Source organism: Zosterops lateralis (assembly GCF_965231275.1).
Source record: "Zosterops lateralis genome assembly, chromosome: 3".
In the NCBI taxonomy this organism is placed as follows: Eukaryota; Metazoa; Chordata; class Aves; order Passeriformes; family Zosteropidae; genus Zosterops; species Zosterops lateralis.
In genome coordinates this window covers 67,018,950-67,140,845 of record NC_139764.1, presented here as the reverse complement: position 1 = coordinate 67,140,845, position 121,896 = coordinate 67,018,950, and the positions used below count along the sequence as shown (strand labels likewise).

Genomic DNA, 121,896 nt, shown 5'->3' with positions numbered 1-121,896 from the left:
TGGAGAGTCTGTGATGGGGTCCCAGCTGCTAGAGAGTTCTTGTGCCTGTCTATCCAGAGGTTGGGGTTCTTTATCCAGAGTAAGCCAAGTCTACTGCAGGATGTGAAAACCCTTTTTTCACCCTACTGATAGTAGTAGGGAAGTGGCTGATTGGTGCTTACATATATATCTTACTCTGGTGGTTCTTCCATCTGTCCATGCTTTCAAGATCTTTGGATTCCAGGTTTCATTTGTGTGTTTTTCAGATGAATTCTTATTAATTTTTAGTCTTTAGGGTGTTGCCTTTTATTTTCACATTTCATAGTTTCCTGTTTTGCAGCTGGTCATGTTTTGAGTTGGTTCCAACAATAATTTGCTCAGCAACCATAAAACTTTCTATTTTACATTACTTTATTCTTTAAAGAAAAGAAAGCTAAATGGCTTTGATTCCTTGTGGGTGATGACTGAAGGGACTAAGTTTTCCAAGTGACTTGTGTCTGTTTAGTGTGCAAGCCTACTGTGAGTTGAATCCTACCATTAACTTCCATCTACCTTCTATGGTTATAACATAGCTCAGATTTGCAGCCCTTTGCCTTCTGTTTACATCTTCCCGTTTCACTCTTGGTTCCTCTGCAGCAGCATATCTTCCAAAGGAACATGTTCCTTGTTGGAGGATTACTGCTGTAAACTGAAGTCCTGCAGGAGTCTCACTGGGAAGTGATGTTTTTGTATGATAAAGGAGTCACCTGAAACTGTGACTGTGATTCTGCTTTCTATGCTTAATGTTTACTTGTGTAACATTAGTGCAAATGACATCACAATGAGATTGTGAATTTAGTGCTGTGTTTGTATGTAAGTGCATTCAGAGAAAAAAATCTTGAAATTTGGAATTATCTCTAAGGCAAGCATTACTCTAAAATTACCTAGTTTAGGTAAATGAACATATATAAAAAACATCTGTCTTAAAAGATATACATTCTCTCTTCATATTATGCTAGAAGTGGAATAAAATTCTTAATTTTTCATTGTTCGCAAGCTTACATAATTAGTATACTCTCTTCTTCCCATTTTATTTGAGGAATATATAAATGAGTTGAATGGAAAATTAAAAATATGTAGTAAGATCTTTGAACAGTATTTGCAATGTAAATCTATTATCTAGCTTTATTCTTTAATGTGCATTAGCAGATCTTTTTCTGTGGGACAAAGGGTGACTTAAGATATAGAATGAAATTATGTAGAGGATCTATTTTGAAAGTAACATATTTAATATAATTTTAATTTCTTTCATAATCTCATATTTTCATGTAACAGACTGGCCACATACACTATAAGAAATGGTAAAGCTCACTCTTGTGGTATATTAAGAGAAGTGCAGAAGCAACAGCTTTTATTCTTCAGTGATTTTTGTTTGCATGTAAATATTAGAAGTGACCCCCTCTTCCTGCTTTCTGTAGATGTAGCTGTGATACTTTCATTCTTCTTGTCTTGCTGTTTCTTTTGTTTCATTTTTCTTTCTGTGGTCTAACTTTTCAGAATCGATGCAGTGCACTCTCAGGCTGCTGGACAGGTATTGATGCTTACGGCGCCACTAACCAAAGCTGCTTTACTAAAACTTACTGGTTTTTCATCAATCATGAAGTTACGAATGCAACCAATGAAGGAATTGCGTGTGGTCAGGCTTGATGTGAGCAGAGACTCTGGAAGAAGGAGATTAAAAAAATAAAATAAATAAAAACTTTAGAGCTCACAATGGGCAAAACAATCAGTTTGGTAGGAGAATCTTTAAACTTTGCTACCAAGTGGAGCTCTTCTGAATGTTCTTTTAAAACATTGGGCCTACTGCCAGTGTCTAGAGGCCATTAAAGTAGGGTTAGTTATCTACAGTTACGTAAAACTCTTGATGCTATATTATCAATAGAGACACAATTTTGCATTTTTTGACAACTACATTTTCTTTTAAGTAACAGAGTAGATGGGTCCCAGTTTCTGCTTTTGTAATTTAACATCACGTGTATTGTCATCCATGTCTGATTTGTTAGTTTGCATTCAGTGCAATTCAATGCATGGCATTATTTAGTATTGTATCTCATTTGTTGTTGTGAAGTTCTGTGTAAGAGTTTCCTGTGCCAGGCTGATAATAGCATTATAGAGCCAATGTATGGCATTGTTTTAGTATTCTATAATTAATGTAGAAATAGAAGGCTCTATTATGAAGCAGAACAGCATTTGCAATTACCCCTTTATATTACCTCTCTGGGAAGAGTTCTGTCCTAATAAAACTCCAGTTTGGATTTAAAGAGTGAGCAGGCATCTGTGCATAGATTTCATTATTCCCTTTTGGCTCATTTTACCTCCTGGTAGCGTGGGATGGATGTGAACACCGCACACTCGAGCCACTAATCCAAGATAAGCATTGTAATGAATTTTGTAGTTAGAGCTGTTAATGATTGACATGCAAGGCTCAGAGAAATAATGCTACATGTTTTCAATGAGAAATATACTGGAGTTGACTTAAAAATTGAATCACGTAGTGTTGATTACAGTTTGTATGTGAACCCCAACAGAGTAGCTCTGTCTGTTGAATAAGGGAAGGAAATGTGGTTATCTTGGACCGTGCTACACAGATAGTCTGTGAGTCACAAATACACAGGAGCAGAATTCTGTCTAACAGAAACCCCCAGTAAGAAAAAGAATCTCTGTGTTTTGTCTTGTGTTCAAAGATGGCATTGCTTGAGAAAGAGGAAAGAAGCCTACCAGCAACTAAACCTTGGGACTCCAGTTACAGTGACAGCGAGTTTCCAATCCCATAAATAAATAAATAAATCACTTCTTAAAAAAACAGTAAGCCCACATAGTAAAGAAAAACATGAGGAAAAAAAGGAAATTTTGTTTGTAGTTTGCTGACTTCTCTACTGAATCCATACCTTACCCTCCAGCAGCTGTGAATATTTTAATTTCAATGAAGCAGCACATCTTTTTCTTTGAGAACTTGAGGCAGAACATTTATGATCAGCTCTTGAGCCTTTGAATTTTACCAGGTTGTTCACATATTTTGTGCTTTTTTTAAGATGAAAACTTAGTCTTTATGCTTTCTCTGGAAACAGGGCTTAAATCTGAGAACCATGTACCACAAAGATAACATAAACATACCTGGTACACCTCCGATAAACACTGGCTCCCTGTGGTCAATTGCCTTTGGATTTAGTGGCCCTACCACATGGTTGACTTCAGAGTCTACATCCAGCTGCACCACGTTTGCATCTCTAATGACTGAAAGGAGAAGGAACAGGGATCAGCAGGAAGTAGCACATGAGTTTTTTATGACAGACAGGAATTATCTGTTTGGTGTGAGTAGTTGATTTCATATTTGCCAGAGAGCCATCAGTGACAGTTTGTGACTGGATTCTGGCATAGAGCAGGGCCAATGGAAGATACAGGTGGGAGCAAGGGTGCTTTTGAGTGGAACTCTTAATCACTAGTGGTGCTGTTCAGGCTCCAGGTTATGAGCATACAATATCTTGTGGCTTAGAAAAAACGCCCAATCACTCCCAATCAGGGAGTGAGGCTTCTCCCTTTCCTGTTCCTGGATTTCCCTCAGATGGAAACCAGAATGCTTGTGGAAAGGGTGCGGACTCAGATCACTTCTGCAGTGATAGTGGAAGACTTCCCCAACAACATCCTAAATCAGCATCTAGACAGGAAGAGGAGGGGGCTCAAAATACGCAGGGTTTAGAAGTACTTTTTGACTTTCAAAACCAGGAAAGAAGGATGACTGACTGGTGCAGAGGGAAAATCCTGCCTATAGAGACCTCTTTATTGTGAGCAAAAGGTTCTCCACATCTGTCTTGTTATTTGACTTTTAAGGGCAGCATATACTTGTGCCTACTACATTCTAGTTAACCTCAACTTAGTTAACATCTATTTAGGAAAGGAAGAATATAATCTGGTATATGAATTAGAAAAAGTAGCCAGCATTCCAGCTAGTCTGCTTTCTGTTCTTTGAACAAGGAGTTTCCATCTTTGTTCTTCCTGTCTTTGTAGGAACTGTGCTTGCCCTCCCAGGAAGCTTTACAGTTCTGTGTCTGAGGCATAAATAAGACTCTGTCTTTTGCACAAACTTGGGTCTTGGCAGGTGAAAAAGAAGAACTGAAAATACTTCTGCACTGCCAGTGCTCTAGCCCATGGAGATGGAAATCTGGGGAGCAAGAGATGGACTCTTACCTTAATTAGGGGATGATCCCCTTTTACTGACCTGCAATTCGATGCCACCTGCCATCGCAGAGACTCTGTTTCAGTGTCACTGAAGTTGAAAAATCCTTGATTCCATTATTCAGTTTCACAGTAACCTGAAGGAAAAATAATGTAATTATCACTGTAAACCCCTCCTTTCCTCTTTTTACCTTCTGCTGTAATAATGTTGTATTTTCCACTCAAAACATGTCCCAGCATCCAAGAGAAAGGAAAACACTATTCATTAAATTCTTCAAAATAAAACACCTTTTAAATCCAAATTTAGTGGTGGTTTTTTTATTTTTTTTTTAATTTTTTTTTTTTTTAAATTTTTCAGATTTAATAGTTCTGAGACATTCCTAATTATCTCAAGGAAGGGTTCAAAAAAAGATTTAAAAATAAGAGTAATTTCACTAATTTACTTGTACCTCTACTCTATAATTTCCTGTGTGATAAATTAGTGTTAAGAGGCATCAGATGATATTTTTGGCATCTTGATAGCCATTTAATAAGGAAAACAGTCATGAAAAACCCAAGTATAAACAAGGAGAAAAGATATGAGAAAGGAATACATGGCAAATTCAAAAATGACTTTTTAAGTTACTTGTTCAAGCTCACCAGTAAGTCTCTGGCAGAGCTAGAAAGTGAACCTAATTCTGAATTTTGCACCTCTGCTTTAGTTAATGGATTAATATATTTTTGCATGGAAATGTTCAAGCAGCAGCAAAACAGTGTTGTGCCTCTGTTGTGGGACATAAGATTCCTGGTAGGAGTTGCCAGAGAACTCCACACTCTGAGTCCAACTACTTAGGCTTTTTAAGTGTTGAAATAGTCCCTGATTATGCTGACATTATGTTGACTGAAAATCGCAGAAACATAGAATGGTTTGGATTGGAAGGGACCTTAAAAATCATCTTGTTCCAACCCCCCTGCTGTGGACAGGAACACCTTTCATGAGACAGGTTGCGCAGAGTCACATCCGACGTGCCCCTCAACATTTAATGAGATGGGGGATCCATATATTTTCTGGGCAACCTGTTCCAGTGCCTCACCATCCTCACAGTAAAGAATTTCCTCCTAATATCTAATCTAAGTTTACTCTCAGTTTGAAGACAATCCTCCTTGTCTTGTAAAGACATTAAATGTAAATCCTTACATGCCCTTGTAAATAGTCTCTTGTAGGGAAACAACTTATATTTAATTCTAGAGGGTCTTTGTTTTGATACAGTTGTAACAAAGAGATATTTATTTATTTTTTTCCCCAGAAGGGCACCAACCAGCACAATTAAAATGATCCCCATGTTCTCTTTTATTCACCTTTGAACAAAATGTATAGATTAAAGCAACTAAAGGATCATGGGAGAAAGTGACTCCTTAATAAATCATCCAGATGAGCCGTACTGATAGGGATGCATACATTTAAAAAATGAATTAAAGTTGCTGATCTTATTTGTCCAGCAAAATGGTTTTCACAAAACAGGTCCTCAGTAATGCATTCAAAGAGAGCAGATAGTTAATGCTAAAGAAGCACAGGTAGAAGAAGGTACTGAACTGCTTCAGTGACAAACAGGGAAGTGCTGCTTTTCCAGGGTGAATTTTGCTTATGAATTGTATATGCATTATACAGGAAGTGAGGTGTGAAGCAGTAAGTGAAGTACCACCTTTTGTTAGACCAGTTGGTACACTTGGGAAAACCAGAAAAATTATTGGACATGCAGACCTTTGGTTAGAACTGTACATAAGAAGTGCTATACTGGTATGACACACATCATACTGGTATGATACACATCAGCACAATGTACTTAAGAACTTATCTGTTAGGTCACCAAGGACTAGATACAGGGGTAAGAATGGGCTTCATCTTACCTAATAAGCTGTCAAAAGTTAGGTGCCTAACTGAAGCACCTGTTCTCTCTATAGCCAATATAGAAAAAGTAAATTCTCTGAATAACAGCTCATTTAGTCATCTAATTAGACATCTGCTTTAGGATAGGATGAATCATGATAAACTGTTTACTCAGTCACTCTGCTGTAGGTGCCTGCTCTTGCAGAAGAGGTGAGAGTGTTTCCTCAGGTGTTGCATTTCTAACTGAGGTACAGCCAGCCTCACTTAAATACCTTTCCACTTTGATTGACAGGAGTATCACAGTGATTGAAGAATATCCACACTGCTTAATCTCTTGACTGTGCCCTGAGTTTCTCCTCTGCATGAAAGACCAAAAAACTGCCAAGATTTCCTATACTCTAAATCTTTCCTTGTGTTGTTCACTTAAGACTGAAATTTATTACTGTATCTGTGCAGTGCATAGCATGAAGAGATCCAGATTTTTTCAATGAACACAGTAAAAAGTATAGCAATAGCAACAACTATATGGTGAGTTAATTTCAAACCTCTCTCCTTCATTTGAAATCCAGAGCCTGTAGAAACCAGGCCAACAGACAATCAGAACTTTTCCTTTCCCTCTCCCTCACTCTTTCCATCACACATATATCTGATAAAGAAAGAAGAGACTGAGTGTAACTCGGACTTCTATTTAAGAAATAAGAAATAAAAATTTATTGATAGTTACCTTACTTGTAGCTGTGATACATTTTTAATGTGTGCGTGAAAGACCAGTGCCAAAGAGTCAGTGCTTTTGCTTCTATTCAGCTGAAAATATTTATGGCTTGTATTAGTAAAGTGATCTGCTCTTGTGTCAGGTGTTATTTTTAGTATTTTAAAATTTTAAATTTTTAGTATTTTAAAATAAATATTTTGTTTGGCTAATCTAAGCTAAGTTATTATATTAGGGGAGGAGTAAGCATCAGTTTTTGGCAAATTTGTAAGACAAAATCTACATGTAGCAAAGCTCAAGTAGGTGGAAGAGAAACCAGTCAAGGCAGTGGAGATGTGACCTTCTTTATACCTGTCCATTTCTCATGTGCATATTCAGGTACTCTCCATTCACGCTGTGACCATGCAGTAGGATTCCTGAGCTGCTTCGGGGACGTATTTCAAAAACAACTTCAAATTTCAGGCCTAAACTGAAGGATTCATCTGTGAAGTAAAAATAATAACATTCTTTTTGTACTGATTCAGTGATGAAATTGGACATTTATTCAAAGTCAAAGTAGAACATCAAACTCAGGGTGGATTTTATTTGTCCTTAAAATTATTGAAATGTGAGATAGCATGGTTGCTGTCAGTGACCCGTTTCAACTTCTCTTTTGATTGTGTTTGCTTGGAGTACTAATAAAGATTTATTTACTTTTCTCATTATTTTAAATATGTATTTTGTTTAAAAATATCTCTTAGCAATGAAATGGACAGCAGAAAGTAAATTATCTGTATTTTTTTGAAGTTTCTTGTTGTGCAATTTGCTAGACACTCAGCAGTCATTATTGAGTGAGTGGGAGTTCTGTTGGGCTTTGATGATTCAGTAAGAGAAACTCCCTTTTTCAAACCGGTGACAGGCCAGGGAGCAAATTAGAAACACTTGTCTGGTTCTTCTTGGTGCTGCCACTGGGTAGGGTTGTGCAGTTTCCTTTCTTGTTCAGATCAGAGCCTATGTGACCAAAACACCCTCATAAAACTCTTCCTGGAACACAGCAGGCCTAAATGACAGAAAGGATGTGTCCTGTCATGCTGTTCTGAATCAAGACATGCTGAAAGCCTTTCTGCAGGATTTTTTAATTGCATGTTGTTTTATTAATTAAAAAAAAAAAAAAAAAATCAGGGATGACCATTTGATGTTATACTTGGTCTTGGCCACGTTGACTTCTGTGATATTTTTAGCATATTATGGACTGTTGCCTCATTAAAATTATTCCCTTATTAAAGTTATTCTTATTATTTGAAATACATACATACAGATGTGTTTATGTAACAACTTGTAAGTTTCACAGTGACATTGTGACCTGTCAATATCATCTGTTTACCACAATGATCTGTTTCTGATAATCCTTACAGCTCACAGCCTCAGAAATTACCACACCCTCTAGTGAAAAATGTCATTCTGAAACACAGTGAATACTACAGTCCTATTTTGGGATACATTTGTTTAGGAGTATATTACCAAGGACGACATATCCTCCTTCTGATGAAAAGTATGTTCCTGTTTCTGATGGGCCTTCAAAGCAAGGTGTTACACTAAATGTCTGTGAAGCTGAAGTAAGTGGTCTTCCATTGAGCTGTAGATTGCTGAGACAACCACTAAAGCTGTAGACAGAATTAATCTGAGGGGTAAAAAAAATCTTGATTAGTAAATAAACTGTTTGTGGAAGGAATTAGATTCTTCTGTCCTTATTTTTACTTGTTTATAAGCTGTAAGGCTGTAATTGTCTGATGCATCAATTTTGAACTAAAAAACAATTTCCAGAGAAGGGAAGCAGGAAAAATGATTCTCATAGCCTCTCATGTATTTTTGATGACTTCAGGGTAATTCCAGCTTATGTTTTTTCTCATACAGTCCTTACCAAGCTGTGAGAAACAAAGCACAACTAGGGCAAGGCAGTGCTATACATGTAGCTCATAGCCTTAAGGCAAGACAGAGGTCTACTTTCTACTTTTTCAGAGTAGTTTATCAATCTTATTAGGCACATAACACTAAAGCTTACCTTGAAAGAGACTGTTATGTTCATTTTCGGTTTAACACTCCTTTCCATATACTTCTCTACCAAGCTGTAGAACAGAATCCTGACCTCTAGGTATTGTCCTTAAAACAGAGGTACTAGGAGAACATCAAAATGTCTCCAAAACTCATTCTGTATCTCAGACCTCAGAGTGAAATCGATCTTGCCTAATGTTACTTGTCTCATTTAATTTTGCATATCACTAGGATTTTTCTGTTCCCCGTGGACCATTCTTTTCCTAGCTGCTGCTGCAAGGCTGTGGAAGCCTAACACAGCTACCACCAGCCCAGCCCTGCGGAAGCTTTACTCTATACATGAACTGAGCTGTCTGCTCCTCAGCAGGATGAGGGTCAAGATCTTAATAAGTGTTGTCTGATCTTATCCCCACAATGAGCTTTTGTATTAACTTTACATAGTTAAATACATAGAGGTCTGCTTTACCTGGATGTTTTTTACAGCTTTTCCGGGAGCCACACCTCCAATATAGAGTGGTTCAGTAACTTGCCAAGTATTTGCGTTCCCATCAAAAGATTCTTCTAGTACTCGGAGACCATCAATTATCAAGCGACCAATATTTCTGCCTCTAATGAATATCACCTAGGAAGGGAAGAAAAAAATGTGGAAGATTACTTTAATCTCCTGAGGGATCACTGCTGTGCAGTGGAAGAAGTTGAGATATTTGAGAAAAAAAGTCTGTGAGCATTACTTTACAAGTCTGTTTTCCTAACTGCCAGTATTCTTTGCGGGATAACCCTCTTTTTTCATATTCATATGAAGGCTAGATAGTAAAACTGCTGCCTTTCTTACATTTTGTACAAGACAGAGGTAATTAAGGTGTCATAAGGTCTACTGAGATCCACCTATTACTGTTAGCATTTTCACAGTCTTCATTAGTTTTATGGTACAGATTCATCCAACCTGCTTTAAACACAGAAATGCCAAAATCAGCAGTTTAGTAACTGCAGACTTCCTCTGTAGTTAATGAGGAAAGAGAGATGCCTACAGAGGGAAATTCACCTTGACTCCCCAAATTGTCTTTTGATATTCATAGACTACTGAGGTAGCCTAAGACAGCTGTACTCCTTTCTTAGGCACTTCAAAGACATTTGCTGAACAAAATTATTCTAGTCCTTCCTTTCAAAGCTCATTTAACTCTTAATTGCCTTACTGTTCTGCTTGTTTTCTTCATTTCTGTTCAGCTGTTAGTGTTGGGAATTGCTGAATTTTTATAACTGACTCACTTTCCTGTCCCTAGTTAATGACTTTAAAAAAAGCTGCATGGAAGAGCTAAAAATATTGATGGAAGTTTCTTAACATATAGGTGTGTTTATGAATACATGAATGAAAACTTCCTGAGCTGTCACATGAGCAGTGTCTTTAGTGCAGCCTTGGCAGCATGTACCACCATAATGATTGTTTTATTTTACTTACATTGTGCCACAGACCATCATTGTATTTCTCTTGGCTCTTAATCCTTATCTTCTGGTGACCGGCATTAAACATAAAAATGAGTCGGCCATGAGCAACGAAAAGGGCCATGAAGTTTGTCTCTTTTTGATCCGACACGTAGAAAATCATTCCATGAGATGAGTGAGTTTTCAGACTGATAGAGAACTGAGCTCTGGCACATAAAAACACAATATTAACATTAAAGCAGATATGTTTGATTTAAATCAAACAGCAGGCAGAGGAAGACTGAGATTTTCCTTTCATCCAAAGAAATATTAATCTTCTTTATGGAAGTGGTGTTTCTGAGAAACATTCTGTGATGTTTCAGGTTTTTTGAGCAGAAGTCAAAGTTGGAAAAGAAGCTGCCTGGTGAGGAACTTGTACTCAAAAATTAAAATCTCTGGAGTGAATAAGTTCAATGCAGACCCCCAAAATCTGACACTATATTTCCTTTCATGTTAAACAGCAGTGTTGGGGGAATTTTTAAGTCTGCTAGCACAAAGGCCTGATGTTTAATGTTATTCCAGACTTGATCAAAGCTTCCCCTTTCTTGTAGTTCCTTGTGAAGTCCAAGACAACATGGGAAGTTATACCATTGTTAGTTTGACATTGTCCCAGTGAAAATTTCTTGAGTGATTGCTATTATTACTTACAGTCTAAAACATGGCAAATCTGTATTGGTGTAGGACAGTGCCAGAACTGATTCCTTCTTCTGATGTCAGGTTTAATCTAGTTTCCATTCTTCATATTGTCTCAAGGATCTATACATTCCCAATGGCAGGTGTGTGTACATTCCACAGACACCCAGTCCCTTGCTAACATCAGTTGTTTTAAAATGACACAACTCACTGGTTTTAAAAAATGACCATTACAATAATGAAGCTTTAATAACATTTGGCAAATAAATATATGTTGCAGAAATTAAGGTGGGATGAAGATATTAGAGTTTGGGTTTTCCTTCATATGGGTACCATCAGAACTCCACTAAGTAAAATGCTGTTGAATTAATATGAACATAATTTTTTTAAAATTTTAACCAGGAAAGAACACTCTTTTTTTCTGGGTTAGTGGTCTGGTATGCTTCCAGGAAGTGCTGTGATGTTGAATTACAGTTTTTAATGGAAAGTGTTAAACAAAAATCCTTGTTGGATTTTGGATATTGATAACATATTCTGTGGGAGCATGAATATTAAATGTCAACAGTGTCTGGACTCATTATTACTTAGACTTCCATTATTGCTTGAATTGGACAAGGTTTTATAGCTTTATGTCCTACTGCACTGTGAAGATTCCTAACCATTAAACTACTGACAAGGTCCACTTGTCATGTTACTTCTTCCATTCCGCTTTAATGCCTTTACTTCTTGTGTTAAGAGACTGATTATTGTGCATTGCTTGTATAGAACTAACATCCTCAAAAGCTTCACACAAATAGGCAAGGAGGCACATTTTGTTAATATGCAATGTAGATGAAGATTCCACAAGAGGGATGTAACTGGAGACACGTTCTATGTTTTGGTCTTACTCAACTGAAGCACCTTTTAATATAACCTAGGAACATGCTCTACACAAAATTTAGCCTGAGATATAAAGGAAAAAAGCCAGAGTAACAGCAGAAATGTGTCCCTTTTAAAAAAAAATTGAAATAAATCTTTCTCCTCCCTAGCATATTTCATTTTTATTTCTAAAGTCACTTTACCTTTGACTGAAATCCTTTGGTATGTGATCAAATTCTTGCCGGCTGTTTGCTGTTCCTCCAAATTGATAGGCATGTTCAGTTGCCTTGGGATTCATGGGCAAATGGCACTGAGGCTCTCTTTGCAAATTCACTTGATACAGTTTTTTGAGGCCAGATGAAGGCTGTGAAATCTTGTCTTTATCTCTTCCCACCTTCATAGAAAAAGAACTATTAACTTTTTTAGAAGTTTTAGCTAAGATTGGGCATAATAAAATAATAGTATCATTTATATATGCACTAGTAATGTATTGTTTCCCTACATAAATACCAGGGTTGTTTCCAAGTCAAATTTTCCTTGAACAGGTCTACTATAAATTCTGATTTAGGAAGAAAAAGCGACAAACAAAATACTTGTATAGCTAAAATAATTACAATTAATTTTTTTTCAGTTTTCCTAATTAAATCTTTTTCTCTCAGCTTTATTATAGGCATAAGAGACTGTGCTTGGACTGAAAATTCTGGAGGAAGGTTTTTTCCTCATTTTTATTAATGTGTGCTCATTGTACCTCATAGAGAGCCATACAGAAGTAGATGAGAACAGAAGCAAGCTTTTTGCCTTTAGAATACAGAAGAAATCAAAAAGGCTTGTTTCTGAAGTACTGTTGTGAAGAAGTCAGGTATTTCATTTTAGAGTTCTAGCAAAAGAGAATGATGCAAGTGTAGGCCAGATAGATAGTGTCAGGGCGATCATTTCCAGTGATGGGATATATAAAGAAACAAGATCCTGTTCATATATGTGACATTGTCTTTATGCATTTTAGATTCATAATTTGGAGAGTTTTAGAAAACTCTAGAGTGGTACTGGAGCAATTTGTAGCAGACCTTTTTATTACGGTTTCCTTTGGCTTTGGATGAGTTTTTTCCTTTCTTATGGAGAAGAGCAACTGGAGGAGATTCAACAGGGCACCCATACAAAGATGCCTGAACTTTCTCAGAATACTTCTGGAAATCTTCTACTTCAACCTCTTGATCCAACCTGTGTTTCAAAGAGGAGATGACAAGAATAGCGCTTTTTTCCCAAGTGTTAAAGTTGTTTGCATAATAATCTGAAAATTGTACATTTATAGTTTAAATTATATTTGAACGGGCTGTTTTTCATTCTTGGATCATGGATAAAAGTACAGATTGATCAGTCAATGTATGGGTAACGAGGACAGCCTATACTACATCTGCCTGTTGTATAAATGCTGGCATAAACAGAGGATGTCAATCTGCAGCATCAAATTCAACTTTAAAATCTATATAAGAACATTTCATAAAGCAATTAAGATCAACACATTCTGACCATTTTTGCATGACCAAAGTCCTAACTTCCCCAGCTTCTGTGATTCCCTAGCCTTAATATAATTTTGTTTCAAAGCCAGACCTGAAAGCAACATAATATAAATGTAAATTGCAGCTATGCAAATTATCCATTGCACCAGCAGCACTAGCAGGTGCAGTACTGAAAGCTTATTTCATCAAGCTATTCCCACCTTAACAATATCTTAACCTAGCAGTTCTGTGCCAACAGGTTCCATGGTAAATAAGGTAAGAATCTTATTCACACATGCTGTCTAGCCTCACAAAATGAGACAGGAATTTTTATTGTGACAATAAATCACTTCTCATGAGCTACCATTCAAGCTGTCAGGCAGGGCAGTGACTGCCTGTTAATGTGTTTGGGAGGATGTTACTCACCTAGTGAAGTAGGCATTGCTTATGCAGCCAGTGAAGTTGGCTTGCTGTGTTCTGAGGGGAGAGCCACCAAAATAAAACTTTTTGATGCTGTCTGGGCTTTTCTCTGCTCTGTCCTTTCCTGGGTTCTTCTTGCTCTGTTTCTTGTCATCAACAGTCAGCTCATACCTGCAAAGGCAGAGCATCCATTCTTCAGGCTGGCTTTGGAAACGTCAGTGCCAGCGGTCAGACAGCACATTACATGCACCCAAAATGCTCCATTCAGGGCATACATCACTCAATGGTAGTGCTCAAAGGCATGAGAGGGCCTTTTTGCTTTCAGCTGTGCAACAAGTAGCAGTGCATTGGCAAAGTTGTGTACTGAGGCCCATGGATTTAATATTACCCTGCAGGTAATTGTGAAGTCCAACATTATACAGTGAAGAAAGATAAACTAAGGGATTGCTGATAGAGGGATGGAGCCATCATTTGGGTAAAATAAGATCCAAGCACATGCTAATTGTTTATGCCCCTATCCCTTTTTTCCTTCTCTTTCATCAGAGTGCATTGGTGTTTGAGCTTATACAACGCTTTTTACCTAATCTGATTTTGCAACCCACTAATTGTTGCAGAAGTCAGGAATGATTCTCTGGCTTTAATAAGAAACTGAGTATACTAAAGCATCAGACATCAATTTTGTTTTGCAAACTCAGGGAAACATGACAATCCCCAAGGTTATTCCAAGGCACCTTCACCTTCACACGTTCAGCTTTTCAATTTGTGATTCTTGGATGTCAGAAGTCATAGGTACAAACCTTAGTTTCTGTTAGGAAAGTAAGAATGCTTGTATCTTGTAGACAAGATTCTTAAAGAGAGCTGCTTTGATTATGTGACCTTCTAAAAAAATTTAAACATATAAACAATAGTAAAACATACCAATAAATCAAAGCTTTCAAGTCTTTCGAGGAGCACAAGAGAGACTTATTCCCTACTGCTGTATTTAGTCACATTTGTGTCTGCCAATACTAAAATTATTTTTAACATGTTTTATTGTGTATATCCCTGATGGATGCTTTACGTGAAGATGCCTCAATTACTTTAGGATAAACTGGGAATTGTTTTAACAAATTAAAAGAATCAATCCTGTTAAAAAAATTATTCTCCTGCTAGCCTTAAATGTTATTAAACTGTTTTCTTACCTGAGAACAAAAAATGATAAGCTTTCAGAAAAACTATTAGTTTCATTTTAATAAAAATTGCCATCATCTTGAACTCAGGCCCAAGCTGGCCAGTTTTCAATCACATTTAAAAATCATTTGCTTAAAAAAAAAACCAAAACAAAACCACTCAAGTGTCACTTTCAAAGTGAGTGTTAAATAATAATGTACTGTACAAGAAATATTTATGTTCTAAAGGTAGGGGCTAATAGGTGCTGGACAGCTTTACCTTTCTGGGGTCACAGAAGTAATGATGAAATGGGTTTTTCCATCGTTGTAGTTTCTGTCTGGTGACTGAATTTTGGTTCCACTTGCATTTAAAACCACAGCACCTCTCTCCATAGAGATGGATAATACATCTGACTGAAATACAGACAAAAGCATTTTCATAAGCAAGTATTACACAGAAAAATTAACAGCTCTGTGATTTTTCCTGTTGTATTTATTTTTCTTCTGGCTGTTTTCTACATTTGTGCTTAATCTGCAAAAAAATATACTCTAAGAAGCAAAATGAGAGATGATATCATTAGAATTTATATTCTTGCAATTTTTAATGCCTGAATCCTGGGAATTCTGCTGCTGATTATATCTCATGTACCTGCCACATGAGTTCCTTCCATGTATCACAAATGCATGTTTACATTCCATCTGTGTTTCTGGTACCCTGGTAGTGTAATGAGCAGCTGTTACTGCGAGATTCCTGCTGCTGTCATAAGACCAAGACTTTTTTTTCTTTTTCTATTTCCCTCTGATCAATCAGTTCAATCGCTCAAAATTATCTCAGAGATAAGATGTGCTATGTAGGTCAGGCGTACGGGATCACTGTGCCACTAGCAGGAATACTCTCAGTTCCATTAGAACTGGTGCACTGGTAGGCATCATTCTGTCTCCTGCCAAGTGCTAAATTGCTGAACTTCTCTCTGTTAAGTAGGGCACTTGGCACCTCATAGGATTAGAGCAATTGAGTTAAAAACCTGAAGTGGTGTGTGCGAGGCCTCATTTATGCAAACGATGTGGGGAACTGACACAGTTACTGATTTCAATTTTAGGTACTACTCCAGGCTGCAACACGGGGAAGTTTAGGAGTGGTTATCGGTGTCACGCAGCCTTCTCTGCTGCACCGCTGATGGTGTTCTGCAAGCATAGCAGAACAGACATTTGGGGGTGGTTGCAAATGTTCTGTCATCTGAGCTCATGCTCGCTGCAGATGTCAGTCTGAGCCTGCAGGATCTTGGGATCGCTTTGTCTCACACAACATTCTGTGAGTGCAAGTCCATATTTCTGCCCGTGTCAGACTTCTGAGGGAGTATTTGGAGCAATAATTGCGAGAAGCCATTCTCAAGTGCAGCTTTTCCCAGTCACACATGGAGGTCCGTGTGCCATCTGGGAATATAGGCAGCTTTTCTGACTGATTTCTGTCAGCTCAGCAATGCTCAAAATGCCGTGCCACTAATTCAAACAAACTTCGCTTCTAACTGATTGTCTGGGTGGCAAATGTCAGGTCCTTGATATTATTTGTACTTTGGTAGCACCTGCAGGTCCAAATAGGGATTGCAGTGCTGCTGAGCACAGCAAGATGCTCTGTGTATTTCTGCCCTAAGGACTTCAGCGAGCACAAATGGATGCATGTTAATTCTAGGCATATGATCCAGTTCTCTTCTTAGCATCAAAACAACGTTGAAGCATTACTGGTTTTCATCTGTAGATCAAATGCAAACTGTAAAAATGAGGTCACCAGTGAATGCTTCTATATTTCAGACTGCTTTCTCTATCATGAAACCACAAAGTGAGAAGTTGTGTTATTCCCCTAGTATTCTCTTGGGAAAAAAATGAAAAGGTAAAATAAAACAAACAGTAAAAAAAAATTAGATACTTACTCCTTCAGAATAGTAAAACAACAGCCCACTGGGCTGCAATGTCCGGAAATTGAAGCCTCCTTCAAACTCAGTAAGGAGGGACACTTTTTGGCTTGATGCAATGAAGCTCTCACCATTGAAATATGCTTTGCGGGACATCTGTATATTAAATGAAATGAAGTTAAAAGTATAGCTCAGAAAACATTCCAATAATACAAAGAATGAGGCTATTTTTTTTTAGCAGTTGCAGCCTGCTCAGTTCTAAAAACCAATTTTTCCTGCATATCTTAGCCTAATTTATATAGGCTTTCCCTCACATCATGGGAAAATCTTGAGAAAGTGTAGCAATTTTAGACTAAGTCAAGTTATTCCAGCTTCCTGGGATCTTGGCCCCTTGCTAAGTCTGCTGATGTTAAAGAGCATGAGAAGTAGAAGCAGAGGGGCTCATGCCCCTGTCTGAGCTGCATGGCACTGAGTCACAGTTCCAACATGTGATATGTTACACTTTGTGTGCTGTGCTGGGTACTGGGGTAGGGTGAAGGGTGTCGGGGTCATGGTGGTCTATAACTCTCTGAGTCTCATGAGCAAAACTAGTCCCTGGCAGGACAAATTGCAGATCACTTCCCTGTTGACAGAGGATGAGGTTGTGTGATGAGTTCTACAAGCAATCCTTCCTCTTCACAGGTTTGCAGCGTGGCTTTTGATAGACATGGCCACAGGATGAAGACCTCAAACACTGTGTGAATTTTCCAGCCTTGAGTTGGAATGGACAAATGAGGAATGATAGAAGGGACCAGAAGCTAAATGGCAATTTTCTCAGAGCAAATGCTGGTGCAGTTGGGGTGTGTGTCATAGAGGAAGAGCTGATCTGGCTTAAAGGGAGAACTCATTTGAAGGGTGAATATTTTGCTGTCTTTTCCATTTCACACATCTGTATTAGGATGGGTGTAAGGATGATTCTCCTCGTATCTTTAAGAAAAAATGAATTACATTTGGATATTTCAATTCAGAATACGGTACATAATTTATTTCAGACTGGGCTTTCACACTACAATTTCACATATGAGAAGAATTTTTAGTGAAATGCCTTGTGCTATAGTTCAGGTTGAAAATTGGGTGTTACATCAGCAGACTTAACAGACACACACAACCCCCCACCTCTGCCAGTCAGTGAGTGCAAGGCGATTTCCTTGGTGAAAGATCCACCATCCTTGGTGGATTTCCTTCCTGTCTTTCCATTGTTTGGAGTAAAACTCAAGCTCCCAGCTATATCCATTGTCAAAATTTGCTGTTATGCCACAAATGGTGTTATGCTTACCAGTGAATCCTCTGGGCATCCATAGCTGATTCCCAGGGTTCCTGGTTCTTCCAACAAGTTGAAATCCTTCTTTTGGAACTGGAAACCCTTCATGCAGCCTTTAAAGCCGATACTTCCTGCCAGATGTGAACTAATGCTGCTGGACAACAATGCCAAACAAGCTGCAGTTAGATAGCCCTTGCCTTTCTGAGCAGGTTTTTGTTGCCAAGATGTTTTAAAAGGCCTGGAAGAACTTCAGTAGTTTTGCCTCAGTAGAGCCCAATTATTGCATCTTTATGTAAAACAACTAATGTTGTTTTTGTTGTAAAACAACAGCCACATTCTATGTTTTGACCAGTCGAGATGCACCAGCTGTAGCAAGTATTATGTATTTATAACTACTTTCAGTAAAAATAAATGGATTTTTATCTCAATTTTTTTAGCTTTGAAGAGAAATTCTGATTTAGGTTTCCTGTCTTGCTTTTGCTAGTAAGCTCCATTATTGCCTTTGCAAGCAAATAGGTCTCTATTTCTTAAGAAAAATACTAAGAGGTCAGGGAAGTAAGAGTAAATTCTACTTGCTGATGTGCGGGTTTACATAGTTTTAAATGAGAGTAGTGTGTGTGCTTCCAGGATCCTTTTTATGTCAGATTTGAGGTAGATAGCACAGTAGTGTATCCCAACTACTCCTACTCGTTACTCTCAGTTTTTCAACTCCACATCTTACCAAGATACCACAACATTACAGCACAGGGTGAATATAATTGAATTTATCCTCAGAATTCTCAAAGTGCATGAAGAAATAATTTGCGTAAAATCACAGTGAGTCTGTGACAGGGGCAAGGAAATTACATGAGAGCTACTGTGTACAGTCCAGGAGATAACTAGGGAACAAATACACTGAAGGAATGGATGAGAAATCCAGAGTTTTGACCCAGTGCCTAGAAAATCTTTGTCGTTTAAGCAAGATGTACCTTAGCAGTGGGACTCTCATCACCTCACGTGACATGATACTGTTGACATCTGCTACCTGCACTTGTCTATGAGTTATCTCATTGTAAAGCAGATACTGGGAACACAGCAGAAGAATCAAGATCTTGAAATGCCTATGTTTTTGCATTGGCAAAAACAGACCATCAGGTGAAGTAATGCAAATATACATGTGCATGTCTGAAATATGGTGAGAGAAGGAGTGCTGTAGGGGCTTAATTTGCTCCTCAGTGAAATCAGCAGGAAGGCAAAATCAACAGGGAGGCTCCTGTCATCCTTACTGGGATTTGGACCAAAGTGGGGTATCAGCTGACCACTATAATCTTTACTCTGATTGACCATGAGGGTGGCTGGATGCGACAAATATGCCTTTCTGTTAAATGTCACAACATTTTCTAGAAACAGGCTATAGAAGAAAGGCTTTCACTTAAAGAAAGGCTTCTGAGTTAATTTCTTAACTCAGTTAAGAATTAAGCTCCCAGTGGTCCTACCTACCCTTAGCTTTCTGCTTTATGCAGTTACTGAGGTGGGAGCAAAATAGCATATAGTGGTACTTAGAGATTAATTTATTTGGAGAAAAAAGGCAATTGAGAGAGAAAAGTGCATTTGAAGTGAGTGAAAATTACGTTGCTTCAGAAGAATATTGGATTACTCTAGGACTAGGGCTACTGTCCCCATGCTGCTGCTGCACTGCAAAGTCAGTTAAATGTATGTCTGCAAAAGGAAGCATAAATAGTTCTAGATAGTAGTAGCAGTAGAGAGAGTAGTACACCATCAGTAGGATACTAACTTGTGCTCATGATGAAAATAGAATGGATACCACCACATTTGGCCCATACTTTTTGCTGTCTACTCTTGTCAAAAGAATGAAAGCTGAGTACAATATCAGAGACAAAGTTGCAGCTCTGCTTAAATAATATCTGTATATATTTTTTAACATTATAATTGATAATATTTTTACAATGCCTATGGTCTTTTTTTTTTTTTTTTCTGATACAGCTTGTTAATTTAGATGTTATTTTTCCTGCTTTGACAGTACCTTCCAGGTGTTTTTCAGAATAACCACAATCTGCTCGGAAAACTGCAGGCATAATTCATGTGATTCATCTTTTATAATATATTTTTTAACAAGTCTCATCTGCCATTGAGCTGCTCAATTGCCTAGATTTCTAGGTCCTTCTGGGCTTTTTCAGTGTTCTTTAGGCTTGATTAACGAAAGTAATTTTCACCATCTCTCTGTACTTTCTTTCTAGATCATTAATGTATTTAATACCAGCCCTGAGAGAGATCCTTTGAGCACGTGCTGTAGACTTTTTATACTGTGAAAATTGAAAAGTTACTACTATGTCCTATTTTCTCTTCCCAGCTGCTTTCTAATCCACTGCAGCCTTTTCTCTCTCCACACCACTAGCCCTCTTAATAGCTCCTTATGAAAGACATTTGTAAAGAACTATTTTAAATGACAGATAAGTTACACTCTGTTTCTCCCTTGCCCACCACTTTGCTTGCATGTTCAAATAATTACATGGGATTGAAAAACATCATTTTTCTTTACATAAAGTTTGTCACTATCTTAAAAACTTAAAGATCAAGTATTTTGTATCTCAGATGTTATTTTTAAGTCAACAGTTTCTTCTGACAATAAAATAAAGAATAAAGTTTCACAAGATTTATCACTAAGTCCTATAAATGGTCACACAACATTTGCTATTTTTTTTTTTAACATGGAGGGTATTCTGTTATCAGTTTTTACACTTGAAACAGCAGCTGGAGCCCTTCTGAAAATTCTGGCCTTGCTGTCTGACCCTGGGAATGAATACTGCCTATCAGAAGAGCATACTCTTCTTCTAGTAGCCAGTCTGCTCTCAGAGCAGGACCCTGTGGTCCGGCAGATTCCTATGGCAGGAAATAAGAGTTACACAGTCTACTGTGATTAAACTGCATTTCTGTCGAATGGTACAATGGGAAAATGACCTTTTCTTTTCTTCCCACGCCTACACAGAGCCAGCTGACTTAGGTCCAGAGAGAACCTGAGACAAATCAGAACTGAAATACTTAGTGGGAAAAAGGTCATCTTTAGATTTGAAAAGGCAACTGGTAGAGAGAAGGTCTTGGTAATTTTTCACAGGGCAAGGAGCAATAGCAATTTTATATGTTAACATTTTCTTTGAAAAGGCCTTTTTGTTTTAAGAACACAGTTTCAATAGAATTTAACTGTGCTGGATCATGCCAAGTCTTCAGTACTTCAGAGCTTAGAAGAGTGTCTGAAGGGTTGTTTTATATAAAATTGATAACAAAGAAATGGTTTTATTTTAACACCTTAAGAACAGGCCATACATCTTAACGTACACAGGATGATTAATTGAAAATACTGATTGAATCCCATTTGTAAACCAACCTGGAGTGTAAGATCTCAGCAGGTGCTCCTCCAATGTAAATATCTGTGAATGGCATTGCTGTTCTTTCATTGTCCACACTTTTTATATGTCTTCTGTCTACTACCAAGATCATCTTCTTGGAATTGTGATATATGATAGAAATCTGAAAAGAAAAGCATATGCTTAAAAATGTCATATTTTGTAAGCTGTTATAGCGATCTTGTAAAATCGATTTCATCTTTATACATTTTGTTTAAAAAGTTCCTCCCATTTAACAGAGAATTTGTTTGTAAATTGGGAGAGGCTGACTATGATTACTGGTAGGATGTTTGTTTTGATGTCACTATTTTTCTGATGACTGAATTCCTTCAATTAAGAATAAAGAAAATGAAAGTACTCATATTAAATTCTCCACAAATTCTGGCAAACAGATAAGCTCTGTAAACTTCAGAACGCTTTCTTGATTTATCCAAAAGTTAGGGCATAAGTCAAAACTTAAAAAGCTTAATTGTTCTCTGCTTAAACATGAAAAGATCTATAGATTTAGTTTTGGCCCTGAATCAGATTTTGAATTGACATCAAATAAAAGGCAGAAGAAGCAACTCACTACAGGGGGTTTTATTACTATCACAGTTACATTGGATTACAGCAAATTCCCTGAAACTAAATACAAATAGATATTTTACATCTGCCAAAGTCCCTAAAATACTGTGCATATAAAAATGGTTGGTACCAAATCAACTGTCTTTTCAAATGAATTGGGAAATGCCCTAATTCTTGTAAAGCAATGCATAACAACTAAGGTGGTCAAGTTAACATAATGATATGGTTTTACTTGAGAAAAGTATTATATTTGATATAGAGAATTGCCCTTGATATAATTTCATATGGAATTAATAAAACTTCCTTCTGTGTGAATGGTCCTGTCTTTGGCTAGTAATACACACAATCTGTCTGCAAGCACTGATTTATGAGGAGGCAGGGACAACCTCCCCTTTCCTCTGCTCAGTACTCGTGGGACTTGCATGCACTTTACTCCTCTGCCTGTTCTGCCCTATCACCACCCACACCCTCATCCTTTTGTGCCTTTTATGGGAGTCAGAGCAATTATTTCTGCTTGGAGCTTCTGGGATAGTTGGTCAAATGGCTGTGATAGTTACCACATCCGTACCTCATGAAATTTAGCATCGTTAATCCTGGCCTTCTTCATGGAGTCCTCGAGGAGCACAGGGCCATTGCTGAAACCAAAGTCATAGCGGAGGTACAAGAAGCCATTGTGCATCTCTAGGCTGAAGAACATGCTCTGTGTAAAACAAAATTGCAGTCAGAGAAGGACTATGTGGTAGCAATTTCAAAAAATTCATAAACAGTCTTATGAGTCTGACATTGGGAAAAGCATGCTGGGAAAAATAATTATTTGCAAAATTATGACACAGTTTCTATATTTTTATATTTATAATATATGCATATATATGCACATGCACACAATTGTTTTCAAGTGGCACTTTTTGGAGGCATTGGTGAACTGTTTCCTTATAGAAATAGTATTTGGTAGCACCATGATGTCACTATTCTTTACCATCAAGGTATTCCTGATGCAAACACAGATGTGTTTTCATGGTTAAAATAATACCACATGTCCTGAATGAAAGATATTATACTGGTGAAAGCAATGCTTTGCTAAAATGTCTGTATCTGCATTAGCAGCTTCTATTGCAATGTCTTTAATCACTCAGGATTTTGTCTTTTCACAGCCCTGATCCACACTGATGTATTTACTGAAAGATGAGCAATAGCTAGAGTATATTTATTATGTATTTGGTTTCTAGAATTCCTCACTGTTCCTACTTTACAATTTGGTTTCTCTTCTGTGGCTGAGTGACCTAAACTTCATAAACAGGAGTTGTACTTTAGAAAATCTTTAAAGAGTGCTTGAAATGAAGATCTGCACCCTAGAATTAGCCTTCTTCTAAAACTGAACATAAAGAAACAGAAAGAACAGTTTACAGCAAATGTGCATCTGGGTTAACGCTTTCAATGCTAATGTTTTTTTTTTTCTCTCCTAGTGTTCATGCCTGATGGAAACATGGGAACAATTATTCTTAAAACACTACTGCAGGCCAAGAACTGCAGTCTTTGACATAAATGAGCCCACCTTCTCAGAAATCACTACTTAAAGAAGTTACTTCTTTAGGTTTTAATCTAGCACTTCTAAATTAAACTGCAGCTTGGGTTTGTTCTGAACAACTTAAACTTGAAAATGAAACAAGGATTACATTCAGAATATTTATGAGCTGTCTTTGCAGAATTGAATAATGGACCAGCTTACACAGACTTTCTAAAAGTGCTTGTAAGCAGGCATGGTCTCCCACAGCTGATATCCAACTTGACTGCAGTTTCCACTGACAAACACAAAGTGCATATGTCTCCAAGAAACCTCTAGGTGCTTTTTCTTGGAAGAAAAATAAGTGCTCTGCAGTAAAGGCTCTTAAACTTTTAACAGCAGCTGCTTAATCAAAACCTCTTAAGACAGAAATTTAGTGGTAGCGTGCTATGCTGCAGAGCACATTGCGTGCCATGACCCTCCTCTGGAAGTTACTCTACAGGCAAACACTAGAGTGTCGCTCTTCTAATAAGAGTGGATTCTTTTTTCTTCTAAATACTTAAAGCAGTGTTACATGTAGGTGTCTACACAAGTGTCTGTCTGTGGACTGCATCTGCATGGATAAATGTTTTCTGTGGCTTTTCTAGGTTGTAATCCACACAGAACTCGTGAGCTTGATGTGGAAATACCCAAAGCCAAAAAAAAAAAAAAAAAAAAAAAAAAAAATCCGCGTTTGTCTTCAGAGGATATTTTCATGTCTTGAAACTCTTATAGAGACTGCATCACTTTCACACTTCAGAAAAGCTCCTGACATTTGGATCAGGCCTTTTTATTTAGATTGCTTTCTATTTTCAGTAACTTAAATATTTAACTCTAGTACACCCTGAGGCACAGCTATAAAGTGGCAGCTACCACAAAGTGGCTGCTTTTTGGGATTTACTTCACAAAAATTTCCTATAGTTTTGATTGAGCATTCACATTTAAGTAAAGGTACAACAACTGGGTTTAACTGGAGTCCCTCTTGAAGTATCATCACAAGGATATGACCAGTTTGAAGTCCTGACTGTCTCTGGATAAATGCAGAGTCCAACTCAGGACCTCAGCTTCCTGAGGCCTTTGCAGAGTAAGCTCCAGTTCCCTCCTAATGTATACATGCACCAGAAAAATACAAAGTATTTCCTCTTCCCAGAAGTTAAATGTGAGGACATAAATATTTTGGATTTTCCAAGATATTCTAGGTACTGGGGAACTTGTGGTGCTAATAGATAAAGGGTACTAGCAGGACTTGGTACTCACCCCATTAATCATCAGCAGGATCAATCCATTGTCTGTAGGCGTTCGAACTTCGATGTCAAATCGAGTCACCTGGCTGAATTTTCCCCTTCTCTCAATGTTTCTGGCCAAGGCATAGCCAGAGCCATCAAAGAAATAGCTCACAGCCCGGCTCTGAGTGAAAGCCAACTTATCTCTATGGAAAAGCAAGCAGGGAAGGATTAGTTGGCATGTACCCATTTTAATTTAGGGGAACTTAAATGCCTTTATGTACTTTATTGAAATAATTGTTCTGAACTTCTGCTTTTGCCTGGCAATGGTGAGACTGATGACTTCCTTTCAAATTTTTTTTCTGGTAATTTTTTTTTTCCTGAGAAATAATGTGTAGCTTTGAAGGTGGATCTAACTTCTTCATCATTATATTGTCCTTTTATCCTGTGCTATATGTAGAAGACAGGAAAATTATTTGCTCATCCTTGTAAAGTGATAGGCCCACAGCACTCACTTCCTCACTATAGGGGTAAACAGATATTTCTATTAAGAGCTTTCCCAGTTTGTGCAGAAATCCATTTGAGTTCTCCAAGAACTTTAGCTGAGCATGGACTCTGGTATGCTCTGTTCTGGAGAGCAGCAGCTTGACTTGTCTGTGGGAATGGTGAAGGAAGCTCATTTTCTCTATCCCAGCAGTTCCTGCATTTCTTCCCAGTGCATGCTGCAAATTACTCTCCTTTTCTTTTCAGAGAGAGGTTCCACTGTTGTTGCCTGTTGTGTGAGGAAAATGCCTGCTGTGTCTGTGCTAAACAAATGCTGCAGTTGATGTTCACTTCTGCTTTAGGAGCATGTTTCCCAGTGTGTAAATGGCTTATCTAAGAAATAGCTGTTGTGGCTTTAAGTGTATGGCGGGAAGAAAGTTCTGTATAAGCTTTTCTGTCTGGGAGTGGGACTACACTCAAGGTCATCAGGTCCACTAGACCTGGCTGGCTGTGGCTGTATCACTTGGAGCAAGGTGAGTCAGAAGCAGTTCTGCCCTAGGCAGGGGGTGGGGTAAGGAGGGAGCATGAACAAGGTTGTGAGACAGCTACTGGAGACAGTAGAAAAAGAATAGAATATCTCACGCTAAAAGAGTCTCGTAAGGAGTCTAACTTCCATACATATATATATATATATAAATATTTACATATTCATATATATGTTTGTGTATATATATATAAAACTTGTCGATGCAATTAGGAGCTAAGAGAGACCAAATTCCTTCTGGGACAACACCACCTTCACTTTTTAAATTTAAAGGCAGGGGCCGGCGCTTATAACAAAGGGGAGCAGCAGGGTGAGGATGGGACTGTCCCCTACCTGGCACAAGGTGGCGATGTGGTGGTGTCGATGTTATAGACGTGCTTGAAATTGTACAGGCTGATCACATCGTCGTTCAGGGTAGCCAGTTCCAGGCAGCCGATGAAGCCAGGTAGGTTTAGGCTAGGAGGGAGCTGTGCAGAGGACAAGGAAGAGTTAAAAGGGGAAAATGACACTCTGGTTGGGTGTCGTGAGAGCATTTGTGCCTGGGATCAGTTTTGTCCCTGTGCAATTTGTATTTTCAAAAGAAAGGTCGATGCTGCTGTGAATAGTCTTCACAGTCCTTACCATGAAACGGCCTTTGGGCTCTAAGTAAAAAGGGAGCACATAAATGGTCTCACAGTGAGAGAATTAGGCCAGGTAAAGCAACTGCAAACAAAAACTTCTTTTGTAGTTTTGATGAGAACATGCTTGGAAACAGAGAAAAAGGCTAAGATTTTACTAATAACAAAGCTTACTCAATGTATTTGAAAAACTCAGTAGCTATTTCATATCTAATACATAGATATCCTACACAGCCAGAAAAATAACTCCATACCATAAATAAAGAGAGAGAAATGAGAGGGCTCTTTAAACCCAGGAGACTGGGATTCAAAAACTGCCGGTGGGTAATCCTCAGTTAGGTATTATTTTGAACAGCTAGCAGAACGCAGAAACTTCTTATTTTAACAAAAGTCACTGCAAATGGAATTTAAACAGCCACACTGGTAAGGAGAAAAATACAAAAGAATAAAACTAACAGGCCTAAGTCATTTTTTTATATTAAACTATTTTGCCTTGTGGAACAGGTATGATGATAACAATGCCTCTTGTACTTCAGAGTTTGATCACTGTGAGCAGCTTTTCTTCATCTTCTCATTATTTCCATTTTCTTATGATAAAATAGTAAAGGTAATACAGCAATACAGAATATACATAGCTGTAAGAGAAAATTAGGTTCTTATCTGTAGCACAGATACATTTGGTAAATGATCATGTTTTCTTTTTTCCTTTGTTTCTTCTATTCTTTGAAATTATGTTAAGCATGCGAGTTCTAGTGGTTAATTGATGCATTTCATATTTGCAAAGTATGTAACAGGGAAGCAAAAAGCTTTTAACAAATCAGACTCTATGTTAATAAATAAAAATATGAGGTGTATTTTCTAAGAGGGAAGGGACCCACATGCCTATCAAATAATACCATTAATCACCTTCTGCCTATTTTCCTTTCCATTTTCCTTCACTATGCTTTCTTTTTCCTCTGCTCTGCACTGGAACAGACCTGGAGGGTTCGTTTGCTGGATGACTTTTTGTCATCCATACTTTTGACATGTGTGTATGAAACGGTTATTCAGTCTTTAGTCCTATTTCCAGGCAGTTTCCACCCAGGGCTCAGTAATCCAAAATTCCTGCCATGGCATATATGTAGTAGTCATAACAATGCCAAGCTCAGGAATGCATAAGTGTATTGAGTTACTCTTTCTTTGGTTTTATGTTTTTAGAAGAGCTGCTTGTGCATCAGCATTTGGATCTTTTTAGCACCTGCTACAGTTAGCTTAAAGAATTTAAGATTCTCTAAAGTCTTTCTAGGTGTGTTTTTATTCAGCCATGCAATTTTCATAGCCAAGATCATTGATAGCAATTTTTAAATCCCCAAATAGTAACTGGTATGTTCACAGAAGCGGGTAAGTTGGGTGCTAATTCATGATGACTACTAGGAACTGGACTGAAGCTACTGTCTCACACAGATCTTCAGACATATTTTGCACAGGCAACTTTTCATGCTGTTATAAGTCTGGATTTAAACCAGTGATAATTTAAATTCAAACCAATAACTATATTGTTAGTTTCCCACAAGATCCTAATATTAACAACACATTACTTTTAATTTTTGTGACAATTGTAAAAGAGAAATTCTAAGTACAAAGAACTCATTAGCATTGAAAAATACTGGTTGCTTGCAAGTTAAGTTGGACTAATAGGCCTTTGTTTATGCATACTATTTAACAGCTAGCAAGCCTTCTCTTTAGTACTTTTCAGGAAACCTGAACAGCAGCTCACAGAAACTAGATTATCTTACTTGTATGACAAAATATGCTAGGGAAAACTTCTTCACCACGGCTAAAAGATGGAGTCCTAAGATGATAAATGACTAAATAAGGACTTTATCTACCATTTCTGTGTTTTAATGGAATTCCATCAAGTTTAGTTTGCACTGTTTAATTCTGAATAGAGAATATTTATCTCACCAACCTCAAAGCCTGGAGGCACTCCACCAACATAGAAAACAGCATTTTCAGGTTCCAAATTAAGAAGGGATCCAGGACCAAGAACCTCTCCCTTTTTGATGAATTTTTCTTCAGCTGTGCTACTAAGACTGGGCACAGTTAAAAACATTTTGCCATGTCTTCCAATCCTGCAGAAAAGAAATGTAAGAGAAGAGAATTTCATGTTGGCCAGATTTACAAAAGAACACACAAGCCTCCAACTCCAGGAAGGGTTTTATTTCCTTAGAGAAGACGAGTAATTTGGAGGTGAAAAAATGGAGGGACCACAGACACTATCTCTTCCTCCCTGTGGCCCCTTGGGTCTTGGCTCTTCAAGAGCTGGAAGAATTTCCATTTATTTCAGCAGGAGTAGAACCAGGCACTGAAAATTCCTGATGGGCAGTTCTGACACAGCCTTTTCTGCTTGATTTTCCCTATTAACTGTTTGATTTTGGGGAAATACATGTTATCACTTTACCTCTCAATTTTGATGATACTGAAGTAAGAAGGCCAGGTGCTGACTGGCTTGGCATCCAGAGGTATCTCCACGTCTTGGCCCCCCAGATTATAAATGTACACAAGGTTGTCATTTTTAATTGCAAGACCAATGTAATGTTTTGCCTAAAACACCAATGGAGAGGGATGTTAGAAATAGAACATTGAAAGAGATTTAATGCAGGACATAAAAAGGAGTAAACTTTGATAAACTGAATGACACCTTTAAATATTACTGAAAATTATTTAAATAGGAAAAAACCCCTTTATTCTCTAATTGGTTGCTTTCACCACATAAAACTGTACAGAAAAAAAGTCTCTGATATTTTACTTTATATCCATTTTGACTGAGGTAAATTCAAGGTCATGAAATAGATCTCTGCTGACCATGAATTAGTCATGTTCAATGGGAAGCTGTTCATCATTATTTAGTGTGCAGTGCCATGTGCAGGATATAGTCTAAAGCGTAAGTATTATGCTGCAATTAAATATTCTGCCAAGAGGCATTTCACTTGATTTATATTCTGCAGACGTTCTTTTTAGGAAAGCTTAAAAATGAAAGCCTGCCTCTTTGCCTTCTCAAGCAATAGATTGCCAGAATGATACCTGGCTTGTAAGTTGTGCTTTTTTTTCTTTTCAGAACCACAGTTTAAAGAACAGTTATTTCAAAGTAGTATACACGGAGTGTACAACAGCAGCATAAGCCACAGATAAAGAAACCTGCTTATCTTGTGGGCCTGTGACCTCAGAGATTTGGAACTGACACTGTCAGCAGCACAAACTGATTAAGGCATATCTCACAGATGCCAGGCAGGTGACATTAACTGCTTCAGAGCACCTTGGTATTGGCAGAGGAGATAGCAAGTGTGGCTCGCAGCAGTGACAATCAAAGCAGTACACTGCCAGGCAGGCGAATTTTCTTATTAGAGAGAATCCTCCATTGTTTGGGGTGACAAGTCTCGAGGACAGGGGTCTCAGGAACCTTTGCTCTTTGCTTGTCACAAAATCAATGATGGTCATACAGTAGACACCTCTAATTTTGAAACATGAAGAAACAGTGAGAGGGAAAACTGAGGGCAAAAAAATTTCAAACTGATTTAATTTTTTTAATATATGCATAAAATTTAACTAGGTTATTCTCTTACATTTTTGTTTCCGAGGTACAAAATGAATCTGTCTGGGGAGGCTGCCAGCTGTGGGTTGTCTTTGTGAAGCTTTATGTACAAGCTCATGGAAGTGAAAGATTTCAGTTCTTCCACATTGATCTTTGGATTGACTTCAACAGCTGATTGGCCTTCAAACATCATGGAAACTTGGACCTGCAGTTGCAAATATGCAAAGTGAGACACATGTTGTTCCCTGGGGTCATTACTTAAGGTAGGTGTGTAACAATACTGAGCCAGCAACCTTGCTTACTGCAAGAGTGGAGTTGGCACCTATGTATGGGCATGCAAAACCGTATGTTTGTAACAATCTTTTCTGGAAGACACTGTAAAGAATATGAAGCAAGTTATTTTAAAATTAATTAAAGGTCCTAATGAACTCTACTTAAGCATATTCATAAAGTAAATTACATTTCAGTGGGAGATAGATGTGTGCTTAGTTGAATCAGGGCTGCATTACCATGTATGGCACATAATGAAATTCTTACACAGCTATAAAACTTCTGCCCATAATTTATTTCTTTGCTTTGGGAGTAGTATGACCATTTTTTGTTCATTAGTAATACTGTTACGTCATTGAATCTACAGTGATACTTATGAGATGCTAATAAAATTGTAAAACTGTTCGTTTTAGCTCAAAATGCTTTCAACATCACTGAAGTAATGTTTTCAAATTATACACAGTATACCTGCATCACAAAATACATTTTAAAGAACAGTTAAGCACTACACACAAACTGAATTTTCCAAGTTATATTCTAGCACTGTGAATGTATAATAATGCACTGAATTTTTTATTTCTCTGAATGAATTTAAATATACTTGACCTTGGTTTTCTTGTTAGAGAAAAAACCCTCATTATTTATGTATGGTAATGAAAGTGTTTTTTCGCTATTAAATATGTGTGAGCCAAGTATTTTCTTACCCTGCAGAAAATTAATTCAAAAGAAAGAAAAAAAAAAAAAAGAAAAAAAAGAAGTGCTGTCATCTCAGAAAAGCTTACATTAAATAGCCATAATTATTACTCATAGTAATTAGCTTCATAGGTAATTTGCCTACAAATTGTAGGTAATTAGGTTTTGTTGTTCTGGCTGTCTTGTACATTGTACCCAAATCTTTATTGTCAAGTTGCTACTGCAGTAACAATAGTCTACTGTGAATACTATGATAATGTCAAATGCTTGCAAATAGTAACTAAAGATTTTAATGAACTCCAATGTGCTTTGTTCATCCAGTTTTGGGGAGGTGACAATGTGCAGGTTTGGGCTTCTAGCATAGCTTGACAAAATGGAGCTTATAGTAAGGGTTGATTATTAGCACTAGTAACCAAAAGTCCCAAAAGTCCAAAAGTTTTACCTTGCTTGCTACACTCCTGGTTTGAGCAATTAACTCTCTGATCCGCTGGATGCTGGAAGAAATATTGTTTGCTGGTGCCTTCTGTTCTACTCTGCGCAATTTGTCCAGGAGTTGAGGGAAAACTTCTGTAAGTTTCTTCACTGCAGTTAGAAGAGAAGAGACAGGGTTTCTTTTCTTTCCTCTTTGAAAGACACTGGTTTTGCATCAGGAATATTCCACCCTGTCCTCTTAGGTTAACTCACCCGTCTTCTGCTTTCTGACCAAGTTCGTAATGATGATGTGTGAGATGCAGTGATTTCAGACAGGGTTATGATTTCTAAGAATTTAGTATTGCTAAAAGTTTTGGAAATAAGTTTGCACAAAGGACACTGTTTTTTTAGGACTCATAGGTAATACTGTGGTGTGTTGCCTCTGTTATACTTTCCTGAAGGAACTCTGCAAACATTAATAGTTTTAACCTTTTAATCTTCCTTCAAGACGAATGTTAAGCCTAATTTTACAACTACAGCAAGTGGAGCAGAAGGATTATTTGTTCAACATCTCACTGGATACCTGTGGCTGGCCTGAGAACTGCATCTGAGAGTTCCTGAACCCCTCAAATTCACTGTAGGGGAGATGTATAGGTTGTTTTCCTCAGCTTTCATTTATGCATGTCTCCCAGAGGTCATCATCCAGATAGCAGCAGTGGCTGCACAGGAGATTTATTTGCTTGTGGCTCACAGTCCACTCTCATGACAGAAACACTGCCAATTTCATGCTGTGGTAACAGGCCTGTGGTGTACAACAATAGAAGGCCTTAGATGATGATGTCTATGCACCTAAACTGTGCTTGGTACCTGCCCCAGACCTTGTGATTGGTAACATTGTTAGCTTTCCTGCCTGCATCTGCCAGGGGTCATGAATTAGAGTCCTGGACCTTTGGTCTTTTGCTGCTGTGTCTTCTGGTAGGACATGTGCAGGTGTCACTGGAGAGATGCAGGGGCTCTGTTGTGTTCAAAGTGAGAGAAGTCCTTTCCCAAGAAGATAAGGATAAAAATTATCAAGAAGGAAAAATAACTACCCTTAATTATAATCCAATTTCATCACATCAGATTCCAGTGACATGCTGCCCTTTGAAGGATATTTACACATCACATCATTTTTCATCTTTAATTAAATGTAGGTACAAGTAGCTGAGTATAATGAAATGCAATTTTAGCTGCAAGCTACATGCGTATAAGAAATATCCAATGTTCAGAGTTAATTTTAATGACATGGATTCACTGTAAAGGTTAAGACCAGATTTGTAGGGTTTAAAGTTATATTTTAGAGGTTGTCAGTGTACATCCACCTTCTCTTGTATGCTTCCTGTCATATTTTTGCCTTTGTCTGAGACTCATAGAAGGGCTTGGATTGGAAGGGACCTTAAAGATCAACTAGTTCCAACTCTCCTGCTGTGGGCAGGGGACACTTTGCACTGGAACACATTGCTGAGAGCCCCACCCAACCTGGCCTTGAACATTTCTGGATGAAGTCTGCAGAGAGGCAGGTAAAGAGGCTAATCATCAGATATAGGAGACTGTATGAAAAATGGGAGAGGAGGAGCAGACTCCAATCACTTTTCTGCATTGAATAAGCCTCAGACTCATTCATATCAACCCCAGAGTATGAGAAGACTCCATGGAGTCCTACAAGTCTGCTTGTTCTTGGATAGAGTGAAAAAAATCTATATTTGCCCGTCCTGTCCTGTCTCTGCTTGGCTGTTTTCATTTGTGTTTTACTTTCCAAGTTCAGTCTAGGAGTGGGCCATATAGAACTTTAGACCCTCCAGTTTTTCCCATTTAGTCCTGGAAGGCCTTATGTAGTGGGAGTTAGTGATCAGCAGATCTATATAAAGCTTATTGTACGTTAAAATATTGTGATTTTAATGAATCCTCAAAGAATTACAGTAAATTTTGGGTAAAATGGTGATGCCAGAATGTGTTAAATTTTCTACTTAAAAAACCCCAACAAAACCCAAATCAACTTATACAAAGTTTTCTTTAGTTTTCTTTTTTTTTCCAGTTTTAAGGCAAAAATATTGCAATCTCAGAAAATGATTTAGCAAATTGCAGCCACTTTTTAAAAATAATCTGCAACTGAATTGTAATTGTGTTTGATTCAATATCTTAAAACCTGGCTTTTCTGTTTGAAATTTGATGTATTAAACTTGAAATGCTATGATAACATGAAAACACAAAACTAACATCTGTAACTACTAGAACTATTGTGAAATCTCAATATAAATCTCTTCCTCTTGGCCTTTATAATGGCATTCTTCAACACAGAAGAACATTGATTTTGATTTTTGTGTTTGTGATGAAGGTGAGAGTGGAAAAGAAAACTAGTCCTGCCCAGTGATAAAATATAAAAAAAGAATAGAAGGGAAATTGTCAAGGAGGAAATACCCTGACTATAACATTGCAGACACTTTTCCCTTTCACGTTTTTCTTCCCAAACTGTCTGCCACCCTCTCTGCTGAAGCCCACCAGTTCCCTGCCCAATGGCAACAGGGACTAACTATTCTCAGACAAAGTGCATAGCCAAGACATGCTCTCACCCTTCCAAACACCAAGTGCAAACTTTATTCAAGGGCAGTGCAGACATGCCAGCTTAGAGGCTTCAGCTGCTCTGGAAGTGTTATTGGCATGAAGATTAGGTGTTTTGGTGTTCCAGGCATCTGTCTGAACATTTGTTGTGACTTTCCTTTGGATTTTGATGGACATTCCTCTTGTCAGATCAACCTTTCCTGGCAGAATACACAGCTGATTGGAGAATGCTCCATCATGCCTAGCATGTCTACATCTGTCTTCCTGGGGTGTGAATCACAATCACATCTGTCTGGAGCTCTACCTGTGCCAGCCTCCTGTGCAGCACTGATCTCTCGTCTCAGCTATTTCCACCTGATCTCTCTGGCAAAAACACCTCACCATACCTTTAAACAAACAAATCAAATGCCTTCAGAACAAAAATGCCATGGAAAAGCTTCCTCCACAAATGTACTAGGGCACACTTGGCCGTAGGTTGCATATTACCATCTCTCCAACTGTTAATTTGTGGTCAGCAGGCCCTCCAGGAGCTTGGATATAAACAAGTATTTTCAAGGTGACTCCCTACCTGCAAACCCACCATCACAGAGAAGACATTTTTTCCAGGCACATCACATAGGACCTGTTCTTATTCCTTTTTGGGAACATAACCAAGGGAGAGCTAGGCCATTTTAACTCTATTCACTCTTACAGAGCGCCTCAAATGCTGCTGGAAATATTTCCTTCAGTACAAGAGCTAGTATGAGTGGATTTTTTTGAATCCTGAATGTCTGCTGGCATTTTGAGCATGAAGAGCCAAATGCAGTCTGTGTTGCTGCTCTACCTACTAAGCTGGCATGGGAAAATGTTAAATGTAAATCAAGTGTAAAGGTGAATAAAACCAGAAACCTTCATGTGGAAGCTACAGCACACTGTTTCTCTTGGATGTTTTTCATCATACCATTTCCTTCTGGGAGTCCAATCATATACACATTTGCATTATTTTGCATATTAATCAGAGCCAATAGCCTAAGCTGTGCTCTGTGGTGAACAAAAGCATTTTACAGCAATGCAATCCAATCCAAGTGCTGTTATATTAACTACAGTCTTACGGAGCTCTGTGCAGTGACTAGCAGTGAGCCGTTCCCAGAGGGAGAGGTTCACTGTTCTCTTTTGATGAAAAGCTCAGAGAAATCTGATTGTCCTCCAGTTCTGGAGCCAGAAATTGGGATATTGAATAGCAATGAATTTCTTCTAGTGAAGGGAGCCACTTCTATACCAGTTCTTGGGAGCACTTAACCAAAAATACTAGGGGTAAGGGTCTTATTGATCATGGAATTCTGAAAATAACATGACTCTTGGGATTCCCCAACTGAGAGGAAAGACTGTGACTTTGAAATACTAGAAACAATGTTGGGTTTGGTGCCCATACCACCATTTGCAGTTAAATAACACTTGAGTTGCAAACTTCCTGACAGAAGGAGAAGGGATTTAGGGCAGTAGATCTGAGATTCAAGCTTTCTGGGGACAGAGTCAATGAAATGATGGACTTTCTCTGGGGCACTTTTAGGAGGCAAGACATCTCTGAACAGATCTGCAGGTGAGGGTATCATCAAACATGTGAAGGAAATGACTTGTTCTGGATTTCCAACCGCCCTAGCCATAAATATCTTAGGATTAGTGAGCCTCCTGAGCAGACTCATACAGAAGAATACATAAAGCAATAAATAGTGGTGCTGTAATCAATTTTTTATTCAAAATATTTTCATTTCTAGACTGATTATTTTCTTCCCCAATTGTTCTTTTCCTTCTTTCTACAGCCACTTCATTTCAGCTTCATCTTCATATCTCTTTTTCTACTCTTGCCTATCATCTTCATTTCAATTTTGTAGTCTGCCTTAGCTTTTGTTTTGTCTTTTTATTTGCCTTAAATTTTTCATTAAAAGTTTTCCAATGTTTCCAGTGTTTCCAATAACAAAAGTGGAATTAATGTGATGTTTACAAACTTTTCCTGAAATCACCCTGTTTAAATATTTAATTTCCTCCTTTATCCTCTTTCACCCCTTTGTTTAGACTACAAGCTCATCAAGTGAGGCACCATTTCTTCTCCATGTTTGCACTCCTGAGGACAAAAGGGCTCTGTTTTCAAATGCCTCTCAATGTTAAAAACCAACCAAACAAAAAAACCCTAAATCACCAACCATAATAGCAAGAAGTGTTGAAACACGATGTTTACCATTCAGTGTGATCTTGGTAGCCTGATAAAAATGAATTAGAAGTCAGTAAGTCTTCAGCCCTTAAGTGTTTAATAGTTTTTGGAAGTCCCTGAGTATTCAGTGTTTTTAAAATATAGTCAAGACCTAGACAACTGGTAATTTTTGAAAATTTTCATGGAGGTAAAAGGTTAGATTATATGTGATGAATATGCAACCTAAACAATTTGTACAACATGTTATTGTGATGATTCCCTAATTCCCTGAGGAATGGAAAACTTCAGGTTACCATACCTGCATCTCCAGCTGAATGCACAGCACTGTCATATGCCTCCGAATTGTGCTGGAAGTCTTGCAGGTTTTGGGACCACAACCTCACGTTCTCATCCATGGGGGTGGTAGCCTGTGTTACTGTCGTGGTGGCACTCACAGCCTCTGCAGTCTTCAGCTGAGCTTGCTCCAAACGCTCTCTGGCCTCTGCTACAGAACAAATAGGGAATGATAGGAAATTAGCTCTGTCAAATATTCCAGTGTGTTGTGCGTCCCATCCCTCCCCACTCTCTGTCTTCCCCCTCCCTTTTCTCTTCTTCCCTCCAGTTTATATACACTGAGCATGATGTCATATGGGAGGGAATATTCTTTTGGTCACTTGGGGTCAGCTGTCCTGACTGTGCTCCTTCTTAGCTTCCCATGCATCCTCAGTCTCCTCACCAGTGTGGCAGTAAGAAAAGCAGGAAAAGCCTTGGCTCTGTGTAAGTCCTGCTCAGCAATAACAGAAACATCTCTGTATTATCAGCTCCATGTTCAACACATATCCAAAACACAGCCCCATGCTAGCCACTGTGAAGAAAACTGACTCCACCACAGCCAAGACCAGCCCAAGGTTCAAGAAGAATGCTAATAATTTCAGTGACAAAACGTTTAATTTCATTATGACAGCGTTAAAGCTGGATATCTGATATCTAGGTCCAGTAGTTTCAGACAAACTCTTTTAAGTGTCCACAGTGTTGAACTCTTAGTAGCAACTTTATATCCATATTCAAAGATAAAAATGTGCTCTTGAATGAATGAAGATAAAGATGAGGTTCCTCTTCCAACCTGTCTCTGCTGACTGCATTTTTGCAATGGCTCTCATCAGCTGGCTCCGCAGGGCGCTCATTCTGGCAAAAGTGCCGTTGACTTGCCAGCTGGTGTCTGCTATGGTATAACCGCTGCCTGTGGGGACAAAAGGGGATGCACAGCTGAGGGATGTCAAAGTGGTGCCCAAAAAAGTAAATTCAATCCTGGGGAGGTGTGTCATTAGACATTAATGTAGACATAGACAGTATACCGTGGCCTCTTTTAATTTAAGATGTATTTGCACTCTTGACTTTACATGATCTAATGGGAAAAACACCCCTGCAGCACCCCTGCTTGCCACAGGGTGTCTTCCAGAAATCTGGACAGCTGTGTTTCAGTCAGTACTCCTTCTCCTTGCTTAACCAGAAGTGCTGAGAGTAGCTGCAACTGGTACACGGGATTAGTTTTAATGGACTCAAAAGGTCCTGAAAATTTTAAAAGGTAATTCTGTAATTCTAGATCTTTCTTTAATTTAAAATGAAAAAAGGCCAAACTGCTTTAACATTTATTATTACTCTCCACTAGTGAAATCCAGCTTGCTGAACATTTAAACTGGTGTGATTTGATTTTATTTCACTGCTTAATTGAGTATATTTACCAGTGAACAATGATTTGCAGGGTCACGTATTAAAATGGTAGTTGTATCTGAAATGGACTTTTCATGAATGAAATAAACTATCAGAATATAATAGGATGACAAAACATGAACTACTCAAACTGTTCCCATGGCAATTTCAAGTATTTTGTGTGGTAAATTAAATCAATAACATATTCGTTTACAGCAGTAGTTCTGCTTAGTGATGTGCTTCTGAATTTTTTTTTTAATGTTCATGGCTATAAGCTGGTTGGGAAAGTAGAAAGGATGTATATTTACTGTCATGTGCTGTCCGCTGTAGCTGCATGGCTCGGATGAGAAGTTCTTCACTTTTACCTTTATGGTAAATGACCTGAGTATCAATTCCAACTGCAGCCTACAAGCATGTTCCAAAAAAAAAAAGTCAGAATAATCCTTATCAAATATTCCACTTTATTGTGTTTAATTGTGGACAATATTTTACCTGCATGTAAATGCAACTGCAAAGTCACTGCAGTTTCATTTGCTTTGTTAACATTTAAGACTGGCAGTTGGATTGGAAAAATGTCTGAAAAGCAAAATTTTCTGTTTTAAGAAAGTTTAGAGAAATGAATGGTTTTCCAAACAACACTACCAAGTAACAAAGATGGAGAAAATATTTTTAATTAATCAGCTCTGGTTTAGTCAACATGACTAAATACTGCATGCTATTTAGGCATTGAGACTGTTCATTTCTACTGTCATGTCAGATAGGTGATGAATGCTTTCATAATGGGCAATGGGGAGCTGCCTTGCAGTCTCCAGCAGTATGCTGGAAACAGAGGGTTGGTCTTGAAATCCCTCAGCCCTCTGGGGTTCAGACTCCTTTAATATACCCAAATCCTCTTGCTATCTCACTAATAAATTGCTGGTAAAATAGCATGTATACAGACTGGTAACCATAGACATACAAAAAATACCTGCAAAGTATTTTTGAATAGTAAGGCCAGAGACAAAATTAGCATTCTACTCCTTACACTGAGTGTATGAGTGGGCTTTGTCCCATTTCAGCCTGATTTTCTATGAGGCTCAGAGATGTCTTGACCACATTTCCTGCTACATGGCACTGAGTGAAGTAGGAGGACTCAAGCAGTAAATGCCAGCTCAGGTTCCTACAGGAGTAGGGAGTTGTCTGTAATTTCACAGAAATGTCTCAGTGTGAGTGGCAACACAGAACAGCATCACCCTATGGGACAGGGACAGAAGAACCTCTTGTGTCTTTTCAAATATCAAGAGATTTCAGACTGGACTTGGGTCCAGTCCAGAATAGTTAACTACATGAGATTTAATTCAGGAAATAATGAAGGAAAAAAAAATGTGCAGTGAGAAGTTCAATGCCTCCAGTTAAGCTAAAATTGTTTATTCTTTACACTTAGATGCCTGACGCCCCTGAAGCATTGTAAAGTAAAAGCTGGTATTATGAAAATTACTTACATCCTTGACCCGGTTTGTTGTGTTCAGTGCCAACAATGCAACTTTATTGGCTTCTTCGATATAACCAGCAATGTTTTCATACACGTTTGAAGCATTGATTGCCCTTTGTACCAAACCATTTGAATCAACACCATACAAATTCCTGTTAAAAGAGAGTAAAAGGTCAACGAAACCAAACTGGATCAATGTAGTTTCTGACTACAAAATCACACACATAAATGCACTTGGCTTGACTATTATTCTCTTCATTGTGTTTGACCAATCTGAAGCTGGTGAAAACTGTGTGGATAGAAGACTCTTCCCTGCCATTCACCTCTAAGAATTTTGCCCTTAACATTCATGCGAGGAGCAACAAATGACAACTCAGCTTTTACCTTTTTTTAAAATCTAGATTAGATATTCCATAAATTAATAGAATAACACGTCTATCAGTAATCCTTCTTTAGGAATCATTCTTATCCAAGAATGGAAAGATCTCTGTGTTCCAATGACCAGGATAGCTGTGTCACTGTCCTGTGACATATATTTTCCAAAGGTAAGTCGGAAAAGGGGGAGAATCAGATGAACTACTCCTAGTCATGAAAATTTGCAGGAAGTTAGATTTAAAAACTGAAAGAAACCTTTGATGGCATGGTTTTGATCTGTGTATTAGGTGATAACTGGTCTTCAGGGGAGATTTCAAACAGAAGATAGTTCAGGCCTCAACATTCCTTTGTTAACAATTTTGAATAAATAGTATTTTTTAATGTTCTGGTGAAAAGCAGGTTTCAAAATGTATTTAGAAACATATTCTAAATATAGATGTATTTGCACATATGTGCATTCACTTCAAAGTGTTTGCACGCTGAGGGATTGTTAAATTTCCAGATTCAGCATTACTGCAAGAATCTTCTGCTAAATTCCCTTAAGGCAAAACAATAAACTCTATCAAATAAAAGCCTAACAGGCTAATAAAGCTAACCTATAAAACCAAGATGTTTTGAAGACAGGCTAAATGTTTTAAAGGATTAAAATTTCACTGCAGGACAATCTTCTCAACATATAATAGAGTCAGGATTGTTCCATCTGGGTATTTTGTAATTACTTTTGTTTGCTCTTTGTGAAATTCCTAATGTGTTGGACTTGTAATAATTTTTAAATTATTTTGGTAAGGGAGGAAGGCTAGCCATATGGGGTATTTTCTTTCAAGTTAGGCTGTCCCCAGTTAGTTGATCTCAGACTGAATGTATTGTTTGGTTTTTATGTTTCTGTCATTTGTGTGTCATTATAGAACAGTTTCAGATGTCAGCTTTATACAATTGCATAAAAGAAATCCATCTGTTATTTTTTTTCCTCTATTTTAATCTCCTATCTAGGGCATGTGGATATTAAGAAACAACTGGTATTTAGATAATATACTTGAAGAGTATTGTAAGCTTATCTTCTAAAAGCATATGCCCATGATATTGCTTAAGGTGGAATTTGGTGACATATTTTATTAAGAGTTAATTTACAGCCATGTTTTTTCCATGGGTAGTCCCAATTGCAAATAAAATAATTAAATTTATCTAGAAGTGATTTTTTTAGTAAATTGGTGCAATGTTGATGCATTTAGTATCTTCCAGCGAACGAGAAAGACTTACAATAAGTTTTTAATGTTATTGTGAGCCAGTTTCATTGGGACACAACCTACTGAGCATCAGGACTACTTCATCTGTAAAACTGTTCTTGGAATAAAATTATCTCAAAACTCATTTTGTGCCCTGTTTTTTTAGTGTACATGAACTTGCTGACATGAGAAGTTTCTGCAGACTCCATTTAATCTTGCCTGTATTATTTTACTTTTCACTAATCCACCTTTCCTATTCTTTTGCTACAGGAAGAAGAGAACATACCCAATTAAGTTAGAGAGAATGTCATGCAAGACATATATTTATTTTCTAAAAAGTTTCATAGGTTTTGCCTAGCTCGACTTCAGCTGTTCTGTGGACCATGACAAGTCCTTCTACACATGACTTAACAGCGATTTGTTTAGTGCCTATTTATTGTCACTGTGTTTCTGCTTGTCTTTTCAGCTGTTCAGTAAGTGGCACTTGTATGAACAGAGTCTGCTGAAGTTAAATTTTACCCGTCCAGCTCATCAGCAAGTCTTCTTAGGTTGTGTGCATGATGCATGGCCTTTTCTACCAAATCATCATCAAACAGAGACAGGTTAGCTGTTTTTTCTTGCAGTTCCTTTTTTGCTCCATCTATTTCTGCGTAGAACCCTGATGCATTCTGAACAAAACAGAGAAGGAAGGAAAGAAGATGAAAATTTCAAAAATCAAGTCTGTATTTTGGTTATTATGTTTCATTTTACCCTTTATGTTATTCTAATGTTCCTTTATTCCTGTCTTTGTTGTTTTATTTTGCATTTTTAAGAGAAAAAGATGAAAGATCTAATGGTGAATGCCAGTATGAAGACAAATACAGGAAGATAAAAACATCAAATATTTCAGAAACCACTTAAGAAGGCATTGGAGAGAGATGCATAAAATAAAAAAGAAAGATGGTAAAAGTCTTACTATATGTCTTATATGTTTGCTCCAGAATTGTGCCAAAATTATATCTTTTAGAGTGAAGTCCCCTTTCTGCCTCCTTGTACAGAGAGATTCCTCATGCTAAGACATCTTGGATCAGTCTAATTTGTAAATCAGCCCACCTAAATGGGTAATACTAGCTATGTATGTAGAGGCAAGGAAACCTTAGCCAGGTTTCTTCCCTATATGAAATACTTGTGGAAAGACCAAATGGCCTGCATTTCTCTTCTCTCAGTACACAAGTTTGCTGATGTGTTTGAAGATTATAAATGTGTTTCAAAATACAAGAAAAGGATGAAGCTGGGAGAGGGAAAAAGGATGAATGAGTGAAATGTAAAAATATTTATTGCTGATGAGGATGGACAGTGTATGATGGTTGCATAGTACTTCTTTCCCTGCAGTGTGAACATCCTCTGTGGGGAACTCAAAATGATAAACGGCAACATTTTTCTTTGCACAAAACACCATAGAAAAACCCCAACATACTGCTTGATCAGAGGGATGGTTACAAAGTAAGCTGTCTTTCTGTTTTCTCAAATTACTTTCTCAAAGAAAAATTAAGGACCTTGATATTTGATTTTGTATCAAATATCACAGGCAAGTGTGACCAAAATGAATTCTTGTGGAAAATTTTATTATTTCTTCAATTATTTCAAAACTTTAAAATAAATCACGAAGAAAGAAAGTATCTTTGCTAAATATTTTAGTTAGCAAATTCCCAGTTTTATTTTCTTCACCTTTTCATAGAAAAGCCAAACCCCTAAAATTTCTAAAACTTTCCTTCAGCACCATGTCTGATTCAAAACACTGGATAGTAGTCTATGGTTCCAGGGAAGGATTTCTTTATGACAATCTGGTTATATATGTCTGACACAGTGCCTGGTTTTAATGCTGATATCTGGGATCTTTAGTGTTCTTCCATGTTCACTCATAGGCTCTAGGAAAGGAATTTAGCATAAAATGCAGTCTTTTATCAGAATATCTTTTGGCAGCTGCTTGAAATGAAATATTTGAGAATGCGACAGCAAAATCTTTCATCAAACTTTGGCTACAGTAAGGTGTCCTTATACTAGAATTATTTTTCTTTTAGGCCGTAAGTTGTAATAACAGCTTTTCATCCAAGAAAACCATCTACTTTTTCAGTTAATATTAACCAGTATTTCACTGAAGCAATATAAAGGAGAGTTTTTTCATTAGTGATCTAAACATATGACTTCAAAAATTTATGATGAATCATTTAAACAAGCCACTGAGACACATACCTTTATTACTTCACTTAACTCAGAGTTGACCTTTTGTGGTCCTTCCAAGATAGTTGTGGCACTGAGCAGAATGCTGTTCACTTCATCCATTTGCTCTTTTATCTTCTTGTGTTGTTTCTAAAAAGAAAGCTCAAAACATGAATCACATCCAATGCTATTTGTGTTTTCATAAAATACAGTGTTAACCATTTTTGTTAAATGTGCTAGAGTTAATTAAAAGCTAGTGGTGAACTAAATAGATTTAGACATATCTGAAGTCTGATTTTCCAAGACATGTCTAATTGCTATATATTATGATGTGAATTAGTTTTTGTTTGGTTTTTTTGGTGAAACAAATGTTGGATAATTAAAAAAAAAAATTCATTTTATATTGCAGACTAAGAAGCTATTGGAATGAAGCATTAGTGTACAGCAGAGACAAATTAAACATGGATTTTTCATAGCCACCTAAAGACTGTTTTTTTTCTAGAGTATTTTTAAATTTTATAGTACAGAGATCTCTTTTCCTTGTCGGTAGTAAAGCCCATGTGAACAATCTTTTTGTACAGCATCTGCCTCCATTGTTAGGAATAATGGAGATCCAAATGGTTAAAAACAGTTAACAAATGCAACTACACACTTCAGGCTTTGCTTCATAACTGTGAGACAAGCTGCAGCTTGGCACTGTAATTATGAAACAATCGAAGAACAAAAGAGGCTTTGTACTTAAGGATCTCAAGCTCTTGTGAAATGACTCCCTAGAGGAGCACGCCTGATTTCTCTGTTGAATTCTTAGACTTTCCATATCAACATGAACTTCCAGCACTGCAAAATTCAAGAATTCAAAACTCAGCCACTGATGCTATGAAACCCAGAGGTTGCCCTGAATTTGTGGGATCATTCTTCAAATCACAAAATTGCCCACTAACCCCCCCTCCTCCAGAATACAAAAAAAATAATTCAGCCATTGAAAGGAAAAGAGTTTCCTTTGAATGAGTCCGAATTGTTTTCTTTGTAGTCTTTTTCCTTGCTGAAAAAATAAATGAGAAGTTTTAGGTGGGATATTCTGGTTTTGCATTCCTTAAAAGAAATTTATGAAAACAGGGAAAGACTCACAGAACTGCTGTGAAGGGAAAAAATATTTTCTTTTGTTTGGCTGATGGGTTGGGTACTTTTCTGGGATATGAAACATGAAAATTCAGTTTTCTCATCAGCCACATGGGATTTGAACCTAATGCCACCACTTATAGGCAGAGGTGCCTCATTTCCAGGCCCCAGGGGACAGGTCACCTCTGAGCTCTCCTCCAGGGTGGTTACTTTGTTCAAAACCCTGAAACTGTTCTTTTGGACAGAACATTGTGGCAGACTTATAGCTGAGCTAGCAAGTTCACTTAGTAAGTAGGAAAGCCAGTTTCAAGGTACCTATTGTGGAGCAGTTAGACAATGGATTTGTACTTGAAGATTCAAGGACAACTGTCTACTCCTCCTGAAAAATGGGCATGTGTTTTGTTTAAAGTGCTTCAGAGGAAGTTTGGATCAAACAGTGTGAATGCACTCAGCTCAGGGCACAAATGCAGTGCAGAGCCTTTTAAAGTGTTTTCTCAGAATTGAATTAGTTTTGTGAACATGAGGCCATCCCACATCATAAGTCAGGACACAATTGGATGAAATAATCCCACCACAATATTTACAGCAGCCATGCTACATGAAATGTCAAGATTTTTGGGTTTTATTGTAACATGCAATTCTAGTCTAGGCATAAGTATCCATCTCTTCCTTGGTCTGATGAGGCATAACATGACAAAACCTCTCATTTATTGTCACTCCACAAATAGATAATAGTACATTGCACTTCCACAAGTTGTTTCTTAGAACTGAAGAGTCAAACTCATCCTGCTGAGTGGTCCAAGAAATTCTTTTTAGGTGTGGTGATTCCTGAACCTAAATTGTGTGCAATCTACTGTTTTAAGCAATGGCAGAGATGGAGTGCTCACAGCCAACACTTATGATAAATGTAGTGCACAGTACCTCCTGCCTTTGGAGCCTGGCTGTGTTTTCCCTATTTATATCCTCCGTCTGTATAACATAGTCAAGCGCCTCATCTAAAGCCTCCTCCAGGTCTGACAGCTTCACATCCTGTTCGCTGAGCTGCTCCAGCACATCAGTTACCAGGGATCTGGTGTCGTTGTACTTCTCGTGAAATGCTTCAATTTGCTGTAGCACTGGGAATAAAATAGGAGGTCAATAAATCCAAAGCTCGGATTTCTGGCAAAACAAACCTATACAGCAGTTTCTTTGCTGTTACTCAGACACATTTTGTAAAGCTCATGTGAGGGATCATATACCTAGATTTTAGTTTTTCCTCCTATTTTTAGAAGGAAAGGTGCCTCTCATTTTACTGTTTCATTTTAATCCTATTAATTCCCCCTCTGAAATATATTTTATTAAAAGAAACTAGGTCTGTCTTTCCCTGCTCTTCATTGTTAAACCTAGGCAGCCTGTTCTGGAGAAGGCAGCCTTTATGCCTCATGTTCTGACTCATGTTCACTAAGCTGTGAGAATTAGGATACCACTCTTTCCCATGCCAGCAGTTTTTCTCTCTCTGCTGATGTTTGCTGTCCCCATAGCAGAGCTGGCTAGGGGAAGACATTCACAAGAGCAATCCCAGCCCTGCCATGAACCTTCCCAAGCAGCTATTGTTGAGGTGTTGCAGTGCACAGGCACACACAGACACACAGACATTTTTCTCCCCATTCTGCTGTGAGGAGCATCAAGCACCAGTAGGGACTTGGGAAGGGTATTTGGGAGCAGCATCATCTCCAGCACACCAGCTGGTGCTTGCCAAGTGCCTGCTGGTCCTCCCCAGGGGCTCAGCAGTACACCCAGAGCTGCCCAGCACCTGCCAGCTGAGCATCAGCATGTGGATGAAAGGAAAACTGGCTTAAAACTCACACTGCTCTGCTACATTTTCCTCCTTATCTGCAAGTTGCCTCTGATTAATGAAAGGCTTTCGGTGTTTGATCTCCTTCAGCATCTCCTCAGCCACACTCCGCTTCTGGGCAATTTCTTCAGGGCTCAGCTCTTGTTGAATTGCATAGTATTTTGACTTGCTGTTGATTTCTAGGGGGAAAAGGGAACAGATGGTCCATTCAGTATGATACAGAGAAATAAATACTGTGGACTACTTTTACTTTTGTGAATTGTGATGAGACTGATGGCAAAAGAAAGTTTTAATTATCTTCATCTCTATAGTAGATAATTATTATGTTTAATCCAGTCTTAAAATTAAACTTGGAAATAAATCCCACTTTCTGTCATATGTGGGGGTCTCATCAGAAGAGGATGGGATTAAGCAGAAATGGGTTGTGTGCATTATTATGCTTGACATTTCTTATAGGCTGGGAAAATAATTTTATTTTGGGTTGTGTGGCATGTGTTATGCTGGGGCTTTCATCTAGGATCATGATTTTTAAGTGCTGCTGTTTATAAAATAATAACAATGCTAAGGAAACTGAAGTAACCTAATTTTCCATCTGCAGAAGTTTGAGGCACCCTAAGGAGGTAACATATGGCTTCTGGCCTGATGCAGCCTAGCTGGTTTGGAGATAGATACTATTTCAAGATTTTGGTCTCAGTTCAAAAAACATTGTTGTATCCCTGAAGCTGAAATTGAGTTTACCAATTCCCAGTGTAATTATTACAAGGTTTACTCACTTCTCACTCCCTGGTCTTGAATACCAATCACCTCCTCTTTTATGGCCTGTGATGTGTGTGACTTTGGCTAGCACTTGTCATTAGCTTTGTGGATAACCAAAGCTGGCAAAACCAGCATTATTCTTCTGGAAGATTTTTATAAAAAATAAATATGTAATTGTGGCACCACTGATTTTTGGCAGAGTGTCTGTATGCCTGCTCTTGCTGGGCCCTGAGCTCATTAGTGAAGCTGTAAAAGCTCATACTGAGCAGTAACTGATGACAACCAGGGCTCCATGGATTTCTTTTTCTTTATACTGGCACATGTGTGTGTGCACATGAGTGATGCCTCTTTAGAAGAACAGTTTTGAGCATGGTGGAAGTAATTTTCACCTACTTGTTTCCAACTGTTTTAATTCTATTCACAGCCATGGACATTGTTTCTTCTAGAATAGCTTAACATGGTTGGGCTATTTGTGTGCCAAATTAGATGCATATCTGCCTTATGTGGTTCCTGTCCTGCTCCAAACCAATTAATGATACACAAGCATGATCCACAGACATCAACCATGATTGTTAGTGATGTACAGTGAGGCTCATGCTGATACTTTCACTCAATTATTGTAGAGATAAAATGTGATGGATGGTCAGACAGTCAGTGGTTTTTTAGCATCAGAGATGTAAAAAGACAGTACAAATACAACATACTATATGGCCTTAGCCTGCCTCTTTTGTGTGATGGGATCTATTAACCATGTTTTCTGAGAGAAAGTAATGAAGCACCTGTGAGAGTAAGGATAAGCAAGAATAAAAGTTGATATGTAACCACTCTGCCATTGGAAAATGGATCTTTAACCTCAACTACCAGTCAGCATTTCTATTCTTGTGCCATGGACAGCTTTTGCATACTGTTGGCTTTGCTGAAGAATGGGGGAAACCAGTGTGTTCTGCAGCAGGATGGAGGCTTTCATGTTGCAGGTGTACAGGGACAGGGGTGTTTTTGTGTATATTGATTTGGGGTTTCATTGCTTTCTGCAGGTACTGAAGAAGAGCCTGAAATTGGTTTAATCTCATTTTTATATTTCAGGGTGATAGTGGTATGTTGTAGATATTCCAGATGAAGATGATTATTTCTGACTAGGAAATCTTTTTAAAGTGCAGTTGTGCTCGACAGGGCGTTCACTGTTGCCATAAATTACATATTGTCCTATATATCAAAAGATTTTCCTTTGATATATAGGACAGTAAAAATTCTTGATGATCCGTTAATACATGAAGGTTTCATTAATACATTCTTGGCACTGAGATGAACCAGGAATGAATCTATTTACCTTCAATGTTATCTCTTATATTACTGAGCTGCTGCACAAGCTGAGAAGCACGGTTGTTGATCTCCGTGGTCTCCTTCTGTACCAGTCGGCCTTTGCTGGAAGCTTCATTTCCCTATGAATAAACCATGAGAGGTAAACATTAGATTTCTTTTCAGATGTGAGGATGAGCAGTATAAACACACATTTTGCTTTCTCCCGGTGTGCATGTGGAAGTCCTTTTTATCATATAAAGTAGTATTTAAAGGTGTTCAAAGTGAAGATCTGTCTTGTCAGTGTTTTCAGAACTGCAGAGTGAGGGATTAAAACCTGTCCCATATTTATCCATCATTTGCTGCAATGAAATTTTCATAAACTATGTACAGTTGTAAAACTCTATCTGCTGAGTCTCCCAGGCATTCAGTGGAGCTGGCTCATTCTGCTGGATATGGCATTTCCTGAGTAAGCAAATAGAATGAAGAAAAAGGTGTCAAGCTCCCAAGTGATTTTAGATCTGTGTCTCCCTCAAGTGAGGTCCCCAGCTCTGCAACTTGTTAAAAATAAGAAAAACCTCAAGGCTTGGAAATGCTCTGAAGAGTACAGGCCATGTACTACATTGTGTTGGGGGCTGCACTTTGCATTGTCTTCACTTACTTAGGGTTTGTGGAGGCCCCAGGTGGCATTTGAAGGCAGGGCCAGAGTGGGCAGGACCACTAAAAGGGATGGGCATAATGATAAAACAAATTGTGAGGGTTATGAGACTGATAAAACAAGTGTAGGGTTAGTGGAAATGTTTCTGGTTCCCATCTTCCAAATATTCAGGATCAAGCTCTGTGCTGTTTTACTCAAAACTCATCCCATGCAGACTTTGGGAGTTACAGATAGTTACAGGAGTTATGTTTAGCAGGTAGATTTGCCTACAGTTTTTCCATTCACCCTGCCTTTGTGGTTTAGATCAGAATCTGCAGGAGCCCCTGAGATGTGAGGATGTGAACATAAAATTCTCTGAACAGAAAAAGCTGCATCTCTGCAAAATCCATTCAAGGCCCTAGCACCCATTTTCCATAAATGTACCCTGAAATAGCAAAGAGCTCAATATATTCAGAGTTACTATTGTGGTTTTCCACTGTCAGAGTCTGGGGTCATTATTTCCCTGCCTTACAAGCAACTACAAGTATTGTGGTGCAGAACTAGCATTAGCAGGAACCAGGGAGAAGAGACCAGAGGAAACGCTGAATTTTTACTGTTCAGGGACAGTAAAATTGAGGAATGAGGAAAGAATTCACCAGATAGTACTGCAAATGAAATGTTATTATCCAAACTCACTAAATATTCATAGAAAACCTAATGCCTTAATCAGTCTGCCCACCAGCTACAGTGAGGGACACTGAGACGTGTGAGCTCTGACAGATATTCACAGGTACGGAGCTGTGAGGGTGAGTTGATTTAATCAAAGCTCTCTTGAACCCAGGCATACATAGTCTGCATAAATCTTATGTGCCCTTTCTGCTAAGTGTTGATTAAAACCACACAAATCTAAATTTTCTTTTCCACTTTGTGTTGCCTTTTTTGTCCCCTACTTGCTCCTATGTTTGAGTTTTAGTTTAAGGTATAATTTTAATTTGTCTTGTGAAGGAATTGGTAAAGTGAATATAAGGTCTGGCACTTTGCAATAAGCATGAAATATAATCTAGTCCTATGGCAGTTGTGGCTATCTTTGATAATAACATAGATTCATGTATTTTACTAATATATGTATATTGTATCAACAGAAATATGTTTAATATTATATTTTTAAAATAGAGGATAAGCAATTTTGAACCCTGTTTCTTCTCTTAATGTATATCATAGTAGTATTCTTCTAGGATGCAATGAAACTGTTGTGGGAGATGAGAGCAGATAACCTTAATTTTATAGCCTGGCAGGTGGATGTGAATGCAATATTTATGATTATAATTGTATTAAAAATATCTAGAGTGCTGATCAAGCTCCCATCTCAGTAGGTACATGAAAAACCTTTTAAACTGGAAGTTTTGAAATATATTTTGAAATGTCTAATCAGGATTAATTTAATTTTAAGAGAGCATACATGTGAAATAAATACAGTACAAATGCTCCCAAAGTCAATCTGCTTTAGTTTAGTGTATGTTACTTCACTTAATTAGAAATCAAAATGTGAATGAGAAGGGCAATGTGTCTATCCCAGATCAAACATGCTGTGTAGGGGGTAGGTGGGAACTCAGATCCTGAGGAGAGGATTTTTGTAAATGGTAACAAACCTCTAACCACACTCAAGACACTTTTAACCTCCTTCCTTTTCTGTGAAAAAGACTTGATGATTTGTTTATGCTTTTAATTCTGATTTAAAGTAGAAAGTTATAAAATAGAAATAGAAAGTTCTTCCAGATGTCAGGACGCACCGCTCTTGTTTGGTGAACCTGAAGTGTCAGACTAGATGTTAAGAAATATTTTTTTATGAAGAGAGGTCAAACACTGGAAGGGGTTTCTGAGAGCGATGGTTGATGACCCATGTCTGTCAGGATTTAAGAGGCATTTGAACAGTGCCCTTAATAACATGCTTTCACTTTTGGTCAGCTCTGTATAGCTCAGACAGTTAGATCTGATGATCATTTTAGGTCCCTTCCAACTGGGACTATTCTATACTCTCCTCTTATGCCAACAGGTGAATATGACAAAGTGCAAACCCACAGAGCTTTGGCAGAAGGCTGTAAACAAACCTGTTCATCAAGTGTTTCTGCTTCTCTGAGGAGATCATTCATCTCATCTGCAACATCATCAACCTGGATGGTCCAAAGCATAGCATGATTCTTTTTTTTGGACATTGCCTCCTGTGTATGCAGGGAAAAAAGTCAGTGCATCTGAAAATAAACTCCTTCTCTAGTGAGGGCAGGGATTGAAATTTACAGGAATGGAGTGGAAATTCAAAGATTCAAACTACATGAGAAAACTGAAACGTCATCAGTGTTTGTACCTGGAGATGAGTGGTAGTGAGATTCAGGTCATTCAGACGCCTTTGAGCTGCAACACCTGTGGAAATGCTGAGTAAAGTGGATTTGCTTTCATCGATAGTCAGAACTGCCAATCGGATGTCATCTGTCAAATCCCAAATACATTTATCGCAGCCTGATAAGAAAATAAGACAGCACAATTTTTCCTTAGTGTTTGTGTCAGTTAAGAGCAAATATCTTAAATTCATGTAATACTGCTCTTGACCCATGGTGTTCATTCTCTTTGTCACTGATGCTTCCTGGTGGATAGCCATTTTTCTCTCACTTTCTTTCTCCCACTTCCAAAGTCCCAGAGTACAGTTACAACATTTCCAGCTGAGCAGGACCAGATGGGACTGCTCAAAGAGGCTGCCACAGGGGTTCTGTAATCAGCTGGGAGAGAGGGAGAGGTATTTCCTGGCTATTCCCTAGGCTCTACATGTTTGTGGCCTGAAGGACAACAGATGAGGGTCAAAAAAACCCAACTGCATTTTGTCAAAACCTTAGACTCCATATTTAAAATTTAGTGGTATGAGAAATAAGGAGGTCCAGCACACGGGCTCTTGGCCACCTACTTGATTACAAGGGCAACTTCTAAAAACACAGTTAAAGTGTGCTTGAAAAGTGCTTGTGCAGAACTATATCCTTGTTCCTGCTGAATGATTGCAATGCTTGTTTATAGTGACACTGGTGCCAACACTAAATGCAAGAGACATGGGTGAATGTGAAACACAGATTCCTACAGACACTTTTGCTTGATATTTTAGCAGGTTCTAAATGTTTTCCTTCTGGTTGCTCTTCAGGCACATGACCCTTCTTCTTGGGAGTTGGTTCAGGAACCCATGCATGCTACATGCTCTGCATTATATACAAGTATAAATACACTAACATTTAAAAAAGACTTGTGGTTACCAATAGCTACAAGATAGTACTCCTGGAAACTCCCCAGGCTTCCTATCATTAGAGTATGGGAGATAGTGGGAAAGGAACTGACTGATGGATATATGCCAAGTTGTCAGCAGCAGCAATCTATATTAGATTTCACTGGGGTAATTTTCTGCACAGTTAATTTCAGTGGCTAGTATGGGGCCAAATTTTGGATTTGTGCTCAACACAGGTTTGATAATGTAGAGATGTTTTTGTTGTTGCTGAGCAGGGCTTACACAGAGCTAAGACCCTTTCTGCTTTTTGTACTGCCATGCTGGTGATGAGACTAGGGGTGTGCTGGAAGCTGGAAGGATACACAGCCAGGACAGCTGACCCCAGCTGACCAAAGGGATATTCCAGACCATGTGACTTCATCCTGAGTAAATACAGTGGGAGGAAGAAAGAGGAAGGGAAGGACATTTGGAGTGATGACATTGTCTTCCCAAGTAAATAGGTGGGGTCCTGCTCTCCTGGAGATGGGGGAATGCCTGCATGCCCACGGGAAGCAGTAAATTAATCAATTGTTTTGCTTTGTTTGCAAAAGTGTGTGTGCTTTGTCTTGCTTTGTTCGCAAAAGTGTGTGTAGCTTGTGTGTGCACAAGTTTTCTGGCTTTTACCCTTCTGATTCTCTCCCTGTTCCTGCTGGAGTGAGTGAGTGGCTGTGTTGTTATTGGGGCTAAACCACAACTAGAAAACCATAAACTATATGCAACATGTCACAGGTAAAGTTGTGAGGACAGGTTTTAGGGCCAGAATATTATTTTTCAGGCAGTGTGTCTCAAGGTCTATGGAAGTGGCTTTGGTGATACTTCCCTACTGCTCTGCAGTTTGGACCTGAACGTGCAGTCTGTATCACAGAGTTGGAAATACGCCTGTGCTCAGACAAGTGTGTGAGAACATGCTGAAGTACTCAGTCAGCAGGACATTGTGTATATTCCCACACTTAAGTGCCCTGTGGGACCAGTGTCAAAATCCTGAGCCCACTGGAGTACCAAGCTCTTAAGTTAGTATTTGTAAGCTTCTAAATATAAGAGCAATATTATTTATTGGTGTTTTCATGATAATGTTCTTACTGATGGTCGGGCAGTCTGTGTCAGTAGAAACTTCAGGACTGTCAGCGAGGCATTCTCCAGTCTGGCTGTCACACATTCTCCCTCCACAGTTACATGCTGGGGGAAAAAGAAAGGACTTTTGAAAGAAGAATCTTCAAAATGTACAACTCCCCCTCCCAAGACTAGTGAAATTATAGTGAAATTATTATACTTAGGATTGTGTGTGAATATTCAAACCAATATCAAGAACTTCTTGGACTGATTTTCCTTGTACTCATGTTCAGTACTTGGAAAAGGTGTTTCTTGGACTGGTCAAATTTGAACAAATGATATATGAAGTGGAAAACAGAATGAGAACACCTCTGCTGAAATTACTTGTTCAAAGCTTGGTCACAAGTAGAGTCAGTGAGGCCAGAGTTTCCCAGAAGGGCCATTGTACATCAGTGTCTAGAGAGGGTGACATTTAGAAGATGTATTAAGGAAAGTGGGGCACTAAAGTTAATTATTAGTTACAAATCTCTCCACAGCCCTGTGGAATTTATCAGCACTCTGTCAGGCTGTCACTAAAAAGGCTTTGCAGCTATCAGGGATTGATGGTGGACACTACTTACACTGTCAGCTTGAACATATCAACAAGTAAATATCTTCTACCTCTTACAATGAAGAGTAAAATACATTTTATATTTTTTCAAACTTGAGAAAGCAACATTTTTATTGCCAGCATGAGTGGCTCCTTAAAAGGTCCAATTTTTAATCTAACATCTCTAAACCTCTTTCAAGGTTTAACTGGCCTCTTAAAATATATTATTTTAAAAATTAAAATATTCTTGGAACACTTTGATACAATAACAAAACCTCAAGCAGAACATAGGAACAGCAGCAATCTATCTGGAATTTATTTTGGTCTTGTGACTCATGGTTTCAGTAGTAACAAAATATTTTACTAACTTTTTATTGCAGCCCACTAATTGTTATCTATGAATTGCCCTTGTATTTACATTTCCCATTGCACGTTCAAAGATTTGCCGATAGCAATACAACTTCAAAGACAACACCATGCACTAACGTCAGAATAATTTTGTGTAAGTGGACCAGTGTTAGTAGAACTAATCAGTTTTTGTACTAATGTAAGAACAGAAATTGGCTATGAATTCTCTGATGCAGTCGGCATTTTGACCTTATCACAATCTGTGCCTCCCAGCTTTCGGATCTATGATTACTTTTAATTTGTTATTTCTTTTTTTAAGAAGTGAAAGAAAAGTATCCATTGAAAGAAGAGATTTCTCTTTACCTTTATCACGGGGACTAGGTTATTGCCAGGTAGCAAGATTAAAATTGAAAGTTTAAAATTTTGATGAGATTGGTGCGCAATAAAATAAAATTGTATCTTCTTATTTAAGTGAATACCTGTGAGTCTGCTACATAAAAACTTATAGAAATTAATTCCGAAAGCAGTCTGGACCATTTTTCAACTACTGGTTTAAGAGGCATCACATTTTTAGTAGGGTATTAAGACTTCCACTGATAGCATAATTTGCTGGTGGGGAAAGCTTCTAAACTTACCTTTATTTCTGAGGGCCATTTGTGGAGAGCTTTGAAGTGTGGCTAAAGGACACGTAGTTTAAAAAAATAAATTTTAAAAGCAGCTGAAAACTACCGCTCACAGCTACCCAGGCATTGTCTTTCACTTCAAAGAAAAAAAGATGATTTTAGACTGCTAGAGCTGTTTGTTCATTTCCTTCTCTTGCTTCTTTTTGATTTTATATACCCTTTGAGATGGTATATGGAAACCATGTATGCAGACTGTCTTGATTTTTACAATAGTTTTAGTTTAAAGAAGATATTTGACTTATTTCAGAATCAATTCTAAGCAATAGCTCCTAATTTTTCCACAAAGCCAAACAAAGGATAAACTTCCCCTGTGAACTACACAAATAGTTTGAATATCATAGATATATTGATGTACTGCAATCTGCACAGTACTGTCAAGTACAGCACATCTGGTGTTCAGCAGGAATGAAGATCAAACAAGAAGTGTGTAATTCTCTGAAACATAATACTGCAAAATCAGGATTTGCTAGGGTGAACTTGAAGATTGAATTCCCTTCTGAAGAGAAAAGCTGTACTTCTCAGAATGTATTCAAGTGCCCAAGCACCTTTTATTTTTAGCAAAGATGAAACACTGCAAGGAAATCTGCTAATGAAGAGAATTACCACACTGATTTCAAGTCTGTGTGAACAGCCTGTGTAGAGAACTCCTGTGTCCCTCCTTAAGGGTGCAAAAAAAAAAAAAAAAAAAAAAAAAAACAAACAAACAAAAAAAAACCCCAAAAAAACCCCACAAAAAACCCCCAAACCAACCGAAAAAAAAAAAAAAACAAACAAAAAACCAACAAAAAACTGTACTGAGGTGATGAAAGTTTGATTTGACTTTTGAAACTGTACATTCAGAGATGCCTTTCAAAATAACTTATTGCATAACCTGCTCAGACACTTGGAATGCCGTGTAACTCTCAGACTTCTGGCAAAGTTACTCTTAGGTGCTTGAAGCTTTTGGCCATGGGCAGGGCATGATTGCTGAGGTTTGCAGAGTTGAAGTGCTGGGTGGGTTCCTACTGCCTCATGGAATTCAGGACCCACAGACTGGATCCTATCATTTTCCTTCCTGGACAATTGCAGTTAAATCATCTCAGGTGAAGTGAATTAGATTTTCTTTTGCCACCTCAAAATCCCAGGCATGCTGAATTTCATGAACATCTTGGCTACCTACATCCAAGCAGGAGGTGGGTTTTGGGGCATGCTGTTCCCCACAGCTGATGTCTTTTTAGCTGGTTGGGATACATGGCTTTGGCTTTTGGCATCACTGTGCGTGAGCACCATCGCTTCCTGTTCAGCATGAATGGAATTCAACCACATTATTTTGAGATGTGAATTATCTCCTGGAGCTGGACACTCAAATTCTAGCTGTCACTGGTATGTAAAAACAGAAAGGAGCAGTAGTGGCATCACGGCATCATATGTGGTCCACTACATGTGAAGATAGCAGCGCAAAAGGCATTTGATTACACAGCATCATCACAGCCTCCCTCCTGTGTTCCAAAACACTTTATAATAAGGAAATGAAAAACAAAGTCCAAGTACACAGTGAGTTACAAGAAGGATCAAGACACTGCTAAGTCCCTGAGGCCTGTAGCTTTGTAGCTGAAGGTCCTGGAGCACTTCTGAGGTCCAAGTTGAGTGTGTGCTTCAACTTACCTTTGGGTCAGGCTGAGGTAGAAATGATCTGTCTCCCTCCTTTGTGTTCTGGTCTTTGAGAGACCCCTGCCAAAGAGTTTGAGAGGGAGCCCCAAGGTCCTTGCTCTGAGCACCTCCATTTTGCCTTTAGCAGTGGCTGTTCCAAAGTGCTTTGAAAGAGGATGTAAACTTCTCTTCCAGAGCCAAAGCAAGAATAAAAATTATGAGGTCAAAGCCCTATTTGTATTGAACTCCATGTAAATTATGACAATATTAAGGACACAAAACTTTGTGACTCCTCTGTGCAGATGTGTTTTTCTGAGGTACTCTGGATAGCACCCTGAAAATACAGTTATCTCTTGTGTGAAAATACAGTAACCAGCAACATTACACAGACTTGTAGGAAATGCAGAATATATTACCAGTGTGGAAAATAGCAGAAAGTGAGTGGGTATTGGGTCAGGACAGGAAGGATGATCCTGTTCCCATAAAAAATACTTTCAAGTCTTTAAGCACCATCAGCCTGTTGTGATCATGGTGTGGACGAGCACAAAGATGAGGACTTTGCCCAAAGAACTCTTAGAGAACCTTATTTTAAACAAGATTCAGGAGAACACAACAGTGCCTCCATTAAAACTGCCCAGACACTAGAGATGTTGGAGTCTGGGGTCTGAGACTTGCTCATGGGAGATGGAAAGAGATATTTCTCTGGCTCCTGGGATGATTCAACTGATAACTGAAATTATCCCGTCACCTGCCTCCCAGAGCCACAGGTATCTGACAACTGGTTCAGGCATCTCTGGCTTCTGGGAGATCATCTGCAGACCATGCTGTGCTGGCTGTTGCTCAGCTCTGCTGCACCAAGCTCCAGACCATACCTGTGCAGTTTTTAGCGAATCTGGCATCCCCATAGTAGCCCGGAGCGCACCGTTCACAATTGAACCCGCTGGTGTGGTGCAGGCAGTTGCGGCACTGGCCGGTCACCTCATCACAGTCTTCAAAAATCAGATTTGGGTCTGAGTTGCCATTGCAGTCACATTTTTTACAAGTGCTTCCAATTAGCAAAGGGTTCCCATAGTAACCAGGGGCGCACCTGAAAGGAAGAGCAACACTAACAATGACGAACAATGACATTCCTCTCTGCGACACCTTTTTTTCTCTGACCTTATTTATGTTGCCGGGAATTGATCACTGTCTGCAGCTTCTAATGGATAGAGGGCTAATGAGGAGCTCTACTCCTACAGAGGCTGTTTTGTGCTCTAATCTCAATCTGTACTGTAATGTATTTCCCCCTGCTTAAACACCCCTGGTATCTCAAGCATACCAGTCTGCATTATTATTTTTTGTGTGCGTGTCTTTAACAGTGAAATTATTTGCTCCCTATTGTTTTAAAATCTGTGACAGAATTACTTTGGCAGCAAGGCAGCTCTACAGTGTTTGTTTTGGTCTCTTTCAGCTCTGTATCTCACTAACTATATTGTGTTATATAGGAAACTGGAATAAGAGACTGCTGCATTTCAGAATGCTGAAACTCAGGAAGTTCAGATCTTACTTCTATTATAAATGTACATAAAAAGTACAGACAGGAAAGGTTTATAGAAATACTTCTATGGTGAGGTATTGGAGTGGTTTCTGGTTTTTGCAAAAGAGAATAGACCCTGAACCAGACTCTGTTTTTCTGATCTGTTTGATGTTATTCTGTTGGATGTTATTCTAATGGATAAAGGCTGAGAGAAGTCTCCAGGAAGGGAGGATTCCTCTCTTGGTTTGCAGAATGAGAGAGGGAGGTGGGTACCAGGCACCCTAGTGAAGGCCTGAAAAAGGTTCAAATTTCTTATCATATATAGTCATGTTTGGGAAACATTTCAGTTGATAAATTTCTGCATGTTAAAATCAGAGAGGTGTTGATATTATGGTGGTTTTTCAGAGTACAGACACACTGGAAATGTGTAACAATCCTGGATGATCAGTGGCCCTGAGCAAAGAGGTAGTAATAGATTTGATTATTTGGAAAGAAAGTGTCTAAGTTGAAGATATTTCTGCTGATATCAGGGAATATGCTTAATCCTACAAGCAAGGGGAGCTTTTGCAAAACAACCATTGACACAAGAACTAGTACTGGGGTAGGCATGGAGTGCTAATGAGAGTGAATCCTTGAGCAAGGGATTCTCTGGGGGAGCTGGCATGTGGAGAAGCATGGAGCAGTGTCTGATAGACTGGAGGGATCATCTGGAAGGACAGGGGCAACCCACACTGTTAATGGTGTCACCATGTGATGGCAGGAGGGCCCATGATGCAGGAGCCTGGAGCTCAGAGATCACGGACTCAATAACCCAAAACTGGAAATGAACAGTTCCTGCCAGGAGGGGAATAACTGGCTGGTGTAACAATTGCTGGCTTAAGGAATTGGAGGATTTAATAGTTGCTGCAATGATTTAGGTAGGGAGTATTTATTGTAGTTCATTCTGTTTTATCACTGTGTTGTCCTTGTCTCCCATCCAAAGTCCTGTTTAAGATGCTGTTTTTTCTATCTGCTATTGGTAAGCAGGGAGGGTGAGCACTTCAGGCAGTTCAGATTAATTTTCCCAGATTCTGGCTGGGTACCTAAACCAAGGTCTGTTGTCTTCTAAAATCTGAACACAGTAAAATTCAGGTTCTGCCATGTCTGAACCATGAAAATGTGGGAGATCTGATAAAAGCTTCGAGTTTTGAGCTGTTCTTTTTTTTATAAAGAGAGAGATTTCCTCAACAGTGCTTTGTTCAAGTTCCAGTCCTGAATCCTCACAGTAGAAACACATAAAATTTTAAGAATCTTAATATGAACCACTTGGCTGCCTCAAATACTGCTTTTGTCAATGAAAAAGGCTCTTTCTGTCTCTTTGCAGCACTGCCAGAATCTTTGGTGCAGATTTTATCATTTGGGTGACCTAGATGTAAAGAATTAAAGCATGGCCAGGAGTTCTGTGCACCCCCTGAAGAACTGTGAATGCAGCACTGAGTGCAGAGGGCCTTTTATCATTATGATTTGGTTGAATCAATCCCCATTACCATGGGACTTAAAGCAGGCCGTGGTGGGGAAAGCTACTAGTCAGTCATGCCAGAAGTCTTGCTATGATTTTCTAAGATTTCAGGGGGTTTTTTGTATTTTTTTTTTCTGTAGTTAGGTATTTCCCAAATGATTGTCTGTCTAATGTGGCCATCAGGTTCACAGAGGCCACTGAGTAGGGCTGAGGTCAGACCAGCCTTTTGCTCACTCTGCTCTCATCTACCAGCAACAGCGTGCTATCCCCACCAGGCCTGCCATGTCTGCCCTCTCATCAGGACAAGGCCTTTTCCCCTCCTTTCTTTACCAAAATAAAGTTTTCAGTTCACTTGCCAGGAATGTAGAGGACATTTCCTCACACCCCCACAGAGATATTTTACAAGTGCTCCTTCTAATGGCCACCTGAGGCACCAGAACAAGCTGCCCAGAGAAGCTGAGGATGCCGCATCCCTAGAAGTGTTCAAGGTCAGGCTGGGTGGAGCTCTGAGCAACCTGATCTAGTGGAAGGTGTCCCTGCCCACGGTAGGGGGTTGGAACCAGATAACCTTTAATGTCTCTTCCAACCCGAACTCTTCTATGACTCTCTTTTATTAGCCATAACTTCTCATCTGGAGCAGCTGTTTAAAGCAATAAGAAATTTTCAGAGCTGAAAAGAAGTGTGCTACCTTCACTCTCCTCTTCCCTTTGCCACTCAGTACATCTCATAGTGCTGAGGCATTTAACTTCTTTTGAATTGTGGGTAGAAGAGAAGAGCAGAGGTCACTGACTGGAAACATACTGCTCCATCTCTGCCCTTTATGGCCTGGAAAAGTTCAGAGATCTGCAGAAAATGCCTTTTCCTAGATTGTACCAGTAAATGACCCTTTTTTTTTTTTGCTAAAAAAGAGTATTTCCCATAATAAAACTGCAAAATTGTCTTTGTTTGATTTTGCAGCCATAGTTGCTTCCTGTAATTATCAGTGAGTGAGAAATTAACTTTATCTTCTCTGGCAATGTCAAAAGAACATTTTTCATCTATTTGCTTTGGACAGTAAAATGTAATTTGTTCAGTCGTTCTTTTTAACATTTGTGCATTAACAAAACCTGCATGTCATCTGTTACCACCCTAATTCCTTACTGCTGAAGTCCAGGAAAAAAATGAATAATTCCTAATTTTCAATTTGGGAAGCAGGTTTTCTCAGTTCCCAGCAAGGGCCTCTGTGAGTTCACACCACCTTTTTCTGGCAGTGCCCAGCAGCAGGTTTGCCAAGAAGGGACTTGCTCTTTAGCAAGTGAGCAGGGGCAAGCAGTGCACCATCCAGCTTTGAAACACTCTTCAGTGTTTCTGGTACAAACGGGAGTAGGACCAGGAGCCTACCAGAAGGCAAGTCTTGTTTGTCACTGCTTGCACCTTACCCCAGCAATTAGCCAAGGTCTTAACATGGTTACCAGAACTGGCTGTTTTATTTCTGTGGCATTTTCTGAACAGCTTTGCCTTCCTTGAGACAGATGCACTGTGTCAGGCTGGGCAGTGGCCATTAGAAAACAAAGCTGATGCTATTTTCTGCTGTTTCTGTGCTACTGCTACCCATTTCATAGGATTTGTATTGCTTGTAGTCTGGGTTGACATTTTAATAACCGTTAAGAAACCTCAATGACCTTTTAATTGTCTGCATTATCCTTTGTGTATAAACCTGACATTTTGAAAGAACAAAAGAATACAGCCGTAGGCCTGTAAACAAGGGTGGGCTTTTTATTTTTATGCCATCTGCTTTCACTGTTGTTGTCATCATTTTAGTGATATGGAGGTAATAGACTGATGTTTTTGCATCATCTATAGCGAGAAAAACCTTTACTCATTGTTCATCTTACCTTTTCCATTTTGATTTGTCTTTGCATTTTAAGCATCCCTTTTCTCCCTTCTCTGACAGTTACATTAAGTATCATCTGAATTCCAGGCTTGCTTATTATTGACAGTTGACTAAAGACTTAAATAATTCAGGGGCTTTAAGGGAAAACAAAAGGAGATGTTCAGGAAGCCATTGTCTGAGCCATCCTATATCCCTCAGTCTTTGTGTTAGAGCTGTTTTAATTTATTGGCTGCTCAAGGACAATTTCTGAATTATAATTAGGCTCCTGACATTCATTGAAACATCATCCATATCTGTTCATAACAAGTGAGAGAGCCTCTCACAGCACATGAAGTTATATTTCTGATGTATTTTTCAATTTATTTGTGTCCTTTGTTATTTAGGGAATATTTACTGGATTGTTTATGGACATAAGGGAAAGCTGAACAGCAACACTGGCCTATAATTGTGTGTTTGACTTTATTGGATTATGCCTGTGAAGTGCATTTAAAATGTAACAGAAAAAAGCTGCATCTGCTTTAAAAATTTGACTGGATAGTGGATTTTATCCTTTGCTTTTGTAAAAGTTATTTGGTAGAAACCTGCTACATATTTTAGAGGGGTGAATTGCAAGAGGCATTGATATGGTGGATATTTTTCACTTCAGCTGCTGTTTCCAATTTGTATTTTGTATTTTTAAATTGCATTCCTTTTAGGAAGATCACCACATTGATAGCATAGGGTTAAAATGTTTCTAAAATCATGGGAACTGTATACAATAGATTCAGGGGAGGTGGAAAAAAGTTGGGCCTGGGTAGGCCTAGGAAGGGAGCTAAAACTACCCAGGCCCTGGAAACAAAGGTTAGGTTTTGTCTTTACTATATCATGTACAGAAGAAACTGCACCTGCATAATCATCATGATATGATTGTTAAATGTAATATTGTTTGGTACTTGAATATGATTATTGTTTAAGAATCATGAGAAACAATAGTTGGGGGGCTTGATGGAAACTACAAAAGTTCATGCTTGGATAAGATCAATAAATACAATATAACAATATGATTTTAATAATTGATATGTAGTTATATAATGAAAGGGTATAAAAACATGTCCATTTCAAATCCATGTTGGAGTCAGATTTGGGTTCATACCCTGTACCCCTGATTCTCAGAGCTCTTCAATAAAAGCACCTGCATATAATCATTCTGTGATTATGTGTTTCAATGCTAACAACATGAAGGTACACAAAGTGCAAGAAGTAGATCAAAATACATCATATGTAAAGGTCTGTCTTACACTGACAGTTCTCCACAGCAAATTTACAGACACAATTCTACCTGATGAAAACAATTGCATGAGATTTCTCCCCAGTAGGGGAAGATTTCTTGAAAAATTTCTGGACTTCTGTATTGCTGATCATTAAGTAATCTTATGAGTTTCTTACCTTTCACAGTTGGGTCCGGCATAGTTTTCCTTGCAGACACAGCGCACACTTCCACTTTTTCTGTAACAGGAGACTGCAAAGCTGGAATTTCATTAGGATGAGTAATTAGACAATGACAGACACTTGGGAATGTTCCTTTGTTACAGTATGGACATGTGTCAGTGTGAACTCTGGTTCTTGGTTGTTCATTGATGAATGGGTGTTAAGCTCTTTACATAATTTATATTATATCCCTTGTTTAGACTTTAAATTAGTTTAGGAAGCACTAATTAGTGTATAGAACTATGGAGCTATAGAAATACAGATGCATATGTATGAAAGTTGTTGTCTTGCAGTACAGATCAGACACATCTATAAGTTTTGGTATACACACTTTAGGTAAGGGACTTAGGATGTCATGTGTATGTGTATGTCATTTAAACCTAATTGCTTTCTGTCTATTATCCCAAGGGGTAAAACACTGTGGTGGAAGACACAGTGAGCACTTCAAGAGCTGAGAATCTGGAATGGGCGCAGCAGTTTCCTATGCAAATCCTAAAGTTTTTCTCAAATTCCAATCTGGAAGTTCCTAGTGGTGAAAACTGACCTCAGCAATGCTGTCCTTATTCAGAGTAACTCAGTTTACAGTAACTAAGGCTGCTCTACCATCTTTCCAAGTAAGCTGGAAAGAATCTGTGGCCTCTTCTGAGACCAACGTGCCAAGTAGTGATGCTGACTGCAGTAATGGCTTGGGCTGTAATTTCTACTGCTGTGATTCTAAATCGTGGATTCCTCTGTTTTCTTATGTTCTCAGGATTTAACAAATGTTTAAATATGAGACCCAAGAAACAGCATTAGCCAGACATGCAAAGTGCAAATTTTATATGCATTTCAAACACAGTGGTGGACATGGCTTAAATACATTTACAGGAAAAAAAGATATACAGTCCCAAGACATTTCTAGTTAGTTTGAAGCATGTGTGAATAAATTTCTGCCAGCACTAGAGTACAACCAGAGTAGTGAGTAGCAGCAGTTTCCAGCTGCAGGCCCATGGTTGCTAAAACAGCTCCTCAGTCATACAGTGCTGGGCAGCTGTGGCTGAGTTGTGTCCATTTCACACAGCACAAAAGACTCAGAGCAATGGGAAAGCGCATGATCCGTGCACTGCTTGTTCCAGGAGCAAACAGCATTGAAAGGTGATGAGAATTCCTGCATAATTTCAGTTCCTGCCAGCATTTCTCAACTGGTGGACAACCAGAGACAAAAAGCCTGTCTGGATCTCTGCTGTCTCAAAACATTTGATATAACCAAAGAGAACATAAGATGAGATTCTTCTCACAGAATTTACAAATTAACTGCTGTGTGGCTTTTGCAAGAACATGTTGAGAAAGTCATAATAGTTTGGCAGGCTTCCTCTTCTTTTACAAAGTCTAATTCCTTCACGTAGTTGCAAAAACCACATTGTGGATCTAAATTATGAAGTAAGACTGAAATCTTCCTCAAGTTTTATACCCCCTGTGAATTTTAGAAGGGAAAAAAAGCTTTATAATTCCCCTGGGTTTGAAAAGAAGTAACATCTGCTGGACTTTGAAACAACCTCCATCCTCCTTTTTTTGTTCCAAAGAGATGACATTACACTTTGTGTGTAATGTTCAAAAGTTACTCCAAAAGTTCCCAGGATAGAAGATATGAAGATAGTCTGGTCAGAAAATCTGCTGAATTCCTGGAAAAAATATCTATCTGGTGAGTCTGTCAGTTTACAGATTTGGTATTCTATTTCCAAAGTAAGAGAGAGTGCAAAACAACATTCTTTGAATGTTCTTTTTAAAAGCCATTTAATGCTTCTCTGCTTCTGGTAGAGTTATTATTTTGCCTTAGTCTTTATATGTAGTAGGATTAGTGAAGGAAAATTGAAAAAACCCACAAACCAACAACTAATAAGAACATTTTTTTTCTTTGAATTTTGTTAAGCTTTAGTAAAGCTTTATGTTGCTCAATTATTTTTTGCCTGTTCCAGCCACAGCTGAAGACTATTTCTGTGGTCAGGTCTCTCTCATACAAGAAGCTGAACAGGCAATTTCTGCACATTATTTAAATAAGGGTATGAAGCAATTTGGGATGGGACGTTCCTTTAATTATTACTTTCAGGACTTTTCTGAGAGAAAACCAAGGAAATGAAGTGGATTTTTACTGATGTAAAGTTTCAAAGAGGAGACAACATTGTAGAACATAGAAAATTCTGAGCTGAAGAGACCCTTGAGGCTCATCAAGTGCTAGCCATGTATTGCTGCTAATACTGAGGCATCTGCATTCAGGTTTCTTGCAACATTTGTTCTCCCTTCCCAATCCCATGCTGCTGAGTTTTGGGTTTCCTTCTCTTTAGTGGTTTGGAATAGGGGAGGCATAATATCCCTCGCATGTTGGGAATGCTCCTTGGCCTCTGCTTCCCTCTCCCACAGCACTGGCAGAGAAAGGCTGCAGCCCAAGTCCCTGCTGGCCCCATTGCACTGAGCCCTGCTCAGTGGCCTGGTGGACCACCCAGCTCCCTGCTCTCAGGGAGCACCTCTGCAGATCCTGTTGGGCTGCAGGATCAGGCAGGCTCTGGGGGAATGCAGACCCAGTCATGCTGTGTCAAATCGAGCTGTAGTGAGCACAGACCAGACATTGCCTGACTGACCTTTCTTGGTAGAACCTGAGGCTCATGTGGTCGTGCCTCAGCCATGTGTAGCCCAGATTGTGGCCCAGAGAAAAGCTTCTTACTCCAAAGTGGCTGCTCTGTGCCCAACAGGTTACAAAAAACTTTGCCAAGGAAAAAGCACTGCTCCTGACTGTTGTACTACTAATTTTTCAGGCATTACAGCTGCTACTGAAACTGGAAGAAATAGTCTGCTTTATCTGCAAGCTTGGCTCACTCCTAAGCCTTTCTACATGAGCAAAGCCAGGTTCTCCCACTGTCTCTGAAGGATTTTCTTGGCAATCCAGGCAAAGTTGAAGTTTTTCAACAATAGCTGTTCTTCACCCTATGGTCCTCCTCATGTCTGCAGCTCACAGCAAAAGCCAAGAAGGGATCTGTGGAAATTTGGCCAGAGTGATTTTGTTCCTTTGCCAATTTGAGCCCTGAGAAGCTGAGCAAAATGCAGCTCATCCCACCTTAAGGTTGTGTGAGTAATCCTAGCAACAGCAAACAAATACAGTAAAGAAATTCCCTTTGCTGTGAAGTCCTACTGAAAGCAGAATGGGAAACAACACAAGAGGAATACCTAGCTCCCTGAAAAACAGTGTCAGCCTCTTGGCAACTAATTATTAGCATTTCCCTATGGTGGGATTTGCATAGATACCTCTCTCCCAGAGCATGAATCTGAGCATGAGGAAGTTAGTAATTTATTTCAGCTGCATTATTGACATGCCACTAATTGTTTCTAGTGGCTGGTTGTGGCTTGTAGTTTTGTATTTTTTTTTTCCCCTGAAGACACAAAGCAACAGCTGGATTTCTTTGACTTGGTCTTGGTTTTCTGTCAGGCTTTAGAGCTTCTTTTCCAAAACAAGCTGGGCATCAGCTGAAGGGGCACTGTACCTGTCACAGGGTGTTCCAGCACTTTCCTTTGAACTGGTACTGTGCTAACCAGATTCAGCTACTGTAGATTCAGGGGACTGCAAAGGCATACTTTTTTTTGTGTTTGGTTTTACCCTTCAGGTGACATGGATTGAACTTTTTATCTGTCTTTTTTTTTTTTTTTTTTCTGTCTGTCTCAGCCATATAAATCTCTGATGACAGCTTTCCTGAGAATTGTTCTTTAAGGGGGTTTTAAAAGCAACCAGACAAATGAATAATCTGTTCTACATAAGAGGGTGAATTTGAACTTGATCATTCTTCTCTATCTTGGTAAGAATTGGTATGAGCATTTAAAGATATTTTGCACCTTCTAAACGAAATGCTGTTTTCTGTGGTTACAAACATGAGCAGCTGGCAGTCCTCTTATTTTCCCCTGTGTTTGTCAAGGGCAGCAGCCTTTGTCTCCTGTATTGAGGAAGGGATGCTGACCCCACCTTGGAAATGGCCAAAGCCAACCCAAATCAAAGAGAAGCAAAGGCTCTTCACATACTTGGTGAGTGCTGGCAGGGGGCAGGGGCAGGGCTGGCAGAAGGTGGGCACTCCGCTGACAGTGTCACCAATGAAGCTGTCCGGACACTGCTCGCAGTGCTGTCCTGTCGTGTTCCTCTGGCAGTCCTGCATGGAAAGAGACAGAACAGTGAAAGATATATGGAGGTGCTGCCTTATTCAAAAAGAGACCTTTTAGCTGAAGACCTGGACAAGCAGAAGAGTGGTTGATGCCAGACCTTGACTTTTCAAGGTCAAAGTGTTTCAATCTGTCAAGGTGTTGACAGATTCAGGCAAATGAACTGACACAGCTGCAAATAAAAATACTATAAATGATTGCAATAACCAGCAGCAAGGGTTGACAAGGTGCAGTACAGGACAAAACAGATATATGAGTCTGGCAGGTGTTGGAGCAGAAGTGTCGGAGCTACCCAGGTGTAGCTGCCAGCCCTGTTTTGAATTGCATGTACCAGAAGGGAAAAATCCCTTTTAATGACACCAAAGCAAAACAAAAAAAAGGTATCTCCTGGTAAATACTGTCAACAGACTTGAGCCAAGACACAGGTTTCAGCAAGACTGCTTCTGGGACTTGACATCTCACCAAGCTACTTTAGAAGATTAGAAGGATGCAGAAAGGGTTTCCACTCTTGCAATTGTGCAAGGAATTTTTCAGTGTCCCTGAATCAGAACTCCCCACTTACAGCACTTTGTATAGAAACAGTACAGATGTGAGCAGCTGTGCCAAGCTTGAGACAGCAAGAAGAGGAGAACTACTCTATCAGTGTGTATTTGCTGTGGGTTTGGGCTAGCTTCCTTGATTCTTTCCTCTTCTGAGCTAATACCAATGATCATGCAAAGTGCAGACTGAAAGATGTGATTTCCATCCCTGGGAAGATGATGATGTGTATAATAAAGGTGAAGACCTCTGAGTACGTGAATAAGCATCAACTCATTCAGGAACTCCTGCTTTACTTATCTGCTGCGTAATGGCGCAAATAAGCAAGTGTATGAAGGGGAATCAGAGGATGTAACCCATCTGGACTCCCACAAAAAGCCAGCCAAGTTGCCAGGATACTTGAAAAAAGTTTCTTTTGCAAACTGAAAGCTGACAGAGGGTAGGAACTTTGGCTAGGATATAACAGTAAGTTTTCACTGTGGGAAGAGTCACTGTTCAGATCACGTAAGCCTTGGTGCTGATATGAGTTTTGTTCAGTATTCACCTGTGTCTTACAGAGACAGAAAATGTAGGGCTGCTCAGCTGAAACAGAAAGGCAGGAGGGCATATTTGGGTTATGTATAACGCAAAAATTTGTAAATAAGCTGAATGCAGTACAACAGTTCACCCAAATTCTGCAACAAAATAGTTCACTCAAATTCTCCAGTACAAGAACTGAGGGCCATTGACTTGAAAAGGTGCTTCTCTACACAAAACATAGATTTCTGCTACTTGTTGCCAGGAGGCAAGAGTACTTGCAGGGACAAAAAGGGATTCCTTAAATGAATTAATGGGCAAAAGATTTATAAATGGGTGTTCCAAGGATTCAGGAGGCATGTACCCTGTGACATACAGCAGTTGTGGGTGATGGTGGAGTACAAAACAGAGACTTAAAAATGGGCCAGTCTAGGTTCTCTCCTAGCCTAGACCACTCTCTGCCTTTGCTGGAGATCATACATGGGCTGCAGAGACACTCAGTCAGGCTCTGCATGGGACCTCTTGTGCTATCTGGCCCAGGAGCTAGGAACTGACAGGGAAGCTGTGTGTGGGATTTCAGGAGTGCTCCAAACGGGAGGAGGCTCCCTAGCCTGGGGCAAGGGACACTTTGGTGTCTGTGGCTGGAACTTCAACAGTGCTGGGGTGGGGTGGATGATCTCAGCTAACCAACTGTTCTCCTGCAGCAGCCCCTGCAGATTTGAAACTCACTTTCTTCTCCAAACATGGTGTGTTCTTTGAAGAAATGAGAAGAGAGGAGTGTGATTAGGGAGGACATTTAATGAAAATAAATAGTCAAGCTTCACTTGCACAGACATTTCTAAATTAGTTTTGTATCCTTGTGCTGTGACTCTGATTTAGTGGCAGATTTTTGTCCTGGCAACACTGATGTTTTTGGTTTTGCTTGTGAAAACACATCTGATTTTTTTTTTAACCAATATTTCTTATTTGAATTGCATAAAGGATCTCCAACTAGGACTCATAATTTACAGGGTCAGATTCTTTTTGATTCTAGAAGACTTTGCTGGTATTGCTTGCTGCATATTTTATAGTCATGGAGAACCCATTGCCCAGAAATTTTTTTTTGTACAAGGTTGTCATTTGGCCAGAGAACTCTACAGCAAGTAGAATATGGCGAGAAAAAGGAAAAAAGTCAATTTTTATTCTATGGATCTTTAAATAGATTAACTATCAGTAGTTTTAGAGATAAAGCTAGTTTTACTTAGTAATATTTTCTTTAAGGAATAAAATATTTAGTGGATGGAAAATCTGAGGGTTATTTTAATTAAGAGCCTCTAAAATAAGAGAATACTAGGAGGAAGTTTGAATAGGAGGAAGGGCAAGAGGAGGAAAGAAGTACACTAATCATATGGCATGTGGTGAGAGCCAGGAGGCTAATGGAAGGGTAATACACTTCTAAAAATATTTTGCATTTGTTATTATCCAGTGAAGAAGCAATGCTAATGCACCACCAGAGAGACAGAGAGTGTGGGCACTGAGCACTTTAAGTGCTTGGTCCACCCTATGTCTGAAGCACTGGCAGAGGCCTCGGTGTGTTTGGTTGTAGCCTTCACTGTGTTTGATCAATTCACTTCATCTTGTTTGTCCTCAGCTCTCCAAACAACACATGGTCATTAACAGAGTAAATCTTCTACTGGTTTCCAAAGCTCAAATACCACTGCAATTAACAGAGCAGGACAGCAAATGTTGCTCTTTGAATCTGCAGTTTTTCACCTTCTAAACTGAAGGAAGGTGAAAAAGGGCTCTCTTAGCCCAGATACCCCATTATCTGAGTGCACTTTTGTGGTTTTTCTCTGGTTAGTGATTATGTAAAAGTGACTTTATCTTATTTAGCCAGACAGAAGTTCTGTGGGCATTTAGAACCATATTTTTACAGTGATAGAAAAAGTGGCCCTATATTTTATGTTCCATTATTTTGCAACTCCAATTAAACTGCTGAGTGCATTAAGCCCCTATCACATCTCTGCAGGCAGGGAGAACACCCTCGCTGCAGCTCATGGGTGATTCTCAGCATTGGTGACACTGGCTTGGTCATTTGAGAAAAATGTTTTGCTTCTCAGCAGATCATTTTGAGTAGATTATCAATGGCAGCCTGGCTTCTAATGGCTTCTGTATGAGTCTACAGCATGTAATCACTCATCCATCAGTACATGAGCAGCTTGTCTGATGACACAGTGGCTAGATTGTATTTGCCTGTGTAAGAAAATGTCTTATCTGGTCCTACTATTCTGCTCTGGCAGCCTCTGAGTGCTAACAATCAGTGTGGGCATTTTTACCTGGCTCTTACTGTAACTATTTGTGCACACATGAGAAGAAGATGAAATGGTGCTGTGAGTGAGTGTGGGAGGTGTGTGGTGTTACTTGGAAATGATTGGCAGCACTGAGCTCCTAGACCCATTTGATTGGAAAGTAAAGCTGGAACTACTGTTCTGAGAACAAGAGCTTTTCATGTGATGCAGTTCTTCTCAGTAGATACATTTATGCAGAAATAATAATGAAAAGTTTGTTGATTCTCTTCAGGCAACAGCACTAGGACAAGTTGCCCAGCACAAAATAAACATGCTTGTGTAAATTTAATATAAGTGAAAAACTGAGGCATGAATCTGCCCCAGCTTCATTTAAGAAGCTGAACTTGCAAAAAAAGAATTCATTCTGATGTCTTCAAAGGCAACAGCTTCATTAAATCTGCCATTTATGCAGTTTTAGAGAAATTATTCGTTCTTCGGGATAACAAAGTATAATTTAGGCAGCCTGGACCTTCTCCATAGGAAATAGGTAACAGATTGGTTTTCTGTGTACCCTCTAAAGTTAGACAGGACCTGCCACAGTGGTGCAGAAAACTTGTTAGAAACCCAATGTTGGATGGCATGGAGACACTCCAGGGGCAATCAAAATTTAATACTCAGCCCTGCCTCTGGTGAAGTTAGTACAACAACAAACACCCACTAAAAGCATAAATAACCTCCCCCCAAATAACAGAGTCTTAAATATAGTCTGTGAAATCTGAAAGGGTCCTCAAACCTTGACAATCTTATTACTTTGGAGAGGAAAACAGTTATTGTTGCAATGTATCAGGAATTGTTGTTGTGTTTAGCTTTTATCTTCCTTATTAGTTGTCTTTCTGAGAGACAGTCTTTTAGCAACTGTTAGTGCAGAAGATTGCACAAAGGTAAATAAATTATAAAGGCAAAGAGATGCAGGTGGCTTACATGGCTGTGCAGTCTGTACTTGGAGGTAGATTTAGACTTCCCCTCATATATGCTCTCATATCTGAGGTTAGAGAACTGCTTAGCATTGCCCATGCCAGCACACCAGAATTAGTTGCTATCCCAAAATAATAATACCAAAAAAAAGAGTGACGCATAGTGACTTGAAAGCCAAGAGTTGTTCATGTTTTGTCTTTTCCATTTATGAGGTTTAGGGTTTCCAGCCATTGTGGGTTAGATGTAGTGCTTTCAGAATTTCATATGGAAGAAGGAGATGAGGCACTTGAAGTAAACATAAAGTATTGTGCTAAATACTAATACTAATTTTTACTAAGGTGAAGACACCTGTCTACGCAAAAAAAAAAAAAAAAAAAAAAAAAAAAAAAAAAAAAAAAAAAAAAAAAGAGAGAGAGAGAATAGCTACAAAACTCATTTCCTGATATGATTTGTGTCAAAATACTCCCTCTATGTCAAAGTTTTGATTTGTAGACCTTGTCCTGTACTGAAGCGGGAGATGATGCCTTGCCAGACACACCTGGCCTGCTACTTTCTCAACCCATCACTTGTGGTAGCTGACAATGACAAATGTGGCTGAGCAGGTGGGAGAGCAGCAGCAGCCCCTCCTTGCAGTCCTGTCCTGAGGCCCTTTGTGCCTCTCACAACAGCTGTGCAGGAGTGGAAACAAAGTGGTCGTATATTGGGGGCCACTGTTCCACGTTTTCAGCAGTAAACTGGGTAGGACGACAAATACTAAGTTTAAACATAGCTAAGAGGGAGGGAAATATCTATACCTGAGAAAATGTGTTGATTAACACTAATGATTTTGAAAATTACTGCATTCTAATACTGCTTTCTGGTTAGATTTTCAAACATATTCCACCAATACTGTATAGATATCTGCAGCCCATGTTTACAGAAAGAAGCAGTGAGCTATAAGCAGCAAGGCTCTTTGGGGAAGGCAGAAATATCTAATGAGCTGGGGAGTTTTGCTAGTTCCCTACTGCTTTTTGCTCATGCTTGATGGATGGTTGTAGACCTACTGGCAACTCTCCAGACCAGCCTTGGCAACCATGTGGAACATATTATCCTCTTGGGCAGAACTGCCAAATCTGTTCCAACCTTTCCGCTCAGCTGTAAACCCAAACGCTTAAACACAAATCACTTACACAACAATATGCTCTATTGTAAAAAATTCCATAAAAGGCTGGAAAAGATACCAGTGGATTTATCCTCTCCACTGGTAGGATAATTTTGTCTTTCTTGTTCCAAAATGATCATATTTATTTATTTATTTATTTCCTTGTGAGTGTTTGGATGCCATGTATAAAGGCTGATCAAATTTATGGAGTTGAAATATTAACAAAACACTTAGAGATTTTTGGAGTGACAACAAGAAATTTACCTTCAATTTCTGCTATAATGCTTTTTCCAGACTTAGCTTCTTTGATTCTGTGTTTTCATGCATCAAGGAAGATCTAATCTCCATTAACAGTAGATACCTCATATAAGACACTGATAACTCAGTCTAACAAAAATTTTGCCTGGATAAACAGCTTGGTATTTTTAAAGAACTTTCAACCTTTCAGTCCATTTTGCTGTGTCAGTTTGGAGTCATTGCCGTAATATATTGCACTCACCTCAAGTAACTTGCTTCCCTAGACTGTGCAATCAAATTTTTAAGTATGGTAAAGCCCTGTAAATTGTACCATTTGCACAATCCTATGCAGGTGTGGCTGTTCATTGCTTTAGAAAAGCTGTTTCACTTCTGTATGCCACTCTTGTCAGAGGTGACCATCACAGCCCCTCTGATGATCAGTCATTTGAAGACCACTCCCATGTCTGAATTTTCAAATGTTGAACCCTCCAGTGGAGGTGTTCTAAAGCAATAGGTCAGCTGTAGGTTGCTGGTGGGGTGCAATCTGGGGGTAAGGGAGGTAAAACATTCCCTTCCTATCTTCATATCTTCCTATCTTACTAGCAGCAAAATATGATGGGCTTTATGCAGGGGAAATGCACATCCCTGGGTCTGCAGATAGCCACTTGAAGCTCTTGCAGTTTCACCCACTTACCATCACATATATACATGCTTCCAAAATCAAAAGATAGAGCCTGAAAAGAGACCTAATTTCTTCTCATAGCCATAATTGAGAAAATTATGTTAAAAATCCAAAGTCCAAGATCAGCACAGTGGATTGGTTTCTTTCCCTACTGGCCTTAGATGCATCACCAGATGTCTTTGGAATGAAGCATTATTTGACATCTCTCTTTTAATATATCATTAGAAGAGTTTACGCTGTCCTGGCTATTCTTCCAACACTTGGGTGATTTTCTATCCTAACAAAATGGACTGTGTGTCTCTTCAGTTTTAGTCACAGGATCATGTGACAGATTAATGTACTGGTTTTATGTGGCTGTCTGAAATAATTTCTTCTGTCTAGTTACCTAAGGACATTGTTGATCCATTGATTGTGTCATTCAATAAGCTTTTAATGACTCATGGATTTGATTTGCACTCTATGAATAAGCAGAGAGAAGTTTTGAAACAGAACCTCAAGATATATATGTCGACAGAAATTAAAGATATGAGCACTCTACCTTAAGGCATCATTAAAAAGGTTTTAATGTTATTTGATTTTGAATTCAGGGCACAGGCCAATGAAAATTTCATTAATTTGTATGCTGTGGGAACTACATTTACCAAGCTGATTTGAGGGATTTGCATAATACAATGGCCTCAGAGCATCATATGGGGCCTGACCCTTTCTTTTCATCCCTTCTGAAGCAGAGTACTTTTTCCTTTTCATACTATCTTGTCCATTTATTCAGATCTTACAGCTTAGTTAGTACTTAGACTATAAAAATCTACCAACCAAACACAGTGTTATTATTGCTTTCAAGTTATTATTGCTTCCAGCATTGTTAGCAGAGTTAACTTTAAAAAGTGATGGCTTTTTAAAATGTTTAAATCATTCCATTATGTTGATAAACATGTAGATATAGAAAAATTTAACTTTGGGGAAGATCAATTCTTCTAAAAATCTGCTACAAAAGACATTTTGCATCTGTGGCTCAAGATTAAGGTAAGATGTGGTTATGGTGGAGAGTCCATAAGTGATAAATGCTATTGCATCTTGGAAGGAGGGAGATAGCAAGTTCATAATCATGGAAATAGAGGATGACAACAATAATAATAATGTGGAGTAAATACAGAATTAATTTTTAACAGGTCATTGAAAACTGACTGAATGCAGAAAATCTTGTCTAGCTATCAGGTGTGGTGGTTTCCACTGCAAGAATTATTGGAGTAGGTTGCCTAAAAATTTGAGAATAGAGAGAATGGTAAGCTCCTCATACCATATGGTCCTATCTCTTCACAGGCACTTCCAGCTATAGAGGTGTTGGCTCATTTCTGCCCCAGCAAGCTTTGGCCAGATCCACACATGTCCTTCTCCAGCTTTTAGGCAAGGCTTCTTTGTCCACTTATTCTAATAAAAGTCACATTACCAACCATCAAGTCACCTTTTCCTAAATTGAATTAATTCATTAATCTAAGGCGTTTCTTCCTGCTGTAATTCAAATTACATCTTTCTTTCTCTAAGCTTTTCTTCCCCCAGGCTTTCTCAGTCACATTTTCCTGTTTGCCGAATTCATTAGTCTTCCAAACTTCTCCAGAAATTTCTGAATCTTCAGGAAGGTCCTGTTACTGCACTCCCCATGGGCATCTCTGATTCCGTTTTATGCTATCAAACCTTTAAACCTCCTTTCCATTCTGCACTTTTCCTCTACCTTTCACTTTTATTTCACTTAAGCTTTTTCATTCTTCCTTTTTATTCAGCAGTAAATGACCTGAGCTTAATGGCTTTTAAAATCCTTCAGATTAGCTATCAAAAGGCAATTTGAACTCAAACAGTATATTAGGGTTTAGCTTTTAGTTTTTATTCCTTACTACCAAGAATAAAGGTTCCAAGAGAAGAAACACCAATCAGGAATGCACATTTACTTTCAGACTGTTTCTTCCTGATACTGTAAATTTCTTGGTTTTGTTTTTTTTGTTTGTCTTGAACCCTTGACTTCAGCCTTATTTTTGTAGAAGATAGGAAAGAGGTCTTCTGTTGTGTTTGTAACCTGAGGATATAATCACCTCCTAACTTATATATTCTGCTCCAGAAGCTCTCTGGTGACTGCAGTCATCGGAGGCAGATGTTTGACAAGCTCTCTATCTTGTTCCCAAGTCTTCCATCAGAAGTTTCCCTTTCATCATTGGATCAATAGCATCATTGTCACTTGACACAAAGGGGACAATGATCCCATGAGACAAGAGCCTTGTGCATGTGAAAAGAATATCTGGGAATGCCTGGCAGTCTAAAACCACTTTTGAAAATTTAATATTAAAAACTAAGCCAATATGTGTTCTGCAGAAACCAGCCAATTCTAAGCACACTACAGTGGCCAAGCCATAGTAATTTTCGTGTGCTGAACAGCTGCACTGTCTTCTTCCCACAGAAATAAAAATAGTAGGAAATATGCCATGGAACTTGACTTGATGTATTTGTATAACTGAAAACTTGATAGTGGTTGCAACAATGCAAAATATGTGAATATTATGAGTCCATTTTATGAAGAGATAAACTAAGGGCAAAGGTTTATGACTTGTCAAAAGTAACACATGGTGGAGCAAGGGGTTCCAGGCTTTACTCCTGCTTACAAGCTTGCAAAGAGTATACTAGTGCCTAGCTCTTGCTATGTGATTAAAATACAGTATTAACTTCCATCATTTTTTTAGTGTGTTTGTGTCCTGATTGCCTGCTAATAGGTAGGATTAGTTTTACTGGGCTGATTTTTACTCTGGAGCTAAAAATGTTTGACTACTATTACTAACACACAGCTTTCTGTATGAGGTGATTCTGAGTTAGATTGAATATATGGGAAATTTGTAACAGTACCTTGGAATTCTACACACTCTTTCCCTGGTGTGTTGTTTCAACCTTCTCATGTTGTTCCTTCACAGCAGGAGACTGCCATGCAGCTGAATTGCTTTGGGTAACACATGTATATACACTCACAGGGGTCACTCACCATTGTAAATTGTTTATATTATACACAGCACTGTATTCATAAAGGGGAGAAAGAAATGTGTTTGAATTTATAATTTTTTTTCTCCAGAGGTATACAAAGCTCTTTCCATATTTCTGATGGACTAAAAATTTTCCACATGTTAACTCTCACAATACTGCATGAGGAAAGTGTTTTGAATCTGCAGAGATAATTTAAGTGAGAATTAATTTTGGCCAGGATAATTCATTAATGTATTGATCTTGGCCCTACTTATGATCCTTCTTCAGCAAAAAGCTGCTGTGGTACAAACACTGCTTTTGCAGTATATTGAAACTGAGCATTGGTGTTAAAAGTCAGACAATCAGAGAGCAGAGGAATTCCTTACCACACAGATTCCAGATCCATCAAGGCATCTGTTTGCATTGCCATTACAGTTGCAAGGAGAGCATTTTCCTGAGCTGGTACGATAAAATCCTTCTTGGCATCCCTGTAATGAGAAAAAAAGTATTTCCTATGCATATGTAGCTGGAGAGTTAGGTTTGGTGAGAGGAGAGGGAAAGCAAGACTACAGCCATCAGGTCTCCCCAGAGCACACTGTAGAACCCCATCATAGCAGACCACACACACACTGCTGAACTGGAGTCTGTTCTTTCACTTTCTGTCCTGGTGCTTGGTTTTTTGCTTTAGAGTGTTAAAGCTGTCAGCATTCCTGCCTGTGTCCTGTCCCTGACAAGCTACGGGTGTGGAGCTGGCAGATTCTTACTGCATGTTGTATAGAGGATGAGTTAGCTAGAAATCAAAATCCTTATTTGGTAAAGAAGGTGTATTTATAGGAAAGGAATAGCTTTTACTGCAAGAAGAAGAAAAGAAAAGAAAAGAAAAGAAAAGAAAAAAGAAAAGAAAAGAAAAGAAAAGAAAAAAGAAAAGAAAAGAAAAGAAAAGAAAAGAAAAGAAAAGAAAAGAAAAGAAAAGAAAAGAAAAGAAAAGAAGGAAGAAAATTTACATCAAAACTTTGATGCGATTTGGATGAATAATCTATGGGAAACAGAAACATACTTACAAAGATCAATGCCCTTCTGAATAAATATGTGGCTTTGCCTGTTGTATGTAATTTAGTAATTTTGATAACTTACCAAAGCTCAACAAAATGGAAGAGAAATTGTAAATATCTGGATCACCCTCTTGTGAATAATAATTAAAGCAATAATATAAGGAATCAGAAAGACAAGATGTTAAGATGCCCTTCAAAGGCTGAAAAAAAAAAAAAGAAAATTAAAGAGGATAGTTTTGGTTTTGTTATATATAAATTTTTGTTCTTCACCGAGGAACTTATCCCTCATTATACAAAGCTGGTGAGATGTACACAGGCTGACCTCAGGAGCAACTTCTGTTAACTCTGGTACCCTGTGTCACCCTGCTCACCCTGTCCAGTCTCCCTGTGTCACATGTATTATGCTAGATTCGTGAACTTTTGGATCATGAATATGTTACTCTTCTCTAGGCCTTGCAATATTGTTGCAGAGCTGATATGAAGACACTGGCATGTCGTTCAGCACTCCAAAAATCATTTGCCACACCAGTGATTTGCCAACAATGGTGTTTCTGCTATCACTTACAAACAGCTGTCACAGCTTAAGCTATGCCAGACTTTCCTGGAATATTTTTTGTAGCTCTCTGTACAGAACTTTGTGTATTATGTGGCTCTTGAGGTCACCTACCCTTGAAAAAGGTGGAAAAGTGTGAAGTTCAAGTAACTCAGTTGGTGTGTGTCTTCTTGCATTCGTATGAACTAAGAAGCTTCTTATTGTATTGCACTGATCAAATCAGGATTAGCTTTCCTTTGTACCTTCCTACTTCTTATATTCCTGGGTTGCCCTGAAATCAAGGATAAGGTATTTTTCTGCAGTGTGCAGCTTCTTGTGCCCAGTGTAAGCTATGGCAGAGCAGCAGGTATGCAGTATCAAATATAGACCCACACAGTGATACCTCCCTTACCTGCAGAAACTGGCCTGTGAGCAGTGGCCCCCAATGTCCCTGCTGGTGGCTGGGGCTGTGCCAGCCCTGGCATTGTGCCATGGCCATGTCACTCCTGGGACCTGCACTCCCATGTCTGCAGTGTGCTGTGGTTACAGCTGTGGAGCACTGGGTAGCAAGATCCAGCAATCCTGAGTTTTGTCTGCCTGTTAACTTCATTCCTGAGTATGGGTAGGTCCCTCTACCCAGCCAGAGTAGCTGCTCGCTTAGAAAACAACGTATCTTAGGAGATGAGTTTAGGCTTTAAAAATGAAGTTTAGAAATGAATCATTAGTCCAGTCTTATGCCAGAGAGCTCTGAGAAGTTGAGATGAACATAAATGGAAAACTCAGTTGCCTCTGCCATTCTTGTGCATAGAATTTTATCTGGTTTGTTTTGGAAACACTTTCTTTGATAATAGCTCCTAGGAGGCAAAGTTTTCAGACCACAGACTCTTTGGGACAGCAGAAATACTGTCTATTTGTACTGCTTGTTTCTTTCAGTTGTTTAGTCTTTACGCAGTGGTAGGACTGGCTCCCGCCAGACTAAGGATTGCAGCTGAATGATTACACCACACACTGTGGAAGGAAGACAGTTTCTAAATTGAAAACAGGTTTTTGTCCCAATGTCTGCCTTTGCAATATTTCTTTCCACCCATACAGATCTAAAGCTTGTTATATTCTCTGATGCCTCAGAGCTGGTGGGTGGTCCTAGCTGTGCTCCTCTGGTGTCTGCCCAAAAGCTTTCTTGGTTTTTCAGGTCTGAGCAAAATAATCTTTTACTTAAGACAGTGAATGTGGACAATGTAGGAATGCTTGTAAAGGTGTCTATGAAAATCCTTTAGTCAGCCATAATGATAATCTCATTTATACTTCAAATGATGGTGTGCCTGCACTGCAGCCATGAGTGAGGTTCCATCTAGTCCACACATCCAGCAATAACAAGTTAGTCCAGGTCAGTGCCACATCATTGGTTTGAGCGTAAGGGCAAGGGCTGCACAGACTTTGCTAAGGTCCACTGGGAATCAGTTTTATTTAGCAGACACAGTATTAGCAGACACACTTCTCAGTTCCTCAAGACATCTGCCTCAAGTCTGGATCCCTCTATTTTAATTGTCAGAGCCCCTCCTCAAAATGAGATGTGGGGAAGTCATCTGGGTATTTTTTTCATAGCCCTTGCCCCCCATGTTATTCAATTGAGCACAAGAAACTTGAAAGGTGCTGATGCTGACTATTTTAAAACAGTTCTTTAAACCATGGGTTGTATCAATGTAAACCAGAAATGAGGTATTGACAATCAATGTTACAAGGGACAAGGGAAAGAAGGGAAAATGGGATCCAGATTGTTTCCATTGGGGTCTGAAGTTTTCTCAGGCATTCGCAATTATTCTGATATATTTTTGTTGCTCCTTGCCCTACTAGTGATAATGGAGTGATTGGTTGGTTGTTCCAGAGCTTGAGCCAACATCATATTTATAAAAAGAAGTGTCAGAGTGTTGAGCTAATTGAGGGATTCAAATTGCTGAATGTTCTGGGAGCACGAAATTATTGCACACAAAGCAGAAACAGGGCTGGAACAAAATGGAAATACCCTTCCTGCAAAATCGTTATGTAGGCAATTGAGTGAGGAACATTTCCATCCACTGTCTGTTTCTGAACAGTGAGGACAATTAGGAGGCCAAAATGTTAGGTCTGCATTAGCAATTATGTCTTCACAATTATTAGGTATTTTTTTCCCTGAGGGACAAAGTTCGTTCCAGTTCAAGTTGAAAAGTCCAATCAAATGTTGGTCTTGCTGATCTCCCAAAAATCCCTGCACCCCTGGGGCATTTATTCCCCCCCTCCTGCCCTGCATCTGGATTTAATGATTACATTACTTAAAAACAAGAACCAGCTGCATGCTGAAAGTGCTGGAGAGCCTGTAGTAGCTTTCTGCTTCTTCAGACCTTTCTGCTGGTCTGGGTGTAAGATGGGACTGAAGATGGAAGACAATTCACATAGAGCATGAATTTACTCCCAAATTATATTCAAGTAGTTCCGCCAATTTTATTGTAACTGTTCCCAATCTGCACTTGCAAACTGAGGGCAGAACCAGGTCCCCCATCCCTTCCCTGCTGCCAGCTCACAGGAACGACTCAGCCGTGCTGGGGTGCTTGTTTGCTGTGAACCTGCATCTTCTGGTTTGCCTTCCCCAAAATAAGAGTGCTGTGCTGGTAACACAGAGTGTTCTCTGTGGTCACATCTGCATTGTCCAGCTGAAGAAAGGCAAGGTGTGGTTTTTAGGCCTTGATCTTGACAGACTGTGATTTTCCTCCCTGTGACCAGGCCCAGCTCAGGGCATGGCATCTGTTAGGATGTGCTCCCAAGAGACAGTTTTTATAGGACTACCCTTCTCTTGCCAAACACAGGGGATGATCCAGCACATGGACACAAGCTGTATTATCCTGTTTGACTAGGAGATCCCAATACTGCTTTATTCAGTACTTCAGATGTAGCCATTGACTCTCTCATCTAATGGCAAGACAACATGTCATGTATCTTTAGTTACTACTGGAACTTGTGGCTTGTGAATATATAAACACAAAAGCTCTCTTCCATGATAAAAAGCTCCCTTGGATCTGCACCAGTGCTTATTTCCAGAGTTTCCTCCCAAGTGCTGAGGTACACAAAAGCATGCATATTCAGGGTTAAATGGTCTGTATTAGGACATTTCAGCCTTTGTCACATCTAAAATACTATTTTCAGTCCTGGACCAGGAATCCCATCACATCTGGTCCAAAACAAACCCAAAATAAAAGGATGGTGCTATCCTCCAGGACCACTGTAAAAGAGGAAACAGCTGGTGCTCATAGGGAACTGAATCTGAGGAACAGCACTCCAGGTAGTGGTCATGGCACATCAGCTGGCAAGTCACTATGAAGTTCAGTGCCAGTAGAGCCTTGTTTGTAGCTCCCAGCAGTGTTATGGTCTTTGCTGCTAGAGAGAGAGTCCAGAAGTGTGCTTCCTTCCAGATCTGAGAAAGATCCTCAGGGAGCTACATGGATGTTCAGGCATAACGGAAAGGTCAAACATGGTATTACTTAGTAGATTCTCACTACCAGAGAGAAAGGTTTGTTCAGGATAGTAAAAGTGAATGCAATCTGGGCACAGCTGAGCCTGATAAACTTATGGGCTCCTGATGAAATGAGAATTAACTTAATTAACATAATATGCTAGATCTATATGCAAAACCACAAAGAAGTTTTATCCTATATTGCAAACACTGTATTTTGTGTAGAATGGTGATTTTTGATGGCAAGAGGGAAAAATGCACGTTTTCTTAGTTTCTGGGCAGCCTCCACTCATTATTTCTTTATGTCCCAAGAGGGACATAGATAAATGACTCTACCATCACTTGCTACTCAAGCCTTAGAAACTGTTCCTGATCATGTTCTTTTAGCCTTCAGTGGAAGGGAATATAATTAGTTCTCATTACCTGTCATCTGGTCTTAGCCAAGTACTTACATAGCTATCTCTGGTTAGCTGACATCCCACAGTTTGTTTACCTGTTTTATCTTGATGCAATTTGATTTGCCATACAGTTTAATTTTGAAAATACATTTGTGCATTCCAGTTTTCACTGAGAGAAGAAAAGAAAACAAACAGGGAAAAGAAAATAGAACAATGTTGCTCCTCTGATGTAACAGGCATTGTATCAGGCATAGATAGATACCTGTAAAAGTAGGACACATAGATAATTTAAGTGCATGTTTTCAATGCATTGATGAAAGCAATCAGACAAATTGAGTGGAGAAATGTCCCTTCTTGACAGCTTCACATCAGTGTGTAATGTTTATCTATCTGGAAGGAGCAGTTTAGACAGAGGTTTGGGACTCAAAGTTATATCAAGTCTCTGAAACTCTATATCTTTTACCATACAGAGATGAGTGAATACTCTAAACCACCTCCATCCATTTTAAAGTCTTTGTCTCTAAAGCAGAGACCAGTCTGCTGGAAGTACATGGCATTACCATGGAAACATCAGCCTTCTGCTCCTTAAGAACATTTTCAAACCCAACCCAAGTATGCTTGCTTTTGTTTATTTGTCTTTATAAGCAGTATTTGAAATTGGAAGCTACAGTTCTGAGGTCTTTTTGAAGATTGTTTGCTTAGGCCAACTTGAGATAAATAGCCTATTGCCCTTCCTAAAAATAAAGATGTTTTCCTTCTTGAATATCTCCCAGTACATTCATTTATGTAATTGTTTATTAGAAATAGGAACATTAGAGAATCAAGCCTGAGAAAGTAGTCCTCTAGCATATATTTGATGTTATTTCAGTTTCTCTGTCTTCCTCAGAACAGGTAGTACTCCTTTCCAAAGAGATTGCTGCTTTTGATCACCTATAATAGGGATTTTACTTTCAAGCCCCAGCCAAGAGCTCACAGAAGTCTTGCCAAGCATTCAGAATTCAGCAGGTCTCACCCAGCACGTCCGTGTGAGCCCTGAAGGGAGTCCCAGGCTGCAGTCCCAGGCTGCAGCCCCGAGGCGCTCTGTGCCCCAGGAGCAGCCCTAAGCTAACACAGCTGTGGCCGTGCTGGTGTGAGCACGAGCTGCCCTTTGCAGCTGCCTGCCTGTGTAGGAAGACCAAACCACAGTGAGCTGGGAGTCATCCACATGGAGACTTCCACATGGGATGCCATGTGGCCAGAAGCCAGCTGGACACCCGCTGAATGGTTTGATTCCTTGTGTACGGAAATGCATCTAAATGGGGTCAGCTGTGCCTGCTGCTCTCTCCTGACTGCACGGAGGGATGTGGAGGGACGCCCATGTGTAGGTGCCAGCTCTGTATACAAAGTCCATGAGATGGAACCTATTGCACATGTCAGATGGGCTGTGCCTTGTTGAAGTGTCCAAGCTGCAACAGCTGTGCCACAGATCTGGCCAAACTACTGCGTCCTGTATTCTTGGAGAAGTGCAAAGTCTCCTTAGAGTCTGTTCCACAAGGCAGTATGTTCAGGTAGAGAATGTGGATGGATATAAAGGAAATTTTGATGTCTGACAGGCCCAACCAATTCTGCCCCAACATGCAGGAAAAATCTAGCCTAGAAAGAAGAATGACCCCATTCTAAGGACACCTAGTTCTTCCCAAAAGGCACACTAAAAATACTGCTTTGCCAAATTGGGATGTAAATAAACAAAGTGTTTGAATCCATGGACATCCTGTCTTAAAATCACTCTGGGCAGGCACAAAATCTATGGTTAATCATTCTTGGAAATCATTAACTACAAAACTGTCTTCTTTACCCTGGACATATATACAAATATACTTCTGGTATTTCATTCATCAAAAGGTACTGAGGACAGCAACATGACTTTCACATCTGCTTTTCAGCTTGGGACATAATTGACTTCCAGTGCATTTAATCATGGATTTTTAATATCCAGTCTTCCATGTGTAGACTGGTGGTCATTCACCCACTTCTTGCTCCCTGGGAGCAAACTAACAGACATTTCAAATTCCTCAGGTCAAAGACGTGTTTTTCATAAGCATAGACACAAAGATTTAGTTCTTCTTCAGCCTGCTGGGAAACCTTATGCAAACAAAAAGAGCTGTGATAACACTGGATTCCACTCTACTGACCCTCCTGCCTTTGGTGACCTGCAGGGGAAACCTCTCTCCATTTGTTGCCAAAATATAAAATCCAGCAGATGGACAGAAAGCACTGTGTGCTACTCCAGCTTGGTGTCAGCCCCTCTACTGATGTGCAGCACACTCAAGAGCCCTGGGGTCTCCTGGGGTCTTTTGTCATCTTACACAGCCAACATGCACTTTATTGATTAGACAAAAGGTGCTTGACTGCTGAAGGTTAAATTTTGGGTTGAAAATTCAGTATGTGTAGTTTTTAGGAGTATCTTTTCATGACATGGCATTTCAGAAGTGTGTGGGTACGAGGGCATGGACAAGGTTAAGTGAGGGAAAAGGATATACCTATATTTGCTCTGCAGGGCCCTGCTGCTGGCTAAAACATACTGGTTTTTGCCCTGATCTCAGAGACCTGGATGGACTTGCATGTTCACTAGAAAACAAATGAATTGCACTTGCTGCAGAGGGTCAGCAGACAGGAAAACCTGCACTCATTTCTCCATTTCTGTTTATGTAGGCAGCTGCTCTGAGCCCACCAGGGACTGAGTTCACCAGGCTGATAAGGTGTTGTTAATTAATGCACTCTGGTGCTCTTCACACCTAGGCTTTTCCACATTTTTGGATGAGGATATCAGTGATGCCAGCTCACCAGTTCTTGCTGAAAATGCTTTGGGACAAAATATTGGCAATACCTGAGAAACACTGCTAAGAAAATTTTGGGATGCAGTTAAAGTTAGAACTATACTGTTTTTATGTGTGCCCATGAGACAGGACATGTTTTACAGGTACATGTATGATATCTGAGCAGTGTGCATCAGCAGGTAATCCATCTTTCTAATTTGGCCTAGCTAGCCATGAAAGGGTGACTCTCTAAATTTCTTAACTAGGAGATAACAAACCACTGAACCCAGCACCAGATGCTTCCAGATGCCTCTGTATGGTTTTCCAAAAGAGTAGGCCTGCCAGAAATAACTGCATGGAAACAGTACTCAAAATATTATTTTCTATTTTGAATATTATTTGGCATTGCTCATCTTCTTCACAGTTTTTGTTCTCATCTGTTTGACACATGAACACCAGACTGTTCACAAGATCATCAGCAAAGTAAAATCAAAAATTACAAAGCAAAACTCTGCATTTTTTCACATAATATCTTGTAAGAAAGAAGCTTGAGATGGTGATCTTTGCCTCTCAACAGCTGAAAAGGCTGAGATAATAGATGGCTGTATTGAACCACTTTGATTTTTATTGCTCCTCCAACAATGCCAGTTGTGGCAGGGAGAGTTGGGATTACATGATCTTTAAGGTCTCTTCTGACTCTTAACATTTCATGACTATATGATCTGATGGATCCTGAAGTGTCTGACTTGGGGTAGAATTTCTCAAATTTTCTCTGCTTTGTTTTGTCCTGTTCTTTTGAGACAAAAAGGCCCATTTCTAGAAGGTGTCCTTGGCTTTTTTACATACAAGTACTTGAGGACAGCTTTGATATTGTTCTGACTGTCATTCATACTGCTGCCACATTTTTGCAATAGTAACCATGTAGCTGTGAATCATTTGTTTATTAATTTCTTCTCGACCTTGTGTTCCAAAAATTTGTATGGATTTGAATTTGCCAAAGGAGGAAGAATACTGCTATAGACAGAGATTTGTGCAGTCACAATTTCTTCAAAAGCACAATGAGTACTTGTAGCATTGAAGAGTTTGCTGCAGAGTATATTCCAATAAGTCTGTTTGTATGTTATGAGACATTGGTTAAATCCATGGCTTCTCAGTTTGTATTTATAGCTCACCCCAGCTTTTATTTATAGGTTACCTTTTAGTCTTGTCTGTATTATATGTCTCTCTGGTTGGCAATGAGGCCTGAATATAATTTAAACAGTCTTACAGTAAATGCCAACTAGATGAGAAGATTGTTCATTGGCTCTTCTTGGGGGAGGCCTCATTGCTTCTCCTGGGCTGTATCTATTAATGGAGCAACTGAACATTACACTAAGGGGTTTGGATCTCCACCTGCCCCCATTGGCTCCCACAGCCGCTCTGTTGTTGCCTTGTTCTCCATTCATGCTTGTGTCCTCTCTGTTCTGCTGTCCATTTGTCCTCCTACTCTTCTCCTATATTTGCTATCCCTGCCCATCCCTGCACCTGATCCCAGCCACTCACCCACTTTATTACATATGCTTCACCTCTAATCTACAAACACCTCCATAGCAATAGTTTCATTAAAATGTTTGAAATTAACATAACAAAAAATATTCCTTCTTGCTGAAGATCAAAGAAAGTGGTCATGTTGTTTTCATGCATGAGCTGCTCTCTCTAATTATGTTCATAAGGATACTGAGACTCAAGAAAATACGTTCTTCTGCTCATGTCTTGTGTGATGATGCACATTACTCTTTCATTCAGTTCCTTGATCAGTAAATGGAGTAATGACCACAGCCATGCAGAGTCACAGAATAGCTGAGGCTGGAAGGGACCTCTGGTAGACTGGTCCAAGCAGGGGTGCCTAGAGCCCATTATCTGTGACTGTATCCAAATGCACCCAATGTAATCCATGGCAGAGCGCACAATGTAATCCCAGTGTCCCAGATGTACCCAATGTACACAGCAGTGACACTCCTCAACAACTTCATGTCTTGTAAGAGAACCACCTGGAGTACTGAATATCCCCACACAGGCAGATGTTTCTGATAGTTATGTTTTGCTTGTTCCAGATGCCTACAGTGAACATAAAGCTGCTTCTGGACCCAAGACTTAGTGCAGTGCTGAAAGAAATATTTTGGCTTTCAGCTAAACAGCCATAGTTTGAAGACATTTTGATATGTGCACAGCACTGCTTGGCATCGTGCTGGCTTTCCCATTTTCCCCACCATTCTTTCTTAGGCTTAGACCTCACTCTTGTATTTGAGGGTAACTTTTATGAGTGACCTGCAATGATTTACTGCCAAAGCATACCAGATACATGAAAAGGATTAGTCGAAGAGTATAGAAAGAAAGAATTACAGTTCAGTGATAAAATTTCCCATGAAAGCTTCAAAGTAACTTTGTAAGGGAACCGTTAAGATATTTGAGGAAAATTTATTTTCTTCGTGCAAGGAAGGAAACATGAATATAGAAAAATCTATTTGATATAGAAGTTGTTTTTTTAAAATATCATCTGTAGCATTTGTTTTTGTTAGATACAATGATGAAAGCATTTTTCTCTTCCTTAAAAAACATATTAAGACCAGGAGCTCTTGCTCAAGGTACAAAGAACATTATTTTTGCTGGTAACTTCCCCTTTATCTGTCCTGTTATTTTCTCTTAATTTACTACATACATCTTCCTAGACAGGTCTTGGCTAAGGAGAAGATTTCTGTGAGTTCTTCAAACCACTGAGGTAAACTATAACTAATTTTAAAAATAAAATGCCCTGGTGATGCCCTTTCACAGAGCTGTCACGCCTCACTCTAAGTTATCATTTGAAGAAATAAATGGACTTTAAATTCCCAGACTGTGAGTAATAAATTCAAGATTGTCTTTGTACTTGAACATATAAATCCCTATGGAGTGACATTTCAGAAGGATCTTTGTCTTTTTCCAGAGAATGAGGCCCTCAGAAGTTAATAACTGACCTGTTGGCCAGACATGCCCTACCATCAAAGTAATCACAGAGAGAGACTGACAGAAGTTCTGCTCTCCATCATGAGATACTCCAAAATGTGCAGGCAAAAGTGAACACTGCTCTGCAATTTATTTATTCTCCATTGATTTTTTCTAAATTTATCTGGGCTTTGAATCCTTGCAAACCAGAGAATTAAAAACAAACAAGCTTGCTCACGAGCTTCCCCTAGGCCTCCAAGCTCTATTTATAATTTCTATAAGCCTTCATTACCTCTGGTCTACAGTATCAAATTCTTCTGAACAAGAAAGGTCACATTCTAACTATTATTACTGAAGAAATGAATTCAGTGTGTGACATCACAGCTAGACAGTTAATTACACCATTTAATAGGACACTACAGCTGTTAGGGAACTGTGCATGCAAAAAGACACTCTGTAGTATTTACCATTTCAAAGGCAGAAACCTCATGCAAATTATCCATTTGCAATTTCAAATTTATTTTTAAAACTGTAAACATTCCTGAGAGGAACAGATTTTTAGCTTAGTCTCCAAATCAATGTTCATGATAGTTTTATAATAAGCACCCTGGTGTAGTACATTAAATCCCTATATTGTCCTTTTAAATTTCTGACATTGTTAACTGTGAAATATTTATTATTTTCAGTGTTCCACTGATGTTGTAAATTAGAAATTTACCAGAAGTTGGTGAAGAGATTTGTGCACAATGCTGTGCACAATCTTTTTTATCCACTTATCTTGATGGGTATCTCAGTTCTAATTGCATTTAATGAGACTGCAAAGCAAAGCAATTATTGCACACTAACAAGGCTTCTGGTTTTTTATTGAAATTGCAAATGTAAAAGCAAATTCTTTCCTGCTTAAATTGTTATTCAGTAGAGCCCTCCAATATTTTTGCATATTCTTATTTTTTAAATGAAATTCTAACACGAAATAAGTTTGATAAAAAACCTCAGTGAATGCATTTGCCATAGATCTGGGCAAATTAATGTAATAATGGAGTGTTGTGGATAAGTGATATGAAATGCTCATTAAATTGGCAGCAATGTATTTTTGTGAATCGGAGTAATTTGAAACTCTAAACACCAAAACAATGATAAATAAAGCAGTGGCACTGGTTGTGAACCTATAATGTTTTTCAGTAAATGAACTGTTTGATAAGTGATGAAACAAATGAAACATTATTTTCTGTTACCAGTGTCTTTTCTGTCATCCCCAGTGTGTGCATCTCAATATTCTTTTTGCCTGCATCCCCAGTGATGGTCCCACCTGAGAGCACAAGGCTGATTTGGAGCCAGACACACCATGTCTGGCCAGTCTGCAGCTGCTAAAGAGTTTATCTGATGATAGAATTTAGTCTGGTTTTCCAAGTGTTGTTAAGCAGCAACTAAACACTAGAAGTTCTCCATTGTTTATATATACGGAGGGGTTTCTAGTTTCTGAGAATTTACTAGGAAAGTTGTGATTGCCTTAAGGGACACAGTACAAGACATTGATTTCATAGCCTTTTAACTTGAAAACTTTACTTTGCTGACTTATCCATGAAAATTTGGATTATTTATGTGTTATCTGATGAGTTATCGACTCATCAGCCTCCAAAAGAGAAGTTTATTTTTGATGATAATAAAGGACAGGTTGTGAAGCTGGTGGAAACTCTCTTCTCAAAGTTTTAGGTACAAAGATGAGAGATCGCTAAGACTGAAACTAGCAAGACTAAAACTAGTTCTACAATTCTAGATAAAATCCAGCTGGCAGGAAGACACATAAAAAAAGTTCCTTCTATGCAGCAGTGACAGACTCATGCAAAAAGAGAAATAGCTGAAAGCCAGATGGCTTTATGCAGAACAACAACGTTATCTTTTACCTTGACCAAGTAATTGTATTAAATTTTTAAAAATTTCCTGTGTTGAAAAAGTTTCCAGACTGTTATCCCTTCCCCAGCTCAAGTGGAAAACAAACTGCCATTCAGCAACAGAGATGGGGTTGGATCCAACATAAACATATCTCAGCTAGGCATTCTCCATAGAACTGCACAGTCATTTTTTTCCATATACAGTGGGAAAGACAAAGCCTCTGCTTAAAAGGCATTCGTCTCTAAAAAGGGGGAGGGCTAAAGTGTTTTAGCTGTCTGGAAGATGGCTAAGAATCAGAGATTAATACCAGTCTCTAATTTACTTAGTAGTGCTTTCACTGAGTGAAAAACTTACTCTTACAGATACTCACTGTTGGAAACAGAAAATCTGCAGTTGAAAGGGTAGCTGCTTGATTTTCCTCTTTCAAAAAAGTGCCAAGTTTATTCAATTTACAGGAAGAGGGAAAAATCGACATTGTTTCCTCATTAACCACCCTCCACCCAGTCCCCATTTACATGAAATGTACATTCTGAGTCACTGAGGCTCTCAGATAAATGAGACATAATCAGTTGACAAACTACAGTACTCCCTGCGAGATTTACATATAGCGACAAAAAATTCAAGGAATGAAAAAGAAAAGTGGGTTTTAATGCAAGTACTAATGTGCTTGTGGGACACTGTTAATACTGAGAGGGTAAATCTCAAGCTTCGATTTCCCCCTTTCCAGATTTCTAATATTTTCTGGTTTGATTTTGTAGCTCTTTGAAATGCTGGAATCACAGCAGAGAAAAACAGTGATCTGGTTGACCAATAGCCATAGCACCAATTAGAAGCCTGTTAGAAAGAAACCCAAGCTAATGTGAAAATCTTGAAAGATGAAGGTAACCTGCCTTTATCTCTCAATGCCTCTGGGCTTGTTTCATCACAGACATAGTCTGATAACGAAAAATAAGTTTTCTGTTGGCTCAAAGAGAGGGAAGAATGGATGTATCAAGAGAAAAACAATTTCTTTTCTCATCCCACACAGAAATCCATCACCAAACACCCTGAATTAGCTGGTGCCTTAGAGACCCTGTTGAGCCTCTGCAGCCTATCCTTGCCATTGACTGGAAGTAGAGAGCCACAGAAAACCACAAACTTGCCAAAGGCTGAGCAGGGCACACAAATTTCCCCTAACCTTACAACATGTCTAGACCTCCAATACCTCTTAACCTGCCCCTGAATGGATCTGTGCCAGGTACTGGTGCTCTGGACACCTTGCCAACCCTCAATGGGTCAGGCTGTGTTGGCCTTTCTGGGGCATGAAGGACTTTATTATCCAGGGTAGAGAGGGTTATATTTTGTCATTTTGTCCTGCCAGCTTATTATTATTATTATTATTATTATTGATACTGGATCTGGACAACTGCTTGCTTCTATAAAGTGCTTTTGAGGAAGGGTCCCTGGAGGCAGGAGTGGGGAGCACAGCATAAAGGAGTCATGAATGGAAGGCTCCCTATGGCTCTCCATGGCCTACCATCCAGGCTCAGAGGTGAAAAACCACAGTAGGAAACCCTAGGACATACTGGCCTCGCCTTAGCCAGTCTGTTAATCTCTTGCCACTTAGAAGGTCTTTCATAAAAGAGTAAAAAGATGCATTGTAGGGTGGTAACAGGGTACTACAGAGCTCAGAAAGCATCTGGTTTAGGTGCTGGTTCTATGTAGCTACTTTTCCACAGGCAGCAATGGCCAAAGACTGAACGAGCTAATTTTTATTCATTTTGTTGGGTAGGCAGTATCAAACAATGGTTCTAAGTCTTACAGTTTTAGTTAAAAAGTCTATTTTTTGCAGAACATATTGAAAGTTGTTCATTCAGGTAGTCTTTTTTGTTCAGTAATTATTGAATTATGTTTCAAATTAATTATATTTGAAATTAATTAAGGTGCGCCAGTTCCTCTCATACTCCCTGGCTTCCATATTTCATGACCTAAACAATAATATTTGAGTTGTTCTTACAGTCTTGTAAAGTTGGAATAGTAATTTGAAAAATATTTTTCACAACCCTCTCTCATTCATTGATTCTTGAATGCTGTGGGCTTGGAACTGTTTCTTGCTGGCTTGTCACAAAAAAAAGAGAAAAAAAAGGAGTTCTAGTATTTATGAAGTATTTATTTCAAGAAAATAACTATATAAAGAATTGCAAAATACAGCTAAACAGGAACAACAAAGCCAGATCATATTTACTGTACTTTAGTCAATCTGTTTTCATTGTCAAATACACACTTTATGTATCCTTACTGACAGTTAGGAAAAGCACTTTGAGATTTTAATGACAAAGAATTAAGTTTCAAAAACTTTGAAGCTCTAACAGCTTTGTGTATAATGCTATTCAGCAATTGTTGAATCTTGCATTAGGATGCATAACCCAAACATCCCCAGCTCATGGTGGTGTGTGAAAATGGACTGGGATCTGGTCCAAACGTTCAAGAGGACCAATTAAAACATAAAACCTGAAGGGTCTATATTTTGGTGTTTGAAATCTAAGTCCAGAAGCAAGTTGCAAATTCTCGGTGGCTGCTTATATGTTACTCAGAAACTAGACCTCTTTTATGCAGCTCTTGAACACTAAAAGCTCTAACTGTTATCAGTTTAAATCAGGCCAAGTTTTTCTTCAGAAAGCAATTCTTTCATTTCTTCTCATGCCCCTTGGAAAAACTGGACTTTTAATTCCTTCCTTGCTTTCCGTGTTCTGAATAGGAGTAGGCATAAAATGCCCTTTATTGGTTTTCACAGCCCAGAATAATCTTTGGGGCACTTTGCTGGTACTTGCCCAAAGCTTTGTGGGAATACATTGCAGTGGAGTTTAAATTTTGTTTTCTGGTGGGTGTTTTGTACATCTTCTTGAAATGGAGAAAATTTCCAACTATGCATCTGCTCTGTCTTGTGCTTCCATTTGCTTCAGCTTCCTATGATTCAAAAGGTTTGGGGACTGGTGGCTCTACTCCAAGCAGCTGATTTTCATTAAAGTTTTGATGAGAAACTTAAGTTGGAATCACAAACATCTGTGGTAAAACTTCCTCCCCACTAATAGATCTTTCTCAGAACATAACCTTGCTGTATCAGAAAAAAAAAAGCAGCTAGAAATCCAAATTGCCCATTATAGGAGTTAACCTAACATAACCTCAAGGGTCTGAAGTGAATTAATTTAAAGATCTGCTTTTCAAAAGTAGATGCAGGTCACATTAGCTTAAAAGAATATAAAGGTTCCTGTTCCAAGCTAAAACCGTTTTTGGCTCACACCTCAGGATTAGCTCTTCCGCTGCTTCTTGTAGTACTAGTTTGTTTTGAACATATCAATGCTACAAGTAAAGATCAATTTGTGGTTTCTCTCAACAGTTTGCAAGATATTTTGTTCCAAACTTTTTGGGGAAAAAGAGTGAAGACGATTTGGAGATAGTTTGAGTCTTTGTTAATAAGTGGTTGAGACTTCTGATTGCTGTCATTTTATATATTTGAAGTGAACTATTTTAGAGAGACTTGTTTGTCACAAATCCCATGCTAATCATTGCTTATTACTTTAAAGAACCAGAAAGCAAACACCTCAAATACTGCTTCTTGCATTTTATCAGCAGATACTGGTAAAACGTGGGAAAAAATTATTGTCAAACATGTAATTTTAGTACACAAGCTCCATCAGACAACTTCCGCCTCTTACTTTCTCTTATAGTAAATGGCTAATTTTGACTCGAATATGATAATTATTTCCTTTAAAGGACTTCTCCCTCTCTGCCCTTCCCCTGAGCCAAAAACACTGATGCTAGAAACAGTTTTCCTCTTCCATCTGTCCAACAATATCATGCCTTCCTTCACTCTGGGAATTGGCTTCCTGCCCTGTCCCAACTTAATTTTTTTTCTTTACTCTTAAGGCTCTTGATTATCTCATTCTTGCTCTAATTTTTTTCTCTCCTTTGTCTTCCTACTTTAGTTTACTTCCTTTCCCACTACTTATTTCACTTCTTTTCATGGAGGACATTTGAGATTATCCTTTTTTGGCTTGGCAGATTGTCTCCACAGAATGTCTGTCTTCCCTTTCTTCCTCTAATCCTTCCCACACACATCTCTTATACTGGTCTCTGGCCTCTTGTAGTCATTTACGTCAGAATGAAATGAATATTTTACTGGATGTTACCTTATGTTCATTTTGCATTGAGAAGAGTGACAAAAAAGTGTGGATCACAGGGAAGCATTTGTGATATCCTCTAGTATTTGAAGTCTTGTACCATTTTTTATTCTCACCTTAGACTCTGTAAGGAACTTCCTTGGGGAAGAAATGGGGAACAAAATCTACACCTATATAATTAAAACAAATTTATCAGTGGAATTTACAAACACAAAGGTTGACAGTGGCAAGCTTCAGACCCAAATGGTAATGTATGACCTGCCTCTTAGTTTGACAGTGGGATATAACTGCTCTCAGAACTTACTCCTGGTTTTCAATTTTACCTCTGTGCCTCACCGAACCTGGAGGTGTCTCACCATTCCCTTTCCTTCTGCTGTGTCCAAGCTAGTGAGTGGAGCACTAAAACAAAAATCTCTGATGTTTGCCACTTGCTTGTCTGCTTTCATTTGATATCTTCCTGTTTTAAGTCCTTTGCTTCTATCTCTTATGAATCTTCCTTATAAAATATTTTAATCTATCCTAGCTTGGAAAAACCAATCTCTGACTTCACGCCACCAACTGCTGTTGGGTTGCATTAATGAGCTGGATCCAACGCTTTGCGCTCACTCTTTTTCTCTCTGTCTCCCCATAGACATCAGGATTTGGCATTGTAACATCTTCTCCCCTCCCCTTATTATCTTTGTGAGCCAAGAAACTTACTTGTCCTAAATAGCACACAAGCAGTTTGGTACTTAAGAGTATTTTTCATATTGATCTGCCTCTTCATGGATAAACCAACACAAATGAAAAAAAAATCCAGTGCTTAATCACTTTTGAAAATAAAATTTTTTAACTAACTTGTAGGTTAAATTTACTCACCTACACTTTCCAATTATTGCATATGCCACAATTATTTTATCTTAATTTATTAGACTAACAAGCCTATTGTTAATTTTTTTGCCTGTTTACATACTTACACGATAAGTTCCAATTTTTTTCTTATCTCCCTCAGAGTTAGCAAATTGGATTGCAAATTCCCTCAGCTATCTTCAAATTCCTAACACTGTAATCCTTCTCGTGATACTTTTCTGACTAATTTTAATCAATTTATGGGTAATTTTTTTTTAAAGGAGAGGCAGATATCTTATTCCATGGTGGTCACTAACAATGCTCCTTATGTAGGAAACACAACATTTCATTGTGGGGAATCTAGTCCAGTTAATTTAAACATCTGCTTTAGCTGATTTATAAAGCTGTCCTGAAGCAAGCATCCAACAAAAATCTTTAAAGAGAGACTCCTTTGAGCATTTCCAGGGAAATTAGAAGCTTAAAAAAGCTATTCTTCACTATTCTCCCTGTATGGGGAAACAGGGTTTGTACCTGAAGACAGTCCCTGATTCTGATTGAAACATTTAGGAAGAATTTATGTGCCTAATTTAGGTGTTCTGGATCATATAATGATTAAGAATGAGGGCACCAAGGTAGCTGACTTTTCCTGAAGTAGAGCTCAGACCCATGGTACTCTCTGTGCATGGATACAGCATATCAGCATAGCATTAAGGATATAGTTAGTTCTCTTGTCTTAAGAGGTTTTCATTCAAATCCCAGGGAAAAATTAAAAAAGAAAAAAAAATAGAAGACAAAGTTCCACATTAACTTTAATTCTGATTTTCTAAACCACTTCTCCCAGTTCCTCCCAGTTTAGGGTTGCCACATGAGGTAAAGGAAGAGGATTGGAAAGCTGAGAAATATTCACTAATATGTATTTACATTAATTGAGATCTCCTGTTCTTCTATAGGTTCATAATATCAAACTCTTACCAGGATTTAAGAACATCCCACCAGTTACATCTTGGAAACTCCCACCAGCATGTTTTCTGTTGCAGCTGACTGCCACCACAGACCACAATGAAGCCCCATCTGTGGCTTTGCAACTCTGCTGCATGAAACTGCCCCCTCTGTATAATTTGGCACCATTTGACATGACTAACAGCCTTGTCTGCCTGGGAGAGCTATAGGCCTGAGTCAATATTTAGACGGGGGAGCTGAATCAAACCGCGCTGTGTCAGGGAGTTTACTCTGCAGTTCACTGTGAGCTGTGGGTTAAGCACTCCTGCTCCAAAAGAGGCTAGTTCAAACCTGCTGGGATAATCCTGCTCCTGAGGCTGAGCAAGGGGAGGTGAGCTCTGGGAGGGAGAAGCTCTCTGAGGACCAAAAGTAATATTCCTTCCTTGGGTGAGAGACTACCAAACCATCACTCTCCAGCCCCTACACGAACCTCCAGGCTTAAAGCTCATTCCTCAAATCCTGTTACTAACCACACACATGGATCAATGAGTAAGTGGGCTCCCACTGTTACAGAGCCATCCGTCCTATCACCAAAAAAGCATCCTACGGGGCCTCCTTGGAAATTGCCATGGAGGTGGGGTCTGAAATATGCAGCTAGCAAGGGGTGCTGAAGTCCCTGCTTCTTCCTCATGAAACCATAACATTCTGCAACCAAGGGCCTTGGTGTGATGATACCAGGCACTGTCATCCAGTTGTAACATGGGATCCAGAGTCTAAGTGCTGCCATTGCATGGGCTGAAGTAAACTACCACAGAAACACCAGTTATTGAGTCTATTATGTTGGCCTGAAGAAAAATTTAGGAAGGATTGAAATTGTTGAATAAACCTGAAGTGTCATTCCCCTGCAGTGTCCAATATATCTCATAGTGCTTTCCCAAGGTAAAATCTAATATATTTACATGAAGAAATGCGAACTGTGTCTTTGGGAAAACCATACTATATTATCATATCAAGAAAGACTAATAATCACTTATGCTCATTATCCCATGAAAAACAGCTACAAAACCCATCCAGCTCTTAAGTCAGGCATTTCATTGAGGGACTTTCCATGTTGTAAGCAACAGGTGGCAATGCAGCTTCTGGGGCTGATCCAAGACCAGAGGAGAAAATCTGTACAATCCCATATCATAAAGCCTGTCCAAAAACTGGGATGGCTCCTGAGAGTCCTTATGCTGAGCAAAGCGTAGTTTTTAACCTTCAGTTTTCTCACACAGGTCATGTTTCATGTGGACTCTCTGGCAGGGTGGGCAGGCGTTTCCTGAGGCTGTCCAGCTGCTTGGAGCAGGGAAATGAGCTCTGCCCAGCCCCGCAGCAACCCTGGCTGTCTGAAGGCTTTATGCACTTATTTCCATGGCTGTTAATTCTGGCAAGTGGAGGATAGGTGGAAAATCAGCCGTGTCATATTGGAGATTGCAATCTTGATATTGTCACAGTGACACAGCTGTGTTAATCTTACCTCATTTTTGGATGCTATGCTAGGAGAACTACTCCTTCCCTTCCCATGACCTTATGGAACTCAATTAGCCTCCTACTTTTCATCTACCACGCATGAGATATTTACTGTGTTGTGTCCACTGTTCCACTTCCAAACTTACTCCATCCCCCATGTATGCTGGAGTAATTTATTATTTCCTCAAGCTGTACTTTTGACTAGCCCATTCCCGATGCAGTGTTGCTAAAATGAAGAATATAAATCAATCCCAAAATAACAGGAGTTGTGGGAAATTTTTTCACTGTTAAATTGCTTCTCAGGTCTCTCTAATTTCATTTGTCACTAATCCCAACCACATAATTTTTGGAACTTAAAATCTCTGCAGGTGTGTTCTCTGCAGGCAGTTTCCTAGACGCATTTGCTTTATCATCCCCTGCTTTCACTGTGAAAACAAACTTCAGATTTTGGAGGCGGATAGCATTCAGAGGCAAAAGCACAAACTTCTACTGGACTGAGTTTGCCATCAAAAGACAGACTCTTTTGGGAAATTTCAGTGAATTACAATTGCAGGAACTACAAGGCAAGCAGAAAAGTGTTGTGACAATTAACTCTTGTAAAATAGCTCTGTTTGGACAGGCCTGTTTAGTTATGTTGGCAGGAAAGTCAGAGACATGCCAAGCCAGCTTCACTGCAAAGTACAGCAGCTGTCTGCTCGTAGCAGGCAGGGCATGTGTACATTTTGAAGTCTGAACTTCTCCAGTACCGAAATGCAACATCTCAGACCACCTCCCCCCATCCCCCCCAAATCCTCCTGTATCATTTTAAGGCTCAAATGATTGAGCTAACATTAACCAGATGGGAGCTTTGACACAGACAGGTGAAAACAGAAAATTGCAGATGCTAGAGAGAGAAGGGAATTACTGTACCTCAGCAAAAGGCACCCAACTTCCAGTAGCTACTGCCTGCTGCTGCCCTCTGATAACAGTGGCTTCTTGCGTGCTGACCGCTGAGCTACCTTCAATGTCAAACTGAAAAACGCTTCCCTCACTCGAGGCTGTGCTGGAGGAGAAGCATCTCAAAAAGAATAATACAGGAGAAATGAGGGGCCAGACGGAGATCAAAGCCATTTCCTCCCCTTACATCCAGCAGTGGTCTTCTAGCGTCTCAGTAATTGTTTACCCTCTTCTGCAATCAGCCCCCCTTGGCTTAGTGGTGCCTCAGTTATTTTAACTTTCTTTCAGCATTCAGTTTCCAGATGTGACACTTCAAGGCAGTCTAACCGGATCCCGATTTAAAAGAGGGAAAAAAAAAGGAAAAAAAAAAAAAAAAAAAAAAAAGGAAAAGAAGAGAAGAAAAACGCTTTTGCTGCCTTCCTCGTTCTCTCTCCGTGCCTGTGGCTCCTCTTTTTCCCCAGAGGCTCCAGCACAATAACATACAGATGGGCAGTGCTTAAGCAGAGAGTGTCAAACAGAGATTGTATTCCAGGAAAGCACGGCTAGCTCTCCAGCCACCTTATCTCCCCCTGTCAGGATACAGAGTGACTCTCCGTTCAGTGCTCTGGCTTCCTTCACATGTTCACATCATTCCCTTTTTTACCTTTCGTGTGGAGACCCTCCCACTCAAACTTTACTGTTCAGAAAGTGAGGTCACCCTTTCCTCCCTCTCCATGCCAACCCCCCACAACTCCATCCCACTGCTCCAAATAAGCCATTGACTCTCCTGACTGTTTATTTTTTAACATCTCCAGTTTATTCAGCTGAAAGCAGAAAGGTGCCAAATTTTTAAAAAAACCCTCGCTAGACTAGCCATTCCTTATGTCATGGGGGAGGGGAGGCTGTGGGCGGGAGGAGGAGGAGGAGGAAGAGGAGGAGGGAGACAGCCTGGCTGTGCCATGGGCTAATAGGGCTAAGTGGTTTCTCTAACACACTTCATTCAGTTCCTTTCCCTCAAGCCCACCTCTCAGCTTCTTGTTGGCTTGTGAAAAAGAATATAGTTCACTGCGATTTTGGAAAATGACTTCATTCCTCAGACTCATGAACTTCTATTTACAAAGAGCATCTTGTATTCCTTTTTCAAGAGATGCTTTGTGAGGCCCTGGTAACAAGGCTTGCAGTGTATATATGAAAGCAAGCTGAAAATGTTGCCCACAGCTCACTTCATTTTGTGACTACAATCTCAAAAAGACAAGACAGTAATCCTTGCTAGGTTTTGGGATGAAGACAGGGTATAATTATACTAATGTGCACTTCTCCAGACAAGGGGTCAGCACCCTGTCCCTCAGTGGTCGTGTGGTAGCTCCACTGGCCTGTCAGACTTCATTCTTAAATCGTCACAGAAATTGGCTTACTGGGCTTCATTCTGAGAGTGGATTCCTTCTTCTTCCCTCCCTTTCCCCTTTGCTTTCTGGTTGAAGGTATTATGAACCAAGGAAGCAGCCAGTAAATATTTCAGGGTAAAATAATTTTGAAGATCTGTTAAGATCACACACCTGTAGGGACAGATTTGGGCACATAAATGCTTTACAGAGGAACATAAGGAATTTCACTGTGAAGAAACTGCCTGATTCAGAAATGGTGTAGCTGAGCAGGCAAGGCCACTCAGACTTGTGGGACAAAATATTCCCCCAGAAGAGAAGAAAATACTGTGTGACACAAGTCTATGAAGTTCAGGACCAAGGCTAGGTGGAGGAAGTAAAAGAGATAAATGACAGGTGAGGGCTATTCTATCCTGAGAGGAATAGAGGCGTCTCCCTGTTGGCTGACCCTGATATGGTGACAAGAACACAGCCATCCCTGAGCCTGAGGGTGATATGTCATGGCTGCCAGGACTTTTCTAATTCTTTCTAGTAATGGCAGTCCTGGAAATGGCCTGTAACAGGTCTGAAGGCTCAGGAAGCAGAAGACCAGGGAGGCACTAGGCAGGGTCTTCATGAGCATCCCATCAGGCCTCCTGTTACAGAGACAGCCTCGAGGTATAAAGATAATATTAAAGCAGGGCCAAGAAAGAGAACAAAACATCTTGACAGTAAGTGATAGAATCACAATTCCCATGGTGGCAGTGGAGATTTTTAACTACCCAGTGAATTGTGCAGCAAATTGCCATAATAGGTGTGAGAAGTTTTTTTCGGTTATTTTTTTTGGCTGTTTTTTGAAATACCAATCAATCTTCTACGTCTGCTCTCAGGCATTTGGCAGCAGGCTGGTCAGCTTGATAAGGCAGGCTTTAAATTGAAAGACCTGGGGGATGATGTCCAGAGTGGCAGTGCTCACAGCATCACATCCAGGTAGGAATAAGCAGGCCAGCCACAGCAGCAGCAAATGTTCCTTAGCTGCCTCTCAAGCTGAGAACAAGAAGGCCAACCACCTGAAGGGTGTGTATGCCTCTTGTCCTGGGAAACTGGCATGCTCCATTACCCCTCTGAAATGCCTGTGCACCAAGGCACACAGCATGGGGTGTAAACACGAGGAATTGGAGGTCTGTGAACATTCTCAGGGCCATGACTTCATTGCAGCTAGAGACATGGTGGGATAGCTCGCATGACTGGAGTGCTGTCATGGCTGTCCACGTATTTTTGAAAAAGACAGGACAGCAAGGTGAGGTGGTGCAGTTGCTGTTTATGTGAGAGAGCAAATTGAATAGATAGAGACCAAATTGAATAGATGGAGCTCTGCCTTGGAGTGGAGGAAAAACGAATCAAGAGCTCACGAGTAAGAATTTTACTTGTGTGGCACTGTTGTGGGTGTTTACTTAGAGGCCACCTGGTCAGGAAGAAGCATCATGGGCCTTGCTCAGTGCAGACAACTGGCCATCTGCACTCTGCACATTCCACTGAGGGACTTCCTCCAAGTATTCATCTGCTTCACCAGAGGAAAAAATACCATTAGAAATGTCACTAAGGATGCTAAGAGTACAAGCTCTTCAAGTAAAGCCTGAGATTTTTTGCACATATGTAGCAAGTAACCAAATGAACTTCGGAGTATGATAAAGGTATCTCACATGTTAGATTATACACAAAATGCCTGAAACAGATTTACAGAAAACAGAAAATATTATTCTTGAAATGGGCAAAAGTTATCAAGTGAAAAAAACATTGCTACCTATGGTTTCTTCTGAGCTGCTTCCACCAGCTAGCTTTGCTCATTAGTGATCCATAAGAAGTAGCATTTGTGGGTCTGAATCTCAGACAGAAATGTGGCCATGGCTTGGGAGCAAGAGGACTCACATGTGGGAATTAGGAAGCTTTATTTCAGTCTCCATGTCCACATGGGAGTGAGCTCTCGGGGGGCTTAACTTGCCTTTACATACAGGGGGCGTTTCCTGGCAAGGCGACACCCAGAACCGATTTAGGAATGAAGGGGAGAGACTTAGGAAAAGGGGGCATTGGCAAGGCTATCTAGGGCAGAAGGGGAATGGGCTGTTGTTAGGGAGAAGCCACTAGGGGTTGGGAAAGGGGGGTTGTAGGGACAAACCATTTTAAACAGATAATAAAACAACAAAAACCATACAGAACTTCAGAAAACTCAAATGCACACCACAATAGCTACCCATCGAATTTCTTTATATAAAATCAGAACAAATATATATGCGTCCCTGTAAAAGAGTTCACCATGCTAATTTACAGCAGTTTGTGAGAGGAAATATTGTAATTATTCTCAGGATCAAAGTCCTAAAAGGAGGAAGATGCCTGCTTAGTATCTTTGTAAAATCCCAGACTGGCCTAAGGCATTAAAAATCTGAAAAATTTCATTTTGTGATTCTATAAACCAAAGAAAATACAGAGAACTTCAAATGGTAGAATTATTAAGTATTGAATAATTTATTCTAAAGAAATACAAAAAATAGAACACAGCTCAGAAAATCTGTCTCCACAAATATATTAGTCCCACACAAGAAAAAATATGGCCAAGTCTTTTGAGCAGAAAATATTATGTTTCCTTAAACATCATTATACAGTGGAATAGCTTTCTAAAAACCAACTGCTTACAAAAGCAGTTTTCTCAAATTAATTTTAAATACTTTAAAAGACTGTATTCCTTTTCAAAAAGTCCAGATTTGTGTAAAAATTGAAAAACATTTAAAAGGATGCATAGAGTGCTTATGAAATATAAACCTTTAAATATAAATTTATGCTGTGACAGACTTCGAGTTTCTTTATCTTTTTTCAGAGAGGATGCAGTTGTGTTGTGTAAGCAGCCTGAGATTTGGAACAGGACTTCTTCAATATGACAGGGTGCAGAAACATGAGTTTCTCCTCCTGTTCTCACTGTATCATCTTCTGTTCTTTTTATGAGTTCTTTCCCCAGTCCTTAACATTTGGTTTTGATTCACTGTGATAGACAGACTGTAGGACTCATGAAAGACAAAAGGAAGAATCCAGTGGAAGGCTTATTACAAATAACATATTCCAAATTAACCAATCTCAAGCTTTTGTGTGTGGGCCACTGGTGGTTTGTCAGTTCCAGTGGGACATCTGCAAACAGCCTGTTGAGCACTAGTTCCAAATGTTACCAGCTGAACATTTGATAGTGTTGCACGGTGGTCCAATGGCAATGTTCACAGTTGACTGACATTTGCCATCCAAAATATTTTGTAACCAGTGTTCAAAGTACCTTTGTAAAGCTTAGAAGATGTTGGCAGCATATCTATATATCATCAAATGAAATAATTATCTACAGTCAGAAACCTGTGGCAGTCAAGGGGCATCAAGCAAGAATTTGTCCATTACAATTTGGGCCAGAGATAGATGCTAAGAGAATTGTAGCTATGAAAAAAACGCCCCACTTTAAAAAACTTATTTGGTGTGTTTTGGATTGTGTCATACTAGGAGAAGTCTCAGTTTGCAGGTAGAAGGCAGAATTTATGCTGTAGGCTTCAAGGATGTCACACTGTCAGACTTCAACTTGTACACTTGGTGCAGGGAGATATAAGCATGTTGTTTCTTTGCCATACTATTTACAGGCATTATTTTCTCACATGAAGACACTATAAAGCCAACAGCTTCCAAATTCAATGTCCTCTCCCCAGAGGTAATCAATAAGTAATATTAACATTTTCACATGTTTTCAGTATGAAAGTCTTTCAGTACTTCTGGTCATTGTTAACAGTCTTATCTGAACCTTCTGATACTCTTGCTATTTCATTATTCCTGTTGAATGGCCTGAACTTTAGATGTGCTATACTACCATTAATTATAATATCTTATTAATTCCTTATGGATTCTAGTATTCTGTATGCTTCTGAGACAGCTTTTCTAGCAAATTGTTTAGAGGTGAGTAAGAGGTGTTAGCCTAACTTCACTTGTAGAAGAGTGCATGAGAAAAGAAACCACCATCATAGATAGGGTTGCATAAATAGCAAAGACACTCAGATGTTAAAAAGTGAACTAGAAGAGGTGGGGTTGGTGAGATGAAGGTGGTATTTGCAGGGATGGAAGCCGTGCTTCTTGTCTTTTGAGGATAAGCTGCTGAATCTTTTCATTTCCTGTTACAATTTTCATGCCATCTTGCAGTGGCAAGACAACACCACTGTAATATTACAATCATTCAGTTTCTTGTGATCCAGTGTTTTGCTCTGATGCTTTGGCTTGCACATCCAGAACCTAATATTTCCAGATGGTCTCTCATATAAGTTCTTGGCATGTCTGCTTATCTGTGAAGATAAAATTAGCCAAGACAAATCAATTCAGTCTGTTATAGCCAGTAAGGTGATACTATTGGTAGAACAACCCAAAATGTTATGTGAGAGGTTTTTTTAAAAAAGCTATTTTTACAACAGAATTGTCCCAAATTTTAGCAAATACGCTTGTAGGTTTGTATGAGTCTGTTAGGGAATTTGATTAGGACAAATAGGACAAGTATGTTTTGCTTGTAGATAATGACAGCACTTAGTATCAGTATCAGTACACACATTGACGGAGAAAGTGGTGGCATTTTAGCATAGCTTGTAGTTTATTTGAGTTGTTGACAGATTTTATAGGTAAAAGCAACACATCACATCATACAGAAGAGAATAGGTGGCCCTGACTAAGAATGATCCCACTAAGATAAATCCTTCTCTTAAAGTGAAGACCTGTCCTGAACTCAGATGTCCTTTTTTCCTTTTGCTCTTCTCCTTGTAAATCTTCTACAAATCTCCAGAAAGGTACTTTTAACTTGTTAATTCTTCATGATGCCACTCGTGTCCTTACTGCCTCTGAAAATTTATTGGAGAGTCCCCAAATCTACAGCAGTTCCTTTGTGAGGCCACTCTTAGTTGAATGGTTCCTCCTGTTGACTGTATCTTGTCTCCTTCACTGAAACCTCAGATGCAAGGGGCTAGCTGCTCTTCCTACTCAAGACAGGAAGGGTTTACTCAAACAACAACAAGACCAAAGAAGATTAAAGCAAAAAAACCTACTTACTTTATTTCTAAGCAGATATTCTCAACTTGTTTGTGATGCTTATACTCTGATTAACTGACATAGTGCACTCCTCCACAGTGCAGTGTTTCCCCATGCATTATGCTTTGATCTAAACTGGCCTCTTTTCTCTCTGTCTGGAGTCTTTAGACATTTCCCTTTCTCTCCCAAATTGTTTGTCTAATTCAAGCTGCATATCGCTACTTTTTAAAAAAAAATTCATTCTGCCTTCTGGGAAGCTTCCCCACCCTTCCTCATCAGTTGTTTGATCATAATAATGGAACATTGGCAAAAGAAAATGAGTTGGATAAAAATCCACACTGAACTTTATAACCCCTGTAGAAGTGCCCATAAAACAGCTTTCCAAAACTGAAAAAAAAAAAAAAAAAAAAAAAAAAGCCCCCACCCAAAAGCCCAGATCCTGGAAAACTCGCTAGCAACTCTCCCAAAACCAACACAGAAATACATATTCTGGCTCACTGCCAAAATACTTCCCATGGATCCTCCTGGGTCAGCACAAAGAAGAAATTGTCTCAGATCCCTTCAAGTTTATCCTCTGTCCTCTAAGGATGTGCTGGGAGTATGTCGCCTGCAGCTGACAGCAAAAGTGTGATCTAACAGAGAACTGAAGCAATACTGAGATCACCAACAGTTTAACTAGGGCAGCAAAGCTCTTGGTGTAGCTTGTTTTCTGGTGAGTTTGGTGGATTTTGAAGCCTCCTCAAAACTCTGAACTTGCCCTAACATGTCCCTTTGTGCTGGATGCAGCAGAGAGATAACGGACTTGCAAGAACATTCTTTTCCCACCCGGCACGTCCCATAGGAGGGCATCCCAACACCAGCCAGCTCTGTGTGCTCAGTCATTCCCTTTTTAAGCATTGCACCAGTTTTAAAATTGCTCTGTGGCAGCAGTGCTTGAAAACCAGCCTTAGTTGCCTTGCATAGCAAGCCTAAAATACTGTCAAAAACTTTTCTACTGCGATGGGAAGAGGAAGTGTTTCCCCATAACACAAACGGTTCAGCAAGGCAGATCCAGACTTACATGTCTTGATTGTTGTATCACACCTATTACCCATCAGTATGATCTGACGGGCATATTTTCAAATCCTTGATTTCTCTAGTTCTGATTTTTTTGTTTAAGTGGAGGGACCTGTGAAGTTGCTTTGTCTTAGATTATTGGGTTTGGATGCTAAAATTACTTCCCCTGAATGGCCCAGTAAGCAAGGAGGAGGAATAAATTTTGATTGCACTCTGCCACCTGTACTCCTGACAGCCTAATTTATTAATGTCAAGGCTGCAGGCACTAAATGAATGCTCATGAAAGTCTTGACTATCTGATGAAGGGCACTGGCTAGTATGATGCAATTAGCTGAGCTCATCGATTATGATGGACAGCTGGAGCTCTCTGAGTTTTTCTGAAAGAGCTTAATCAAAGACATCAGAATAATAGAAGCTCTCTACATGAGAAAGGCAATGAACTAAGGCAGTTAATTAGATTCTTTTTTTTAATCATTGTGTTTATTATACTTCCCATTTGGCCTTGACATTTAAGTCTCAACCACAAGTGAACATAACTGTATTGCTGATTTCACTGCAATCAAAATCAGTTTTAGTTTGCATAATAAGGTGAAAGTATTTGTTTGGAACTAAGACCTATAATAAACCCCCCCAAAAATTCTCACACAATTTTACAGGAATTTCATATTTTCTCTTAAAAGCAAGAGTGATGAAAATTATTTTCACGTACAGTAAACACGGTTTTTCAGATTTTTTAAAAAACTTCTTTTGTATTTTATTGTTATTTTCACCCTGTCCAGCTGACAGATTCGATAGAATAACAAAACAATTCCCTCTGACAGGAGGCACAATACCGGCTCACCCAACTTGTCTGTTAGCAACAGAGCTGGCTGAGCAGCTGTCCCCTGTTCCACTGCCAGGAAATGCTGACAGCAACAGCTACACTATTTCAGCTGCTAACTGAGTCCATAGCAAGTTTTGATGGCTAATGAATTGCATAAGTGTTACCCAGATCTGTCCAGATCTGAGGAAAAAGAACAGCAGCTTTGGGATGTCGGCTTTTTTGAGAGAGATCCAGCACAACAGAAAGTTACTTTCAAATGTGTGGGTCATGCTCTGTCCGTTGTGACTTTACTTGGTGCCATAACACAAATCACCCATGCTGTGTTTTCTGGTAAAGCAGAATGAAAAAGAGTTTAAGAGGCACCAGCACCGTTCAGCTGGCACAGAGTGTTTTGCTACGACAGCAGCCAGCCACGATGGAGCCAACAGACAGACCAGTGTGCATGCATGTTGAAAATTGGCTGATTTAGTTGCTTACCCACACGTACAAATGAATCCTGCTAGCTCCCTAATTGCCAAGCTATTAGCTATGCAGTCAGGCAGTTCCAAGATTAAGCAAGTCCCTTCAGTTTTAGACACTTGCTTTCATAGCTGTGAGGACATCCATGTTGCTTTGTCCACTTTTATTAAGCTGTCGGAGATCTGAATGTGTACGCATGTGTACAGGCATTGTGTAAATCTCCGAGCAGATCAGTGCTGCAAGGGAACTGCACTGAGGTGCACAGGCTGTGTGCAGGACCAGGAGTAGCTGATTCCCCTCTGGTGTCTTAGGCAGACTTTATCTGTAACGGGAAAGATCATTTGCCTTTCAGAAGAATCAGATGCTTTACTTAGTTGCTTTTTCTAAGCAGCAGAAAGTTATTAACTTAAACCAGGATGATCACAAATGTGATGTGGTGAGTTTTAAAGGCAAATCTGCTACACAGCGATGAAGGTACAAGCTCTTGTTTTTGGGGAAAACTGCCCTTTTGATGTCTCTTCAATTATGCATTGGAAGTTTAGGCCTGCTGGGAAGGTCTCATACCTAGATTCCTGACATTTTGAGAAATGCTGGACTGTTTAAATACCTTTGAAAATATTTCTTTGGGTTTCTCTAAGCTTTGCATTGAGCTCAGGTGATTCTCCTGGGCTGGGCTGACAACACCTTTTTGAGAAATTGTTCTTCATAATTAAAGTGAAGGATGCAACAAGGCCTGATTTCTGAGCTGCAAGCGTTTAACAACCCTAATAAATGGGTCATCCTTGTCTGTACTGGGTTTGTTCTGTAATCCCATCTGTAACTGCAGGCTATCAGGCCAGCTGGAATAACAGCCCTTAACCTATGATGAGTGTGGATGGATGCCACTTGCATTCCAGTTTCAGTGCTCTCCTTCTGCTCCCCACAGAGCTCTTTGCCGTGTGCTGTGTGAACGGAGCAATCCAGTCAAGCTACCATCTCTGGTGTGGCAGCAGTCAGGAGCAGAAGACTCACCCACACAGAATCAAGTGACTTCACTAGTGATTCAGTTCTACACCACAAGGTATAGTCAGAATTTTCAGGTTCTATATTTTAAAAGCAACACCAGTAGATGTGTTCTAGTCCTCCTGATTCAGTCTACTGGTCCATTCCATCATACATTCTGTGTCTCCATAACATCAGCCACTATCCTCATAATTGATGGGAAGTTCAAACAAGTCTTGTGTAGCCAGTATCATTCTGATAACTCCTGACAAAGCTGTAGAGTACAAAACAATACATATTTTTGCTTCCTACTAATCTAATACACTTGTCAAAATTCCTGGTATGGAGACAACAGTATGGACTCCAACATGGAGACACTAGCACTTTGATGCCATTCCCATTGTGGTTTTCAGGGAAACCAACACTTTCTTTAGTGACTATCATTAGTTCCCATAGCTGAGAAATTACTTCTAGCTGCCAAAAAAGTTTTCTTCATTATCATTTGTAGGTGCAAAAAGCTGTCTTTAAGCTTCTATTTGCTATTCTCTGGGTTTTTTTTAGTTGACAAGCACAGGTAGAGCTTTAGATTGCTTTCTGTTTCTGTGACAATCTCTCATGATCTTTCTCTTGCTTCAGATCTTTTCAGGGTTTGCAAGTGCTTGAATCAGACAATACAGTGGTTTCTTAAATTTTACTGCTGTGACAGGAGTATTCATGGCTGCTGCAGTGGCTGCACTTATTTTGTCCATAGCAGCCAACACCATACTAGGCTACTTTGGAAATGGACTCTGTGTTTTCATGCAAATCCTATCATTTGCATGAAAGACTGGATTGTTCATGCAGGTCAGCAAATTTAACAATTAACCTTCTTTGACTGCATTTGCAGAAAGGCAAAAATGTTGCTGTGGGCCTCATACTGTGATTTCTCAGTGCTTGCTGAGACAGAGCTAGTTTTCCTGTGGATCAAATCAAGAAATCTAGAAGGTTTTTGTTTTCCAGTTTCCATAAGACACTCCAGCTGGAGTTCTCTGTCAGAGCAGTTGATTTTAACATAGTTCATTATACAAGATATCCCTTTCTTTTTGATTCTTCTACCATCTTATTATGTCAGTGGTTCACACCCTCTCCTGGATCACCATGTGACTTCTTTGATCTGAGGATGTTATTCTGTGCTAAAAGCTCCCTTAGTTAGCTTCCTTTGATGCAGCAATCCCAAAGACTTTAAATAAAGATTTTAAGAGCAGGAAGTTTTGACTGCCATTATCTGGCATGAGAGGTCCAATTTTTGGGGTTACATTTTGAGGCTACATGATTTAGGCTAGATTTCACAGTTTTTGGACTTGTTCATTAGCACCGAAAGTCAGCTCTGGAACCTCTGTCTTGTTGCCCACCTGTAGTTGGTTAATGGTGAATTTAGGCTAACCTGGGTTTGCTTGTGGTAACCTAAAGTTATTCCTCTCAACAGCAAAGAAAAAAGCAAGAAAATACAAGCATCTGGGTTTTAAACTTCCATTACAAATTTGCCATGCAGTTTTAATAGTGCTATCAGGACTAGAAAATTGTGTCATGAGAGGAAAAGAAGAATCTTTCCGTAGGTTTCCTTAGAACCTCTTAAAATGATTTATAGAACAGTTCTTCCTTAATAGAATTATACGGGATAATAAAAGCCCCAAAACTATTGAAAACAAAAGGAAATTGCTCTGGCAGGTCTTTTCATAAGTAGTTTCTGAACAAACTTGCTACATATTTACATGGATCTGCTGACAATTTCTTGGTGTTCTAGTCCAATAGAACTGTTCAACATGATGACTGTGATAAGCAGAATACACTGAATGCAGTCATCAAATGTCAGTTTAGTCAGATTCTTACTGTGCTGCTCTCACTCTTTTACCTAAATGTCTTTAAGCCTTATTTTCAAAGCTCCTGATAATTTATGCTGATCTAAGTCGGTGTGCTGGCACTAGCCTATTTCTGATGCTGCAGTGAGCCGGTTCAGGGAGCTGAAGAGGAAAGGAGACTAACCCTGCAAAGCATAGCAAATTGTTTTCAGTCCGTGTGGCTCCCTGAACTTGGTTGCTAAGAGATCGGCAAGCATACTGCTAGTGCAAGTTTAATGAATAGTCTAGGAAAAAAAGCTGTATTTCAGGAGCAGGATATCCTAAATCTTACCTGATCCCTGGCTTCTAAATGAAGGGATCGTTCAGAAATGTTGGTCAGGATTCATCAATTTCTTTACTCAAATAACTTGCTTGTGTTTTTCCCAAATGCAGAGTGAGTTTGGTCTCATTAAGACACACTTTGATGGAATAAAATGCAGACCAAAGAGCTGAACTGACTTAATGGATAACCACATGTCAGTAAGAAAATGTAAGTAAAATGTTTGAAAATGTAACAGAACTGCAGTCTTTTAACCAGGTCGTGTGAATCATGTAATAGTTCTGCTAAAGGAACAGAGAATGTGATGTCTTGACCCTTCTGAAATCCATAGGAATTTTTTGATTTACTTGAACCAGGACTTGACTGCAAAGGCTTTTTTTTACAACATAAAGCAGAAGACCAGAATTTACTCTCTCTGCATTTAGAGTGGCCACATAGTTGAATATACAAATATATCCATATAAAAGGGGCTCACAAATGCAGAAAAAAAAGTGGATTCAAAAAAACTCCAAAACCTTCTAGAATCAAATCAGAAGACATTAAATATATATATATATATATATGTTGATCATTGCTACACGTAGTCCAAGAAAACAGTTGATGTTTTGGAGGAAGTAAATGCTTTGGGAAATACTCATTTAACCTTAATAGATCTTAATAAATTTATTTTATTAATAAATATATAAATAAATATATTTACCTGCTAAAAGAATTGTCTGCATGAGTGAAAGACTTTACCAGATGATTTGCTGGGATAAAATACAATACAGATGATTAAGCTTGGAATTTGCATTGCTGTATTCTTACATTTATTTGTAAAAATCACTGAAAGATTCAAAAATGTGTAAGGAGATTACAAGGCAACAGACAATACCTACTGTCTGACAGAGACAGCTCAGATATTGTGGCTGATCCCTTTTTCTGATAGAACATTGTCAAGGTCAGGCTATTAGTCTGACACAGCATTGATTGTTTGGGGAGAGGAAAAACAACCTTTTCAACACAGCTATGTCAATTTGAATATGAGTAATGTTTCTCAGCACTTAATCTGGGAAAAATTCTCAAAGGTCAAAGCTTCAATGTGGAATAAAAGAGGAAGATTCAGAGCAGTTTGTCAGTCAAGACTGAAAGCCAGAGGACAACTGAGACTCACCAAATGTGATTGATTCTATTAAAAAGAAAAACAACAAAAAGAAAAGAAAAAGATGGTTTTAAACACTAGCTGAATTTAGCAGAGTGTATTGTTGGTGTTCACCCTGTATTAATCCGCTGCAGAGACTGTGCCAATACACAACACTGCTGTTTTAAAAAGCCTAGTGTTTGGCAGCTGTTTTTCTTGTACAGAATCATGGAGAACTGGGATTACATCTTTTGCACACCCCCACTGAATGTATTCATTTCCTTTCAGCAGTATTGCAACTTAATTCTCTTACAAAAGGAAGAAGTGGAAATGAGGAGGAGGAAGAAGGAGAAGGAGAAGAAGAAGAGGAAAATGTCAACACATAAAATGCTATGGGTTTAATTTGGTCTAGAAAGAGACTTCACATGTCTGGAAGCACAATGGCTCTTTCAGGGCCAAAATTATCCTTGTATGATGACCTTTGAAACAATTGCCGAAGTTTTTTAAGAGGGATCATGTCATGGCTTGGAATTGGAATGTGTTTTCAAGTGCAGTGACAGCTTCATTGTTAGCTTTTTCCTGCTACTTCTCTCTGGCTCCTGATGAATTCAGAGGAAGTAGGTATGGCAAGAAACTGGAATTTTCCACCATTTAGTGAAGGTCTCCTCCTCAATGGCCATCATCAAATGTATGTGGGATCTTGGGGTATGGGATTTCACTGCAGTCACTGGAGCTGGAGTACTTTTCAGCAGTAATGAGCAGCAGTAACTAAGTGGAAACACCTTTCCTACATCTCTCAAGCAAAAATAATTCCATCTCACACCCTGAATCATGGGAAAAACAAGGATTCACATAGATACTAGCACATTAAAATAATCTGTAAGTGATTTCACTGAAGTTAATGTAAATATTTTTGACGTCCAAGAAGATGAAATTCCAAACTACAGGTACCAAGTGTAGTTTTCCTCTTTTTTGTCTCTCCTTTGTCTCTTAATATCCTTAACAAGATCCTCCTTTCAATTGGTGTGAAGTAAGAAGAAGAGAATGAGGAAAGTGTTGACAACTATCTTCCTAATTATTTACTTTGCATTCTGAGGGAGAGAAAAACCAATATAAACCTTTGGTATTCTCTAATATGTTTGTTTATATATACTAATAAAAGATTAAAAAGGGGGTTGTTTTGCCATGTAAGAAGCCAACTTTGGAATCTTTGGACCCAAATATACAGGCTCTGGGCGTCTTTTGACTAAATGTTTGCTAGAATACTGTGTTTCATTCCTGAGGTAAAGAGGTGGGGGAGGAAATAAGCTCACACACATACAAAGGTAGAATGGACTCAAAGGTTTATTTCCTTGTGTAATGCAGATGTCATTGCTTTGTCTAATGCTGATAGTGAAAAGTGCTAGCAGCATCAGGAGTTTGGTATAGGATATTTTGTGTTTACTCTTAGAATGGAAACCACATCCATTTTAGACTTCATCCAGAATGGCCCCATGGCTACTGATTACCTTTAACAGGCAAGTTTCCCTGATTTTCTGCACTGAATCTGCCTAAAACAAAACAAAACAAAATCTTGGTCTGTATATTTAAAAAGAGACTTTTATTTGGCAACAGTAGCAGCACAGCATCAGAAAAAACTCCTGTCACAAATGAAGTCTGTATAAAGTGCTTTTCCCTTCAGTTTCCTTGGCTAAAGACTACTTCCTGCCTAGCCATGAAATACTTGGAGGCTGAATCACTTAACTAGCACACTGCTGCCTCTGTAACATTTTCTCAATTGGACAAACGCATGAGGATGAACCCTGAGAATCTGCACTTTTCCTTGTCCCCCCAAAGGCAGTGACAAAGGTATTCTCACACTAAATGTGTGTCTCCTTTTTAGGTGAGCAGACTTTATGTAGGCTCTTCCCTTCTCTTTTTGTGTTAGTAGAAAGCTCCTTGCTCATTTGGCAGGTATTCAGACCCCAGAGATTACGTGTACAGAGACTTCATTAGCTTCACACAGCAGGGAGACTTCAGCACTGAGATGCCTTTCTGCTCCCAGAGGAAGGGCTGCCTGCCTCTGCAGGGCGTGGGGAAGAGCCATGAAGGGGATGGGCAGAGGTCAGACCCGGGCGGGCAAAGGGAACATTCCTTCTGTAGATGTGATGTGCTCCTTGTCAAAGGGCAAATACCTTCCAATTTGAAAGCTTCCACTTTGTGGTTTTGCTCATGTTTTGACTACCAAGAACTGTATTATAGTGTTGAAAGATTGCACTGGTCTTGCAGGTGTTCTTGCAGGTGGCTGCTGGGAGATGCCCAAGGTGCCTGTGCTCAGGTGAAGTGTTTGTGCTGCAAAGGTCATTTGGTGTGTAATAGCCAGGGTGACTGACTGGCCAAGGGTCCTGCTGCTGTTGCTTGGGTCACAGCACTGTGCAGCCACCTTGGAAACACCCTGCTCTGTCCCTGTGACAAACATACCTCTGGGAATGATCACCAGGGTACCTTTCCTTCATTCCTGCTGGGTGTGTGCAGACAAGCTGACCATGCCACCACACCAGACAGCCCAAGAGGGCTTCAGCACCCAGGGCTCAGTCTTGACTGTGAGGCAGCCAGATGTTAGACATCCTGATCTCTGACATCAAGGGATGTGTACACACAGATGTGGAACCAAACAGGTTTTGTTCTTGAATGTCTCAGAAATTCTCTATTTAGTACTTGAAAAGAAATGTAGTACACCGTTTTTTAGCAATTTATTTATTACTTGGGAAACTCTCTGGAAAGTACAAACTAAGCTTAAGTACAATGATACTACTGAGGAATAGTCCTTACTCTGTATGTGAGCATTCTGAACAGTTGGAGGCAGTTGATTCTGAACTGGTGGTGTTATTGTCATAATTGGTCAGCATTTCTGGTCTACTAATCTTCAAGGGAAATTCAAGATTTAGAAAAGCTCTAAGAGATACTTGTGGTTTGAAAGCAAAACCAGCGAGACACTCCAAGTCATAAAAACAATTCAATAGGAAGGAAAAAAGAAGTAAAATAATAAAAAAATAAATGCAATAATACAAAAGCGCACTGACAGAGTCAGAATACAACCTGAGCAGGATGGTGGAAGCAGTCCAGATGAGGTGGTCTTCCTGAAGCAGTGATCCTGTAGAAAGGTCTGGTACCTCTAATCTTCTGGGAATCCAGTAGGTAAGGGCTGCTTGTACTGTCCAAATCCCAGATTATATCCAGATGGGAATGCTTGGCTCCTCCCCCTGGGTGGAGCATCTCACAATGGGATGATATCTTTCTACAAGTCATGAAGTGGGTCCTTGATGGCCCATTAAACAGAGATAACTCCTGGAGGGAGTTACCTGTGAGTCATGGGCAAGGCATTGATGGGCCATTAGCAGAAGACAGTCCAAAGGCAGGGGGCCTGGGAAGACACTGCCCCACCTGGTTTCAACAGTTCATAAAGATGGTGATAAAATAAATACTTTGTGTACATCCTACACTACAACCCAGGACAATACTATAACTGACTTGTCTGTTCTTCAGACTTCGCCCCTTCATTATTTATTTTGTTATAAAGTCTAGAAAAGAGCTTTAATACTTTGTATGTTAATACTTTATGTATTAACATTCTGTTGAGGAAAGCAAGTGCTCAATGGATCAGACAATATCAAAGTTCCAATGAAATGAATATTGTGAAGCATTTTGTGTGCCTTTCAACTCTAAAATTTGCAGTAATTGGTTAGTGATGATAATTCAAGTTGCACAGAAGTCAAAAGCTATAAAGAGATTGATTTTAGACAGGAAAAGAGGAATAGAAATAGGATCTGCATTAAGCTGTGAACATTCCAAGTTGCAGTTTGAGTTCACCTCATCCAGGTTTGGAGGCAGATATGAGAGGAGATTTTTAGTTTTATTATTTCTGGAGAAAAAGATCAAAGAATATTAGTAGAGAAAATAACCCCAACCCTGAAAAAGCATAATCTCCTTGACTTTTCTATCAGCATATACAACCATTTGCCTGAGAAACAAAAGTGACGAAACAGAGAAGAGGGAACTTGGTGGAAGAGAAGTGAAAGGTTTTGAGAGGAAAAATGGTGATGTTGTTAGTGAATGAGGTTGTACTGATTCTGTTTTTGTCCTTTCTGGTTTTGTGTGTCTTCAGATGAGTTATATCAGTTGTGTCTTCTGTCCTTTTTATGTGCAGTAACATTTCTTTGAGGATTGCAAGTATTAGCAGATTGAAATGAATTATGCCTTAGGCTGGGAAACCTGTATGGCTCTTACCTTGGGGATAGCAGGGTCCTTCCCTGGCAGAACAGATAACTCAGTAAAATCTTTCTCTGTTTTATTTCCCTCTTGTGTTTAGCATGGCTAGTACACATGCAAGCAGCAAGTCCACAGGCCCACACACTGGATTTTCCTATCTATTCCCAAAGCTTGCACAGATGACCAGGTGACAAATTGAGACCCCAAAGGAAGTATCAAGGTGAGCTATAAATCCTCTACACGGTAATGATTTATTTCTATTTTCCTGTGTATTCCAAGAAAATATGTTCATCTTGTTCATAGTATATTGATAATAACTTAGTCTGTTCTTGTTTTGTTTTATATTGTTCTCTTAAACCAGACAGGCACATGTGCACACCTGTGCTACAAAATAGTCTATTGCCATCATCAGCTTCTAAAAAGTGCTGGAGGTATTACTGCTGAAAAGTCTCAGCTTTTTCATATGGATTTGGTCAGATCCCAAGCCAACACCTTTGGATTCAGGGAAGCAGGTCCCTCCTGCATGGGTCTCATGACCTCTAATCTATTTCTTCAGCTAGGAAATCTTTTTACCAATTCTTCCCATGGAATTCCACCTTTCCCTGTAAACTGGTGTGATCTACAGAATAAGACCTTTTTTTTCTGCTTCTCCTGTGGTATTGTTTATAGTGAAGAGAGAAAGGAAACACACCTTTCAGCTTGACCCTGCTCCTGAAGTCTATCACTCAAACCTCCATCAGCATCAAGCAAAGCTGAGCTCCTCAGGGAGCTGCAAGGAGATGGGATTGGAGCTTATTGTCTGGAAAGCAGCTTAGCAGTGAAAGACCTTGGGGTTTTGGTATACAAAAAAATTGAGCATGAGTGAGTCTTTGCAGAAATTAAGGCTGTCTGAATTTTGGGCTACATTACCACACATTTTAGATTGATTGGTATAACTGCTATCCCTTCTCCACCATATGACCTGGTCTTTTTTCTAAGGAAATTTAGATATGATTATAAGTACAGTCCTAGTAGGGTAGTGGCTAAAACAAGTGCAGAACAGCAAGAAAGAATTAAATTTAAGTCAATATTTCTTTCCACTGTCTGTCTTGATGGGAGGTGTCAGGGTGACAGCTTGTCCTCCTCCCTTCTAAACAGCAACACCCTCTTTTTTCAGAGCATCACTCACTCAGAGGTAAGTTATGGTCCTCTGCTGCATTACATGCATTTATTTTGCAAAAAGAAGTCTCTGCCACTGGTGGAGTACTATTCTAGGAAGAGAGACAAAGACAGAGATCACCTTTTAAATTTAAGCCTGTGTACCATTAAGTGGTGTTTTCCCTGTGAGGCAAGTGTCTGTGACTGCTTGGCCCAGAGAACCTGCAGCTGAGGTTGTTGGACAAAGAGAAATTTGTAGATGGGGAAGCAGATGGCAGAAGGAAAATTAGTGAACAATAACATAAATGTTTTTTTACACAATTTCCAGCACTAAGTCACCTCAAATGCTTACATCCACACCTTTGTGGTGCAGAATTAGCTTGATTTATTTCTGAAATGCAATGAGTAACATGTAAAAATAAGATTACATGACCCTTTCACAGGAAGACAAAATTTCAGAAAGTGATGGCATTACAGTGTGTTTCCATGAGTTTGACATAACTCAGAAATTAAGGAGAAGATTGTCAAAATAACTTCCAAAAATGTCAGGGAGGCAATTTACTGAAGCTTTATTAAAAAAAAAAATGACATTTGTTCTTTCAGAATCAGACTGGTACAGGTAGCTACCTTAAATTGTACTTTATTCCCAACCCTGAAAAAGTTTTGCCTGGACTCAGCTTAATGACTATTGATTTCAATAGCACTATTAAAAATTAAGGAGTAAGAGAAGGATATTTATTTAAGCTCTGCAGGATCAAGGTCTTATTTTGCTGAAGTTTTATTGCTCCAGGTGCAACATATGAGAGATAGAAACACCATGAAACGTAATTTGATTATTTTTTTTTAGAGATTCATCGTTTCAGTAAATTGTTAATTTGTAAAAGAAACAAGCATCATCTGCTCTTTGTTTCCTTATGGTGATGCTTTAGAGCAACAATTGAAGTTACTCAAATAAAATATTGCCCCTAAAATAAAAGTCAAAATGACATTTTCTCTACACAGTTCTGTTTACAATATTTTACAGTAAGAAACTATTCCACTGACATTATCTCTTCAATTAGGCAAGCCTGCTGTGCTGTTCGTAATTGCAAAGTGGATTGTTGTACCAACACAAAGAAAGCTTTTCTCCAACATGTGTATGAAAGCATTGAGGATGGGGGAATTATGCCTTCAGTTTGACTCTTCAGAGTTTATTAATGTTATATTTCAGAAATAATGGGATATTCAGTATATGCTCAAGTGCCAGGATAAGCTGAGGAAGAATGACTACAGGACTCATAAGCAGAGCTGCAACATACTCCATTTTAGGAATCCATTCTGGTTTCTAATGTGAGCAGGAAATTAAATGGTTGACTGACAGTGTCTGGTCATAATGTACAGCACTGGGCTCTAGCAGCAATAAATATTCACTGTCCTAGACAGTAAAAGTGTCATTAACATATTTATATTGAACTGGTAACCATTATAATAATATAATCATATTAATAATAAGAATGAATGATCCAGCTCCAGAGGCTGGGTCCATGCCCTGTTTGCTTTACTGGTACAGATGAGTCCCTAGGGATTTGTGTGCTTGGACGTAGACTTGTCTTTGTGCCAGCTCTGTGTGCACTAATCCCATGCTGCCTGCTCTGAGGAGGAGCCCTTGTCAAATCCCTTTGCATTCAGGCTCAACATGGCACAATCCAACGCAAATGTTATGCCTGTGGGACATTTGAAATGAAGCCACTGTCTGTATGTGCCCAGACTCCCTGCTAAGAGAATTTATCTTTACAACAGATCCAAGCTTAAATCTTTCCTGTGCCTCATGGGATTCATATCTGAAAGTCTCATTTTGCAGGAGAATGCCTTAATTATCAGATGGTGCAGAGAGTTTAGTGCCTTGTAGGTCAACTGTTGTCCCCACCCCAAATCCCACACGTCAAGGCCTTTATCTAGGGGAAAGAAAGAAAAAAAAAAAAAAAAAAAAAAAAAAAAAAAAAAAAAAAAAAAAATCTTAGTCCTATCCCTTAAGCAAAGTTGCACGATGAAGAATTTGTATTCATGGGCTTATCTTTTCCTTTAAATAAAAAGATTGCATAAAATCCAGTTGAAATAAGTCTGTATCTTGTGCTATTCTCCAAACCACTGCAAGAAAAGTCAAAATTGGTCCATGAACCATGATAATAATTTAAGAAAATGAATGATCATGCTACAGAGTCTGAGTCCATGCCCTATGTGCTTTACTGGTACAGATGAGTCCTTAGGGGATGGTGCTCCCAGCTGAAGAGACCTGGCTTCTTGCCTTTGTCCCAAAGCCCTTTACATGACACAGTTGTTGGCTATAACATGAGAAGGTGAGACTCCCTACTGGTGGAGAGCGGCATGTCTCAATCAGTCCCTCAATCAGGTGGAAATCGTGTGGAGGATACTGGGCTGGGTTGTGTTGGTTATTTCAGAATCTGACCTGGAAGGAGTGTGTGTAGCCATGCATTAGAACTCCAGGCAAGAAGATGTTTCTGTAGGTATAAACCTGCATGGAGCTTCCATGTCCTGCTGAACCCCTTGAGAGAAGGGGAAATTTGGCAGAAGGGTGACCCTTCTCTTGTCTTGCAGGACTTACTGTGGTTTCTGAACTTTTGCCTTTCAGAGGAAAATTGAAACAGTTCAGAGGTTTTCAAAAGTTAGAAGAAATCAACTCTTCCCAAGGCCCTTTCCACAAAACCTCTCTGCCTTATCCAGATCAGTGCAAGGAAACAACAATTTGTTGGTAAGGACACTCATGTGGAACATCTAAAGTCCAGGTTTAGGACCTTGTTCTAGCTTTACCTTGTGATAAGGAATTAGGACTTGGTATGGATTTTCCAAGCTAGGACCAGCAAGTTGTAAAGTCTGTTTGCCTCCTCAGCTTCATGCATATTTACTGATTTCTACAATATGGAGCTGCTGTAAGGAGAGAAGGGTTCACAGTGGTCACACTCAAGGTCTTACCCAGGCTATGGGGCCCTTCATTTTACTCCTTACTGTCCTTTCCTCACTCCCAGGAGAGTTCTCCTGGAATGGAGACTTCTCAGACCTAAAATACCATTCTGAGTCTTATAAACCTTTTCTGACTAACCTTTTTTTGAAGCAAATCCTTATATCAACTTGTTTTTGACAGTGATGTTTCTCAGCAATGAAAGAAGCAGCATTGACTCAATAGAAAATTGCTCCAGGTCAGTCTTTTTTTGCATTGTACTTACAGATCTGCAGGAGTGGAGAACTACACATAGAAAATTTTGCCAATGTTCTTGTTTTTCAGGGGCTCTAAGAATGTATGAGAAAGGTAAAATTACTTTTCCTGAGTAAATATGCTTTTTAGAGTGGAACAAGAGATACAGCACCAAAATCATCTTTCCCTAAACACAAGGTGATACGCTGACATTCCAAGAAAATGGAAACAGATCCCTCTGCCAGTATGTGGTGATGGATTCTCACTTCTTTGTGTGACTTCTGATGACAGTTAGATGTAAAATCTTTGCTGCATGCCAGGGAAGAAATAAAATATAATAATTAAAAAAGTCTTGTGACTTCTGACAGGAAAAATCTGAGATAAACATGGCCTACTTAAAAGAAGCTATGTATGTTAACTCCATTAATTTTATATTATTAGGAGTACTGAAAAGATGTGTCAGGTTGCACAAAAAGTGCAAGGATTTAATGTATACCTTTTATTGTTTCACTATCCAATTATGTGATCAAAAGCTACTGCATTTTTATGGGACTTCGTAGGAAGCCAAAGGTCAATATTTTCAAGAGCAGGGATGTCACTGAGGAAACGAGGAAACAGCTCTGAAAGCCAAAGTCTGTTAATCACCTGCATCATTTAGGTCAAGATATTATCAACCAGAAGTATCTGGTTGCCTCTTTGAATTCCAGTGACATCTTAAAATACACCATCCACCTTCTTCCAAACATATTGCTACTGGTAGTATATATATTTTCAGTATACTGGGTATACTAAAAGACATCCTAATAGTTGATAAAGCTCTGTGGAGCCATGCAGAGTCTTAGGCCAAACTCAGAACTGTTGTTTAGCCAGGTTTTGTTTAACAGCAGAGATAGGAGTGACTGTGCCAGACCAGAATCAATAATCCATCTCCCCCTGCATCCTGTCTCTGGCAGTGGCCAGGAGCAGGCTTGCTGGAAAGCAAACAGGAACAAGCGTGTCACATAGTAATATTTCTCTGTGGTGTTTTTCTTGACTCCAAAAATTAGTGCTGAACAGTCTTCTGAGCCAGTGTTGTCATCTTTATATCCTATAATCCTCAATGGACTGTTTTTCTTCGTGTTTTTCTGGTCAAATTTTGAACTTGTCTCAATTATTTGCTTCCCCAGTGCCTTGCTCCAAAGGACTGTTGCCACCAGCCAGGGACATTCAATGCCTCCTGATTCCTAGGGTATTTCTTTAAGAATTTATTTATGCAACTACTTTCCAATCACAGGTGTTGCAAAATCAGCGGGCACTTTTCCTGTGGCTATCTCTCTGTTTCAGATTCCTGTTTGTAAAATACAGCCACGTTCTCACAACATGTAAGGATGCCGCTCATGAATCACTCAGATGCTGTGCCAAGCCTGTGGAAAAACCCATCGGGAAAATGAACAACTGAACAGCATGCTGTACATGAGTCTGAGGCCCAGATAGTGAATAATGAGAAGAAAACAAATTATCAGTGGGATGCTCATTAAATGAACACCATCCTCTAGTGTACTGGAAGAGCACAGACAAGCTTGTTATCCATTTCTGTAATTAGAAGCAGTGTCCTAATATATGTGCAGAAATGTGCCAAATTCAGGTGACTCACGCTTGACTTCGCTATCTTAAAGGGTTGTTTCAGTGTAGCTTGTGCATCTTCATGTCCCCATCTCTGAGATAACACCTTTTATTTAAAGTGAGACAGCTATTCTTTACAAGTGAGTATAATATTTTTCCTTTTTTTAAAGTTCTAAAACACACAAGAGATTCAGTTTTGAGAGCAGCAGCTCAGTAGTTTTTTTCTGAAGATTTCGTTTCCCAACCTACCCTTTGCATTATGGGTAGGCCAGTGCAAATATTATTCCTGTAAATGAAAAAGACCACTGGTAACTACTGTAACCTATAGAGATCATATGTGTTAGGTTTAACTGGAGTGTTTATCAGGCTTATCTTGGTAATGAAAACCAGCTGCTTTTCAGTCACACCAAGTTGTTCATAGCTAGCAGTTCCCATATACAAGTAAATTGTGTTTTGTACAAGGAAACATGTTTGCAAGATGCCCCAGGCTGGTAAATACATGAGGAATGGATTTAGAAACATCTCTGAAAGCACCATCCTCTGACTCCTATGTATATATTTGTAAATATTGAGGAAAGAGTCAAATGCTGATGCCAGCTGTCCAGCAGTCTTAGTAAAGAGCTAGAAGTGAACAGATTCAGGAGAGATCTGAGTAGATTTCTAAAATAAACACTCCTTGTTCTGTCAGCTGTTTTACCTCTGGTTTAGAGCTGACATAAACCTCCTGGTGATGTTTGAACAATTGCCTTTTTCTTCCCCAAATCTTGCTTTCCTGTGGTTAAAGCGGGGTATTACTGTTCCACTGGTGTCCAGAGGACCTGGCAAAAGAATAGTAATGGGAGTTAATACTAGTGAAGGTGGAATCTAAATGCATAGGCAGGTGAAAACAATGATCCTGTGACTTATAATTCGTATCCCGTGGCAACTAGGAAATATTCCATCATGGTCTGCTGTGATGCTGAAAATGTTACGGGAAACAACCATTTTTTAA

General features: G+C 39.2%; 1 protein-coding gene across 2 annotated transcripts; it reads right to left on the bottom strand.

Moving 5' to 3' along the window:
- Window positions 1–979: 979 nt before the first annotated feature.
- Window positions 980–98,334, bottom strand: LAMA4 (laminin subunit alpha 4). 2 transcript variants are annotated; one of them, XM_083856013.1, is made up of 38 exons: window positions 97,681–98,334; window positions 76,610–76,711; window positions 66,737–66,861; window positions 62,654–62,734; window positions 57,214–57,428; window positions 53,123–53,218; window positions 51,107–51,258; window positions 50,853–50,963; window positions 48,139–48,250; window positions 46,067–46,234; window positions 45,143–45,336; window positions 43,136–43,252; window positions 41,423–41,571; window positions 39,316–39,457; window positions 38,143–38,239; window positions 37,248–37,364; window positions 36,444–36,629; window positions 31,391–31,530; window positions 30,017–30,190; window positions 28,855–28,997; window positions 28,363–28,525; window positions 26,131–26,264; window positions 24,805–24,976; window positions 22,576–22,707; window positions 21,425–21,567; window positions 18,058–18,196; window positions 16,761–16,898; window positions 15,113–15,246; window positions 13,691–13,855; window positions 12,833–12,986; window positions 11,972–12,162; window positions 10,255–10,444; window positions 9,265–9,420; window positions 8,268–8,427; window positions 7,119–7,249; window positions 4,235–4,328; window positions 3,133–3,252; window positions 980–1,679 (listed from the first exon to the last, which is right to left on the bottom strand). In XM_083856013.1, exons 1-38 carry the CDS (start codon window positions 97,879–97,881, stop codon window positions 1,534–1,536), a joined length of 5,484 nt encoding a protein of 1,827 aa, XP_083712139.1. In that variant the 5' UTR covers window positions 97,882–98,334; the 3' UTR covers window positions 980–1,533. The 2 variants fall into 2 exon arrangements, with proteins under 2 accessions (XP_083712139.1, XP_083712140.1); XM_083856014.1 differs by having other exon boundaries at window positions 18,058–18,193.
- Window positions 98,335–121,896: the final 23,562 nt, after the last annotated feature.

Excerpts from the sequence above, each read along its gene's own strand:
- LAMA4 (XM_083856013.1), bottom strand. The coding sequence starts at position 97,881 with ATGGCTTTGATCTCCGTCTGGCCCCTCATTTCTCCTGTATTATTCTTT. Across the intron at positions 28,526-28,854 it reads AGTATCATCAAAATTGAGAG|GATTGGAAGACATGGCAAAA; the intron begins GTAAAGTGATAA and ends TCTTTTCTGCAG. Across the intron at positions 10,445-11,971 it reads CCAAAGGATTTCAGTCAAAG|AGCTCAGTTCTCTATCAGTC; the intron begins GTAAAGTGACTT and ends TTTATGTGCCAG.